The sequence below is a fragment of the Corvus kubaryi genome, unplaced genomic scaffold (genome assembly GCF_017639235.1).
Source record: "Corvus kubaryi isolate FWS band 111438036 unplaced genomic scaffold, C.kubaryi_AGA036_p1.0 71, whole genome shotgun sequence".
NCBI classification, from domain to species: Eukaryota; Metazoa; Chordata; class Aves; order Passeriformes; family Corvidae; genus Corvus; species Corvus kubaryi.
Window position 1 is genome coordinate 401,803 of NW_024582059.1, and position 142,720 is coordinate 544,522.

At 44.1% G+C, this 142,720-nt stretch overlaps 6 protein-coding genes across 13 annotated transcripts in view; 2 read left to right on the top strand and 4 right to left on the bottom strand.

Annotated features, from left to right (window-relative positions):
• Positions 1–2,482, top strand: part of LOC121674915 (microsomal triglyceride transfer protein) — a 27,072-nt gene extending 24,590 nt beyond the window's left edge. The window contains exon 18 of the mRNA XM_042049741.1: positions 859–2,482. Within this exon, the coding sequence (XP_041905675.1) occupies positions 859–1,027 (169 nt within the window). The 3' untranslated portion in view covers positions 1,028–2,482. The remainder of the gene's footprint in view (positions 1–858) is intronic.
• Positions 2,483–5,734: 3,252 nt separating this feature from the next.
• On the bottom strand, positions 5,735–16,501 carry CUNH4orf54 (chromosome unknown C4orf54 homolog). The gene is made up of 2 exons (XM_042050033.1): positions 13,808–16,501; positions 5,735–9,401 (listed from the first exon to the last, which is right to left on the bottom strand). Exon 1 carries the CDS (start codon positions 16,499–16,501, stop codon positions 13,817–13,819), a length of 2,685 nt encoding a protein of 894 aa, XP_041905967.1. The 3' UTR covers positions 5,735–9,401; positions 13,808–13,816.
• DAPP1 (dual adaptor of phosphotyrosine and 3-phosphoinositides 1) lies at positions 16,430–71,524 on the top strand. Of its 4 annotated transcripts, none has more exons than XM_042049744.1 (9): positions 16,430–16,789; positions 58,753–58,875; positions 62,069–62,202; positions 64,886–65,016; positions 66,338–66,385; positions 66,623–66,685; positions 68,662–68,747; positions 69,265–69,352; positions 70,297–71,524. In XM_042049744.1, the coding sequence occupies exons 1-9, from the start codon at positions 16,512–16,514 to the stop codon at positions 70,345–70,347; spliced, it is 1,002 nt and encodes a 333-aa protein (XP_041905678.1). In that variant the 5' UTR covers positions 16,430–16,511; the 3' UTR covers positions 70,348–71,524. The 4 variants fall into 4 exon arrangements, with proteins under 4 accessions (XP_041905678.1, XP_041905681.1, XP_041905680.1 ...); XM_042049748.1 differs by lacking the exon at positions 16,430–16,789 and adding an exon at positions 51,073–51,194; XM_042049747.1 differs by lacking the exon at positions 66,623–66,685.
• A 919-nt stretch (positions 71,525–72,443) lies between these two features.
• Positions 72,444–77,505, bottom strand: LAMTOR3 (late endosomal/lysosomal adaptor, MAPK and MTOR activator 3). The gene is made up of 7 exons (XM_042049754.1): positions 77,419–77,505; positions 77,114–77,167; positions 76,887–76,921; positions 76,189–76,247; positions 75,174–75,307; positions 74,009–74,072; positions 72,444–73,298 (listed from the first exon to the last, which is right to left on the bottom strand). The coding sequence occupies exons 2-7, from the start codon at positions 77,120–77,122 to the stop codon at positions 73,225–73,227; spliced, it is 375 nt and encodes a 124-aa protein (XP_041905688.1). The 5' UTR covers positions 77,123–77,167; positions 77,419–77,505; the 3' UTR covers positions 72,444–73,224.
• Positions 77,506–79,022: 1,517 nt separating this feature from the next.
• Positions 79,023–107,176, bottom strand: DNAJB14 (DnaJ heat shock protein family (Hsp40) member B14). 4 transcript variants are annotated; one of them, XM_042049493.1, is made up of 9 exons: positions 106,854–106,940; positions 105,008–105,138; positions 101,047–101,221; positions 91,334–91,479; positions 88,130–88,315; positions 87,680–87,774; positions 86,904–87,013; positions 85,475–85,647; positions 79,023–83,803 (listed from the first exon to the last, which is right to left on the bottom strand). In XM_042049493.1, the coding sequence occupies exons 3-9, from the start codon at positions 101,202–101,204 to the stop codon at positions 83,679–83,681; spliced, it is 993 nt and encodes a 330-aa protein (XP_041905427.1). In that variant the 5' UTR covers positions 101,205–101,221; positions 105,008–105,138; positions 106,854–106,940; the 3' UTR covers positions 79,023–83,678. The 4 variants fall into 4 exon arrangements, 3 of the variants coding, with proteins under 3 accessions (XP_041905427.1, XP_041905426.1, XP_041905428.1); XM_042049492.1 differs by lacking the exon at positions 105,008–105,138 and having other exon boundaries at positions 106,854–107,176; XM_042049494.1 differs by lacking the exons at positions 105,008–105,138; positions 106,854–106,940 and adding an exon at positions 105,876–106,022.
• A 1,203-nt stretch (positions 107,177–108,379) lies between these two features.
• On the bottom strand, positions 108,380–110,621 carry LOC121674990 (histone H2A.Z). Of its 2 annotated transcripts, XM_042049921.1 has the most exons (5): positions 110,429–110,621; positions 110,001–110,078; positions 109,500–109,613; positions 108,925–109,054; positions 108,380–108,773 (listed from the first exon to the last, which is right to left on the bottom strand). In XM_042049921.1, the coding sequence occupies exons 1-5, from the start codon at positions 110,429–110,431 to the stop codon at positions 108,712–108,714; spliced, it is 387 nt and encodes a 128-aa protein (XP_041905855.1). In that variant the 5' UTR covers positions 110,432–110,621; the 3' UTR covers positions 108,380–108,711. The 2 variants fall into 2 exon arrangements, with proteins under 2 accessions (XP_041905855.1, XP_041905853.1); XM_042049919.1 differs by lacking the exon at positions 110,429–110,621 and having other exon boundaries at positions 110,001–110,126.
• Between the last annotated feature and the right edge of the window lie 32,099 nt (positions 110,622–142,720).

Below are 142,720 nucleotides of genomic sequence, written 5' to 3' on the forward strand. Positions count from 1 at the left end.
GACTTTTCTGAGGTGTCCTTTCAGCCAGCTGCTGGAACTTTAGGTTTTCACAGTCACAAGAGTTTAACCACTGAGGTCGAATTCCAGTCCAACACAATCAGGTGCAGCGCAGGCTGTTACAGACGCTGACCTCTCTGCTAGCCCATTCTTCCCTGTTCCTCACCCCTAAGATTCAGAAAGAACCCTTTTGGAGATCACAACTGATCAGATCTGAGTGTGCACTTTAATCCAATTTTTTAATTTGGCTTTGCAAGTGAACTAACTCAAGTGGCAGGACAGTATTCCCCTCATGTACAATCAGTTCTGATGGTGACCTCAGGCTTTGCCAGCAGTAGATCTCTGTTACACTGTTGAGAGAGGAAATGCAAAGCCATAAATGAGCATCTGCTATTTACTAGTGTCAGCAAAAGTACCTGGCTGTTAAGCTCTTGCAGCCATTGTGTTCTATCATATTGTATTAAGGCACCAGTTTTCCTGAAAACTGAACAATTGTGCAATAAGGATAAAAATATGCTTTTCAGTAGCCGAAGAATAGTAACTGAATGGGGTTTACTACTCTCGCCTGATCCCTATTTGCTAAGACCTAAGGAAGATAACATTTGCAGAGCCTGTGTCAGGTTTCCACTCGGGTTGTTCTCATCAAAAAGATGGTAAAAACCTGAGAGGAATCAAAGAACTTGAGGATCTTCAGGAAATACTAAAAAAGCAGTATCTGCTATTCTGCAGCCACTAAAACAGCTGCTGCTTATATCTGCTCACTGTGGAAGTGCCATCTCGCCTGTGTGCAAGGTGTTCCTAACAGGGTGCAAGCTCTGCATAAACCTGCTAATGCCAGAGCCTGGTGCTGTGTCTTTGCAGGACTCACATGACCAAGTATGAGAGCCTGCCCTCTGGCAGGCGCTACACTGCCAGGAGAGGGAAGGCAGCTGTGCTGGCAGGGAATGAATACCCTCTCCACCAGGAAAACTCCAACATGTGCAAGAAGGTGTTCGGCGCAAAGTCTGACTCTGCTGGCAGCTGGTTTTGAAAGCAGGACCTGAGCTCCTTGCTTTCTGGAATCCCTCAATGACTTAGGCCTGCATGTACCTTACCAACATGGAGCTTGACCTTGCACTGCTGCAGTTAATGGGAAATTTGCCATTGATTTCAACGGGCCAGGATCAAACTCTCAGTGCGTGCACAGTGTTTACATATTAACCTATATTTAAAACTTTTGTAAAAAAAAACCCTAAGGCAAATAAAGACCAATTTGGTAGTGTTCCATGCACTCCCTTAAGGGTGGTGCTTGTTCTTCATTTTTACTTTTTTGTGCCAAAAGCAAAAGTAATCCTTCATTTTTCTTTCTTGGGGAATACAGAAGTCTGTGTTTTTGACATACAGGAAGAGCAATTATGATGTATAAAGAATGATTATTTATAAATATATTTTAAAGTATTTAGGTGTTTTAGGCCTATGACCAATCCCCATTCAAATTTTCAAGTACAATTAACATCCAGGTAGGACCATGAATTCCTGCTTACTCAGTATTGCCTGTTTACAAAAAAGCAGGTTTTATTTTACATGATTTCAAAGGGTTTTGCGGTTTTTTTTAAGCAGTCAGAACTCGATTATTATTATTTATCTTTTGGAGGTTTTTTTATTAACTGCTGTAGTTAAATACAATCGATTAACAGTGTGAGGTAATGTTTCCAGAAGGACTTACAGTTGTCTTAATTCTGTTCTCGTTGAAATCAATGGTATAATTTCTGTAGCTACCAGAAACTGGAGCAGAGTTAAGCCAACACTGGTTGCTTGTCAAGGTTGCCTCCTAAAAATCTGTGTCCCTGTGTGTAATCAAGACAGGTGCATTTCAAAAAATGAGCACCCACTAAGGCAATTCTGAACTATGATGAAGTAAAGGGTCTTGAAAGAAATACGTTTTGGATGCAGTCTAGCAAAGCCTGTGCAGAGCCAGAACGCTTCTTTTAGGTAAGTTAGGCTTGTATTTCAGTGCAAAAAAAAAATCACTACTCAGACAAGTCCTCTGATTAAAATGACTTACACACTTCAGGCAGTGTCTTCATAGGATCTATGGAAAAAAAAAAAAAAGTTTTACATTTACATCAGCATTACAGATTAAAAAAGAATATACGCCATCCCAACTCAGCTGATCTCTGATCCATCTGATTTAATTTTTATAGTACAAGGTGTGCAAGTGCTGGTCACAAAAAAAGTAAAATAAAAAGCCAAGAACAATTGTTTTTTCAAAAAAAAACCCCAAACCCAAAAGCAGGCAGGAAAAAGTCATAAATAGATTGTCATAAAAAAAAAATTACTACAAGATTAAGAAAAGAATCCAAATTCTTTTGTGTTGTAAAAAAAACAAGAGTGCAGAAATCTGCAAAAATCAAACTGTCAGTGGGATGAATAGTCTGCTTGTTGTCTTTCCTGAAAATGCTGGCACATTTCTAGTCAAAGCATAAATAAAACCGGTAAAAACACACTGTGAAGAAATGGTTTACAGTCTTATTGTCTGTTACTTTCTGGGTAGGGAAAGTCTGTCACTGGGGAAGGAATGGTGTTGATCGGGGTAAGAGGAACCATTTTACTCACCTTCACAGTATGAAGCAATAACTTCAGCTGGAAACTCACTTGTCCTGAGCTTCCTCTCTAATCAGGAGACCTCCAGCTGGATGCACCATGAGCTGGAGGTGCCCAAACCCTCTACCCAGAGGGAAGACCCAGGCACCCCTCTTCAGCATCAATACCGAACTCAGCATCCACTCTCAAAGTCTGCACCCTCTGTGATGCAGACACTCTTTGATACCTCCACTACTGTTTCAGGAACAAACTGAAGACAAGCTTTTGCATTTGTTATTACTACTTGCTCTTTGTGTCACATAAAACAAAAATGAAAGCAGAGCTAAGTACTCACACACCTAGCAAGAGGCAGTCTCCTCCTGCAGTGACCCGACACCCTAAATATATAAAGTGGACAGTGAAAAAGCTGCCATCACTATTTTACCTGGAAAGAGTTATCAACAGATGACACCTCAGCCCCACTCTGCCAGGCTTGCCTATCAATTTACAACCCAAAATCAGGAAAAAAGGGTTCTAGATACTGCAATCTGTAAGATCTGTAAGATCTTTGTCTGATATCAGCAATCCCACTGCAAGGCTTACCCCTTCTCAATTTTATCAAATTGAACAACCAGCCTGTAAGGGGAAATTGTGGACCTCCCACAGCTTTGACACTTAAACAGAGCCTCTGAGACCCACAGTGCTCCTTCAGAAGTGGTATGTGTCTTTGTGGATACCCCCTGGCATGGCAGCAGATGCTCCTCAAGCTATCTGACCCCAACAGCTGGACATAATGGGGATTCCAGGAGAGGTTTAGTCCAACAGCTGGGTAGTGGAAGGCCATGGCTTCCTTACTTGGGCTCCATAGCTACGGAAACAACAAAAGGAACAAACTTCTAAAAATAAGGTGAAATTAATACATTGCTCGAGCCCGCATTTGAAGAGAAAACACACTTAGGGTTACAAACAAAGCAAATGCTCTGTTTATTAGTGGGGGTCAATCTCAAAGATGTAACATACGTAGTTAATAATGGTATTGCACATATTTTTAAGTAATCAGCAATGATAGCAATTAATAATTCATACATGAAGTGTAAAGAAGCAAATAACTGCTTGGTCCTTTCTAATTGGAAGCCACAGAAGAAACACTGCAATGATAATCCAGCTAAATCCAAAAAGCAACCCACTTGCAAAAGAGACTTGGAAACTTCCCCCTTCAGGTTTCCAGGAGTGCTGATTTTTAAAGAGTATTTTTCACATACTCTTAGAAAAATATTCATATATATAGGGATACAATTTGGCAAGCAGATTACGTGTTCTCAATAGCGACAAGCCCAGGGGTCAGCAATTCTAAAACAGGTGCTTGTTTTCTTGTTTGTTTGGTTGGTTTTTTGTTTTGTTTTGAATAAATTTTTTTTAGTATTATGTTTTATGTTTGGATAGCTTGTTTAGATCTGACATCAGGGAATTATCTGCTTCTCGTTACTCCTTTTGACAATAGAGTTGCACTTTTATTTTTTTGGTCTTGTCATTCCTACCAGTGATATTTTAAAGACTATGTAGAAACTTTTAAGATTTTCTCCAGCAGTCCTTGAAAATCCCAGATGTATTCCACCTTTCAGTTTATTTAAGGTATTGTAAGAAATCCTCATACTTAAATCTCAGTTGTGTGAGGCACTTTGTGGCTGGACAAACACTGGTTGCAAGACTGGGCCTCTTAGGGTAAGGTTAAACTTCATGTTTCTCAGTTTTTTTACTTTTGACCTCTCTTTTGTAGAGGTTTCAGCTTAAATCTTCCATCTATTGTGAGAAACGAGCAGTGCTGTGAAGATCTTGTTACAGAGCTCTGCTGAAATCAGGCTCCGAGAGCTCTCCTTCAAGAAAAGTAAAGGAGAGTTCCCAAATTTTCTGGTTCACAACCCCAGGTCCCTTTGCAATTTCAGACTTCTCTAATTTGAGCAAAGTGATCCAAGGCCTTTCTCTCTGCTCTACACACCCACTGTTAGTTTGTGTCTGTTTTGCCTTCATCTGCTGAGGTTACTCAGCTTTCTCCTGTTCAGCTAAGCCTGTGTGGCTGCGCTCTTCCCAGTTCATTCCCCCACCTTCCCCATTCTTCCCTTCAACATCTGTTCTCATTCCAATCTTAAGTCTTTGGGGCTGCCACATGTGCCTCTGTATGGGAATCACTGGCTAGACATTAGCAGTGAAGCCACCAATGACATCTATTGTGGATGCAGTGCTGAGGTACAAATTCCAACGAATCTGGAAAGAGAGGGAGAAAGTCGCAAACACCAACCACTGTTTTACCAGTGAACTTGTGTTTCCAGCAAGATGGGAAGATCATGTAGCCGTGTCTCGAAATGATAAGGCAAATTCACAGCAGATGTCTACATATTGTATTACTTGTAGATAAATAATGAGGTGGGAATCAGTTTTCCTTTAAGTATCTTGGGCACATGATTAAGAGGGAGATCATTATGTGCCCCTTACATACTGAAAACTGAGAAGCAAAAGTGTTCTTTTAAACTGCAAAAGTAATAATTTAGTTTTCAAGTCTGTTTTGGGATTTTTTGGTGTTTGACTCATGCTTTTTTAAACACTTGGAGTTAACAACAGAAATGTTCTCAATCTCCATGAAGGTAGAAGGAATACATTAAAGCAGCAGAAGTTTTTTCCTAGTAATAACTCAAGCAATATTGCTATCCACTAATAAAGTCATCTTATCTTTGCTTGCACTGCAACATTAGGCAATGAAAATAACAGAGAGAGTCAGCAGAAAAAAGTTATTCACCCCACCAATTGCTCTCTCTTGAGTATCTTACAACAAACAAAGATGCAGCTCTTTGGATACCCAGACCCATACACCAGTCAAAGTTAGTTCACTGAACTGGGGAGTTCTTTCTTCATTTAAGATATACTTGGGTATAAAAAAATAAGCAATTCCAACTTCTCTTTGTCCTAAGAGGAAAGAATAGAGATCAGGTCAGAAGCAGACTTTCAGTACTGGGACAAACTCAGGGAGACTCTTGAGTGCGGGATTTTTGATCTGCTCTGTGGTGAAATCCTTTCTTCTGTTGCTGTTCATGTGTTGAACCAAGTAATGCCTCTGTTTTCACTTGTTCTGCACAACAGCCAAGGTAACTTTGCAAATATACAACCAAGCAGGACTGCAGGCTTACTTGCAGTGTATCTTTTACTGAAAAATACATTTTATTTATCATAACATTCGAGGAAAAAAACAAACCCCAACATAATACAAATGCCAACTCATTCAGTTACAAACTTTGGTACTTGGAGGTTTCAGACAGTCTGTTCTCACATGGCTGTGATGCACTGAAGTGTTCCCACTGTGCAATTCCCGGAGCGACTCTGCCGTCCTTCAATCCCAGGCCCACGGCATCCTGCAGCGGGATCACTTCGGGTTTCAGCCACACACTTGCCACAGTGTTGTCTACAATGAGAGCAGGTCAAAGAGTCCATTTCTCTCCAGTTATACATCTTCTTTTTCTTAATTCTTCCTCCACAGGCAACAATCATCAACACGATGCGTTCACAGCAGTTTCCCCTTTGCCTTACAGCCCACCCCTCTCTCATCAGACATACCACCCACATCCTCTTAACAATCATTATCCTTACTTCACATTTGCACTTTTCAATATCTTTACACCGATAACTAACCCACTCCTTTTAAAAATGAGAGGAAAAAGAAAGGGGCGGGGGAAAATAAAGAAGAAATTTAAAAAAAAAAGGAAATAGGTGAAAAAAAAGCACAAGCATTTTTGAAGTATGTGTTCTCGGGTAGCCACAAGTTAATGGCAATATATAAGCGTAAGGAATGACACTTTGGCCATCAACACTAAAGAATAAAGGTAGCTTTGAATACAGACAAGGGGGAAGAACACCCCACACAACCCATAAATACATTTCAAATCATTCACCAGTTGATTCACCAAGGGCTAAATGTGATACTGAGTGAAACCAACCCTGTTGCAAAAGACCAGAACAACATTCTGGTGCATCACTCCAGTCCTACTCAAACTTTTAATTGGATCCTGACCTAAAATGCATGGACAGTTTGCTGGTGCAGCCCTCAAACCCTGACAGCAGGGCTGGGAGGGAACTTGAGTGGTGCACAGGATTTTGTCTTGCTTTGCACATGGGGTGAATTTCAGCTGTAACATACTATGACTGCACCGTGAAACATATAATACTAGCAGCTTGTGAGCCCTGACATGGAGGGCTTGACTCTAATCCAAGATATGTGGTTACACATCACCCCATCCACTGGAGAAATTCACCACTGGGTATACATGGAGGAGCACCATATTACCAGAGCTTTCTTCTGGTGACCTTTTGTGGCATTATCTGCTGAGTCCGGCTTGACTCAAGCCCAGAGCTCGGGTTCTCTAAAGCGAAGAACATGGTGCTCGGGTCTGCAAGGCACTCAGCACTCTGGGATGAGTTCAGCAAAGCTTTGCATAGATGGGGGAAGGAAGAAATCCTTCCACTGAAGTCCCCAGGAATCGGAAGATATCTGAAGTTGGAGATGCATGTGAAGGCTTTGCTAGGTCTGCGAAGAGAAGCACCTTGCAAAACTGACCCCTTGATGCAAACATGAAGTCTCTTTAGTAACAGACAAAATCAAGTAAACACTGTTTGACATTAGGATTGACACATTCCACTGAAGTAATCTCCCCTGAGAAAATAAATAGCTGTTGGTATTCCCTCATTTTATTGCTTTCATCTCCACAGACAATGGGAAAAAAAAAAAAAAAACCTGCAAAATTTTCCTCCAACAAATACATGTTGAAATCCTGGGCACTTGCTTTCAATGCATTTTTTTTTTTTCCTTTCAAGTACACCGGGTGAAACTGTAAACCTGAGGTTGTGTGTGCAAACCTATATCTTGTAAACTGCAATGTGAAACTCTGCTCCGAGCACCGATATAGGAAAAGGTAGGACAGGAACATTTTGGAACAGGGATGCTAGTATTATACTGGACGTCTTGCACACGTGTGTGTCACAGGGGACCATCTACTCTGGTACCTGCACTGTCCTGCAGTCCCAAGTACTGTTCTGTTTAACACTGATACTCTAATCACAACACCTATGGGCTTATCGGTCATGAGAAAGGTGGAGAAGCATCATTTCCTTTAAGAGGCAGTGAGCCCGAATCCCAGTGGGAAGTTAAAGCTTGTAATGCACAGTGTACAGCTGAAGAGCACAGGGATTAGCCTTAGATGGTATGTGCTCTAGCTGGGCACACCAAGCTCTTTGAAAAGGATTAGAATATTCATTGGATTTTCACAATGATGAAAATGAGTGAGGAGATACATGAGAAATCACTCGCTATCTGCATGCTTGCAGTGCATTTCATCCTGAGGGCAATTACAATTTGTGCCTGTAAACAAATAAATTGCACTGAAATACCATCTCACACATATGGTTAAAGACAGTTCTACCTGAGTTTCCCACACCTTGTGAGTTACTCAGGAAAATGAAAACCCAGGGCTTATTTTAGAAATGGGAAACACTGAAACTTCCCCAGCTGCAGGAAACCTCGAGAACAGGTGGTGGAAAATCCTGCCTGTGGGCAAATTGCTTAAGTATAGACTTTTGAGTTTTGCATTTAGACTTTAAAATTCTAATCTGTTACCTCAAGAAAGCTTTACGTTATATAATTTAGGTTTGCTCTTACATTTATGTGCTTCCCAAAGTGCTTCACTGAACTGAAATTTTGGGCAGTGAACAGACTATTGTATTTTAGTTTTACTGTCATAATAATTCTCTTTTGCTGAGACACACTAGTTACTGGTAACAAAACAATCAGTTTGAGCAGAGTTGGACATACAAATCACTGCAATTTCGCTAATCTTATTTTATATTTTTTTGTTCAAAAGATAAATATTTTCTTAGCAAATTGTAATTGTAGCCCTCAGATAAACCTGTCAAACAACAGCTAAAGAAACAACTAAGTACTATTGAGGCTGTAACATTAAAAAATTCCTCTCACAGGGCATTGTTTTCAACAATGTTGCAATTTAAGGAAGAATAGACATCAGTCTTAAAGAAAAATAAATGCTGCTCTCTCCTTTAGAACCAGGATTTTAAAATATTACATTCAATTTCTGGTTTCCCAGTATTTAAACACTGTCATAATTAAGGCAACTTGTGATGTTCAATGCAGTACAGAGGAGCAAACAAAAAATGAAAGCAATCAAATGTGTTTTCTGACATTTACACAGTTTGTTTTGAACCATGCCAAAAAACAAACACTAAAGATAAATTTAACACTACAGCTCTCTTCATTTGCAATTCCAAGTGAGAAGTACAGAGTACAAAAAACCATCTGATTGCAAATTGTGACTAAAACCTATATGGAAGACCCTCATTTACTGCAGTAGGAGAGAGCTGAGGGCTTTATTTTTGAAGAGCTGCAGGGCTGCACTGGATCATCACAACACGCTCCGGGGACCTGAATGAAGCTGTGTGTAGATCCACACTGCAACACTGCTGCACTTACACCCTGCATTTTACAAACAGCTGTAGTGGCATCACTACCACTGGCTACCAGCACAGAGGCAATGTCTAAAGCCTGCAGATCAGCTTCAGTACAAAAACAACTTTGCACAAAATACTGCAGTAATTTAGTGTTGCTCACATAATTAAATGTAGGCATACTCCAAAACAGGGGGGCATTTAGGGGAAAACAAGAAACTTACATGCTTGTTTTGTATGAAGCAAAACACTTGAGAAAACTGTAGAAGCAGTTTTTAGGATTAATGTTGAAGAGTTAAAAAGTGTATTTCAAATTAAAGAAGCATAATTCTTCTTCCTTATCCCTGTGGAAAAACAAACAAACAAAACCAGAAAGGCATCATTAATACAGATTGTTAGAGAGCTGCCACAACAATCTGAACAACCTCTACTCCTCTGGAGAAGTGCATAAATACCTCCTTTGTCATCACACTATTCTTGCTACTCATGTCCTAAGCTACTGCCAACAATCAGACAACAGCACCCAACTTCTTAAAATGAGTCAGTGGTCGGGAAGCCCTGTTTTTTTGAGCAGAACCCATCCTTTCTGCTCAAGGTGTGGAACATGCTGTGCCTTACAACCCCACAGCTCCTGGCAGACTGGTCCTGGGGAACCCCACGGACCTAGGTGGGAAGAAGGCAATGTGACCTAAGCAGGATTTGAGCGATGCATCTGCTCAGTTAAAGAGCTGGGCACTTCCCTCACCAACACAGCATCCAGCATGGAGTATGTCAGGAAAAGGGAAACAACCCCTACCCACATGCTCCAAGATTCGTGGAGTTAAGACTTAAATACTAGCTCAGGAAATCATCGTGGGGAGGAGGAGTCATTAAACTCACCATTAACTTTTACTGGTATCAAGGCTAAGCACTATTGAAACGTTTCCTAAGTAGCCTCAGTTTTGAACACAAGGGCATGCTTATTTCCGTTTGTAGACTGACTTACTAGATCAAATGTTGAAGCCTATTTGGTTCTAGGAATATTCCAGTATTTCCCACTAAAACTGGATAAATTCTTTACTAAATTCTCAGCAAAGGCATCAGCAAAAGTAAATCCTTTGTACTGCATCTTACACTGTAAGTTGACTTCTTGACTTAGTAATGTAGAACATACATCCTGCTGAACAGGGAACAATTAAAACAAAGTTTAAAAATATCCATTTATGAGCCTTTAAAATAATTTTTATATGCTATTCACACATAAATAATTTTTAAAGGCAGGCATAGATTATCTGATAGCAATTAGGAAGAAAACACAGCTAATACGTATATTGGTGTATATGATCCTGTAACTATAAGGTGTTTATGCTCATGTTTAAACAAAACAGTAAAAAATACCCTTCTAATATTGGCAGTACAATTTACTACAGTTGCTTTCTACTTTGCTACCTGTTCTTTCCTCAGAAATAGTAATGAGTATTTTGGACCAACCCACTACACTAACACAAGGCAGCAACTCCACAGAGTATAATGTGGTAATAGATAAAAAAGTTAAAAATGCATTTTCAGTCATTTCTGCTGGGAATGAGCTGCTGTCAGGCAGTCCACTCACTACGTGTTGGTGCCGTCTAGGCTTGGATGCAAGTTTATTTGAACTGAGAATTAGCATCACTTCTTTCCTGTATCAAGAAAGAAGTGCAGCAGGCAAGAACGATGTTGCTAAAGCTCCCCCATCTATGGTGAGTGAAGCAGAGCAGGAAGAGAAGCAACCATATGATATTGCCCAGAAACGTGCACATATTTTCTACTATTTTCTGCATATCAAAAACTTAAGAATAGTTCAGAAATGGCAGCTTGGATCTTGTCAGAACACAAACTGATGGGATCCATTTAATCCCAATGATTGTGCAGAAAAGAGCACCAGATACAAAAGGAAGTGCTGGAAGAGCAGTAGATGTGCAGAGGATTTGGTGCCAACACCACCACGGGCATCACACCATCACCAAAGATTCAAGTCACACTGACCCCCCAGAGGTGACAGAGACCAAGATGGAGCAGTCCTTAACACAGTGATACAGTTTGTGAATGAAGATGTGAAAGAAATAGAGCAAAGAAGGGAAGAAGACAGCATGTGCAGTGCAGAAAGAAATTCAGGCGTGGAGAAAAAGAGAATTCATTCAGCTCCTTTTGCCTAGTAAAAAAACAAAGACCTGAAGGGACAGTGCTTTATTCAACTCCCACACTCAAAGGATGAAATCTGGCTGGTTTAAAATCCATTTTAGGATCTGCACAGCATTGCTGAAACCAAAAAAACCCTGGTCTGATGTGAAAGCAGCTGGAATCAAAAAAGTTAATAACAATTCACCCTTCGATTCACATGAAATTATACTGCTGTTCTTGTTAGGGGAAAAACACCACCCCAAGCAAACAAATCTTTTTCATTAGGAATGGAATGACAAAAGAGATTGAGGAAAATAATGGAAAGCAAAAGACAAAGTAGATAATAAAAGAGAGAAGAGGAAAAATTATCCACAGGGACATGAAAGTTAAGTAGGTAAATGAAAATAACAGGAAGAAGAAGGCTATAGATGTGATTCCCCTCTGGCATATACCTACTTTTCCACTGAAAGAGAAGATAGATGAGTCCAATGACTAGTTAAATACATCCTGCACCATGCAGTTAAAATTATTTAAGACTGCCAGAACAGGTCAAGGAAAAAAAAAGTACATCCATTGTCCAGCAGCAGGACACCTCCCTCAGCAGGTCTGAGACAGCCCGGAGGGCGCATCCCTGTCTGCATTAGACAACGAGCACCTCAGCATGTTCAAACATTAAAAGAATGGTAAAATTAAACTAAAGCCTGCATGCTGCTGAATGACCTTCTGTACTGAGTATGCATGTTTTTACATCACCAGTCTTTTGGGGCAGCTTTCACACAGTTTTGTAGTGGTAGAGCTCTGACACGGCACAACCAAGCGGAGCTTCTGTTTTAACTTCACCAGTGAGAAAGAGCAATTTGCTGAGAGCATCACCTGCTTCCCCAGGCACCGAAGGCAAGCTAAGTATGTGATAACAGGACAACCCTCTAGGAGGGGCAAGGCACACCAGGAAATATGATGGTTTTCACTTTTAAAGAGTGGTACAAGAAAAGCTAGAGGTTTTTGTTTAAATAGCTACTGTTACAAATACAACTATTATATACTCTGCCTTTTCAAAAACGTCAAGTCTCTAATCTGAAATCTAGCAAATCCCTTCTGCTAGCAGTCTCAACTCAGCCTCCAGACCAAATGAAAAATCATCAACTACTTTTTGCAATTTTATCTAGATTCTCTATGAAGACTTTACTGGCAAGATGAACTCAAGTAGCACAGCAGAGCTCAAGTTAAACTGGCATGTTGCCTGTCCTGAGTGACCCATAAGGCCCAATGAAAACAACTTCATCCACAGCCACGATAAAAGAATGGAACTTTCAAGATAAAATATTTACAAACAGAGAAGTAAGTGCATAAATCCCATTGACAAGGTTTCATTCAACAAATAATCTACTATGCAGTAGTAATGATGCAAACTGAAAAAATATTAAAACAAAATAAATAACCCAAGAGCTGGCAGACAAAATTTACCCTCAAGCATGCAGCTGGACAAAGCTCAGTGCAAACTGGTGACAAACCCAAACCTCTGACTGTTGCCACTCTTCCACTCTTTCTCTTTGCCCTTTCACATACACCAAAAAACCAACTCTGCGAGTCTTTGGTAAGCAACAGATTGGGCAGCTCTGCACGCGGTAAAGATGAGCCATGCATTCTAATGCAAGAGGCAGAAGGAGCAGTGACACCAATCCTCAAGGCACTTTTGTAATATTTCAGGTCTTTCAAAATGAAATGTCATCGTTCCTTGGTTATTTTGCACAAGACATACTGCACCACACTTGTTTCACTGCATGCTGTATGCCCAGTCCTGTGCTCTCCTCCTTGCTCCAGGACAGGTACTCAGTGCCCCTGCACACACATCCCTGAATTTGGAGGGTTACAGCCCCAGGTAACTGGACACTGTCAGGACAATGGCACTCCAAGCTTGGAGCTGCTGTGTAAAACTGTGCTTTGCAGCGGTGCCCCTGGGAGCCTTCCTGCAGCACAGGCAGCTGTGGGTACCTCTGCCCCTGCCAGCAGCCCCATGGTTCCAGGAGAGCACACCAGGGACTGCTACATGCATCCTGCTCCCTCACCCCACTAACAAAAAGGACCCAAAGTATGGGCTTGCTTCCATCAGACCCCTCTCCCACTCTTCTTGAGGGAGGGGAGAAACAGGTTCAGGGGAGAGAGGTGCTCACCTCCCCTTGGGAGGAAGAGGTGAGAGGTGAGACAAGAGGAGGGTATGTTGCCAGGGTGAAGGGGCTCTTCCATGGCTTGCAAGATTGGTCCAGATGATGGATCCAGACAGAGATGCCCAACCACACTCCCAGCGTCGGGAGCAAAGGGAGGTGCCCCAGCCATGGGGCTGCACAAATACAGGCTGTGTGATGAGCAGCTACGGTGTGCTTCTCTGAAACTGCAAAAATAAAGAAGCTCCAAGGAATACTGCTCCCACGGGTGTGCCTAACTCTATTCTATCTGTGTGTTCTATCTGTATTTTACATCCTGGTGAGGGCCCCTTTGTCGACCCTCTCTCCCCTGAGAAGAAGCTGTGGCACCACTGTCATTTGGCCATTAACCCGGTCTGCCCTGACCCATCACCGGTGACTGCCGTGCCGGCCAGGCAGCACCTACTCACCCGCGCTCTTCACCGGTGCTCCACCACGAAGCGCATGGTGGTGCCGTCGAAGGAGGGCGGCGCGACGATCCGCGGGCCGGTGGCCGGCGCTGTGATGCTGATGACCGGCTTCGCCTCGGCTGCCCCGTGCCGCGGCGGCGGCGGGCCCTTGCTGGTAGCAACGTAGTAGGGACTCTCGGCAAAAGCTGTCTCTGGCGCGGCGGGACTGCCAGGCTCTGCCGGGGCACTGCCATCGCTGCCCGGGTGGGACAGCGGCTGCTGCAGGGCACCGGAGGGCAGCACGGTGGCGGCGGGCAGGAGCCCGGGGTAGAGCATGTAAGTGGCGCCATAGGCGCCGGCATTGAGAGCAAGGGGCGAGAGAGGCAGCGGGACAGGAGCGACGGCCGGCTGCTGGGGCACCGGCACCTCCACGTACTGCCCGGTCTCGGGGTCGAAGAGGCGCCGCTTGAGGGGCTGCTGCACAGGCGTGTCCACCAGGTAGTACTGCCCGGTGCTCACGTCCAGCAGCACCTTGCGCTGCGTCTGCGGGAAGGGCTCGGCCGCTGTAGCCGCGGCGGGCACGGAGGGCGAGAAGCAGAGCAGCGGCGGCGGCGCGGCGCCCGGCAGGGCGGCGAAGGGCAGCGGCGGGCGGTACAGGGCAGCGGGCGGGCCCTCGGCAGGCGGCGGGGCGGCGGCGGGGGGCTCTTCGGCGGGTGGGGGTCCGGGCGGCGGTCTGGGGCTGTCGGAGGGCTTGGCCGTGCCGAAGGGCTGCAGGCTGCACAGCGCCGCCGCCGACGCCGGGCTGGGGCGGACGCCGCCGCCCGCCGCCGCCCCCGGGGACGGGGGGGAGCCGGGCTCGGTGGCCGCCTTCAGCGGCAGGGACAGATAGTTTCCGCAGTCGGGGCCGCGCTCCGCATCGCCGCCGCCGCCCGCGGGCAGCCGAGGGGAGCGCGGCGGTGCCGGGCCCCGCAGGCCGCCCTCGGAGGGGGGCTTGGCCGGCGCGGGGGCTGCAGCTCCCCCCGCCCCGCGGAGCGTGAGGAGGGCGCGGGGAGCCGGCGGGCCGCGCTGCCGCTGCCGGGCCAAGCTCTCGAAAGCGGCCGCTTTGGCCGAGACCTTGTCGGCGGCGCTGTTGGAGGGGCGGCGGGGCAGCCGCTCGCTGCTCGGCCCCTTGCCCGACGGCTCCTCCGCCTTGTCCGCCGGCGGCGGCGGGGGCGGAGCGGCAGCGGGTCGGGACCCGACGCCCCGCTCCTGGCTGGCGATAAGGGAGAGGACGTGGCTGTCGGTGATGGGCAGAGGGTCGCTCTTGCGCTTCCACTCGCGCTTGTTGAAGCTGTATAGCTCCTCCATGCTCCGCACCGCCGCCGTCAGCTTCTCCAGCGCGTTCTGCACCGGCGCTGCCTTGCTTTCCTCTCGCGGGTCCTCCTCCGGTCCCCGGCCCTTCTCGGCGGGCGGCGGCGGGGGCTGGTGCCGCCAGGGCGCGGAGGATTTGGAGACGATCTTGAGCACGGCCGGCTGGCGAGCATCGCTCTTGTTGGGGGCGATGGTGGCCACTGGCAGCCTGCCCGAGGTGCGGTGCACCAGGACGGTGCCCTCCGGGGGGCAGGCGGGCGCCCTGCCCGACGCCTTGGCCCCCGCCTCGGTGGGCTTGGTGCCGGTGTGGCCGACCGCCTGGCAGGTGATGACCACGGGGGAGAGGGACCGGGGGACACCGGCGATGACCAGCTGCTGCCGGGGCTTCTGCTCCGGGCCGCCTTGCTCGGAGGTGCCGCTGCCCTTGTCGCTGCTGTTATCCCCCGAGTCAGCGCTGTAGGAGCTTTTGATGAGTTTCCGCACGTCCCGCACCTGGTGGAGGATGCCCTGGGCTCTGTACTTGCTGTCCCTCACGTCGCGCACCAGGAACTGCGGCACTTTGTCGGGGCCGTCGCCGGCCTTGAGAGGCTTGAGCGGCTGTCCCCTGCCCTCGTCCGGCGGTCGGCCTGCGATCTGCGGCGTCAGCAGCTGGGCGATGCTGAAAGCGGCGTCCCGGGGCTGCTGCAGGCTGCCCAGGCTGATCTTGATCTCGGGGGCTTTGGGCTTGGCGGCGGGGGGAGAGGTGGCGGCGGAGCCGGCGGCGGGAGAGGAGGCGGCGGCAGCCGCGGCGAAGCACTTGGTGGCCCGCTTGCCGGGTTCCTTCTCCCGAGGAGTGTGCTGAATGGCGGGGACGAACAGGCGGGACATCTTGGTGGACTTGCCGGCAGAGATCTCACCCAGGTCGGCTCGCCAGTCGTGCTTGGGAGACAGTTTCAGCTTACCGACGGGCGCCCTCTCTTCTTTCCTTTCCGCCTCCCGCTCCTTCCAGGACCTGAAGGCACTGTTCTGGCTGCGGAGGAAGGTGGCCTTGATGGCCTCCGAGGCGCTGCGCTTCACCTCGCACAGCTCCTCCGACAGCGCCCGGTCCAGGCTGCGGTTCCCCTCGCGGGGCGTCGACGCCTTGGAGGCCGGAGACCGGCCCCCGCCGCCCTCGCCCGCATCCTCCGCCGGCGCCGCGGTGCAGTCCGAGCCGCCCTCCGAGAGCCGGGAGCTCTGCCGCTGCACGCCACCCTCCCGCTGCCGCTCCCGACCGGCGCTGCCGCCGCCGCCGCCGGTGGGCTCCGGCTCCCGGCCCGCGCCTGGCCCGGTGTAGGAGGTGTCGGTGATCTCGCCCCGCTCCATCTTGAACTCGTGCTCCAGCTGCATCTTCTTGGAGATGACATTTTTGAGGAGGCTGGAGGCGAACCTGGACTTCTTGTTGGACCCCTTCCCGCCGCCCTCCGCAGCCGGCGGCTCTCCGGCCTCGGCGGCATCGCCGAGGTCCAGCAGGGTCACCACCCGGGAGCCCGCCCGCAGCCGCCGCGGCGTCTCGACGTGGGCGATCTCCCCATCGAGCTTGCTGACCACGAACTCAAGGGCTTTGGTCTGCGAGCGGCCGGAGCGCAGCAGGCTGGGTTCGGCTCTCGGCCCCAGACTGCCGCACTTGAGGTCCAGGTAGGTGGACCAGCGGTTGATGCCCAGGGCATTGTCGGACAGGGAGGCGGAGGAGGCGCGGGAGCCGGGGCGCAGGGTGTCGAAATAGGGGTACGCCAGGCTGCGGAAAGCCCTGGCCGTAAGGTTTCGCACCTCTTTGTCGGCATCGTCTAGCTCGCTGACGGCGCTGGAGGCGCCGCTCGAGTGCTCCCCTGCCCTGGCGGCCCCGCACCGCGTCTGCAGCCGCGCGGGCACCGCGATGAACTTTTTCGCGTGGTCGCGGACCGCATCCTGTTTTAAACTCGCACTGCGGTCGGGAGCCGCGGCGACACGGAGACTCATGTCGCCTTCATGCTTGGCAGCGTAAACAGTGTTTTGCTTTCCGTGCACGTTGCTAGACTCATTTATAGCCCGGGAAGCGGCTTTGATTGATAGGAGAAGCTGGGCGCCCGGGCTCCCGCCGGGGCGGCCAGGCTGCTTGGACCGGCTCTCCCCCGAGCTGGCGCGCTTGTCCCCGCCGGGGGTGTCGTGTTCGGAGGTAAGGCTGACGATCTCGGTGCTGCTGGTGTTGTCGATGCTGTCCGTCTGGTTGTTGGGGTCGCTGGTGGTCGTGCTAAGGTAGCAGCTATTCTCCTCCTCCTCCGTCAGCGTGTCCCCCGGGGTCTCGTCGCTCCCGAAGGAGGCGTAGTCAACGAAGGAGTAGATCACGTTGTTATCCTCGAAGTCCCAGCGGGCGGCCAGCCCCGCGTCGAAGTCCATGTCGTGGTCCACCTCGCTCAGCTGGATTTCCTGCGTGCTGATATAGTGCGCCTCGTCGCGGCCGCCGCCGGGAGGGGTGCCCGGGGGGGCGCCGGGGGGAGTCGCCTTGCGCCCCGCAACCTCATCCTCCACTTCGCTTTCGTAGCCGAAGGAGGACGAGGAGGTTTTGCCCTCCGTCGACAGCGGGTCGCCCATTGCGGGAAAGTCGTCCGCCTTGGTCACGGGCGAAGGGCAGGAGGAGGAGGAGGACTCCGGGCAGCCCCCCGCCTCCGGCGTCCCGCCGCTCCCCGCGACTTCCCCGGAGCCGGTGTCAGCACCGCATGCCGCCGCGGAAGGAGGGCGATCCCGCCCGTGGTCCAAGGATGCTGGTCCCGCTTCCTCCCCCGGGGGTCCGCCGCTCGCCGACCCGCCATCCCCGGTCCCACCGGCTCCCCTGTCCAGTGCGGGACCGGCCGCTCCCTCCGCGCCGCCGGCCGGGGCCAGTTCGGGGTTCTGGCTGGTCTCCTCCGGCCCCTGTGGCGAGCCGCAGATCTCCACGTACACCGCCTCCTCCTCCTCCTGGATGGGCGCCCCCGGGCTGGGGTTCGGGCTCGGGCTGGTGCTCGCGCCCCGTTCCGCCGCCGCGCCCTCCGGGCCGGCTCGGGGGCTGGCGGGCCGCTGGCCGGGCGCGTCCATGCCGGGGCCGTCGGGGCGCGGCAGTGGCCCGCGGGGGCGGGCAGGCACGTGCCGGCGGGGACGGGGGGGCAGCAGCCGCCCACGCCCTCCCTTCCCTTCCCCTCCCCTCCCGTCCCCTCCTCCGCCCGGCGCGCCGGCTCCCGGCCCGGGCGGGCATCGCCGCCGGGGGGCGGAGGGGTCGGGCCGGGCTCAGCTCACCCCGCAGCCCACCGCGACACAGGGCAGGCCGTCCGGCCACCGCGGGGGAGCTGGCCCCGCACATCCCGGGGCGGGCCCAGGTTGTCCGCGTTTTCCGAGATGGGCCTCACTCGGGCGGCCCCAGGCTCGCATTATACATAGAGTTGGCGTCACTTAGGCCGGCTGAACGAAATCCTATTTTAAACGTCTGTGTTTGCCGGAATAAAGGCGCCCGGACGCCCCTTGGAAGGGGAGAGCTGCCCATGCCTGCAAAGATGCTGCGACTGCCCAGCTCCCCGGGGAGCTGACGGCACCGGCTGGAGGAGACAAACTCCCAGGGCACCGGCTGAGTGCGCAGCTTGTCAACAGCAAGTGCACCCTCGTTCCACAAGCAGCAGTGGCTAAACAGCTATTTTCTTCCTTAAACTCTCCCCCTGCACCCTGTGTCCCCACTTGCAAGAGGTGTGGTTGTGTAGGGACACCCTATGGATGCCGGCCTGGCCCTGCACCTTCACAGTAGTCCAGAGAGCCACTGGTCTCCAAGAAATCTTTCTCTTTCCAAGAAAAGCCGGTTTAGACACACCCAGCACCTAAGACCTATTAATAGGCATTTCTATGGCATGCCTGACCTTTGGTGGCTGAGAGCTTTACTGAACAGTCCCCAAGAATCACACGCCAAAAATCACTCCAGCACCATGGAAGTTTTGAAAAGGGAAGCTGTTAAATGCCAAGGAGGAGAAATGAAGGAAAGGAAGCAATGATGAGGAGCAGCTCTCAGGTATACAATGCAGACAACATCCTAAATTTACAGCTTAAAAAACAACACCCAAGTTTGCAGCATCTGAACACTTAGGTGAGGAAGCTGTAGGTAAGGAAGCTGTTAGGCTGGTAACACTGAACTGAGATGGGAGTGAGTTGTGGAAATCCCTAAAGCCATTACCAGGATCCAGGACCTTACAGCTGCATACACTGGCATGGTGTGCATCTCTGCCACAGATGCCACAAGGATGGAGGAACCAAGAGGCAAAGCAGATGCCATCCCAGAACTCTTCCCAGCACTGTCTGTGCCAAAACGAGGGTTTCCTGGTGCTCCCAGCTCCTCATCCCACTCTGTAGCCAGGCTGCTCTGCTGCCATCCTCCCCATGAGGTTGCATTGTTCCTGCTGCCTCCAGGAAAAATGACCTCCCTTCTTTACTGAACCCAAGCGGAGCCTTGTGAGGCTCCCTGCAGCAAGGGCAGGTTCACAGCCCGTTTCAGCTAAGGGTCTCTTCTGCCTGGAGGAAAACAAGTGAGGTGGCTCCAGTTTTTAGGACCCTACATAGATACATGGTCGTTTCTTAGGCTGCAGATTGACAGGATGGAAAATACTCCTGAAGCACCATGTGATACTTTAACAGAAAGACACATCCTCCAAACTTGGAGGGTTTGGAGCAAGTCAGGTCACGTGCAGTGAGGCTCTCCCCAAGCAGCATGGATATCTGATTCTCATCCTTGCTGAGCCTGTCCTGCCTCCATTTTACTGTTAATAAGAAACTGGGCACCAGCTTTTATGACTATTAGGCTTCCTCAGCCTTTATCTTAGCCCAGGTTTATGTAGCTTCAACTCCCCTGGCACACACAGCAACCGTGCTTCTCAACAGAGCTGTGGTAAATGGCATCATCATCCCTAAACAGCTTCACTGGGTTTTGTGTCCCATCCACACATATTACAGGCTTGCCTCTCTGTCTCAAGCAGCCACAATAAAATCATGACATAACTAGAGAAAGACAATGTTTTAGCACATTATTAAGAGGCATCTTGGTTTTAATTAATGATGGGCTAAGAGTAGATGCTCAGATACAGTCCTTTCCAAATGCTTGGGATGCTGAGGAATGTGTTTTAAACCCTGATCATTCATTGTACTTGGGTGACTGCTGGCAGCTGTAGCAGCCTGGCCTTCTGCTCTACCTCTGCCTTCTACCAGATGCCTCCTCTCAAGCAAGGTCTCCACCCCAAGTTCTCAGTGCCCCCACACTCTGATCTCCCAAACCAGGGTCTCGGGTGTCAGTGTCTCACACCTTACTCTCCTCTCCATTGTTTGGTTTTCCTGCATTAGGAGTACACAGTGAATCATATCTTTGCTCCCCAAACCTGCACAAATAAAAGTGGTGGTGTTTTTTTGAGTTGTAACAGTTGTTCATGTATTCCTGCCAAGATCCCCAGACAAGATCCCCACCAAAATGAGCGTCAAAACTTGACTCTTTATTTATCTATTTTCACAGTCTAGTTTCTAGCTGTGGTCCTGAGATGGTTGTTTCTGCACTTTTCCTTTGGTGATATCTTGATCTTAATCTACTCCATCTTACAAACCTAGGCAATGACTCTCAACACTGAGGCTGAAACCATAATGGAGCACTCTTATATGTATGTTTATAACATACTTATATCTCCAGCACAGGGAATTTATGCCCCTGGTGACAAAAATACATACATAAAATCCACACCTGTTCTTCTCCACTTTCAGTCATGGCAAGCCCTGGAGGCCTGCATGCCTTAGGCAGTCAGATCAGGGTGTTTCCCGTGGCACTAAGACATTGCTACAGGGTACAGAGCCACACAAATCCTAATGCCATTTGTAAAAAGCAGATCTCTGACATCCAGCTTAAGTGCTCTAATCACTGTGTGGCATTAGAAGAGCAGGGGAAAATGAGAAGGATTTCCTCCTCTTTTTTTTTGTATCAGAAATTTCTGCACTGATGCGGCGCCAGGTCCTCAGAGATGCTTTGCTGCAAGTCTGGCCCTGAGCAAAGCATAAAAGTCCATGGGGTTTAGGCTTAATGCCTTCTCCCCAGCCTTTCCTCTTAGCTACCATAGTGTCAGCTTTTGTAAAGCCTGTTTTGGAGGTGTCTAACAGCCTCTGTGCATCGCATCCAAAGCTTGGGTGCACAACTTGAACCCGGGGCTGACTCCCCAGGACTGCTCCCCTGTGGTGCTGCCTCACAAGGGATCAGAGTGCTCCAAAAGCTTTGCAGATGATTTGGGGTTTAAGTTTTTTTCTGTGTCTCTTAGAGTTGCCAGACAAACCCTACAGCAAGCAAAGGGATAGACCTGTTTGGTCACAGTAAAAAATGCACAGGAAAACTGCAGCTCCATCACATCTTCTTGCAAACACCAACTTCTTCTGTGCTGGCATGACATCTCCATTGATTAATAATCAGATCAATGTGATTTGCCTAATAATGTGGGATATAAGTAACTAACATGTCATCCTTATGACCCTAGCAATACTCAGCTGAGGCATGCAATAGCATCAATTACTCTCTTGTCGTTTCCACCTTTGAATCTGTCTCACTCACTAACGGCACCAAAGTCTAAGATTTCTGCATCCAAATCTGTCATGAAGTGTTATTGGAGCTGTCCTCAAAATCACAGAAAATCTGTATGTTTAATGTGTTTTGTAACATAGTAGGTACTCTACTTTTAATCTCTTTCTGGTAAAAATAACAACATACACTCTTAGCCACACTCTGACCTTTGCTCATACAGGTTAGGTCAGACAGGTAAAGGTGATGGGGAAAATGCAGGTAGGCTGAATTAGCTCTGCACCTTAAAAGACATTACTCATGGAAAGTAGCAGGGAAGTGGGATTTAAAAGGGATTCGAGAAGAGGCTCTTAAAAGTGGAATCAAGAGATGAAGAATGAGGCTAGGGAGACTGTAACTATATGGTTACATAGGAGACCATGCAGAGGAAGGCACAGGGTTTTTTCTTTGAACTGAGACAGGAAGGAACGTGAACAACTGGTGGGGGAGAATTTAGTTGAGCTTTCTCTGACTAGGGAAAGGTAAAATATTAATCTGTTAATTTAACTTTAGGAAATGTTAATACCACTTTATATATTTTAGTTCTTACAGTGTTAAGTCATCACAAAGGAGTTATAAAAATCAGACTCATACAGAAGAAAAATAAAAATATTATTTTTATGGAGAAGACAAACATGGTTCCAGTAACTAAGATGGTCTGCAGGAGAGGTTATGCTTCTCACAGGGAAGCCAATGTCTTTCACAGAAAGTAAGGAAGCAGCATAAGGGCTGTGTTAAATTCTGTGCATACAGCAAAGGATGCTCACTATAGGTTCAGAGAGAGATGAAGAATGATAGAGCCATAGGGAGAAGCTTTAATTTTCAGCTGATTATTCTCTTGAGTAGTATTTGAATACTGCTGGGTTCACTCAGTGATTTTTCTCTCAGTAGTTTTTCTGGTAACATTGCACATTGTCAAAGTGAACTCTCTGGTATACTTAATCTTTGAAATCAAAGCAAAAAATAGATTACTGAAGTTTAGATATGTGTGTGTGTGTGTTAAGGAGAAGGGAAAACTGAAAACAGCGCCCTGATTTTCTCTCAGGGCTAGTACCCAAGGAGGGAGCAAACACCACTGCGGGAAAGAAGAGGTGGATTTGTGGTTTAGCATCAAACAGTGAAGCCCAGTACACATTATAAATCTCCAAGTGCTACCAGATATGTTGAAAGGAAATAAAATACCCACACACATGTGTTGGTATGGAAGCTCTCTAGCAAAACAAAGTGGAAATAAAATGAGATTTTTGTAGCTTGCACTAAAATGGTGTTTCTTATGGCATTTAGCAAGGGACTGACTGAAAAAGTACTAGGCAAAAACTAAGTGAAAACCAGCACCTGGATGCCTCAATCCTTTCTCTCACTGAGACAATGCCAGTCAAGGGGATCTTTCCTCTTCCATCCCGAGCCCATTGAAGAGACTGAGGGGCTCTTCTAAACACTCAACCTGCAAATGTAAACCAAATGTGCGCTCCTTCCTGGCAGACCTCTCCCTCTCAGTGAGAGTCAGACCTTTCAAAAGAAACTCCAGAGCTGGGTGAATTTCAAGACCCTAGCCTGAGCGCTTGATCTTGCAGGATTCAAAGACCTTGGTGTGGCCCTCCAAAGGGAGGCCACTTTTCCTCCTAGGATGAGATAGGATCAAGTTCTGGCCACTGCCTTACGCTCTGCAGTGCATTCTGCGAGCAGCAGTGGCTGAAATGCTATGAAACAATAACCTCCCGCCCTCCCTGCAGCTCCCTCTGGCCCTTGCTGTAAGCAGCTCCTGCTGGATGCCTTTCAAGGTCTGCAGAAGATATGTATGTTTTTAAAACAGATCCTCCCCCTTGCTACCCATCCTTCTCTTCCAGACCCCAAAATCTCATGCCAAAACAAACAGGCAGGAACATAATCCCAGAACGAGTTGAGATTTCTCCCGTACTTTTCAGTCGTGCTGCAAACACAGTCTAAATATGCGTTCATGTATTTATGCGGGGTGTCTGCTACTCAGACAAAATAAATCAAATACTTGCTGAATTTTGTGCATGTCAGATTAAACTGTGTCTACAACGACAGTGATACAAGAGAATATTCTGGTAGCTGTTACATGTAGACAGCAATAGCACATGCAAACTGCGGGAATCTGTTGAATAAGACTAATTATAAACACTTTATTGCTTTCACAAACATCCTGGCCGGTGCCTGTCCAGCCTGCACTGACAAATTTCTGCCTGCAGAGACTTCATGGCTTCCCCAGGCCGTCTCCCTGGTACCTGATTGTCCATATACCATCAGAAAGATGGTCCTCAGGTCTATCTGGCTTCTCCTTGCAGTCAATCCATTATTTCTGCCACAGATGGAAGAAGATGATTCCCACTCTATGCTACAGGTTTTCTTCATAACTAAGGGTGACCAGTGTGCTTCCTTCAATCTCCAGCTTTCACTAGCCCTAGGCTCACTTTAACTTTACCTGTGGGACATACCAGCTACATCTCCCATCACTGCTCTTCAGATGTCCTTTAGCCCATCTGTACGTGCAGTGAGAAGAGGTGCCCACAAGAGACCAGGTGGAACCTCCCCTGTGGTAAGAAGAGGGATGGAATAATTTTGTGTCCTGCTCATCCCTCTCTGAGTAATGTCTGTTGTTGTCATGTTGGCATGGTCATGTCCTTCAGCTTGGGCCCTACCCTGAGCATGTTTTCCATTCTTCCTCTAGTTACTAATGAAAATACTGAACAAACACAATTGTGTTGACCCCCATAAGTTCCCTACTAACACAAATGATGCAGTATTTGTAACTGACCTTCAAGCACGATCCAAACAATCTTTTCTTTCCTCATTACTTCACCAGCTCAGTGCTTCCCTACCTGGCTAACAGAAGACAATCATGCCCTGTGAAAGGCAAACACCATTTCTGCTCTCTGCAAAGCCCATTGCCCCATTTTAGAAGAACTCCCCAACCTATCAAACTCGCATTGTTATTTATCGGTTCTTTATCCTTCTCTCTCTTTGCCTACAAGTTTGTGCAAGTTTATGCCCACATTTCTCCAGGAACTGAAGTTACACCAACTGGTTTCACCTATGCTGCTCCTTCCCCCAGGCCTCTCAAAGTCCCTCTTCCACAGAAGCAAGTCTCCCAGGTGGTTGGGTCTGTTAAAATCTCCAATCACGGGCCTGCCTTTGGAAATGAACTTTCTCAGTGACCCCTATTCTTTGTACAGTGTTATTGGGTAACCCGAGAACTGCAGATGTATCTGATTATTGGAACTGTGGAGATGATTGCCAAAAAACCCGAAACCGTGACCTTTCCTTGAGTTGTTATCAGCCAAGCTGGTGGGGGGAAGGAGAGATGATTTATGACCATTCATTAAAATTACACAAAACTGATTATAGAGGTAGATTTCAGCTGAAAAGTTCAGGCTCAAAATCTGCCTCCATAGTTCGGGGTATTTGGACAAGAGAAAACAAGGTATTATATCTTGAAGCAATGTGAATGTAAATAGATTATATTTTTATGATGTTTTGTATTCTTATTTATACTCAAGATCTTTTTCTTAATTTTCTCATGGTTTATTAATTTATTATTTTTATTATCAGATTTTGTTAAATCTAGTTTTATTATTTTAATATTTTTAACCAGCCAGGGGCCATCACATGAAAACCTAAAGCGGTACAATTTTTTTCCTACTTACTTTAGAATTAGAAATGCAAGCAGCCAGTCTGGATTTTATATAGGATAACACCATCCCTTTATGCAATCAACTGCTTTGCAGAGGGGTTTTGAACTCTGGTAACAATTTGTTGACAAAGAAGAGCTCCAACAGACGAATGTGCGCTCGAGCAGTCAATTGCCAATCTGCTCCAAGGCTGTAACGTGAAATTGCCATGCTTTGGAGAGCAGCCAGCGTCAGATTGGGATTAATTTGCTCCCAGTGCTCAATAAATAATGTCGGGAGGGCCCTGTGGAAAGCGATCCCCGCTGGTTATGCACGGCCCCTGCCACAGGGCCTATGTTTGGTCCCCGAGCTGAGTGCATGCAGCGGCCGTCCGCAGGCATTTCTCACTGGGCTTACAGTAAAAGCCACCTAAAGTGCCTCCCACCCCTGGCAATGACAAGTGGGATCAAGCAGCCCTCAGAGCGAAGCTCTCTTGGGACGGAGGGGCTATATATAGGGGAGCTCAATAAGCACCATTATGATCCACATGCGATGTGCCTGCCCGGAATTAAGGTCACATCCATGGTTTTCTGTGTGTTGCTCCACTGGCTCGCTTGGCTTACAAATTAAAGAGTTGCAGGTGAGAAACTGGCTACATAATCAGGAGTTATAACTCCAGCCAGTTTCCATCTGACAAAACCTTTTAGTCAGTACATGAGGCAATTGCAGAGGAAAGTAAGATTTTTAAATCCACGTGTAAAATCCATTGTAAAGGTCAGGTTTATAAGGAGACCATCCCAAAACACTAATGACATGACAGTTTTATGAGGCTGGAAAATGATAGCTTGGCAGAAGCTGAGTAATACTAGAGCAAGGGATTTATTTAAATTGGACTACTTTTATTTATTTTTTATTTTGTCCTTGATCCTTCCAGATCTCACAGAGATGAAAAATGTGTAAGTATCTCCCCACATTCAGCTGATAAGTGAGGTAAGAAAAGGTTATTTATGTGAGGCATTTTTCTGTAATTTTGCCCTGCAGAGGTTTTATGTATTTTTTCTGCAGAATATGTTGGCGAAAGTTATACAAATTTATTGCCGATACTTTGCAAAAAATACATAAAACATCAACTCTTAATAGCTAGCCTCAGAAACAGAAATAGTAAGAGTTTCTACCCGTACTTTTAACACAGTTTTAATTTAGAGAAACGGCATTTCTCCATAGGACAGGAGGACAATCTGTCCAGATGAGCTTGTAGTCAAATATATACAAATAACAGAGATGCATGTTCACCCTAGGAATAAGCCTTTGTGTATCTAACTAGAGCAAAAGTACTTTTTAATTTGCAATATAAAAATCTCTCTTATCTTAATACTGCTTCTCCAAAAAGCAGTATCAACACCAAGTCTGGTGGTTTATTTTTTTTTTTTACCTTGTGCAATGAATTAATTCACCCTCTAGAAGACTGCAAGCACCTGAACACATCCTTCATCAGCTGAGCAGTTCTCATCATGCTGAAGCTTAATGCAATTTTCATTAAACTGCAGCTTCAAGTTTGGCCTCAAAACATACCACATCTATCAATCAAAATATAGCTATAGATACGCTGTAGCATATTATCTATCTATAGTTATACCAAACATACAATATCTATCTGTAGCTATGCCAGATATTTGCTTATACACTTCTGCATTTCCCACAATTCCTTTAATCAACAGTGAAAAATAGGAATATTTTAAAAAATAGGAAAAATAAGAATATTTTAAACACAAAAATGGTGTATTCTCTTTTCTGCAAGGAGGCTGAGGTTCTCTCTCCAGGTCTGCCCCTTTCCTTTACCACAGCATTTTGAGAACACAGATGGTGTCTTGGCACCTGGGGGTGTGGGGTTTAGTAGGGTGCTCTGCACAGAGCATGCAGGCCTGATCCTGTGAGGTGTTGAGTGCTTCCCAGGAAGCGATGAGCTCTCTGAAATCCCTGTGACTCAGATCCCCAGGCCAGACACTGACCACGTCTCCCCCAACACCCTCCTGGGAATCCTCCCCTCTGCAGCGTCTTCAAGTGTTGCCTTTAGGGAGGTTCTCAATTAATAAATTGATCATCCTGGTAATAAGGCAGGGTGAATTCTGGGCAAATACTGGCTGCTGTGGAGTTCACTCTGCCAAAATACTGAAGTGTTTGTCCACTTTGTGACTGAAGTGTGTTTGGATGTATTTGCTCAGCTGTGAGGGCTGGTGTGCAAACCCTCTGGGGCGATGGGCTCCCTGTAGAGCCCAGCTGGATGCTGGGGTCATTTCTCTTCCCTCAGCCCCACAGCCCAGGGCCAAACAAACCCCCACGGGACAACATTCCTCCTCCAAAGAAGCCTCTCCTGCTCAGAGGCTCTTGCAGTTGCCAGGTTGCTTCCTATCCCTTCACCTGCACCAGCACACCATGGCCAGGGGATCATGGAACTGAGCATGGATCATATTCTGCTTTGGATGACTCTCAAGGCTGAGGGAAATAAGAGGGAAAGCCTTTCCTTTCCCATCTCTGAATGGTTTCCAAACCTCCCCGCAAATCAGGTTTGGGAAAAGAAAGCACAAAACTCTCTGTTTCAGAAAATTTGAACACTTAATAACTCTTTCTCCTCTTATGAGCTATTTGCTGAACTTAACCCAAATTAGCAAATAGGTCTGAAGTGTTCAGTAAATAAAGTGTCCAGCAGGAAATTGTATTTGGCCACACTCTAGTAATTGTTTTCTTTTACTACCAGTACAAGCCTAGATGGCACAAAAGGTTGCTACCCAGTGACACAAGTAACAACTGTATTAGCTGCTGGCTGCAGGGTGGCACGTAGCACAGAGATACTTGAGATAGCTTTAAATTGGCTAGCTGGGGTGCTGGCCATTTGTTCACCTGCAAAAGCAGAGCAGTTAAGTTGGGATAGCTCATCTTTGGATATCTTTATGTGAGCAATTTTTCTCATCATAACAACACAGTCCCATCTGCAACAGTGAAGACTCTCAAGGGTCAAACCTGAGAATGTGCTCCTCGTCAGAGAGATTTTGTTTGTTTTAGCATTTGTGATGTGAAAGAGATTAAAAATAAGTTTAAAAAAAAAAAAAAAGAAAGCTTAGATTTTTTTTTTCACAAAAGGTATTTCACACCTGCTACTCTGTGCTTTAGAACACAGGAAAACTAAAACTTCAGCTGAGTTTTATCCCTTTACGTATTTCCATTCCTGTGTCCTGACCCTGCCAGAACTAAGCCCAGAAGGGAGAAAATGCTTCTGGAGTATAACTTTTCACCAAAACTTATGGAACAACCAGCAGAGTTCAACCCACCTAAAGTCCCAGCTGGTCTATCATAACCAGACAGTAATTAGCTTCTTAGTTCAGACGAGTCACTTTGGTGCATAAAGGCATGTATTATATACATGTATATACATAAAGGTAAACTTCCTCATCTGGCTGTAACATGACTGCCTTGCTTCCCATTTATGTGGAAAAGCAAATGTTGTTTCCAGAGGAACTGATGCCCTGAGCCATTTTTTAGGACTCAGAGAAGTATGTGATATACTAGAAAGCCACTGCGAGGTCTCAATAAAAAGATCAGCCGGATGGGTAGCTCTATCCAAACTAGAATCAGTGATCTGGCTGAGCCTATGTGGTTAAAGGGAAAGGAAATGAAATCCACTTTTTGCTTTGGGCTGTCTTATTGAACGGTATAAAACCATATGAGTGGGTTTATATGGAAAAAAATGTGGTTATATATAAGCTCAGGGCCTGATACCTTGACAGCACTGCAGGGATATATTTAGCTTGAATGAACTCCTGAGCCCTGGTTCGAATGCATTCAACTAGGACATGTTGCTCTCCATGCTGGAAAAAGGAGTCCATTAAGGTCTTTTTCTGGTGCACCAGCAGTTCAAGCCACTTAACTTTCCATGCGGTGAGTCACATGAATTGAGTATATAAAGCAAGCAGAGAACACAGCATAATGATTTTTTATCCCTAGCTGATAAAAGGAAGCACATGCTGATCTTCTTGGACAAATCACTGCTCTCAGCTGAAACCTCCATACCTCCTCCTGTATGTTGAAGAGGATGGGCACATAAAGTGATTGGGCAAAAGTCCAGCATCACTTGACAACAAAGCCTTACTTAACACGTATCCTGTTGTGGCTGTACAGTTGTTTTAGTGATCAGATACAGCCAAAAGCAGTTACAGGGATATGATGGCAACCTGAGAAGAGCTATGCAATGATGGAGAGAGTACAGCCCATAGATTGAGCCAAGCAGACCAAAGCTGATCTCTACTGTACGTGGCCAGGCTCTCAAGTTACACCATTTAGGCCATTGCTTACCAGGAGTGGTAGAACTAATCACATATGTTTGGGGGAAAGGCACGATTTAGCAGATCCTAACCCGTAGGTTCATGTTCTCTCCCTTTACCCAGAAATGATGGTCATCCGAGGTTACAGGAGAAGCAGCTGGGAGATAGCATGCAGCAGCTCTCCTGGCAGCTGCCTTCGTCTGTTAGGCAGCTTTTCCACCCCACAGCACACAGTGCTTCAGCTGGCATGAAAGCCAAACAGGCAAGGCAGAGGCACACGTACAAAACCTTTCTGCCCCCACATGCATTAATGCCTGCTGAAGACAAGGCACACTGGGCTTTCACGGGGAGCTCTCTGGGCACCAGTGTGGAAGAAGGTCATGACATTCTTGTTTTTAACAAAGTGGTTTGGTTCCCAAGCTTGGTTACTCAGGAAATGATTGGGGAGCTGAAAATTCAGTAGTGCCACAGTATGCTGCTGCAAGAGATGAAGACATGCTTGCCCTTTATTACATTCCGCCCAGATCTTGTTTTCAGATACCATGTTTATAAAGTTAAGTACTAGGAGCAGTGAAAGAAACACTTAGTAAGAACATATTAAAAAATGCATCTATGCTAAAAGAATATCTCAAAAAGGAAACTACTAAAAGTTCAAGAAATTGCTTTTTCTATTGTGCTTATCAGAGGATGATATGACCTATGACTGAAGCCAAAAGCTGTCTTTGTTTTGGGAGGACACCACCCTCCTCCTCCATTAGCAATAAGAAAAGTCAGCAGAACTATTAGCATTCCTGATAATGCTTTGATTCACCAATTCATGGAATACTCTGAGTTGGAAGGAACCCACAGAGATCATCGAGTCCAAAGTTTTCTGCAATTGTATAGCCATGCTGGGTTTTTTTTGTGCAGAGTTTTTCCCTCCAAATGAATATCAATAACTGGGAAAATGAAGGTAGAATTTCCTGAGTGATCAGCTGACCTACCAGAATACAGCTTATCTGATCTTCTCTAAGCCAGAGTGGCTGTCAGTACTTTATGGCTGTAACGGCTGGCCAGTGAGGCAGAACAAAAGAACAGACTTGTTAAAAAAATTGATATTGAAAATAATAGATAATTGGTTGCCTACACAGAAGTAAAACACAGTGAGAACAGGCCTTTTGACACAAAGTTTGTCTGACTTTTTTTATTTGCAAATTAGAGAAATAAAACTAGAGCCTGGGCTTGTATGTGGGTACTTCCCATTGATCAGGAGCCCCTGAAGGAAAACTTCTCTCAGTGAATGCCCTTTCTCCCATTTTGACCAGAGGAACAGCTGTTCTGTTGGTTTTACAGCAAATCTCTGAATTTACACCAGTGTGAAAGTACAATTGCATGCTCACTCCACCTGCTGAATAATCTGCAGCACTGGCTGCTCCAGCCTTTTCACCAGGCACAAGATGGAGATTTCCACCCAGCTGGACATTACCTGACCTGAGTTTCTAAACAAAAGAGAATGGCACTGTACCAGGTTGGATTTGTATTGAGCATTTTAGCAGCTCTCCTCAGTCTAATTTAAAATGCAGCGTACCATAGCAAGAATCCCCATTACCACCTTTGTGCTGGACAGGACCAAAGAATATCTCAGTAAAAGACAGGAAGAAGAGGAAGTGAGATGCACAAAATGTTTTGCCTTAAGAATCTGGTATTGTCCACAATTTTTTTTGGTCACATTAATGTGGTTTTGTCACCCAAGTGTTGAGGCAGGGATGCAATAGCTGCACGAGCTATTTATAGAGACACTGTATAAAGATCAACAGATGTTTTCAGCACAGCCATGTACTCCAAAGGTTACTTGCGAAGTAAGAGCATTAGAAAAAACCATAATTCAGAAATTCACAATAAAAGCCCTGAATTGTTGAGGTTTTCTAGAGGATCCACCAGTTGTTAGGCTAGTTGCTGTTGTAGTCCAGCTGTTGGAGGCTACTTCCGTTTTGATCAATATTGGTTTAAAACAGAAAGTGTGGAAAAAGTAAGCCAAAGTTTGTGATGCAGTCAATAATCACAGCAACACCTCAGACAAAGTACATGTTAAATTCTTGGCTCTTGATTAGAAATTAATTGTGTTGCCAATCCCAAAAACTCAAAATTGAAAATTAGTCAGATTTTTTTTAAACAGTGTAGATAGACATACTGGTCTGGAGCATCCATTGGTCACTCTCAAACTCTACTATTAAATCACAGGTAAGTTTTAATGAGGGCTGACACTGCAAACCAACCTACATATCAAAATAAACCACCCGGTTCTACCACCATCATGGCAACGTTGCAGTGCAGCTGTGGGTTTTCACTGTAAAACATACAGTAAGTACAAAGTATCCCCTTCAAAATACGGCACATTTTGGTGACAGACTGAATGCAGAATGCTTCCAAGGCAAGTTTCAGCTAAGTCGGTACAAGTGCATAAATACTGGTTTCGTCCTTGAAGCTGGGTTTATTTCACCCAGTCTTGTTTGGTGCTAAAGACTCTTGCCTGATTTGCAGGGTGAGCTGTCTAAGCAGTAAGTTATTTCAGACTGCTTTAATCTGCAGGGTAAGTAAATGCACCATGTTTGCACAAAAGAGTAGGTAGTACAAGGCTGAGCAGTCCTCAGGCATCTACACGGTCAAGGCTTTTTTTTATAGGGACTGGGAGCTAAGTGTAAAAATGATCATCATTATCACTGTTAATGAAGGACGAAAAGCTCAAGCTAACCATGTGGTAGAGCCATCAGGAAGGATGTCAGAAATTGGCTAATAAAATTTAGTCAGTGTGAAGTTCATTTGACCTTTCCATATGGAAAGTGAGGTCTCCATACAGAGTGCACTCTCAGACCTGCCAGATGGGAGGAAATATCTGCTACGATATATTCCCTGCTCTCAGTTTAGCATGTTGAACAGAACAGAGCCTGTGCTTTCACACATCTCTCGTTACATCTGATGAGCAGCATGGATAACCATCAGGGAGGATACTCTGACCTTCATTAGACATTCACAGAATCCTGAGCCAGAGGCGGCCAACTTTACCAGCATCCTGATAAAATCCACCTCCTGCCCTTGAAGGCAGCCTAGAACAAGGCTGTGCTTGGGTCCTTTGCATGGTCTGCTTGTGCAGTGGCACAGAGGAGAGGCAGGTGAAAAGTTTCTGTCCAGAATGTCCCAGTGAGCCTTCATCAGGTGGTTGCTATCCTTCTGCTGTACTTGTCCTAAATTACAGTCCTTGTTGCTTTAAAACATTCCATATGGTACAAAGAGACAGAAGGTACAGTTTTCCACTGAGGGATTAGAAGTGACCCCTGCCCAAAAAGCTTGACTACTTTTGCCTAGAATGAGGCAAAGCCAAGCTGCCTTTGCTTTTGCAGGGTGAGGATGGCAACTTGCTTCATTTAAACCTTTTCAAACTGATCTCATAGTCTTATGGAAAATCCCAAAAAATTCAGGTTGTTGTGGATTTATCCAACACCTTCTTGTCCGTCAGCTGTAATTTATGGCTTATCTTCAGTTTAGATGTTTGCCTCTTACAGGCAGATTACTACAATACTGCATGATGCAACTACATTTTAAACAAGCTAACACCTGGCATTCTCCTGGATGGGGCCAGTGTCTGCAGGGACCTTGCAGAGTCCCCTGCTAAGTAGCAACAAGGGAGATGCATTTACGGGCACCTAAAGGGCAGATTGGCACCTGTGGGACAGAAGAGACATCTGTTGTGCCCATATTTTAGCAGCACTAATCCAGGTCAGGAAGAGCAGGTTTGAAGCCCTCAGGGTTTAAGTCAATCATATTGAAATGCTGTGGGCGGTAGATGGTCTAATCAAGGTCTTCATGGGTCATGTTCATTCAAGGCAGAAGACATCTGGGAATTTTAAGGAAAGCTAAACCCTTGCCAGCCATGCCTGGCTGAAGTAGGTGGCAAAGGGGAAGAGAGATCAGTTGCAGCTGTCTTGTCTTAGTGCAGGAATGCAGGGGTGCCTGTGCAGGAGCTATTTGAGAGGCTCTGGCTCTGGGCACAGGAACAGCGTGCATGGCAAGAGGTACACAAGGACACCCATAATGTTCCCACTCTGTGCAGGGCAGTGCAGGATGAGTGTGTCCCCCATCCTTACACATTCATACACCTCATGACCTTGCTGTACAGCAGCACAGACCCCAGGGGCAAGGACTGTGTCCCACTGTAACCACATGCATTCAGCCAAGGCAGCTCCCTCCTGCACAGGGCTTGGGTGTGGTGCCTGTATTGCCACTGACTCCAGAGCCAGCTTACCTGATGTTAACTTTGGCACCTCGACACCCTGCTCCCTTGCACGTGTGATCTTCACTCATTGGAAACTCCGAATTTACTGTCAGTGCAAACAGCCTCAGTCAGGCTCACAGAGACACAGAGTTCATGCAGCTTTTCTGCCTATGGCCTGGGAAATCATGCCACATCATGACTTGCCTTCCACTCCCTTCTCTAAGGAACCAATATATTTCTTAGCATGCCCCTCAGCATTCAGCAGGCCAGCCTAGCTGAGTAAATGCTACTATAATAATACTTAGTGCCCACTGTACAGCACTGTTCATATCCAAAGGCATTTAAAAGTATTGAGTTTCTGCAGCTCTGAGGTAGAGACATTTATGATCCTTATATCTCTAGGCTGGAAAAATTTTCTGAGTATGGCAAAATGTGTGCAGAAGTAATAAAAGAGATTATGGCTAGAAAGCCACTAGCAGTCTGGGGAAGAATGTAACACATACAAGTTCTCTGAAAGCAACAGGACAGACCAGCTTTGCCCACATTTTTGATGAGAAAATCTTATATGTCTTGGTACAGAAATATCCTTTTCACTGCTCGTACAGTTTATGGATGTGATCACATTTCATTCATTCCCTTTACAGACCACAGGGTGGCAAAGATTGCTTGGTGCTTGGCTTCTGCACAGCAAGATGGCAAGCTGGAAACCGAGCTCCTCAGCACCTGGATTGGTGGAGCCAAATGGAGCTCCCACTGTCCTGGAGTGAACAGAAACTGCAGCCACAGCAGCATGAACTCCATTGTTTGGATATGCAGGTTACAGGCCCTTCCCATGGGAGGGGCACAGGACAAGGAACAAAACAAAGATTCAGATGCTACAGCAGAAGATAGGATTCCAGGTGGAGTCCATAAAAGGCCAGGTCTTCATGCATTCCAGGTCTTCAGAGCCTAAAAAGGACTGAAGGCACTTCAAGGCCCCGCTGATGATTCATGCTGCAAATAAACTTCAGAAGGCAGCAGGTGCCAGCACTCATCAGAAGATGAAGTGCAATTGTTTTCTAGTCAACAGAGTAATTTGAAAAGTATTTGTGCCATCTTGCTAAAAACACAAACTGTGTCACTTTTATTTTTAGGTGCAGATATCCGTCCAGGAAGAAACCACAACCAGTTATGTCACACATAAATAAGAGCTACCTGCTGATACCATCGCAGAATTTACTACAGTGCTTTTTAAAATGGCCAGCTACCCAAATCTGAGGTTATGTTTTTCCTTGCCACACAGCAAGGTATCCAACTTACATCTCGAAACCACCTGCTTTCTCAGGAAGTAAAATACTCCCTGGGATGGAGGTGTTGGGGAGGGAAGAGAGACTATGGGAAGCAGGGTTGCAGCCCTCTCCTCCTCAACACCCTTCTATCCCACACATTTGGCTTTTTAATCATAAAAATTATCCCACACTTATTTTAATCATGAAGAAACCCCTAACAACTCCTATATCAGCAACAAAGCTTGTGCTACAGAGCAGACACGAGTCTTAGCAAAGGATGTGTGAATATACTTGTATACAAATGAGAAGGGTTAAGTCAAAAGAAAAAACTTTCTGAAAGACTTCCTTAACATTGTCCTTTTTTTCTTGTGTCACATGCTATTGACAGTACTGATTATCCATTGTCTCACACTTCCAGTCTTAAAAGGCTGTTTGACCCTCAGTTCTTTCTGAAAATAACCATATCATTCAAGGTTCTGAAATTATGCTTTCACTATTGTCACAAAAAACTAGCATTTTTCTACATCCTCCTCATTATTTTGGAAATTAGGTCTGCAAACCTGGTGTGAACAAGCACTACTTAGTTCATTCATTAATCCCAGTATGTTTTCTGACTACATAAATAATTTTGAATACATAACTTATTTTGAATACTTAACCAAAAGATCAGGCACAAATCCACACATATGAGTGGGTTACATTAAGGATTCATAGATGTGGTTTAACTCTTAATGCTGGGGGATTAAGAGTTAAGAGCTCTGATGTCCTATTTTTCCTCTGAATTTTTATCATCATCCTTGCTTTTTATGGCTACATAATGAGATAATTACAATAGAACTACTGCACTGACAAAAACTGTTTTTAAAAACTCATACAAGTGCCCTTGATAGCTGCACAGAGAGTGGGCAAGAGCCTTATGGATGGAAGTTTGGCTGGATGATCTCCACAGGCCCCCTCTGACTTTCATTTTCCCTTAATATTTTTATATGCTTGTTTATATGCCAACATTTAATATTACCCTTCTGTACATGAGTTCATCCAAACAGAGGTACCCCACAGGGCAGACAGGCCTTGGAGGCTGACATTGCTCCACTCCTCCTGTGCCTTGTCAGACCAAGCTCTGAGGAAAGGCAGTGCGCTGTTCCCTAAATATCACATGGGCCACATCCCTGGGGAGCCCACCAGCGGTGGCATCTGGGAGGATGGGCACACAGACCTGGCACCTATTGGCATGAAGAGTCCTGCAGAGAGAGCCAGTTCCTCCAAACACCAAGCCTTGCTTTCTCCTTGCAGTGCAAGGACATCACCTGAGGTGCTGCTATACATCATCACATCCCCTGGGATGAAATTCTCCAGCATGGGAGTATGCTTGGGATAAGAAGCCTGAGCAGGGTCTCCCCAGCTTGTCCCCTGCCATCATACACCTCATCTTCTACCTCTGTCACTTCACAGATCTCAGTGGTCTACTCACCCTGCTTCTGATGGAGTCTCACATTTCTGAAATCCCTTGTCTTTTCAGTCCAGCCCTTAAAACAACAGGGATAAGCCATTAGCACTTTGGCCTCTGTTAAAAGTGACTGTTCTCCCAAACAGGCCCTTCTGCAGCATGATGTGGACAATCCTGGGCACTGGTTACATGTTGGATAAAGCTAATGCCATCCCTGTCCTGCTTCCCAACAGTGCAAGCAACGTGTAGTTCCTGTGTTTTCCAAGGTACAGTCCATCTTGGACACAAAACTATCAAAACAGAGAATTCTCCTGTTCCAAATATCCACCAGCTTACCACCTGCCCAGCGCCCAGGCAGCACTTTACAGGTAGTCTGGTATGCCTGCATCTTCCTCAGACAGCTTTCCCTGACTTGTGCCTGCTGGTGTTTCCCTCCTCCTGGCTACACACACACATCAGTAAATCCACATGGGGACTTCTTTGTTATACTACATAATTTTGTGAGCTACAGATTACAATGGAACCTCAGTTTCTCTACCACAGATTGTATACTGCTCCAGAGACACTTAGTGTTAAGGTTAAAGATCTATATCATTTTAATTAATACAAAGATTAAGATTTTAATTCTCATTCTAATGGAAACTTATATTTCCTATCATCATTCTTGAAACAGTAATACTATTTCCTACTTCAACCCAGGAGCAAATCCATCAGATATTCTTGACTTATAGATTGCATTAGAATCCCCCAGACTGACACGTGTTTACAAACTTCCTCTTTTATTTCTCCTCAATGACATTAGCTTTGAGGAAGAGCAGCTGTTTATACCATGACCCACAGATACTGAAAGATATTTAAATAGAGCCTGGAAAAAATAATTTCTAGGACTACAGCTACAACCAGTAATGAGGCTCTGGGCTTTCTCTTTTGTTATCTGCCTCTCACCTCTCCAGTCCAGGTTATTTACTTCTTCCATCATTCCTTCTTCAGTACTTCTAGTTCCTATATCCCCTGTCATTACTCTTTTGATAGTTTGTCTGGCTCCTGACCATCTGCCTGCAAGTTTGATGATGCCTGTCCTGTGCTGCAAGAAAACATCTGACCTGTCCCTTGCTCTCATATTCCCCAAGAGTTCACAAACTGCCTTCAGCACCCAGTACAAGCATATTATTGCGCTGTTTCAGTAGCCTGGGGCTACTCTCATTTATCTTTCCTCTGCTGGCATTATGGAAACACTTGTCCAGAGCATCATTTCCACCCCTCAACACAGAAAGCTTCAGTGATTTAAAGGATCTTTCTCCATGTGGTACCTCAAAGGATTTTTTTTCTGAGTGGTATCTCAAAGCATATTTTAAGTGCACATAATTTTCCTACCCAACAGTTCAGAATTAGATATATTTTATCTACTCTAAAGTAATTAAGAACAAAATACTGTTCTAATGCTTAGTTTTAAAAAAGTTGTGCCATTGCCTGCATTTTTCTTTAGGTAACGATTTTTTCTTCTTCACTGCTGCTTTAGTGAAAGTCATAAAAGCACTTAAAATACAGTGAAATTGTTGGTTAAGAAGTTAAAAGGTGGGAAAAAGGAGTGTGCTTGGAAGACTGTTTTCTGCCCTCATTAATTTCTGTACTCCTTTACTTCCTCTCATGGTATTATTCTTTTCCTAATTCCACAGAAATGCTCAAAGACTTTGTTTTTGATTAATGACTTACGGTGGCTTGACTTAAAAGGCATTTTTTATCCTGTCTTCATTGAGAAGACAGGGGCACAGCCTGGTGCAAACAGGACTTGCCTTCATTAAAAAGGCAAACCAGAAGCCCCTGGCTAATCCCCAAGATACGGATGTGACCCTCTGAACCTCTCATTCTTTCCACTCACCTCCCATGGCCCAAAGCAAGGCAGCCTGGAGGTCTAGGGGCAAAGTCAAGAACAGCAGCAGCCACACTACGTATGTTTGGTCTGCATCCTTTATTTTCTGTTTCTTCTGGGGTGAGGCAAGGATGCTGTGATAAGAGCACAACATCTAAATGAAAGAGCACAACATCGACCTGAAATCCTACCTGAAACTTGCCTCCTCTTTAGAATATAAAACAAACAAAAAAATCCTGACTAGGTGATGAGAAGAGCTGGGCAACTCTGTAGCTGTCAGACAAAGAAGGAAAATCCCATTTTTCCACTCCTCTGGCTTCAGATTTCACATGCTAGCCCCAGCTGCAGAAATTTAAATCTGGTCTTTAAATTTAGGTGACAGGCCAGCTTTATGGCTTATCTGGACAGTTGCAACACTATCCCAAGTGGAAGGGGAGGGGGTTCAGAGCAATCACTTAGTAACGCCTGATGAACCCTGAGGTATTGCCTCAAAGAGTTTCAGGACTCTCATACCGCTCAGAAATTACAAACAGTTATTGCTCTCTCTACTCTCTCCCCACTCCCTTTACACTTACTTTATTTCATATGACAATATTAAAATTATACTCAGAATTGCTCACAAAATAGCACGTGCCTTCATTCGTGAATGGAGCATTTGCCTTTCTGATTAATGCTCCAAAAAGGAGCTCAGAGAGCTCTAGCTGTCACCATCACTACCACCATCACCCCTCCAGAAGCCTGTGACCATTCTCCAGGGCTGACTGTGACTGGTTTCCCTGCTCAGGTGTCCATTTGCAAAAGCAGAGGTGGGTGATCCATGACTGTGTCAAACCTGTTCTCTGTACCACTTGGAGGCAAGCCAGTTCTGCCCAAAATTAATAGTACGTTAGCAAGCCCATGAAGCCTTGTTCTCTCCTTCACTGCTATAGGAGCAGCAAGCCTTACAGTTCACATCTGCCATGGCACAGATCAAAACAATGCTGTCATTGACAAAAGAGGTTTGTCCCAAGTTTGTCCCAGCTTCCCTCAAAGTACACGCAGGCACTGAGTCCCAAGGTAGGAGTTCAGCGGTGGTAGAACTGGTGTCAGAAAGCAGCTCAAAATTCTCCCTCCACAGAAACCAATTGCTAACTCATATTTGTGCCATCCTGGGGCCTGCCAGTGGCAGGAGTGACAGATAGCTGTCTGGCAGTATTTATACCACAGTCACCACTGCAGTATCTGGGGAGTGAGGTATAAATACAGACCCAGCAATGGCCAGGGAAGCCCAAAGAGTGGGCGAGGAGGGTGAGTGGCCAAAGCAGCTGAGAGACGTGCTGATTCAGTGCATCTCCCTCAGCTGTCCTCAGCAGCAGGTTGCCATGGATTAGAAGCTGGAAAGATTGAAAGAACTGATCTTTCTTTTTTCCACTCCCCTTTAGCAGCTTTCTCACTCTTCACTTGAGCCCACAATGTTCTTCATTTGAGTCCCCAACCACAGCACTTTGCATTACTACATAAACACATAACTATTTCTTCTTAGGAGATCATTTGGCTCACACCTGCCAGCCTGCAGCACTCAAAAGATGAGGTCAGAGTTGTCATCCCTGCCTTACCGATGGGGAAATCCATGCAAAGGGAAAGCACAGAAAGCACCTTCCCTCAGAAGGCCTGTAGCTCTGCTCAGAGTAGAGGTTTATGTTCTCATTCAAAAATCCAGTCACAGGACTTTTAAGACAACAGGTAGAAACAGGTTTAATGAAAGGGAAAAGGAAATGTTCATTCAAGAAAAACTCCTGGACGTGCATCTCTCAGTCACATGTTTAATTTCTTCCCAACACACATTAACTGTCTGAACAGCTGACTTTCGGCAGTAGAACGAGTGAGAATTTGAAATACGAGCTTTGCATGTTGATTTCTTTCTTCTCTATAAATAAATTACAATTCTCTATTCCCAAAGGAAACCTTTGAAATAAAATATAGGCAGGGAAGAATCCCTCACACAGACAGGGGATTTGCAACAGGTTTTTGCAGGCATGTAGCTGGCATATGGGATCTTCTTCCCATCTAGTCTAACAATGCTTGGGTACCCCTCCTTGCTAGAGAAGGAAGGGCACTTTGCCCTATTTTCTCCACTTGGGATACTATATTTTCTTCTGAAGGAATGTGACTGCCACAGCAGCCTATCTACTTGCTTCAATTCCCACAAGAAGGGTTTCTTTTTGGACTCTGCTGCTCTGCAGGAAGCTGGGCTTGTCAGCAGCACCCCAGTACGCAGATTAAATACTTAGCACTACTTTTTGTCACACCTTCAGAGCCTCTTGTACTGATGGAAAGGATGGAATGAACTGTTCCTGAGGGTAAGATCAGATTCAGGAGAGCGAGATCAGATTTGGGAGACCCTTTTCGCCTGCAGCAGTGGAAATGGGGGAGTGCATGGACTGCACTTACAGTGCAAAACTTACCTATGGCTTATGCAGTTATTACCATTTGACTAATTCAAGCTACTTCTGCCCTTGCAAAAGAAATATTCTGCTTTGATATTGCTGGAAAACACTAAAATTACTACTCACCTCTTTGCATTCAGAAGGGCATATGGACATTTCCTCTTGTGAACAGCATTTTTCCATCTTTCCTGGCTTGATTCACTTAACAGCCTGGCTAAGGACTCTCTCTCCTTGGTAATTTGGCACTCCAAGGTCTTTAGCAGATCACCACGGTGATCTGAAAACCCCAGCTTTATGTGAGGCCCTTGCTTCTCTGTGTACAATCACTGGGAGAGCTTTTGGGAAGATACCTTCTCAGCCCACTTCTCTGAGTAAGGTGCCACAGCACCAGCTTCCTTTGCCTTGGCTTGACTGCAATGCATGCTCAATAAGAGTTTGCAAGTACAGGATATCTTTCCAAAATATCTCAGTCCTAGTCATCTTTTCTCCATTTTTGCAGCAGGCTTTAGTGGCAATTTCCACAGCGACTTTGCTGTGGATGCTACTTGTTTGCAAGATAAAAATCTGTAATAAGAAACATCTATTTATCAGCCTGACAATATGAGGGCTCCCTGAAGCCACGGGGTTTGATCATGAACGATCTGATGCAGCCTTTATTTCCCTGCAGTGTGTGCTCCTGTAGATAACCATCTGCTCCTGCATCAGTCTGAAGGGCCTGACAGAGCCACAGTAGCGGTTATGTGCCAGCTCCTCCTGGATAAGATTTCCTCTTTGCTGTTACTCACCAGTGTGAGTACGTGTTTATGCTTGGACATCCCTGAAACAGCTCTGCTTCAATGTATTGTATTTCGATACATTTCTAATGTTAAAGCAAAAGAGAAGGACAAAAAATTAAGGGGTTTTCTGGTGTCAAGCTGTTCAACTTGCAAAGAGTATAGTTTATACTCCCTGTATTTAGATTCTAAAGGAAGCTTTCAGTACTGAACTACAGGCTGGTGGCAGAGAGCAGCCAGCTGAACCTTTCCACAATGTGAAGCAGCCCAGAAATGTGAGCAGAACCTGCCACTTAAAAATACAAAAAGCAGTTTTCACCTTGAATCCCAAACAAGCAAAAGCTCGTTTTTCAAAGTGCTGATAGGGGCTGCTGCTGCCTAGGTTATTTCTTGTCACCATGATAGCAGATGAAGAATCAAAGTGACATTTTCCTTCTTGGCATCAACTAAACTGCCCCCACCTTCACCCTTGCACCTGACTCCACAGGTTTTTTTTTCTGGAGATGCTGATTAAGATCCCTATTTGTGCGCTGGTGAGACATCTCCAAGGTATGCTGGATGTGCAGCTCCCCTTCAATGAACATGATTATGAACATGCAACTGTTATTTAAATGGATTTTTATCACTTGCAAAATATGCCACGGAATAACTGCTGTTCAGCTTCTTGGAGCTTTGTTACATCCAGCCCAATTGCTACAAATTTGTTGTCTGCATCTTTGCCAGAAACACTCTGATGTGACTTTTAACTGATACAGAAGTCAAAATAACGTTCACTAACTCAAGCAGATAAACATTTTGCTCTGTTCTGAGATCTCTACATTGAATCTACATTTTTTATGCAGAGTGGTTTTGCTCAATGAACTTTTCATTTACAGAGTTTCAGTTTATTTCTGTTGGCCTCAGCACTGCTATTAAACCTGTACTAAACCAACCACGAATTTCAGCAGCACTTCCTAAACGACTGAACTTCATTTTAGCAGTTTAAAAATAGTTTTGATCTCATCAATACTTTGCCATGCCATTTCCATCCCAGAAGACAATGACTTTCAAGCTTTCATTAGTGATACAGAAAGGGATTTCCTTGTAAAAGCGCCTGGGTTCTGCTCCTGGCTGTGGTACAGCTTGCTTGGCTTTACCAAACCACACAGCCCACCTGGGCTTCTGACTAAGTATCTCCAATATTTGATGCTACTCTGTGCCCAGTTTTGAGCCATGCCAGAAGCACAAAAGCTCACAGATCTCGGTCTGATGCTGGCACACCCTGTGAAACCCTCAGGTGGCACATTTCTGAGTCTTTCAAGTAAAACAGCAATATACATGTGGTGAAGTGCTGCAGGCGCCTGCAGGAGTGCAGTAAAGCCTCTTTGCTTTGGTGGATGTTCAGAGTGTGACTTTCACCTGGTCCTCAGGACTGTGAGGATGATTCCCAGAGGCAGGATCCTATGATCCCTACAGAAATACGGCAGGGAAGCCTTCTGATTGATATATGAATCTCTTCTGATTTTTGTATTTGCGCAATATTTAATTTTTACCCCAGTTAGTAAAATGCTTTCTGTGGGTATAGCATATATACTTCGGCCAGCACTATGTTTTTTTCAAGGCTGCAAAGATCTGGGTTATTATAGACAAGAAATGTAGTTTAAATAACTGAAATTTCCTGGATATAAGTGGGGGCTTTTGCCTTGTGCATAATTACACTTCTCAATAGATTACAGGCCATGGGGGTTTGGTTTTATTCCAGCTCTGGTAAACAGACTCCTGGACTATCAAATCCTTTCAAAGCAAGAAAAAAGTTAATTAAATTCTAACATTCATAAAAATAATGATGTGCTAGAGAGCTAGCACCTTATGAATTTCATGTTTCAAGCTTAGAATTTCCTGGGAGCTCACACATAGCCCCATCCTCCTCCAACCCATGACATGACCTAAATGTAAAAACTGGAGAAATGTTAAGAAATAAAGAGGTCCCAAATTCTAGTTCCAGGTACTACAACTTACAGTCTGTCAGAACTGAGAAAGAAAGCCGACTCACATACTGAATAAACATGCAAATTGAATTTCTGAGTTCAAAGAAGAGATTCTTGACTTCCTGAAACCAAATCACGCCATAACAACAATAAGACCTCCATGTTTCTAGGAGTCCCCTCCATTTTCTTTACAGTATCAAGGCCGTGTCTCAAATCTCAATTTCCTTAATTCTTCATCTTAACCCAGAAAAATCCTCACTGGTTCATTCTTGGGTCATCCACCAATTCTCTCTTTGTTCAATTACAGCTTATATTTCAGGCACCTGTACCGCAGGATACAACTGTCTTTTGATTAGTTTCACCTATCTGCAATGAAATTAGATCAGTGGCTGGACTTGGAGCACACCCACAGTGTTGACAAGGTCTGAGCTATATCAACTTTACAGCAGTTAAACACGAGTGCACCCTGCTCTGCTCTAAGGTAACAGAACCGAAGACCACTACCTGAAAGCTGTATTTCATTCAGACAAAAACCGGTCTACTATGCCAAAATCATGGTGACAAGGACACATCTGAGCAAGCTCCCCAGCCCCTCACTACTTTACTTGTTTATGTCAATCAGTTTGGAGATTTTAATAGTCGAGTTATGTTTATCTGAACTGGTTTTCAAGGTCTAATTATAACACGTGAAGTGGGGTGAGATCGCTGCTATGAAAGTCGCAGTATAAATAAGAGGGCCTGACGGGCTGATATGTTGGCACAGGCCAGACATGTGTGTCACGTGGGTGCCCAGTGCAGCTGTTGTGGTCCATGGTACAATAAATAGCTATAGGGAAGCGGCACGGTCATGCAGGATTTTTTAATACCCCCTACTGTGCTACTTGGCCAAATGCACTTGCCTTGCAAAAAAAAAAAAACAAAAAAGAAAAGAAAAGGAAAAAAGAAAAGAAAAGACAATATCTGCAATTTAAATACAGAAAAATGACAACCCTGGTGCTTTTTGAAGGCTCTGCAGGAGAGTATGGCATAGTTGCCTGCCTCCACTGCCTTCTTCTCTTTTTGCACAATCCTTCATAGATGACCCAAACTTGGCTTTCCCCTCACCAAAACCAGCAGAGGACATGCTCTCATCCCCTTGAGTAGGGAGAGTGTGCCAGGCACAGCAACATTTACAACCTCTTCTGCCATTGCAGGGGAGATCCACTGCAGTTGCCCCGAAACAGGCATGCACAGATCATGCCTGGAAGCATGGGCAGATGGACAGCTCAGGTAAGACCAGGCTTCTGGAGAGGATCTCTATTTATAACCTGGGCCCTGCCAGGAGAATGCTCTTGGGTGTTAATGTGACAGAGTGTTGGTTTTTAAAGTCGCTGAAGTGCCTGAACATGCAATGGAAGATGAAACTGCTGCTGGCTTGCAAATGGTCACTGATGCCATGTGCTGGTAGGAGAAGCAGCCATCCTTACCAGGCATTTGCAGTGCATTGAACACTCATTAGACCAATTAGAGTCCACAAAATACTAGTTATAAAGCTCCTGCAGCATTTCTAGGGTTAGGCTCTTACTCATTTTTGAAAAAAATTGACCTGCCACAAGGCATGTACATTTTTAAATTAGCAACTAGCAGTGAACAGCGCTTTTGGCAAGGCACTGGAAAATGCCTGGCATCTGTAATTCCAGCAAGATCTCTTCTGGGATTCTATTATGCAGATGTGAGCATAACTTGTTATACTCACATAATGTTAACATATTAACCCATGCTTCCTCTGCAAGGAAAAGGCACTATAATTGCAATCACTGTTCTCAGATAGCAATCTGCATCCCCTTTTTGACCCAGATTCTCAGTATCCTGCTTTATGCATCAGCAGTGCCATAAAGTGCAAAATGATGCAACATTCAAATGTTTTCAGAGCAACTGACGTAATATAATTTTATTTGGGTAGAATAATTTTTCTCCTAAGCTCCTTTCTACTCAGGTCTTGGTACTATTCCTAAAGCTTGTCCCTGTATCCATAAACAGTTGCATAAAGTGGCAGGCCTATCAGATTTGATAGTGCAGAGATACATTTAATTAGTATTAATATTATATAATGTTATTGTATTCATTATGTATTATATGTTAATTATTATGTATATAATTTGTTATTCATTACATGTTATTTGAACATAAACCTTGAAACCACAAAAAGCAAAAATGAAAAACCCCAGCTTATGAACTGTAATAAGATCACACTACAAACAGTTTTACAAAACAACAAGTAAAACTGTTCTCAGCCTTTTTTTCCCTCACCCCCTCTCTAGTTTAAATAGTTTCATTTTGTATTTTATGACACTTTTACCTAAGCCTAGCTTTTAACCAGACTTTTACCCAAGCCTAAAATCATATGCTGCATCCCCCTCACTTTTCATGAATGGTGGACACCTGTGTGTGTGGTCAGTCCTGTTCTGGATGCAGTCTCTACCTTAGGCTTGGCAATAGGTACTGTAATGCTGTCTGTGAGGAGCTGGGAGCCAGAACAGAAGTGGAGCTGGCACCCTGGGCCTTGCTGCAGGACAGAGTTATGGGTTGGCTTCACAGGCAAGCAGGAATCCCTGGTGCAACTCCAGGTGTGAAGACATTCAGGTCTCCAACCCTGAACGTTCTCCCCACCCCAGATTACTACAGCCAAGAGCCATCTTTGAGGGAGTCTGGAGAAGTTCCTCCTCTCTACATCTTTAATTACTGGGTAATCTCGATGCACAGACTAGACAGCCAGGTCTGATTCCCCTTGGGCAGAGGCTGAACCACCAGCAGGTCACTTGGCTCAAGGCACCACGTGGCCCACAAGAGGAGCTGCCCGTCTCCAACCTTGCCCCTCACCCTTGCCTTTGGCAACAAGACCTGCTCTCCCTCACCTCCCCACATGTGCTGCCACTAGCAGCCACTGAAGCCCACATTTTCTAATTTAAAGATAATTTCTAGGTGTTTAGGTTTATTTCTTGAGATTGGCTGGATAGGTAAAGAATTTGAAACACACATAATCTATTAAGGGAACATGACATAGCTCTAAAATGGGAAGTTTTAAAGAGACTTTGGCTGTGTCTAAGAAGACATGAAAAACAAATTGAAGGCTTCAACAAGCACACATGTATATTAAACAGTGGACTGACAAAGTTCCTAGAAAGTTTTCCTTGTAGAACTGAAACTGGAAACACATAATCTTCACGTTGTTATCCACATTATTGAAACTGTGAAAACCAAACCACGTGTGATAACACAGCTGTTCTAGCTAGAGGCATTTAATCTCCCACCATCATCTCAAAATATACATGCTCCAGCTCCTGGTTATGCACACAGCAATCAAGGACTAGGAAAAAAATGAGCAAGCATCAAGGGAAACTTCCTGTACTTATTACCGTGTCTCTGTTCAAGTTCAGAAACCAGAAAAAAATCCTCCTGTACTTAGCCCTAGAGGAGTAGCTGCATTTCCTAGAAAAAACAAGAGGAAGAAAGTGTATTATGTTAGAAAGGATAAATATGTTTGGTCCCAAAAGTCACATCATGAAGAGTATGAAGAATGCTGTTTTTTTTTTTACTAAGAGCAGAGTTAAGAGACTTATAAAGCTGAATTATTAAATAAATATCTCTGGGATCCCATACATAATCATATTCCTATGGGACATGGCTGGGCCTGTCCTACTTGGCAGGAAACTCCACAAAGGCTTAGGAGGGCATGGCTGTTCCATCTCTTGCTGTGCCTAGGTGGAGATGTGTTCCTAATCCAAGTCTGGGGAATGAACCCTGACAGCAACACAACTACTGTGATCTTTAGTTATAGAAGCCCTGCCCAGCCCAAACTGTGGAGAAAATGGGGCAAGAACAACACTCCCTTTTGCACAATTGGTCTTCAAGCCATTTTTCCCTAGGCATGTAGGCATTTTCAAATCCCTTTTCTCACCACTGTTCTGTGTTTTCTCTATGAATAGATTGCAGACAACATAGGGCTAGCTGGCAGGTTTTGGAAATGTGTTGACTGCGGTCATTAGAAACACACCAAATAAACATGCCTCAGGTGCCTCAAAATCCACAAAGTAAACTCATCACTATGCTGATAGCTAGTATCTGAAGTGTTTTCCAGCAAAAAAATTGTTTCCAATGAACACTCCAAGACAATCTGTGCCACATTCAGAAGGGAACAATCAGGTTAATTTCAGAAGATGGTATTAGCATGCGTCCTGTGTTTGAACACGGGGGAAAGATTTCTGTAGTTGCTTTAGAGGGTTTCACAGAATCCCATGGGATCATACCTGAGTGTAACAGGGATTAGATGGCTTGGGCACTGCAAAATTGTCAGATGCAGTTAACTTAAAAGGAATGAATCAATGGGCAATGCTCTTTTGTGTAGGAAACCTGTGCTCTGCCGGTGCCCACTCTGCTCCATCCCAGCCTGCCCCTCATCCCAATCATGTTAACAGTGGCTTTGTGCTTCTTTTACTTTTGTTTGGGTGAAATCATTCTCTTTAGGGTTTGCTTGGATGGTTCACAGCTATCTGTAATCTATTCAAGTTATTGGAAGGTAAAATGGTAAAAGGAAAGAAATTTTCAATTCTTTCCTGCCAAGTTCTGTCAAGTAACTGGAGTTATTTAATTATGTTTTTGCAGCAATCATGTTTATTTATTAGTCATATGCCTATCTAAGCTGAATTCTCCTTCATTAATTTATATCTTAAAGTACAAAATTACACCTACCTTAAAAAAACCTAAAACTTTCAAACAGTTTTAAACAACTGCTGCATAAAAGCTCAAAAACCTGGAAGAGCCATCATGATCCTGGGACCTGACCACTTACAGGACACATGTGATATAAGCTCACCTAGCAGTCCCACAATTTCTGCCCAAACAGAACATACAATCTCCAAACCCACTATCATAAAAGCAAACACCTGCTGGACTGAGAGACCTGGTGGCTGCACTGTAAAGCATTCACTGGGTTTTAAAGTCTGCTGGTAAATGTGGCATTCTGGAATAACCTAGTGTGACACATAACACAAGGAATAATCATGCATGTATCAATCATTTTTAGCCTTCTCCTCCCCATTTTGATGGCCATAGTTCTCCTTCTGTTTTCCATGACCTAAAGTTAAAGCAATAGGGGTTTGGCATTTGTTTCCTGTGAGATGGCACAGCTATTCAAGAAAGACTTCAAGAGACTGCTTTTTTAAATTAAATCACATTTTGGTTTGTAACTGACAGCTGTGAGGGGATGAGTAGAAAGCCAAACTGTCTTTTGGGGGTGCTCTGTGGCCAGAAGGGCTCGGGCTGAGCTGCAAGCACCAGAGCACTGCTGCTATCTACAGGTCTGCTCTGCACAGCACTCCCACTGCAAACGGAGCCAGTCCTCCCACAGGGATGTCCGTACTTGGGAACAAGACCAAAACAGACACTGAAGTATTCTGGCTTTGGGGAAGTGCAAGTTGGCAATCTGTAGCCTTTCTGTCCAGTGGCTAACGTGTGTTAAAAACCCAAGATCAAGTGGACTTTGCTAAAGGGAAAGCTGGACTCTGCTGCATGAGAGCACAATTTCTGCATTTTTTTTTAAATTTTTTTTTGCTACAAATGAAGAGGAAACTTTGCTCTCTCAGGTGCAGAGTAAGAGGAAGCATCTGCTCCCAGATGGGAACCCCCTCCCACCACAGCACACTGGTGCACAAAACACAATGGTGTGTACACAAGAACTGGAAAATACCTTTGAGCCTGCATTGCTGAACTTTGAAGACCATTTGTGATATAATTAGAATTTACTAAAATTTAGTTGTGGCTCTTTGTTGCTTGGAATTTAATTAATTTTTCTTCCTGTGCCTTTTCATCCGTAACCCAGAAATTTTCATAACTGCTTTTCTGCGTCTATCAGTAAGACAGACAAGATAACCTGGAATGGGTTCATCACTGCTGAAATCAAACACAGCAGCTTCCAGAACAGGAGAACAATAATAAATAAATCTATCCAGTAAATACAAGCAAACAGTGGAGACATCAAAGTACCTATTTAACCAAATATTGTGGATTTCAGAGTCAGGTTACCAAAGAGAATATCAGATCACAAGCTTTCAACAAGCAATAGAGGAAGGGGCAAACTCAGAAAGAGGAAAAAAGTATTTTTTGCCACTAAAAAGTGATTTTTTCCTAGTAAGGAAAAAAACCCTCAGTTTATTTGCAAAATCTTTATCTACAACTGAATGTCTGCCTGTTGACATGAACAGTTAAGCACAGAAGCAGAGCACCTTGCAGCCACAACTAGAAGCTCAAACAAAGGACAGTCTCATCTGACACATGGAATCCCTCTGAAGCTTTTCCCATCTGGGAGGCTAGAAAAGCTCTTTCAAAACTGATTCCCCAAGACCAGCAGGAGCTGCAGGCTAAGAAATCCTGTTCCAAATGACTCCTAGCCCCACACTGAGCATGCAGTTCATATGACTGCTTGTGGGAAAATAAGTAGATGTTCCATCCTCTTTAAATACCAGTTTTTCTGGAAACAACTTATTTTCAGTACTGGATACCTGGTGAAAACTTCAATATGGTTGGAAAAGAACACTCTGTCTTTTTTTTTTTTTTTTTTTTTTTTTTTTTTGTGGAGTCCTGTCTTTCTGTCAAAGAATTTTAGTAAGGAATTCGCCACACCTGTAGTGATTACTGCCCATGAAGTATCGGGGAATACAAATAAGCTCTAGCATTGCAGGAGATCGTTTAAGCACAGGAAAGAACAGACGCCAAACAACGCTCAGAAATTTCTCATCCACTGAGCTCACTCCTCTCTATACTTCCGAAGAGGGAATGAAGTTGTATCTTTCTGGCAGTTTATGTTCCTATTCCTGTTTCAGAAAGACAGCGTGAGCCCTTCAAAACCTGCACGGAGGATCACCACGGAAATCAGCGGGTCGGGATGCCAGGGGCGATGGCAGGCAACATCCCCCTTCCCTGGTAATCCAGCGGCAGGTCCATGGAGAGCTGCGCTCGGCGGGGCAAGCCACAACCCCCCTGAGCTCTGGGGGCTGGCTGGGGACAGGACTGAACACCTAACACTTACAGAATAACCCACAGATTTCCTCGCTGAGTACCTTGGCGGACACAGAAGAGGCGAGGGGCATTCATTGATTGATTGCAGGAGAAAAACGAACCGACAACGAGATCCTTTGGAATACGAACTTCTGGGACGTACAGATGAAAGCAATGAATTATTGTGGGGATAAACCCAAGTGTCAGCAGTATGGGAGCGTGGCGGCGCACACCGGGCACAGCTGGAAGCCGGGGGGCTCTGGCCGCTCCTGCCGGGGGATGGGGCCGGGGCGCTCCGGGGCGGCGAGGCGGGCCGGGCCGGGCCGGGCTGGGCTGGGCTGGGCCGGGCCGGGAGGGGATGGGCCCCGCCCGGGGAGGTGCCGGCCCGCACTTCCTCAGCCCCGCGGAGGCGGCGGAGCAGCTGCGGATCATGGCCCAGCCCCGGGAGCCGCGTCCCGCCGCGCCGCTGGAGCGGGAGCTGATGGCGCTCGGGTAAGCGGCGCTCGGGGCCCGCACCAAGGGCGCCCTCCGTGACTGCCCTGGGGCGCCGGGACAGCCGGCCGGGCTGGCAGGGCGGGAGCTGCTGGGGCTGGCTGCTGGATTTCGGTGATGAGTGAGGGATGAGGTAACGCGGGGTCTGTCTGAGCGAGGCTGCCAAAGGGCTCCGTGGGTGCTGTGGGCCCTCGGACGGACCCAGCGCCACGTCCCGGTGGCAGGGGTGAGAAATAAATAACAGTTAGAAAAACGAGAGCGAAGACACACGTTTCAAATGTAGTGGAGAGCTGGCGGCAGGGGTGCAGCTTCCCTCAGAGAATCTCTGTGGCCTTGAAGCCGTCGCCATCGGAGAGAGCCCGGGTTGTGCCGTGCCGCTTCCCTGCGTTTCCAGGGAGCACCACATCCAGAGGTTGTCCTCAGATCCCTGTCCTCCCTGTGGCATCCCTTCAGCTGCCTCCTTGTAGCTTGGCCTGGGCTCTGGTCTGGAGAGCTGCTATCCTTGCTGGGCCCCGGGAAGCAGCAGGATTCCCAAAGGTGCCTGAGGCTTCAGGAGAGAGAGCAGCGGACAATTCACAGCCACTAGGAGGACATCATACTCACCGAAAAGCAAAACCCCAGGAGCAAAAAGGAAGGCTGAAAGTTGCAACAGACCCTGTTCCCTGTCTGATGTGACTCGCCCATTTTGTCTGCCAGTTAGTTTTGGTTTTTACAGAAGGAAGGCTTGGGTCACTGTCACCGGCAGCATTGCCGCGGGCAAGAAGAAACACGGGCTGGAGGAGCAGCACAGATGGATCTAGGCAGGGTGGGATCAGTGGCAGCAAGGCACAGGGGAGGCAAAGCAGAAGAAAGGCCAGTGATCGTTCTGATAAGGCAAAAAGGCTCTGGTGTCACCTCTGCATTCAAAAAGAATTGATGAAAAAAGAAAAAGGTGTTTTGCTCCCTGAGTACTTGTGGATTAGGACCAACTCATTGCTTATTTTTGCAATTCATTCACTTAGTGAATAATCGGAGCACAACAAAATGACTTGGAATTGCTATCTTCACACTGCTGCTACTTCCCAATATTTAAAAGAAGCTTTTAATGAAATGCTTACTAACTGAAGCACCTAACACTTATGAAACTAAGTAAAGTCACTTTCCAGTGGTACCCAGAGTAGCCATTATATACTTTTTCTTTACACCTGTAGGATTACGCTCATCCTGAAACAGTATCTACAGGGAAGAAGGAAAGAAAAATTGGTTGCTGCTGTTGTGGGAAGCATGATTCCCAATTACCAGACTTTTATTGATTTACACTATATGGTCTGAGTTAATATATGCCAGTAACATGTGCCTATAAACAGCATGGACTTCATCCTCATAGATGGTCTTGTAGAAATGCAGCTTGATGTGGTACTTAATGTGGTATCCATAAGAAGGAAGAGTACAAATGAGAAGGCTACAAATATGCATTTTTAAAGCTGTAGCTACTTTCTTTTACTTCCACTTCAATGGAAAACCTGAACTTTTCACCCTTTTATAGAACACTATGCATCTCCTTCAGGGAAGTGTGTTAAGTTAAATGCATTAAAGTTAAATAAGCAATGCCAGGCAAGGAGAGTCCCTTCCAATTATTAAACAAGGCCCTTTCTTTTCAGCTGGTACTAAAGCCACTTCTTTTTTCTTCTTTTTTTTCCCCCTAAAGATGAAAAAGAAGTCCTCATGCAGCAGACATTCTTGTAGCATAACCTGAAAGATGTCTTAATGTAAATACTTTTTCAGCTGTGACAAGTAGGTGTGTCACTCTCTAGACTATAGAATTAAATTTGCAGCCATCACAAGGGTTTTCCACCCTAAACTTAGTCCCATACTCTCACGGTGCAGAGTTCCCCTGACAGCTGATGCAGTATCCAGCACAACTGAGACCCAGTTCTGGTGAGGAGTGTGTGTCCAACAGAGACAGTGGTCATTCAAAAGAGAAACAGCTTCAACATTTATGTACCTTTGGGGGGGAATTTGAAGCAGTTTATTTTAAAGCTTCTGCTTTCTGGTTCAAAAATCAAAGAAGTTAGATGAGGTTTAAAGAAGTGTGAAATGGGAAGGACTTTACTCTTAAGAGAAGAGGCTGAGTATCAGCATATGCTCATAGTTTACCAGGTTAGCTGCTCAACAGAATGGAAAGTTGCAGCAATGTAGTGAAAATTCAGATTACAGTCAGTTTCATTGTATTGAAATGTATATGGGTGGACCTAATGCTTAATGAAAAGGAAGGTCAAAACCCAAACACATTGTTCAAAACTTGTTGCCTCACCCATTGACTTTGTCCCTAGATCTAGCAAAATATTTAAAAGGGAACACTGAAGTTTGCCAGAAGATACATAAGCACCATGGCTTAAAGGAAAAGGAAACTGACAATGGGATTGTTCTCTGAAGGCCTCTTTGGTTATTCCTGGAGTGAATCCATTTTCCAGTTGCCTTTATTGCTGTTAGAGCTGAAAGGACAGAAGGAATACTGCAGTGTGGAACTCCTGTGGCTGAGCACGTACTGCGTGAGTTTGGGGAATTCCACATTGTTATTTGTGCAAGAGATGAGAATGTGGAATACCTCGTCATCCGAGTAATTACAGGCTGGTCTGGTAGCACAGGTTCCCTCCCAGTACAGCATAGTTTGGGTGACACCATTTGTCTGTTGAAAGTGAAAGGCACAGGGCAAGAGGCAACAAATTTCTGTAGCCTTTTTTCCTTCTACAGCCCAAGCTTTCTTTGTCACCCCTTGCAGCAGAGCTTTTATACTCTTCCAGGTTTGACAATACCATGACAGATGATATTTGTAAGACTGGACAATACATTTCATGCTTAGTTTGAGTAACAGAAGAGAAATTAGGCCACAGGCCTAGATTGGGTGATAATAAAATTGAGGAATTGAGGAACATGTTAGACTGGAACAGGGTAAATTGTCATAAGAATTTTTTCATCTCTATTTTCTGATTTAAGCAAGAGAAAAATTAAAGTGACTAGAAAGTGGGCCAAATAATGGGTGAAAATCAGAATGAAGGCAGTTGAAAGAAGGGGGAGAGAAAATTGAAGTCAAAAGCAGAAGCTGAGCTAGTGAAAGTCTACAGTTAGAAGACAGAAACCTTAAGACTGGGTACAATGATGTTACTTCCTCTTATTTCTATTTTTAAATTATTTTTTCCCATATGATGGCATCCTTGTGTTCCAACAGAGTACTTTATATAGGTGCATGATTAAGTGTTTCAGTGTAACACATTGAAAGGATGTCTAATAAATACCAATTTTGGTTGCCTGACACACGTAACTTCTGTCTTAGCGTTCTTGCCCTTTTGTAGATTCTCTAGAGCTCTGTCAACTCATGCACCATCAAAAACATTGCCAAAACTTCACTTTTAGTGACGTTGGGTACAGTGAACCCTTTTGCAATTTTCAGATGATGGGTAATGCTTCTAGGGTTTGGTATTAGGAAAAAAAAATTCAAAAAATCTCAAACTACTAAACTTGACAGATAAGAGCTGGAAGTTGCTGAAATACAGAGTGCCAAAAATAAAGAACCAGTGAATCAATTTTATAGTAATTTTTGGATGTTACACAGTTTGCACATAAAAATAGCTCAGAAGAGAATTATCCAAGTCACTCCACATCCATCCTTTCATGGATGAGTGTTTGTGTTCCTTGTGTAGTCTATTATTGTTAAAAAATTAATGCACCTGATACTAGCTACAAGTTTATTCAGCAGCCCCTATTTACACAGGCAGAAATGTTTTGCAAAATATCCATATGGTTTCTTTGAAAACAGCATTATCAGAAATGACAGATGCCATACCTAAGGGCTCTCTGATCCGCAGGGGACATAGATATGGAGTTACATTAACACTTTTCATTTGAACAACTTGTGTTGTTAAAGAAGAAATGAACATTTTGAGGATGATGTTCTAACCTGAAGAGTGAGTTTCCCATCCCAAACATTGCTGTAACATATTCCTGATTTCACCACAGTGCAGGTAGTTTTAGTCACTGCATTAGCTAAACAGAAATCTTAAGAAGAGATTTTACCGTGAGTGCATCCTGTTTTGGAGTTGTGATGATTAGCACAGCTGCAGGGGCACAGCTGGCCAGCACAGACATGGTGTGTACTGTAGCAGCCACCAGCTTATTCCACGGGGAAACCCCACTGGTGACTGGATGGGCAGACCTTCGGGGCAAGGCTGTGTGCTCTGATGAGTTTGAGCTCTCTGGGGTTGTCTCACTTCCTTCTCCTTCCCATAAAAGCCGTGCCAGTAAAGTCCTTCCTCTAAGGTCACCAAAGCAGTCTGACCTGAAGAACAGGCTGAAATCTGAAAAGGCTTTGTTTTTCAAGGGCTAACAAAAGTGATCTCACTGGCTGTGCGTGCCCATCCTAAGACAGGCTTTCACTGGCCATTCCAAAGAGCAGGAAGGACAGTGTGGTCATTCAACAACACACACTGACAGCACAAATGTGCTTACATGGGTGGGATAAAGAGATTTAGTGTCATTTAGGATGAAGTTAAAGTAGCAAGAATGGATAAATGACAGCAGCTATAAATTCTGAGCCTGAGATTGCTAGTCAAATCATAGAAAAGGAACCCCAAAAAGTTGACTACATAGATTTTTTTTTAATAGGAGAAATGAAATAATTAGAAAAGAGAAATCTCCCAGATGTATATATATCAGACAGGAGGGTATACAGGGCCAAGGGTAGCCAGCAGAAGTGGCTTTGAAGCTGGGAAAGACTTCCATCTGTCTTTCTTCTTGTATTTCTTCAGAGAAATCTCAATCAAGAACCTCAGGCAATTTTTACACTTCTGATGATTTTCAGTCTGAAAGGTGTCAAAGTACAGAGCATATATCTGGATTTTTTTGTGAATACAAGACTCTATAAAGATGACTTTTGGAAGGGCCTTCAGAAACAGTCTTATTATCTAACATTATCCACCATGGTTCAAAAATCAAAGATTTAAGACAATTCAGCTTTATGAAGGACTTTTTAGCGGCTTCGAAGAGATGGGTGTTTGTAAAGCATTTTAATTTCCTTAATGTCTCATTTTAAGAAGGCATGAAGGTAGATACAGTATTGTGTTTTGTATCAAGTTTCCTGCCCCAGGTGTAACTCAGAAGACAACCAAAATGTAAGCTGAAGGTGGACTGCCTTTTACAGTTTTGCCAAATGAGCCATAACTCCCATCTTGATATGCCCTCAAATTTCAGAGAGCTGCTTAAAAGTTTTTTTTTCTGAAACAGATAAATAGAAGGACTCTCCCTCTGACAAATACTTAAATTTACCTGAAGCATACCTAGTAATGTCTAACCACAGGACTGCTTTGGCTTATTTTTTGTCCTGCTTATTTTTACTTGTGTGGTCAGCTCGGGCTTGATTGTAAGAGCAGACTGCATAGGTGTGTATTTGTTTACCTTCCTGGTGGTCTGTGATGCAAATTCTAAATTTTCTACAGCATTTTAAAATTTTACCTGTGTTTATGCAATTGGAATGAAGCTTGTGTGACCATTTTCACAGTGGAATATCAAAGTAACCTGATTGAACCATCTGTCACAGCCAGGAAGAGAAAAAACCCAAAACTATGTGTAACAGTCCCTTTGACACCAAGCTCTGCATTACTGTCTCCCATCCACTTCTATTTTTTGAGCTGAACAAGAGGAACACAGTAACATTTGAGGGATTTTTGTCTGAGACAGCATATTTAGGCAAGAAACTGGTGCAGCCTTGTCAGCAAAGTTTTAAAACTGCACTTTCAGACAACATTATTTTCCCAGTCAAGGGTTTTGTTGTTGGTTTTTGGTTGGTTTACCTATTTTTTGCATAGTAGTAACATTTCATTAGTCACTAGCCTTTTATGTGTAAGGATAGTGGATTTAAACACAGTATTTTTTAAACTTGACTTCTTTTAAAATTCTAATAAAAGGCTTTTTTTGGAAATAAGGTAACGACGCAGTTATGAGCAACTTCAAACTATGACAACGACCACTCACAGATTTTCTCAACATCTGCTTCTTTTGCACAGAAGTGAGCCAAGCAGCCTTATGAAATCCCACCCAAAACACAGTGCTGCATTCTCAGCTGCAGGTCTGGCCATGCTGATACGATCCTCTCCACATCAGGACAGATCTGACCTTTGCCTGTTACTTACTTGGGCAGTTAATCCCAAAGCGGATTTTGGCTAACAGGTGTTCTAGAGGATGACACTTTGATCTTTAAATATTCATTATTTTATTCTACTGTGTAGATGGACCACATTCTAGAGCCAAAGCAGCAACACCCCGCCTGTATTGAGTTTCACATGGATCTTGTCTTCCTCTGGGTTAACAGTCCGCAGTCTCTCATAAAGCAATTTATCAGCCAGCTGGCCTTTCAAATAGGCAGCCATCCAAATTCAGAGTTAAAACTTTGTGTGAGATGCCAAGTTTGGTGGAAACTTGGGATGAACAGCTAAGGAGAAAGAGGATACAATTACACCTGGTTTCATTTTGAAGACTGCCATGACGCAAGTTCTGGAAAGGGCTGCGATGGCACTCCTGCTTTCAGTGAAACTGTGTTTCTTTGGCTGAAGCAGTGACCCGCTTTGATCCCAGCGCTACAGGCGCACACAGTTTAAAGGGAGGGAAAGGCACCACTCCGCATACTGACAAGGGAAGCTTGCTCCCAGCAGAGCCTTGGGTCTAGTATCCCTCCCTCCGCAGCTCTAACCTTTTATAGCTCCAGCTCTTTGTCTTCAGTCTCAGGTTCATTTCCAGCGAGATCCTTGTCTAGTGAAAAAATTGAGTGTTTCTATTGTGGAACATTCTGAATGGAAACAAACCCATAAACTACACTTCCTGGACTTCTTTGCAGGATTTTTTCCCTGTGATTTCCTTGCAAAAAATTTTTCATATAAAAATGAAATTCATTTTCACTGAAGATAAATTGAAACAGTGTTTAGATGTTTTCCTTTATTGCTCAGACCATGTGTGGCCAAGTGGTAACCACAGCAAGATATCTAATTTTCACTGAAATTCTGACACTTAATTTTGATCCCTTTAATTCTAAGCTTAGGCAAGCATGTTAAATTGCAGATCTTGGCAGTGAAGATGCATTGAGGGAAGTACAAAGTTTATGAGGAGTTTAAGTGCTGCCTGTTTGGCCAGAAGAGGAAGTGTACCAAAGAATATATATATATATCAGGAAATACAGCTTCTGAAAATAGACAAAGGATTCTGTATACCCCCCAAAACTGCTTTCACCTTATCAGCACCAGCACAGACCTGGGTAATTTGTTGCTCGTGCAAGTAGAATTTGCAGAATTTTTTAGATCCAGAAAAACAGTCAGCTGTTTGTACAGAACTCTGCATCAACAAAAAATGTTAATTTTTGAGCAGATCAAAAGGAGGCCACTGAAAGTGGCACAAATCTGTGTAAACTGTGAGTGCCTGTGAGGAGGGTGGTAACTTAAAATTGTAGAGGAAGACTGCAAATAACCCTGCTCCAAACAGCAGCAGCCAGTTAAGAGCTGAGTGAATGGTGCTTTAACCCCTTGTGTCTCCCCAGGTGGTACCATGACAACCTCACCCGACACGCAGCAGAGGCGCTGCTGCTCTCCAATGGGCAGGATGGGAGCTATCTTTTGAGGAAGAGTAATGAAAGGGAAGATTTGTACTCCCTCTCTGTAAGGTAGGGTATGGACAGAGTGAACTAATCTAATGCTGCACTTACTTCCATGTTTGAATGGCCCATGCTTTACAGGTTTTATTTTCCTAGGGCTTAAACAATTTTGAAATATATTTCTATTGGTATAATCCCACTGAATGACATTTTGTTAGAGGAAAAAATTGAATTGGATTTGACAATCGCTCTCATTTTCCCAAATTATGAATTTATCTTATTGGTAGAAAACCTAATTCTATAGAATGGCTGTAAATTTTCAGTCTGCATGATAAAAATCTGCATGTCAGTTAAAAGAGCTTAAGAAACAGCTGATTGGAGTAGAAAACTTTTATGATGAGGATAGCAGCAAACAGTTAACAGGTGCTAACCACACTAGTTTCTGAATCACTGTATAGGAACCATCATCTCTGAAGGACGATCCAGTGTTTGAATGGATGGTTTTACTCCTCTGTTGTGGGCTAAGGTTCAGTCTTAGCCAGGTCTGCAGGACTGATTTGAACAGCATCTTGCAAGTGATAGATATCAGGGCCTTGAAGTCAATTACAGCAGTTTAGGACACAACTGTCCAGGATACAACCAATATAAAGCAGAGGTAGCCTGGCCTGGATACGTCACTACTGAATCACATTTAAATGATCTCCAAGAAAGAGAGAAGCCACGTATTTTAGTGAGGCAACCTAAGGACACATGCAATAGACACACAAGGAAGTCCATGCATGTCAGCTGGGTGGAGCTAACCAGCCCTAAATACATTCGTAGCCTTTGGCAACTGTGTGATACAAGCAGACTTTGAGACCAAAATTTTAAGCTGGCACATTCAAGCTCATTTCTGCTGTAACCTGAGCCTCTGAAAAATTCTTGGCCACAACTCAGCTGAATCACAGTAACTTTTTAAAGTAATTTTGGTCTGTGTGAGGCTGCTGGTTATTTACACCCCTGACAGGAGCACAGCATATGCCATAGAGATTGTGGCTTTCTGCATATTCAGTACCAGAAGCTGTTACAATTTGGAAGAGTGTTGCTTGGGAGCTGAGAAAAGTGCAATTTGCACAGACCCTGTTCTCCAGAAAAGGCAATGATGAGGTGTTTCACCCATTTCTGATAGACAATGTAGGAGCAAGTGTGCCTATACACACACTGTTGAAATTATTACCACTATAGGGAGCCCTATTTACAAGGAGCTTGGGGAATGCCTGTCAGATCTGAAGGTGATGTTACAAAATGAGTATTCAGGGTAGCGATGACTGAATTGAGTGCAAGTGTTGCCAAAACGAATAGTGGCATTTATAAGTAATAGCTTTCCTTTAAATAAAAAAAAAAAAAAAAAAAAAAAAAAGACTTTTGCTGGTTAATATTTTTTTACTTCAAAATGTAACTAAGCATTATTTGAGATAACTACCTCAGAAAATTAAATAAAATTTATATGTATCTTGAAGGTAGTTTTAAAGAGCTTTCAGGAAACAACTTATTATAATAAGCTAAAATTTAAATAGTTCTTTTAATAGGAAACAGAAGTGTTAGTTAATGAAAATAAATTTGCTGCTTTAACAGATTCTAGCCTTAGAAGACCTACAAAAGTCTATTTTGAACCCATTCCAATCTTTTGTTCAGCTCTTCATGTAGCGAGAGTTAGCTACTGCGTTACTGTATGAACTGAACAGCCCAGTCTGGAGTTTGATCTTTTATTCTGTTAGTCTCTGTTGTTTCTGGTGGTACAGCTCCTTTGAATACTGATTCTGATTTTAAAATGTTTTACAATTTTTCTACTGTTTAATTTTATGTTTTCTTTTTTGACTAATGTTAAAACTTAATTTTAGAATAATTCAATTTTGTTCTGGTACACTTCTGCAGAATATAACGTCAGGATAACTTCAGCAATTCTAGCTGTCATTTTCCTTCTGTCCTAAAATGTCTTCTGTAGCTTTTACTTTACTTTCTGCCTCAGCCTTACAAGGAACTTCAGTCATTATTATGGTTTGGGGTTTTTTTTCAAGGAAAAAATGCTTAGACATCCCTTGAGGTTTTTATTGACAGCTGCAGAAGAGAGATTGTATATTGCCCGAAATCCCCTCCCCCATTAGCCAGTTTGAAAAGGAAGTAGGAGGCAGAGTAGAATTTGCTCTCATTGCAGTGTTGTCTTGTGAAATTAAACAAAAAGATGGAAAACCCTGTAATGGCAGCAGAGTCACAGCAGCTCCTCCCTGCTGTGGAGCATTTGCACTTGGCTAGTTGTGCCCCAGCTGACTGTAGCACAAAACATGTGTGAGGCCCATAGAGGCATCTTCTACAGTGTCATAAATACTGTTCAAAGATAAATATTTAAATACCTGTTTGAAATCATAATCTTCTTTGGAAGTGGCAATAAATGATGAAAGAGACTATAATTCATTTTCTTCACCACATTTTTTCAGTATATTTGCTATGTAAGTTCTTCATCAGACAAAGTTTACTCAACTATTTTGGGTGCTAGTAAAATTAACAAAAGTAACTTTTTCACTGGAGAAATACTTGCAGTAAGTGCTTCACTGTCTTTTGAAGTCAAAATAATTGCCCACCCAGGAAGTGAGACCTTGCACACTTCTCTAAATGCCATCAGGTTTCATAAACAAAAGCTGTTACTTCCCTTACAGAACAAGGACCCTGATTCATGTTTGTCAGTGCCCATCCTAGTGGAACCAATCATCCGAGTACAGAGACAAAGCAAACAAATTCTAAAGCCCTAGGTATTTAAAACTAGGTTTTTAAACTCCTGTTTGGGTGCAAAACAGAGACAGCCTATTTTTCAAAGGGAAACAGAAGACATTTTCAATGAGATTGGGATGCTACTTGAAAAGCAATACACATACTGAGTACACCATCAAGACTAAAGTCCAGTAAGTGAAGGGATTTCATCCTATTTAGGCAGAAGGCTGGAAATCTCTTCTGTGAGTCTTTTTGCTGATGCAAGGGTTAAATTAACCTACTAGGCCTTTCTAGGCTTTCATCATCTCATATCTGTAAATCGGCAATTAAAATCTGATGCTCAGATGTGTTGAGTATTAGTGAGGGACAGTGATGGCAGTAGTATAACTACTAGGACAATGATCATCAGCCTGTGATCTGGGTCAGATTCGCTGCAGTGAAAGCTGCTATTTAAGGATTGTACATGCCAAATGCCTTTGGCATTTATGTTATGACAAATTTTCCTCTTTTATTTTAGGGGAAAAGATTCCGTGAAACACTTCCATGTTGAACATACAGGAACTTCATTCAAATTTGGATTTAATGAATTTTCTAGCTTGAAGGAATTGGTCATGCATTTTGCAAACCAGCCTTTAATTGGCAGTGAAACAGGTAAGGAGAGCCATATTGTGTGTGTGAACACATTTATAGCCATGCTCCACAGAGACCTAACTAAAAGGAACTTCTGATGTGTTAGCAAATAGATCTTTTACTAAAGTGCTCCTTTTCATAAATTCACATTTGTATTAACCTCAGGTATCTAAAAAAATTCCACTCCAAAAAAATATTTCAAGTTCTTTGAAGATAAACCACACATAAGCTTATTGGGCTTTTGCTAACCTGGGCTCTGAGCTCCTTTTGATTTCTGAGAGGAGGAAGCATTTCAAAATACCGAGAGACATTCTGGTAGAACAGAACATTCTCAAAAATGGCAAAACCAAAGCACGGTGTTAATGAGGAAATAAATATTCATCTATAAAGTTGAAATCCCCCAGTGAGAATAAATGGAAAAGCAACCTAAAATTGTTTGGTTTCACTATTCTTTGTCCAAGGACAGAGTCTCCAGTGTTATGTTCCTCCTTCCTGTAGGGAATGTGTTTTTAACCACCTCTCCTGTTCTGCCTACAGTGCATCACCATGCTGATGCCATCTGCCATCACGGCGATTTGTCTCGCTTTTAAGAGGAGAGAGAAAAGCAGAGGTTTCTTTAACAACCAATGTGCTGCCTGAATTAAGGGTCAAAATATTAAACTTGATTCCTACAAGTGAACTGAACACCATCAGATTAGAATCCCTGGAGAAACAAAGTGGATATTCTCATGATGTCAGTTTTATGTTTAGCTTCAAGGGTAAGAGTTGAAGACACGTCAGTGCAAGTTAATGCCAGAAACTTCAGTATCCTCTGTGGCAAGTGTATGCAAATAACTCAGAGCAGTACTAATTATATATGCAAGAGGCCAGTTAAGTGATAGTTGGCACATGCAATAACTGCAACATGTCACACACCAAACATGCACCAGTACTCTGCTAACACAAACATTAAATTCAAGGGCTGCTTTGCCAATTTCTTCATGCAGTTGTACACTCAATATGGCACTTGTATCTTTCAAAACACTCTCTTTTCAAACTGCTTTCAGGAGTGCTTCTAACACAGAGCTCCTACATGTATCCTCTGTGCCAGTGAGCTATTTTTCCTGTGAAATCAGGCATGCACCCACAGGCCTAGCTCTGTAAAGATTTCAGATGACATAAAACTTGTATTTCCCCATTCCTCACTCCCTCACTGCATGTGTTACAGACATTAGTAAGCAAGACATTGGTTTTATCTGATCTCTATGGATGGGATCAACACTTGTCACCTTAAGTTTTCCTAATCAGATTCTACTGGCTCTGTGAAACCTCTAAGTCAGATGTGCTACAGAATAAAAAAAAAAAAAAATTAAAAATGTAACGACATATTAAAAAACCTTCCACCTTACTATACCATGGAAAACAGTAGAGAGGAAGAGAAAGTTAATGCTCGGGCAATGTTCCTTCAGATACAGGTGTCAAAGTTCTCCTGGGTCATGACCATCTCTTGTCAAAAATGGGGTAGGGGCTCAACGGAGTCAACTCCAAGCCAAGCATCAGCAGGTGCAGACATGGCAGAATAATCTTGCTACAGTGCAGCTTTTGCTAGACCTTGTGTATAATTACCAGATTATTCTGTACAAGTGTCTCTGTGGAGGAAAAAAAAAATCCACAGAGAACTTTTAGAAAACAAATACTGTATAAAATGTTAAATTAGTCCTTCCAGTGCTGCAATGGGGCTTTTTGTCCCTGGTGTACAGATGATGACACCCTGATTCTATGCAACAGCTTAGGAGTAGTTTCTCTAGAGTGCTGATGGAGCTGTTCTCAATTTTATTTTAAATGGTAAAGCATTATTTTTCTGCAGGGCCAGAGAGAAATAAACCAGTGTTGACTTTCCACCTACAGCAAGTTGAATAGATCACATTTGCATACCCCTCCCCTGCCTGCAATCAGATTTCAGCTGGTTACTTCAAATACAACTTCTTCACTTCTCTTTTCAGCCCTGCCCATTACAGAACACTTTAAAATTACTCATACATCTGTAGGTTTCAAGTCCAACTTATTACCAATTCCAGCATCTCTCCTCTTTAAGAACTGCAATATCTGCATAAAATGCAAATGGAGCAGCATTTGGTATGCCGTGACATTATTTTTAAAGAATGGAGTTAGATGGTGGAGCAGTTACTATTTTAAGGGGGTTCTTCACTATTTTGAAAAGTGTGATAGATTCACTATTGAGAATGCAGCTTTTTTCAGGGAACATGCAATAAACATGATCTTATTTGGGGAAAAAGGAGAAGGGCTATAATGAAACTGTTTAACTGGAAAGAGCTGTGGTAAGAACAGTTGAAGGCAATGGTAACATGGGTTTACTGTTAGGAAGCCTGTGTCCAAAGTGCTGACAGATTAAGTGACTTAAGCACCAACTAGTGGGATGCTGGAAAACCCAATGACTGTTACAGCCTCCTATCTAGTTTAGCAACCTGCCTACCCTCCAGCCAGCCTTCTGGGGAGCAAGGGAATTTAATGAGTCAAGAGATTCCATGCAAGCATTTGCAAGGGCAAAGGTTTTGAAAAGGTGTCATATATTTACAGTTTTCACTGTTGCCTTTTTAATTTCAGGAAAAGGTGAAGTTAACCATTCCTCAGAGATGTAGCTGCTGACAAGTTGTTTTCTGAGGCGGTCTTGCCAGATGACTTACTCCTGCTCTTTTCTCTCCAGGAACTTTAATTGTATTGAAGCATCCCTACCCACGGGAAGTGGAAGAACCTTCCATTTATGAGTCTGTCCGAGTTCACACTGCAATGCAGACGGGAAGGACAGAAAGTGACCTTGTCCCAAATGCTCCCTCAGTAAGTGGTGTTCTGGTGGGAGGGGTGCTTCTGGCCTGAGTCTAGCATGATTGCAGGAGTGAGCCATGGAGTAAGACTGGTTATTAATCCCTTTATGGGTTTGTAAATACAGGAAGTCTTTGCCAAACAAGGCAAAACAAATACAGATTTGCTCAGTACAGTCCCATGGCAAATAAAGACTTTTATAATTGTTGTCACTTCCATGCTGTCCCTGGGAAAACATCGTCTGCGGCTGACCTAGGTGAGTCTGACTATCCAAACGAATATATGAAAGATTTTCATTCTCATGTTATCTTTTAGAATCCTTTATCATTATTAACATTATCATGAACTAAAAAAACAAATACACACAAAAAAATCATCATATACATTTGGGCCAGCTGTTCTGACATTTGAGACTCACTTGGACAGCAATTAGAGTCTCTAAATCCCTTGTAACTCATATCTAAGTAAGACAGGTGGTTTCTCCAGAACAGTTTGCTCTGGACAGAGAGGAAAGTATTTAAATTCTATGCTATATTTTTGGGGAAAAGAGGAAGAGTTATGTTAATATGGATTAATGAAGTTGCTAGAACAACCACTTCTGATGTGTCTCATAACTAACCCTTCATTGCCAAGTTACACTTTAACCTCCAAATAAGCTTAACTTCCACATACCACCAATAAAAAGGTAATATTTTTTCAAGAACAAGTGGTAACTTGGCAAGATTTTGATTTGCAGAGCTCTGCAGTCTCACAGCCAGGTCTCTACACAGAGTTTCAGTATCTGAGAAGTTATCAGGTCCAAGTGCCACTCATGATGCCAGAGAAACAGTTCAAACCCCAATTTTTCAAAAAGCACATTGAACATAACAGGTTTTTCCTCTCAAGCATGGGCCTGTTTGAGAGAAGAGAAGAGCTCAGTAAAAGAGTACTTTCCCCTGTTTGCATTTGAGGAGCATTTTCTGGGGATAATTCCACTGTCAGCCAAACCCCCATGTGCTTCTGGTCACAACACATACCGAGGCAACCATCCAGCTTCACTACATAAAGTGTAACTGCAGCTATTTTGCTGTGTTTGGTTGAGAAGGTGCAGGCCAGAAGCCCACTGAGGGAGGCACAGTCTAGGGGGCTGCCTTCAGAGCCAGCACAGGTCCATGTTTACCCTAGTGGTGGATCCAGCCACCTGAGGGGAGTGTTGGAGTGAGGGCAAGTGGCTGTGGGGAATTTCCCAAAGAACAGGCTGCTGATCCATCTTCCTGATACTGGCAAAGAGGGGGATGTGGGAGGTAGAAGCAGAGCTCAGTCTCTAAGCCAAATCCCTTTCCTTGTTACTTCACAGCTTGGTACCAAAGAAGGATATTTGATAAAACAAGGCAAAATAGTCAAGGTAAGGAAAACTTACTCATTGCTTCCACCCTGTGATCACCCACAGAAGCTAAAGACAGTGTGGGGCTGAAATTGGTTCACCTATATTTCCCTGCAGAGAGGAAGAATTTGTGTTTTGGGCAACAACAAAGCACAACTGTAAACCAGAGCAAGTGAGCAGCTTTAAAAGTTTTTCTTTCCTTAGAAGTGTCAGACTAAACTCTCCCAAGACAGTTACCATCCGTTCTTGATCTTTCAGAACTGGAAGACAAGGTGGTTTACACTGCATAGGAATGAACTTAAGTATTTCAAAGACCAGACAGTAAGTAGCAAACACCAGTTCTACCATTTAAACACCTCTACAGGCAGCTGCAGCCTCCTTGTATCTCTGGCTTTTCACACCTGTATTCACAGCTTCCCAAGCTAAAGCTTCCCATACTGTCAGAGGGCTAAAACCTGTCAAGTAAAGTCAGTTTTGTTGATGACTTCAACAAGAGAAAGTAATTTTTACAGCTGGAAAACATTTACTGTGCTCTGCCAGTCTTAGCTACTGAATAGAGTTTACAGGGCTTTTTTATACAGAATAGTTCAGGTTGGAAGGGACCTCAAGGAGCATCTACTTCCAAGCCTTCCACCACAGGCAGGAACACCTTCCACTAGACCAGGTTGCTCCAAGCCTTGTCCAACCTGGCCTAGAATACATTTTTGGGTTGCTTTGTTAAGTGGATTTTAAGCTACCAGCACAACACAACCTTTATTGGTAGGTTAGACCTAACAGAGAGCATGCTGCTGAAATGGTTCTAAGAATACTGGTAGTATCCTTTGCATTCTTTGATTTCATCCTTTTTTTTCAAGTGGTCTCACAACATACATAGAAAACCATTCATTTAAAAACTCCTTCTGACAAAGATTAACCTGCGGCATCTGGGAAAAAACGTTGGGTTCTTACAGTCACTGCTCCATTTCTATCTTAATCTGAGTAAACATAAGAAACACCTCTGGAGTTCCTTTGCCCTTACAATGCCTCTGTTTGAGGTTCATCCATAAACACAGCCAAACTGTTCTCCTCTGCTCCTCTGCCATGCCCTATTTCAAGCCTCTGACAGATTTTTACAAGAGCAGACACAACTGTCTTCTCTCACCAAACATTGCCATTTACAAACAGTTAGGTTTTTGCAAAGCTTTCCATCAGTTTTTCTTTCAGTTCAAGACAACTTAAGTTTGCAGGATAGCATTTCCAAGAGCAGCACTCCATTAGTTACTTACCAGGCAAGAAGGTGTCTCCGTCAGGAATATGACTTCCTTCCAGGCAGTAGCTCCAGTGTCTCCTGGCACTCTTGTTGTTGCTGTGGGGTTGCAGGTAGCTACAGGTGAGCAGCTTGCAGCTGACCCTGGGATAGCATTTGGTAGCACACCACAGCACAAGGGGCTTTCTTCTAATGTAGGGTATTACTAACAGCCACTGAGCCAGCAAAAAAAATAAAGAAAGATAAGAAAGCAACAGACACCTCCATACACCTGATGAAGGACCATGGAAAACAGCTAAAGGTGTTTGGGCAGAAGGCAATTAAGCTGCCTCTTCTGATGTCTTAACAGCGTGAGGCTGAAACAAATGGAAGAAGAACTCTCACACCTAGGGAGAATGAAACTCCTAAGGGAGATGGGTTGCTGTTATACACAGTCTATGTCCCTGCACCTGGGCTTGTCCAAAGAAACTTTTACATATATATATATATATATATATATATATATATATATATATGTATGTGTGTGTGTGTGTGTGTTTCTTTCTCAGGCAGCCAAACCTATCACTCCTGCTGCAAGCACTGCTTTAGCTCTGCTTCTACATTTTCCCTTACCCAGCTTCATCCTTTTAAGGCACTAAGGAATTAATTAAATCTCCAACAGCTGGCTAGGTCTGATAAGAGCTATACCATGCCTTTGTTTCTGAAAACCTTAGCTGAAAATGATACCAGATTTGCTGCTGTGTTAGTTATATTCTAAGGCATCAGCCATGCCCTCAGCAGCCTCCATGTAGCTTAAACATTCCTGCAGCAGAGATCTCTCGTTTGTCCAGATGTGAACTGTCCTGCATTTTTCATATGAAGCTCACTTCATATGATAATAGCACTGATGTTATGCTTGCTAGTTTGGGCTTATAGTGTTACAGCTATGGTAGCTATGCCTGGAAAAACCTATGAAGGTGCCTGTAAAGGTCTAGATGCACTGAAGATGAACTGAGATAGCCTTATCTTCTGTTTTCTTGTGTCCACATTTTAAAACCATTTTCCCTTCAAGGCCACGGAACCGATTCGAGCACTTGACTTAACTGAATGCTCAGCTGTGCAATTTGACTATTCCCAGGAAAGAGTCAATTGTTTCTGGTGAGTTGTAGCACTTTCTCCATCTTGCTGAGAAGGTCAAAATAGAAAGGGAATTTTGAAATATAAACAATGCATGCTTCTGAAAGGTCCCTTGGTGGTTGTGACCCTGCTCATCCTCTTTCTGTCTTTTTCTGTCAGCTAATCTCTGTCAGTCCTGCATGACTGCCAAATTACTCCTGGCAAAAGGTGGGCCCATGTGTAGTGGGCATTTCTAATTCTGTAAGCATCTGTAATCATCACCTAGACTCATGCATGGTGGGGTCAGACACTGCTACAGGTCACATGGTAACCTCTTCTGTGCCCAGATGGTCATTTATCCTTATGGACCTGGGGCAGCATCTCCCTGAGCTGTAAACGACTGTCACCCATTCTTGGTTAACTCCCTGGTGACTGAATGGGAGCACAGCCTCCCTACCCTGCTCTGTCTAAGCAACTGTTGGTACAGGCCAGCTGAGCTCAGTTTTGGGGAGAACTGCCAGTTGTCCTAGCCATTTAAGAAAGCTTCGTTTACTTACAGCTTGGTGTTCCCACTAAGGACATACTACCTGTGTGCAAAAACTGGGATAGAAGCAGATGAGTGGATTAAAATACTGCGGTGGAAACTGGTAAGGTGATGTGTGCTGTTACATGGCAGCAGCTGGTACTGCCATCATAAACCCCCCCCAGGACTGTGCCACCCAAGTGCTACAGTGCTCAGCACCTGCAACAATGGAGTACTTGGCTTCCAGGCCAGCTAGACTGGAAGACACCATTTTCACATAATCACAGAATCAATTAGGTTGGAAGGGACCTCTGAAATCAGCAAGTCCAACTTTTGATCTATCACCACCTTGTCAGCTAGACACCCAGTCTTTTTTTAAACACCTACAGGAATGGTGACTCCACCACCTTCCTGGGCAGCCCATTCCAATGTTTAACAACCCTTTCTGTGAAGAAATTCCTCCTGATACTGAGATTAAACTTCTCCTGGCACAGCTTGAGGCCACATCCTCTCATCCTGTCACTGGCTGCCTGGGAGAAGAGGCCAACCCCCACCTGGCTACACCCTCCTTTCAGGGAGTTAGAGTGATAAGGTCACCCCTGAGCCTCCTCTTCCGCAGGCTAAATACCCCCACCTCCATCAGCTGCTCCTCATGGGACTTGTGATCCAGCCCCTTCCCCCCCACTGGCCTTTTCTGGACTCACTCAGGCACCTTCCTGAACTGAGGGGCCCAGAACTGGACACAGCAGTTGAGGTGTGGCCTCACCAGTTCCAAGCACAGGGGCATAATGTATCTGCCTGCAAACCCACTTCAGCATTTTCGGGATGCACTTTTAACAGGCATGCTCATTAGTAAGAAAAAATTACATCCATCTCTAAGGATGTCATTATGTGCTGGTAACCATGGATCATCAGCACAAACTGCTTATCCTAGGTCACGAAGGCAGGAATGAGAAGACAATGTAAAGGCTTGAAAGCACTACTTCCTAAAAACTACCAGGAACTGGGTTGGTTGTACTCACCCCCACACACACAGACAAGCAATAATGGATTGTCTTTCTGTTGCAGTCACAAATAAGGAAGCAGCTGGAGGAGCGCAACGCCACCCTCAGTTCCTAGCTGTGTGCCAGCGCTCCTGCTCCACTGGCAGGAACCGCCTCTCTCCAAGGGAAAGGCATTGCTTACCAGAGGGCAACTTCACCTCTGCAGTGCTGTCTGTGCCCCCACCCAGATGTCACCCAGCTCTGCACACACAGGATCCTGCAGCTCTGGGGCTGCCGAGTCACACGTGGGGACAGTTGCAAAACCACAGCGTGGGTTTGATACATGTGGTGTGTACACCTGTAACGCACTTAATTCAAACACCTGCCAACCAAGCACAGAAGTGGTCACTATTCAAAACTTTTGTGGTTATTCAGAGCACTCTTAATAATTTATTGCAAGCTCCATCACAACTAACCATTGGTATCATATTCTGTAACCTTGAGCCTCTTACTTAAAATGGGTCCTTTCTGGAAACATTAAATATCTTTTTATTACCTGTTTAGGCTTTAAACCAAAAGAAAAATGATAGAAGTAAGTACATTTTGTAAATAGTATCTATATTGCAATCCAGAGAGTATTTCAAGGCCCTTTTTCAATATCCCAGATGCATGACACTTAGATCTGGTTAAACACATTTTTACCACAGTGATGGCTACAAGTGAACACTTGTTTCAAACAGCATCTGTAGGTAATGGCGAGCAGCATCCTGCAAGCACACTTCTATACAAACCAGGGTTATGAGAAACAGTAGCTGCTTCCTGGCACTCCTAGCACACGTTTAACAGCATTGTGCCTCACTACAGAGACAAGAAGTGGAACCCCAGGACACTGGTGCTGTACTCAAAATAGATGTTCCATTTGGAAGAAAAGTTTGACACACTAGAGAGGCTCAAGACCAGCTTGACCCAGCTGCAAGATCCCCTGAGCACTCCTGTGCCTCCTCAAGGAGCGGGGAAAGAGGGGGGACTCTCTCTCCCTACATAATGCTCAAATTTATGCTGAAACAGCATCTGTTCCCTCTCCTGCTATGCAACACTGTGGCCTGTGTTTGGTAATGCTTGTGCAGCAGGTGTTTGATAATTGCCTTTACTGGGAGAAGAGTGCAGAAGAGGAAGGCAAAAGTACACTGGAAGAAGAAGAAAAACCTAGACTTGGACATATGGACAGCATTTTATTTCAGCTTAGAAATTCAAAGTATTTGTAAATATTTTTATACAGACTGTTTTCTGAGTAAAATGTCATTATAAAACTACCACAGGTCTTTATATTCCTATACTGTATTGTTAAAGCTTTGTCCTCCTTTCTCCCTTAATGAAGCTTTAACAAACTGGCATCTCCCATTTAGTTAAAAACCTTTGCTGAGTTTGTGTGAGAAAAGAGGCAGCATAAGGGGAAGAGAGAGATTATATTCTCCAACAGCATCACTGTTCTGTGAAAATGGCTTGGAAATGGAGCTTGTAGGGAAACCACAAATGCAGCCTTCCCTTTTTCACACCAACAGGCTGCCTCACAAAACACTGGAGACATTATTCAGCACATGGTGTCACAAACTGAAGCCAGTGAAAGAAACAGCAGTTGGGTGGCTGTGGAAGCTGTCGCAGACAGATGGGTTGAGCAGCAGCAAACAGCAAAGGGAGGCCTTTGCTGGAACACAAACATATTTTGCCAGAAATACACACACTTTCCAGCTGCTTCTGTAATGACCAGCAACAGAAGTCCCATTCCAGCTTAGTTTAAATGGAAAAGGGTTGACTGACAAGCTGTATTCTCTTTTTGAGCCAAGAACTCCCAGTTGTCATTTCCAGCACCGCTGTTTCCCCCCCATCCTGCCTGATGCACCAAAGGTGGATGAGGTGTGAACAAGGGACCACGGCATCCTCTTTCCCAGCCTGGGGCAGAGACCCGCAGTGCTTGGCAGCTGTCACAAGGGGACATGGAAGGGAACAACGGGGTGGGGCTGAGAGCACAGGACTGACCCCCAGCAATAGGATCTCTGCACTGCCCTAGGACTCTGTATCATTACTGCCCAACTGAGAGACACACTGGTTAGTTTTCAGCCTGTAAATTCACGGATTTTGGACATTTACAAACAATTAAGAGACTTGTTCTCTCTATAGACAAGCAGATGTGCTGTGGGGTATTACAGTGCAACAGAAGAGTGGACCAGGCTCTGTCATTTAAAAATACTGTATTTTATTTATATTTATTTGCTTAAGAAAACCTAAGGGTAAATAAGCTGAGAGTGTCACCAGTGATGAACCCACACAAAGACTATGAGACATGAGATCTTCACAACCATATTACACAAAAAAACCCATGAAGAAGTGAGACATTGGGTGCTTTTAGCTAGGCATCATGAAAAACCCCTAAAGCAACAGCTTTTATAGAAACAGCTTTCTTCCTAGTGGAAGCAGGATGCAGCTAGCATCCAGATTAGTAGCACTCCCTTGCCAAAGTACCACCCGTGTAAGAAAGCTGGGACATTACTGATTGTACCAACACATCACCGCTAACACATGCCCTCGCAATGCCTCCAACCACATCTCTGCTCACTCTCTCCACCTGGTCTGCTTTCCCACACATAGTGGTGGCCGGCCTGAGGACACACCCTGCCATGTGCCTGGTGCCCTGTAAAGCAAGAGAACTGGGGGTTGCTCCTTTGAGCCAACGGCATCGCGCCGACCTGGCTCAGCTGGCTGAGCTAAACTCCATGGGAGCTATTTTGGTGGGCTCTCCAGTAATGCACAATACAAGAAGCATGGCCTAAAGTCACATCCACCTACAACACTCTAGTAGATCTTTTCAGATTCAGTACTATGTACAATTTACTCTTACTTAGTATACTAAGGAGCTGTGGTATTTCTTCCGAGATGTGTTATTTGACTGATGATTATTGAATCTTTCTGTCCACTGGGCTGCAGAGGAATGCTGCACTCTGGCTATACCATCAGGCTAAGAAACTTCAACAACCTGCCTCAGTTCTTCAAACAGGGGTGTGAGCTCCTTCTCTAAACTTACAATCAGCCCTGGAAAGAGAGAAGAGACAGAATATTTCATCAAACAACATCACTGAGAAGCCTCTCTCCAAAGCCCGCAGCTCTCTCCCCCTCCCAGGTCACAGGCAGTGTTTTTCAAAGCCTGAAATGTCCCATGTGAGCCACTCATTTTCCTGTGAACAGTGGGGAGCACCCCCAGGCAGGGTGTCTAAAGCCCCTGGCACTAAAAGAGGCACCCAGTGCAGCACACCTCTCCCCCACTACTGTGTTGCCACTTCCCATAGCTGCTGAGGCCCAGGCAGCTGTGCCAGAATGAAATCCCTTCTGCTCATATTCATTAGCCAATGCCCTCATGAGCAAGGCTAGGGTCTGGCTGAAGGATTTCCCTATCCCACAGAACTGAAGACAAATCTGCACATGTTCCTGCAGAATGTTAACTGGACTGAGAGAAAGGGACCGAACAGCTGTTTTGTACAGCACAGTACCTGCCAGTGCAGCAAGAGCAAGGTTAATCACAGGAGAAATATGCTTCTAGAAGAATTAACAACTTCAGCAAGCCACCTAAAATCTGTGAATTTTGACTCACACCTTTTCCTTCTCACCTTCACAATATGCCGACAAAATTCACAGCAGGAGCAAAGTTAATATAGCTTGAAGTGAATTCAGGGAATTTATTTTCAATTATTAAAATACTTGGGCCTTAAAATAGCGCAATATTTAAAATAAATGAGAAGACCTACCTGTGTTGGCATTGCTGCTGGCAATGAAACTCACTACCAAAGGCAAGCGATTGAACTGCACCACCTGCAAGGAGAGAGAAGTGCTCAGCCAGCAGCTAACACATGTTGGATGTCAGGGCTCTGATACACTGGAAAGCCACCTCTGTGGCTCTTGCTCCTGTTTGTCCTTTAAACTGAGGAGGCTGCTTGTTTCAGAAAGAATTTATATGGAAAGCATTTGTGTATCTATTTCTTAAGATTCAGGGTTAAAAACACCAACAGAACTTACGCTACAGTACACGGAGCGGCACATGGAGAAACTGGCATTTCCCTCCGCCTCCACATTCTATAGTGTGTTGTCCACCAGAACTCTACCTCAGCTGCAACCCCTGCAGAGTCCCACACCCTCCACAGGAAACAGGAGGGCAGGCAGCTTTATTTTTCTACAATACTGTTCCCTGTACAGAAGTATCTGTTCTTCTATTAACAGGGAACTGGCACCTTGGGCACAACAGCAAGCTAGATGCATTAAAAGAATCAAAGCAATGTATTAATGTGTGCAAACTAATTCATTCACCCATTTATTTTCCAAACAAAGCTTGACACGCTGTAGGCTAAACAGCTGGTCAGTTTACTGCAGTCACAATAAAAAGCTCTCAAGACCACCAGAACTCATGAAGGAGCAGAAATGCAGTAGATGATGGGCTTCTGGACACAAATAATCAGTTTTTGAAAAATGTGAGTGTATTTCAAAGCTTTCTTACCTCAAAGCCATACTGACAGCAAGATTAGCTATGAAGTAGGCTGCATGCACTTAATTAATATTAGGTGTCCCTAATTATAAACAAACACTGTTTATAAAAGAGCACATAAACCCTTCAAAACAGATTCATAAGACTATATGAGCAACACTGCAAATTCACAATTACTACCTGTTCAGAACACTTTCCCATTTTCAACCAGGAAATCTCAAGTTTTGAGAAACATAAGAAGTTTAATAAATAGTGTGAAAGTTTGGCTTCATGATTTAAGCTGTGTAAGAAATAAACCACAATTACTTCAACAACAGCCTAGTGAAAATCCACCTTAAACAACTTAAGGAGATTAAACAACCCTCTTTCTCTTGCTCAATGTAATGTAGGAACAGCTCAAGTCACTGAGGACAAGGCACACTGACATTACTCACCTGGTATGTATTGTAATAGCAGATGATACTTTTGTTTTTAGAGAGTCCTAATTTACTGCCCTGATCTGTGGCAAGGGCAAAGGTGGACAGAAAGCCAGGTCGCAGTGCATGTTCTGGAGCATTATCATTGGCAACTAGAACAAAACAAGAAAATCCTTATCTCTACATGGTGTCTCTGACTGCATCCCAAACCCCCATCCAGCTTAGTGCTCTGCCAAAAGCTGATCTGCTGCTGGGGAACATGCAACACATCTGAGGTGCTCCCACAGGAACACAAGACAGTCTCCATGAGCAGTACATCATTTAATGCTCTGTGTATGATCAAAGCTCATTATACCAGCATCCTTCCTAGGAAAAGTCTTTTCCTTTAGGATAAACAGCCTGTGCTGATGTCCCTTTGTTTCCATGTCCTTCACTACACCCATTCCAGCCTTTGAACTGATTACTGCCATACAATCACTTGAGTGCAAACAGGTGAAGATGTGCAAGTTCTGCTGAGTGTTTCAATACTTTGGGGCATTAAGCAAAATAAATCCGCAATACTTGAATCTTTGTATCCCTAAACTACTGTACTCACAACCTGAAAACATCTGAAACAAGGACTGCAGAACATAAAAACTAGAGTACCAAAAAAACGCAACTAAACATGTGTAAAAGCTGGATACAACTCTTTCTGAGCACAGACCAGCCCAGCCAACAAAACACTGCCAAGCTCTGTCTACTACTTAGTATCAATTTGCCTGTGAGGGACTTGAAGATACAAGGACCTTACAGCACTCCAAACCCCTATCACTGAGGAAAATTTCCATGAACTACAATTACTGAGGGCACAAACAAAAGGACATATTTAAAGAGGTATATAATCAACTACTGAACTTTAAATAAAAGTCCAATTTAATTCTACCACTTGGGATATTCAGTTATTTGGAATAACCATGAAAATTTTTCTGTACTTCTCCACCCCCTGCTGTTCAATCAGGATTTCAGCTAGAGCACAGTGAGAAGCTGAGGTTACCTTTGATAACAGGCACACCATCTCTATCTGAGACTACAATAGCATGAAGACCTTCAACACTAGGAGAAAAAAAAAAGGAAGAAAAAAAGAAGAGACACCATTTAAAAAACACAGTAATTAGTAGGAAAGATTTTTTTGTGTGAACGAATGTGCAAGGAAGGGGAAAACATTGAAAAAAAGTGATGTCTTCACTAATTCAGCATTGTTCTGTTTAGTACAGGTAGTACAGGTCTGGTGGCCCCAATAAAAAGAAGGACATGGAACTGCTGGAGCAAGTCCAGAGGAAGCCATGAAGTTGATAAGAGGGCTGGAGCACTTCCCCTATGAAGACACACTGAGGAAGTTGGGGCTGTTCAGCCTGGAGAAGGGAAGGCTGAGTGGAGACCTCATAGCAACCTTCCAGTGTCTGAAGGGGGTTTACAGAGAAGCTGGAGAGCGACTCTTAATCAGGAACTGCAGTTACAGGACAAAGAGTAATAGGTACAAATTGAAAACCGGGAAATTTAGGTTAGATATTAGGAAGAATTTTTTTACTCTGATACTAGAACAGGCTAGCCAGGAAGGCTGTGGATACCCCACCCTGGCAGTATTCAGGGCCAGGCTGGATGGGGCTCTGAGCAACCTGGTCTAGTGGGAGATGTCCCTGCCCATGGCAGGGGGTTGGCACTGGATGGCCCTCGCCGCCCGCCCCGCGTTACCTCGGTAGCTTCTTGTACAGGAACCGCTTCAGGTCCTGCGGGCAGAGACAGGCGGCGCGTTACTCAAGGCCGCTCCGAGCGGGCGGGGCGGCTCCGGAGCTCCCTCCCCGCCCGACCCGACCCGACCCGGCCCGGCCCCAGCCCAGCCCGACCGCGGCATCCCCCGACCCCACCCCTGCCAGAAGCCAACCGCCCGCGTCCCGCCCGCCCCGCGGAGCCGCACTCACGTCGGCCATGGCTGGGGCCCGCCCGGTGCTGCTGACGCCGCCACCTCCGCGGGCCTGCGAGACAAGACGAGAGGCCGCCCCGTCACCGTAGGCACGGCCGCCGCCTCCGAGGAGGGGAGCGGCCGGAGGGAGGCCGCGCGTTCTCTCTCTCCCCGAGGCCCGACCGGCCGCCACCCCCCGCCCGCTGCCGTGGTACAGCCGTTCCCAGCCACCCCGGGAAGGGCGCGCGGCTCAGCCGAGACCACCGCGCACCGGGAGGGGGGTGCGGGAGGCTGCGCTGCGCTGCCCTGGCCGCCCCGCCGTACCTGTCCGCGCCCCCGGCGCGCCCCGCACGGCTCCGTCGCCGCTTCCCCTTGGAGCCGCTGTCACATGAGCGACGGCACCGCCCTCCCGGCCCCGGAACCGCTTCCCCGCCGCCTCCGCCCCGGCAGCAAAACAAACCAAAACCAAAACAAACCGTAGCGTTTCAGTTAAAGAAAAACAACAACAAAAAAGAAACGTCTGTTTCTGCCGAGTAGAGTCACTGCCAGTTTTATTCTTCCAGTGTTGCCTATTCCCCCTACTTTTGGATCTAGTCCATCAAACGATGGACCTGCAGGCTAATAATAAAACAGCTAATGTGAGGAAATAAAATAGATTAATTTAGTAGATCCCTACAGTATAACAATGGTAACTGCATATCTGTCTTTAAAGTCTTGTATCAGAATGCAGGACCCCCGTGGTAGATCTAAAAAAACCCCAACCCTGCTCAGCATGTAACAATGCTTTTTCTCTAAAAAAAGAGAGCTGCTACAGGCCAAGCACAGAATCACAGAATCCATTAGGTTGGAAAAGACCTCCCAGATCATTGAGTCCAACCTTTGACCGAACACTACCTTGTTAACCTGACCATGGCACTGAGTGCCACATCCAGTCTTTCCTCAAATACCTCCAGCAACAGTGATTCCATCACTTCACTGGGGAGCCCGTTCCAATATGAAATCACCCTTTCTGTGAAGAATTTCTTGCTAACGTCTAACCTGAACCTCCCCTGGCACAGCTTGAGGCCATTTCCTCTCTTCCTGTCACTGGCTGTCTGGGAGAAGAGGCCGACCCCCACCTGGTTACACCCTCCTATCAGGGAGTTGTAGAGCGGTAAGGTGCCCCCTGAGCCTCCTCCAGGCTGAACACCCCCAGCTCCCTCAGCTACTCCTCATAGGACTTGTGCTCCAGACCCTTCCCTGGCTGCGTTGTCCTCTACTCACTCCTGTACCTCAGTGTCTTGTAGTGAGGGGCCAGAACTGGACAGAGCCCTTGAGGTGTGGCCTCACCAGTGCTGAGTAGAGAGGGACAATCCCTGCCCTGGTCCTGCTGGCCACACTGTTTAATGTTTCGCCACTGCTGACCAGCACCTCAGGTCCTTTTCCACTGGGCAGCTTCCCAGCCACTCTGTCCCCAGCCTGTGGCACTGCCTGGGGTTGCTGTGACCCAAGGACAGGACTCGGCCCTCAGCCTTGTTGAACCTCATTCCGTTGGTCTCAGCCCATTGATCCAGCCTGTCCAGATCCCCTGCAGAGCCTTCCTATCCTCCAGCACATCAACAGTGCCACCCAACTTGGTGTTGTCCATGGATTTACTGTGGGTGCACTCAATCCCCTCATCCAGATCATCAGTAAAGATACCGAACAGGACTGGGCCCAATACTGAGCCCGGGGGACACCACTGGGGACTAGAGCATTGTTGATACCTGAAGATTTTGCTTAGATGCCAGTATTAAATTAAAAATTTAAAAAGTGTAAATTAAAATAATTATAAAAAAAAATATTTTCACTTGGAAATTGCTAATATTTCTGAACATATAGGTCCAGTGAAGTTTCCAAAAAGCCCAAAACAGAGATAAGCCACGTCTTGCAAGTAACAGAGGAAAAGGTCATTCAAAAGAACAAATTTATTTGAATACTGAGAATCCATACCTCCTTCTTAATCCAAGCCATGCACACACAGCAATTTGATAAGGACTTGGTCATATTAGAGAGATACTTAAAAGAGAACCCCATAAAAGTATCACATGTGAGTTTCTGGTAGTATTTTGAAAATGCTACCTGGGACAACCTTGGTCTCCTCATTTATTAAAATATTCCCTACTATACACTAAAAATGTTTAAAAATGCAATTTTTATTATTTGCAGGCATGATGCTCAGTGATCGATTTCACTTATTTCCCTGTAACATTTAAAATAAAAGCTATGCAAAAGCATCTATGAGGTGGCTCCTGTATTGCTATTAATGGAATTTATTCTTCCATCCCAATGACAGTCTTTCTATACACAGAATAAACCAGTACTGAAGGGAGAAGTGTATTCTGCATGAGGGATAATGTCATCACTAGACAGTGTATTTCAGTATTATTTCTAAAAATGTGGAGAAGCCCAATACTCAAACCTAATTCCTGCCAGACTGAGAAGTATGGGAAGTATAGTTTATAATAGTGTCTTGCTTTCAGCTGGCATAGGGGAGTTAATTTTGTTCTTGGTAGCTGGTACAGTGCTGTGCTTTGGATTCAGTATGAGAATAATGTTGGTAACACACTGATACTTTGGTTGTTGCTGAGCAGTGCTTACCCTAAATCCAGGATTTTTCAGTTTCCCACGCTCTGGAAGCGAGCAGGTGCACAAGAAGCTGGGAGGGAGCACAGCCAGGACAGCAGACCCAAACTTGCCAAAGGGATAGTCCATGCCATGGAGCATCATGGTCAGTGTATACACTGGGGAGGTTGGTCAGGAGCTGCTGATTGCTTGTCGGGGATGGGCTGGGCATTGGTCAGAGCATGATGAGCAATTGTACTGGGTATCACCTCTGTTTTGTGGGTTTAATTCCTCTCTCTTCTTGTCTCCCTTTTCATTACTATTGATTACTGATATTTGATTTTGTTTCGATGATTAAAGCACTGTCATCTTGACCCACAGGTTTTACCTGAGTTCGATGCTCCTCCCCATCGTGCTGTGGGGATGTGAGCAGGTGGCTGCACGGTGCTTAGTTCATAGCTGAGGCCAAACCACAACAAATGGCCTATTTCTTTCCTATACTTATTACATTACATGTAAGTAAGTTATAGCTTGAGGGTTTTATTTAGTATTACCTGCTTTTTTAAAAACCAAAATGCTATTACTATTACACTTTCCTTCTCTTTGACAGAGCTACAAGACATCAGAAGAACAACTGCTTAAGGATGAATGAAATTTTTCAACAAACAACCTTAAAAAATATTCTTGCTCTCCCATTTTAATCCTTTTACAACGTTTGTTACAAAATTATATTAAAAATATTTATAATTTAAAGTTGCCTCTGCTATTTAAATGCATCTGTTATATTTTCTGTGCTGTAATGTTCTACCATTTCTTGGAAACTTGTAAAAGAATAAAGACCATTTAAAAAAAGGTAAAAAATTCCAATTTAGACTTGTTTTACCCAGAGAACTTGCAGGGAAATGTTCATCAGATGTGAACACTGAACTTGCTTGTGACTCAGGATGCTCCATAAATAGAACACATACTGATGTTGTATTTCAGCAGATGCAAATCATCTCCTTTTTTCATTAGGCTATGTCAGAGTCATGGCAAGATTTTTCACTTTTTGCATGGCTTTTCTGCCTGCCCTTTTAAAGGAAAAAACCAAGAACCCATGCTTGTGCTATCTTTAATTCTAGATTAAATGAAACGTAATGACTAAATAAAACCAGTAAGGAGCAGGTAGCTAAGATGTTGAGAGATTTTTAGTCAGGCTGTTCAAAATCGGTTTTGTTTCCCCCTTTTCTTTCCAATATCTTATTTTAATGAGAACTTTGCCTTCTGAAGAAAGGTCATCTGAAAAGATTTAAGTACTCCACCCTCTTCAATTTGCATTTTGCTCATGAGAAAATTAATTCTGAACTTTCCAGCAGACTCCTTCAACAAATCCAGGGAAGATATTGACATTTCTGAAGAAAAATACCCTTCAGACTTGAGGGAAAAAAAAGCAACAATCATGAGGAGAGAAACACCCACTTGAAATATTAAAAGAATGTTTGCAGGCCATATTTAGAGCAGCTTAATCTTTATGCTACAGGAAATCACAGCAGCCTTTTGCACACTACTACATATTTCAAAGTGTGCAACTATTTAATCCGTTAAATACTAAGTAGCATACTTCCACCAGTATAAACATATTATTTCCTTCTCAGAAAGTGCCAATTGCAGTAGGTAGTCAAATAAAATGTAGCAGTCTAGATGTCACTTTTAAACTCCTGGGATGTTTGTGTTGCCACAGGGCACAGCCACCACATTATTCCAGTTTGCAGAGGAACTGATAGCAATCGAATGAAGCTGACACAGCTCAGCATCCCTCCATTTCCCTACTTCTCACCTGCAGCAGAAGAGGCTGCAGGGCACACACAGCCCATAGGATTATTATAGGCAGCTTTGCTAAGACCATCTGTTCGCTCTGACTTCACAGTTCCAGTATTTGATAAATGTGTTATATATCCTTCTTCCTGTTAACTAAAAGATCCCTTGCAAGCTCAGACTCATTTGTAAACAGGAAGGCCCAAGTACTTGTTAAAGCCTTTGGAACAATTTTCTTCTGTTAAGAAGACACAGGAGTACCAGGATGCACTTTGATAGTTGGTTTTCATTAATATAATTACAATACATTCTGGACAGTTACAAAATCTGGGGAATCGTGTTTTCTCCATAGATTTTGATTGCATATTTCAAACAATTGGATGCCTTTCCATTACGTCTAAACCCTTTTACCATAGTCTTAGTAAGGACATTCAGTACAGCAACCCTTTTTTGTTGTTGTTGTTTCAGCAACTTTTAGTTCTGTTTTGTACCTCAGGCTTTTATGTCCACCTTGAATGCTGGTTTTACTGCTAAGTCAAAAGCCTGCAGCCAGTCTCATGTTACACCAATTCAAGAGAAGACATTTCCACTGGGACAGTTTAGAAAAGGGATATATGCAAAATGTTTTCTAGGTCACTTGGAGCAATAGCATTTAGCATATTTGTAAAGTCATATCCTGCTCTAGATCAGAATTGCAATGAATTCAGACAAAGTATTTAAATTTTCAATTTAGGAGAAATATTTGGCTCCACATAAGCTGATAGCATTGTTCAAAGATAGCAGTTTTCTCAAACAAAATATATTGCCCATAATACAAGCTATCTGGCATTCTCAAATACAAGAAACATTCCCCTGCATAACACTGTTAAAATGTAAAAAACATCAGCTACTGAACCTAAAAACATTTTCAACACACTTTGATAAACTTTAAGTACATTGTACTTAGCTGCTTCAGAACACCTCTTTGCATCAGCAGGTGTGGCTACATATAGTTTCCATTTCCAGGCCACTGAGTTACATGATCTTCTATGTAGGAGCCAAACAGTAGGCTTGCTCATTTCTAGGAGGTCAAGTCCAGCTACATTCTGGTCCCAAAAAATGCATACCCTACCTCTTCTGACAAGTGATAGGGCTCTGACCATAGGAGCACACTGCAAAGCAGCAAAGCATTTAAATAGTTGGCAAAAGGGTCGAAAGGCACATAGCTTGTCCTTAGCAAAATTTCCCTGTTCTACTTGCGGTGCCCATGGAGGAATCAGTGTTGGGACCTAGCTTGAAATAAAAAAGTAGTAAGAAAATGGAAGCCTGCCAGGAAAATAATTAGGTTGCCTTTTTTTTTGTGTGTGAAGATTTTAGTGCTGCATGTTTTCCTCTACCTTTCCAGTGAAAATTAAGGAAGCTATGGATGCATGTTAACCATATGTATGGACTTACTACTACTGGAATACCAAATGGTAGAGCTGCTGTAAACTGTTGCAAGTACTAAAAGCAATGTTTATAATGGTCTGTACAGCATTTGCAAATATTTACTTTGAAAAGAGATTAGTGTAGTTCTTATTTTTCTCAGCATTGCTTAGAAATGCTAAAAAACTACAACAGCTAAACTGCTACTCTACACCAGATCAATATACCCCAACAGATATTTAGGAATATATGCCATTATATTTAAAAATACCAAGTTCCTCTAAGCGGTAAACCTAGAAGATTTTACATAGAGATAAAATATTAAAAATTATTGTTTCAACTCCACACACTTGACATCTGAATAGGAGTGATGTAATCATACTATTTATTCCATCAGTGAGACAAAATGTAGTATGGAACTAAATTTCTGAGATTTTTAAATAGAAAGTCATTTAACTCGTATATACACAAAGTGTTCTTTCCACAGATATTTACATGGCAAATATGTTAGAGGAGAACCACTATGACTAAGTCTCTACAAGTATAGCATCCTTTCTGAGCTATTCTCTCTGCTGAAAGAATTCACAGAAGCTTTGAAGTAAAATCTAGACAGTTAAAGTTACCTATATTTCACAGTAGGTAAAGAAGCTGTTAAATGATATTTCAGCATAAGGTTTCTGGAAACAGCTACACAGTAGAGTTTTACATCCACCCTCTTTTCCAGCATTCATGGTGAAACTAAATCTCTTCTCAATTCACAGGAGAGATAACAGCATACGTAAGATGCAGGGTGTAACTGTAGCTCATCCTCCTCGGTAGAGGCTGGTCAGCCGTTCTAACTCTTTGCAGTTCTCCATGGACATGGACTCTGCTTTCTTTCGGAGGCGGTCATCTCGATATACTTTTGCTGCATAAAGTAAGTCTGTTTCTTTAAGGAGAAAAGAGAAAAGATTTTTCTGGTTACAAACTGAATACTTGGCACATGACACGGAGTTGTACAAAACACCTCAGGTTTGATCCTTGCCCTTTTCTCCTTCTATTTTAACTTCCCTCAGTCACCACCTAAACAGCACTGCTACAGTTTTCCTTTGCTGGATCTTTGTAACAATTCCATCTTTTTGAGCAGGTAAAGCTGTATCAGCCTTCCAGCTCCCTCAGAGTTCATACAGCAGTATCTGATTAAAGAGAAAAACCCCCACCCTAACACACAAAAATCCCCAGCAATAACAGAAAAACAAAACATCCCCTACTTCTGTCAGACCTCATTAAACATTCCAAATACAGGCCTCTCTCAGTGATCTTGCATATTATTGATAGCTCTAGCATGTTGCCTGTGCCCCAAAAAATCCAACCTGAATGTTAAGCCCTTTACTTCAACTGATGCTGATTCAGACTGTCAGTCTTCAGAGCTATTAATAATTAAGAGCTCTCTGTATTATACTGGTGCTCAACAGCTTGACGTTGCTGAGCGTTTTAATTCTGTAAAATCTTTTTTGTCACTTCGACTCAAAATGCAAGGCATTCTTACACATCAATCAATATTGGATAGATTTTAACTGTCAAGGAGATTTAACATACAACAGGTATTTTAAACCCATAAAACCACAAAATCAGCTGTTTCTATAAACAGAAAAAGAACCATTAGGGGCCTCTTAACTCAAAATCGGTTTGGATAGTTTTCACAACCTGATAATTACAAGTAGCAATCAACTGGACTGCAGAGACTAAAGCTGGGCAGGAACATGTGATCTGACTGAGAGAATTGCATTCTATTTGCTTCTGGTCAGTTTACTGACAGTTCATGAATGAATTATTTTTCCAATAAGCTATGACTGAAATTTACCACCTGGAAAGTAAAAACCATCTGGTTTCAACACTGATGTAATTTTAGGAGCGCTGTTCTCACAGAGCTCACAAAATGGGCACAGGTAACAGAATAACTGGCTAAAATTGATGCCGATTTAGAAAAGGCTGGTGCTCTTCAGTATTCTTATGCTTTAACACTGAATTCTAGGTTTCTGAAAAGAAGTAGCTCATTGTATAATACTAGATTGGAGAAACAGATGGCAAACTAAACCCCCTTGTTCTACAGGAAGTGCTGCCTGTCCTTGGTTGCCTGGAAAAGCAGTGTTTGTACATACTGTGGTCCAAGGCAGATTATTTTTTCATCTCTCTGGAAACACCTATGTAAGCTTCTGGTTTGTTTATTTACTTATATAAAAGCACCGAGGGAAATGAGCTATTGCCATGAGAAAGTAATGTGGAAGACATTAGAATTCTTAGAAATCGCGGTAAGTTAAGGACAAAAGCTTTGTCATTATCAGTTTAGTGTAGCCTTTAATTTTCTGAGAAATGGTCACAAATAATAAAGCAGCAGGTTAAAATTGCTGATAATTTGCAAATGGTTGTTAGGTCACTGAGTAAAATTCAAAAACTAAGTGACACTGGGGACAGTTTCAAAGTGAGAAACAGCAGGGGACCTCACACTTACTTTTGCATTGAGATGTTGTAATAATATAAGCACCTCCTTCTTGCCTGAGGTAATTTATTTTTACAGTAACTCATGATTTCATGAAATTACACATATTACCAAACTTACTTTGTTGCCTCTCCTTCCAACAGTTATTACGAATGTTGGACACATAATCCTCTTCCACACTCTTTTCCACTTTCTGTAATGACACTCCTTTATATTCATTTCTAAAGTCCTTGTTAACATAATAAATGACACCCAAGTTTTCTGTTTGCATTTTTATGGTCTGCCCTGTACTTCTGCAAAAAAGGAGGTGGGGGGAGAGAGAGACTAAGTATTAATTTGATTATTTTTTTCCACCACAAATAGACTATAAAAAATATTGCCATTACAGAATAATACCAGCACATTACTGAATTTGCCATTTTGAGACAGATAATGAAAGGAATGGCTCTATAATCTGCTAGAGAATAAAATTACTGCATTTACCCGATCATTAAACTTCTGCTGCTTAAACACTTGGTCTCAAAAAAAAAAAAATCCACTTTACTAAGACACTTACTTCATACCTCTTTAGGCAAATGTAAGTTTTAATAATAGAAAATTACATTCAAAGTCAACAGAAAGAGAAACACGTCACTATTCTGCAGCAACCCAGTACAGGCATCTCCATTCTAAAGTGTTTGCTGCCAGCCCTGATAAATTCATTTTCCTGCTGGCGTTCTGCAGATTAAAAATCAAAGATTGGATACAAACATTTTGGCAGAAAAGCTTTTCTAAGCATCACAACAGCTTGGTTGCAAAAGGGAAAAACATCTTACTCCAGAAACAGAGAACTCTGAAAAACAGGAGAAAAAAACCTTCCTGTTGTGGGGCTGAAAGCTCTACAAGGAACTGAAGGAAGGACCTTTAAAAAAAAAGGACCTTTTAAGGACCTTGAAAACCATTGTGGTGAGTGGGCTAAGTCTACCAGCTAGCTGCACGCTGGATTCAAATTATTTATTTCTCACAAGAAAAAAAGGTTTAAATATCCTACTGTACAAAACAGGTAAGTTTCACAAGTAGAATTCTTCACAAGAAAATGAAATTTTACCATTACCTAAAATGAAGCAAAGAACAGACAATCCTCCCAGCCCTCATCAAGTTTAACACTTAAATAAGGATGAGAAAGTCGCTTTCACGTTCTTCACTTACTACAAACACAGATTACCCCTAAAAGAGTAATGAACCTTAGCAGATTTCAGGTTTTGATTAAGTATGTTGGAGATGCAAACACCTTTGCAACATGCCATGTTGCATGGACCCACTGCCTTGTACTAGACCTCCTGAACTCCAAGTACTGCTGACCTCTTTTCTCCATTACATTCTCACAGCATGTTCTTTGCACCTAAATTTTAAGTTTTGTTCTACTTCATCAACACCTTCCCTCCCCTTCTTCACTGAGGGAAATCACAGAACAACTAATGGAAGACTCTCTAAAATGCTTCTAAGTGGGAGAGGGTGATTACAATACGTTCCCCTCTGCTTTAAGGTAACATAATCAAGCTTTACTTACGATCTTGGGTATAAGGAGTAAGGAGGGTTAGATACCATCAACTGGCTCAACAAGGAGACAAAGATCAACACAATAATAGGCATCAGCTGAATGACCATAGAGAAACCTCCCTAAGGAACAAAAAAGACTCAGGTATTTCATAAATCATCAAGCAAACAGGTAAATTTGACAAGATTTAATGCTAAGTGTAACTTTTTGCTTTAAGCCTCAAAAGCTGCTAGGAAAACAGTAACTGAAACACTGTGGTATTGCCTGAACTTTCAAAGGCATACACAATATTCACAGAGTGCTCAAGATGCAAGAGTTCATGGGTTAGCACATACACACAAGCAACTACTAAATAAAAGCTGGATTCAGCCATGTTGTATGCCATGATTTGATCTCATCTATACAGTGATATGTGATTATACAGTGATATGTGATGATACAGGACTAGAGATAATTCACATAGGTGAATACTGAGCCGTAAATTCAATTCTTACCCTCGGCCCAAGCAAACTTTTAAATGCATACAAGGATTAGTGGCCAGAATTAGTGGCATATTTAGGTTAAAAATACCAGTCACCAGTAAGAGAGTGACATATAACAAGTTTACAAAACCAGGCCATTACCTTCTCATTTGCATGCCTATTTACCAGTCAGTAAGCCAACCACCCGCTGAAGTTTAAAATACCTAACTGGCAAGTACAAATCCTCCTCTACAGTAAAGAGCTCCTATACAATCACACCACCGAAAGCAAATTTCATAGTTGAAAGCTAATGGTGCTTAAACTTACATCACCCCTCTCTTCCTCCCTCTCGTGCCCGCTCTGACGGTGCTGGTTCGGATGGCTGTAGCCAGCACGACCATTAGAAAATGAGTGTACGTTACCTTCAGGAAAGAACATCCACATTTAAATCATGCACAAAAATACTATTTAGAGGTCAGTACAGAAGCAACATAAAGCACTTTACATTACTGCACAACAACACATAAAATGACATTAAGGTATCTTACAATTTCAAAGTAGCTTAAAATAAATATTTTAAGCTCTATGATAGTAACTCCAAAGAACTGAACTGACATTTTTGGGATTTAGCAACACTTGGGGGAAAAATAAACTGATGCAGATTGAAGAGTTGGGGTTCAAGGCTGGATGAAATAATTCTACTGTTTTATAACGTCATAAAATCTAATGTCACTCTGGGAAGTAAATCTCGACAATTACACTGATGTATACAAATACCTGTTGGAAAGGCCCCTCCAAAAAACATGTTGAATAGATCCTCTGGAGTAATATCTGCCTCACAACCTCTATGGAAGTTGAATCTGCCATTGCTAGGGTGATTGCAAGTTTGCTCTTCGCTGCCTGTAAGGTCATACTGCTTTCGTTTTTCTGGATTACTCAGCACAGCATATGCATTTCCGATTTCTGAAGCAAGGAATAAAACACAACTCCCATAAATGCACAATAAAAGCTATTCCAGCATGAAAATTGCAATTTCAAAGTCAAAAATAGGCAGCAAACGATGTAATTTACTGTACGTTACAAAACAACTACAGTAGAACAAGGTCCAGAAACATCTCTGCTTTTCTTAGAATAGCTTCCACAAAGTTTCCCACCAATGCTATTCAAAGGCCTTTTATCCTGTTAAATGAGGCAGAAGGCAGGAGAGCTTTGTTTCTTTTTCTAGGGGAACACCTACACCTGTGGAAATGTTCTCTGTCACTGCAATTACAAAGAAAAGCATCAAGCATTACAATGAGACTCTGAAGCTGGCTAATTGCAAAGTTCAATTTGCTCTAGCAGCCTAGCTTTAAAAACCATGATAGACTCAGTAGGTTGTCTTTGGTTTCATTTGGTAAGTGGTCATTTCTTTGAATGCACCACCTTCATTGTCTGCAAGAGCGTGAATGTATTTTTCTTCGTGCTTCTGAAGGTATTGTATGGATTACAGTAATAACACAAAGTTCTGCATGATGTATCATAAGGAGTACAACATGCATGCGTGACAGGAACGTGTATTTTCCTAGGGCTGTCAATATGACCTCAGTGTTTGGAGGACCTGACCTGGATGCTTGTCCCTGTTCATGCTATGGTATCACAAACGAACAGCTTCAATTTTGACAGTAGAAAGGAAAAAACCGAAATAAGGTAAGCATGGAAAAAATCAGCACAAAAAACCACATATTCTGCTGACTTTACAAGCTTTTTTCTCATTGTGCACAGACATAATGATAATGCTCTTGCAGACTGAAGGAAAGTTTCTGTTGCCACTTGATGAATTTGATCTTCACTCAGTCATATCTTCATTAAACCCCTTCTGCTTTCCTTTCTACTCTCTCCTCCAGGCCTCTCCAACAAAAGGCTTCTTTTGCAGCCAACCCACCCAAGGCACGGGGATTATGATTTTCAGTGTTGAAAAGCCATCAGTCATCAAAAGTTCGTGAAAGGTGCAACACTATAACCTCAACACAGGCAAATAAGACTGTGGGCTTTAGAATTAATATTTTAAACATTATCCAATCTAAGAAAAAGTTAATGAGTTATTTAGCTATGTGTCTTTTAAGATGCCCTTAGAAAAAACCATTACCAATTCCTTTAAGTGGAGGAGAAAACCCAAAGAAATGAAACCAGGTATTTTGCACTGAAAGCATGATATAAACTGACATCAAGTATTGCTCTGTTGCTCAGTACAAGGATAAAATTGGTAGTAAAAATTCAGATTTTCCCAACAATTAAAACTCTAGAGAGATAGATCAGGTGACTGCACATAAAGTGGAGACACCATACCGTCACAATATGCCTGTTTGTCATTTGCTCTTGATTATCTGGTGCTAATTCACAACAGATTTGATTCCAATACAATTTTCTTTTAAAAAAGGACATAAAAATGAAAAAAAAGCTACTGCTGAAAAGTTTCAAAGGAAAGATTTTTGATTAAATTGGTGAAAAGACAGGAAAAGTCATTATATTTGCACAAACTTTTAAATTTAAAATTCACTTCAGTGAGACTGCTCAATACAATACAAGAGAAGTACTAGGTAGGTCAAGATCTAAGTAAGTACCTTGCCTACCATGAAACTCAATTCTGTTTTATAATGTAAGCTTTCCTTAAAATAAAGCATTATTATGAAATAAAAACTATTATTATGAACTCCTTTTCTCAGATGGATGTCAAAAACTGATCAGACACCTTTAAAGGAAAACTAAACCATGAATTTACTCAGCCATACAGAAGGATTACATTAATTTCAATGCAAGAAAATGCTAGCTGTCATTAAATAATTTTTGGTCAACAAGATTCCCCTACAAATTTTTCTGTTCATTTACTCATCTGGTGAAGAACCAGAAAATGAAATTAGGCTGAAGAAATCAGACTTGTACAAAGTGCTCATTTTAAATAAAATATTAAGGAACTGTTTTTTAACATTTTCAAGATTATTTAAAATGCTATTAACAAGGAAGAACTATTTTATTCCTAGGGCCTGAGACAATTTTATAAGAATAATATCTTTTTTTTAGATAAAGACATCACATAGCTGTATTATATGAATTAATAGCAATCAACTTCCCTGCTCTGCTGTATCTACTTTTCAACTGGAATTGTTAATATATTATTATAATTACCTCTTATAGTCTGTATCAGAAGTCTTGCTCAGGACTTTTTTTTTCTTTTTTTCCCTCCCCAATTTAAGTGTTTTATCCGAATGATTTTTTCAAATGTCTGCATGTAAACCTCGCACAGGAGAAAAATAAAAAGATGTACCACAATCAGATTGCTTATTTATGCATCACCATTTTTTACAGATTCACATTTTTCTTCATCTGAGATGAAGGTGTAGTTTTCTTTAAAAAGCTTTTCTTCAACAATTTCCCTTGTGCAGGGCTAAGCTGAGCAGCCTTAAACAAGGTCAAGTCAGACTGTAAATTTTACCTAAAAAATGGTCAAAGGCAACTACTAGTAAGGCATGTTTGAACTCAAGTGTTTTTGTGCAGAAAAAGTAGTAAAACTACACACATACAAGAAATTCTAAGGAAGAGGTAACTTAATGTGGCACGTGATTCAGTAAAAACTGCATTTTCCTATCAAGGATTACTTTCTTTTTTTCTAGCTCAAGTACAGTAAAGCTTCAAGGTAGTAAAATTCAATGATTACATTAAATCAACAACAGTAAAAAAGTGCAGTTGGGTTTCACAGATCAAGTATTTGTTCCCTGTACTGAACATTACAGTCAATTTTCTGAAACCAAGCCCTACTGCCAAAGTCCATGTTATTTATCTATACTTCATGACAAAGGTCAAATATTTTCTTGAATAAAAATGTCAGTTTAACAAATAAAAAATACATTTACATTTGTAAAAATACAAGTGACCAATGCAGATAAATATGTTTTAATTGGATGAAGTTTAATTATAAGAGAAATTTAAAGTAAAAATGGTTTTTACTTTTAAAAGCCTCTGTTGCTCCAGGTGCATGGTTTTTGTCTGGGTGGAATTTCAAAGCAAGTTTTCTATAGGCCTTCTTTAGGTCCTCTTCACCTGCATCCTTTGACACTCCAAGGACTTCGTAATAATTTTTACATTTCTTTATACTGCAAAATAAAATGACGTAAAACGTTGCAAACAAAAAGCTGTAAAAGTAATGTATTAATGAGGTCATACATTGCACTGGTGCATTATATTACATCTTTTGCTTTCAATAGAAAATATTTTTAAAATATCCACTCTAGAAACAAAGAATGTTATTTTTCATTAAAAACTCACTATTGAGCTTATTATGTACATTTCTCTTACCTCTACTTTAGAACTACCACAATTGTAAGAAAGGGTTTCAGTTTGCAACTAGTGTAGCATTTCCTCATCCACAATTATATTAATATTGCTGTTAATAATGCTTAAAAAGAAGGTTCCAAATTGACTTTGCAGAACTAGCAGGTAGGAAAATCTGTCTTGACTGTAAACAGCAAATGCACTTCAGTATGAAGGATATAAAACAAAGCAAACAATGCCTCCCTTTCTCCAAACAAAAGTCAAATCATATCACCACTCAAGCATTCATTTTTCAGGGAATAAAACACGTGAGAATGTTTCTGCTGCTGGGAATGTACCTGCATCTTAATAATCTTTCTATAAGTGTTTATGTAAATTCAAAGACAGCAGCTCCAGCAATTACATATTTAGCTCATCTCATATAATCAAATGTAGCATTTCTTAGAACTTTGAAAACTCAGAAATATTCTTTTTGTAGGCTGTCTCATCCAGACAGGAAAAACACAATCTGGAAATGATGTAATGATTTGGTATACTTTACAATAGCCCAGAAGCAAGAAAGAGCAGCTACAGGAGAAGAGAGAACATTAATTCTATGTGGGCAGGAAGAACTGATCAAACCAGTAAATACAGCTTAACAATCAAACCAAGTTACCCAGGTAAGAATTTAGAAAGTTAGAAAAGGCTGAATCCCAAACTTGCACTGCAGAAATGAGGCACACTGACATTGGGTGCATACCAAAAGAAATGGGCTGGTCTGAGCAAGAAATAGAAATTACATCCATAAATACTTTAAAAGCTTCGTGTGAGTCTCTTTACATGGCTGTAATTGTATCTGCATTCTCCTAAATGCACAAATTTGTATGTAAATATGGGTTTAATGTTGCCAAGACTATACACAGGGCAGCCAAGCAGAAAACAAGGGGGCAAGCAAGCCTTTGGCATTCTCATGAAGGAAGTATGGGTATCCTGTAATTAAGGGAATGTGAGCATCACAAGTACAACCACATGATCATGTGTGGTCCTTCCTACTCCACAGATTGATCAAATCAAGTTTCATTTGAGGGGTCCTGCTTCCTGTGTTCAAATACAGGAGCTTTTACGGAAGCCTTGGTGTAATGCTCACAAGAGCACTGAATTGAATGTATGCAGGCAGCTGCCAACACAAACATCCTGTGAAATAAATATAGCTCATTATATTGAAGTAACATTTAATAAGCTCCAATTAGGAAGTTGATAGACCTAACTAAAAAGAACACAGTGAATCCATCAAGGAAGGATGGAAAGAAAATACAATAAATTATACTCTTGAGTACAGGAAACTAATATTTTGTAATCTGCACAAGCAGAAAGAATTTCAGTGTAGTACAGATTCCTTAATCCACAGCCTCAATACCTGGATGACTTATGAACTGTACCAAGAGCAGGTAGCTTTATTTAAATGTGTAACAGTATCAAATTAAGCTTTTATTTCATGAAATTGCTATCTCAGCATCCAATCTAAGTTCTCTTCAATAATTCAGTTTCTGAGTTATCTGTTTGTGGGACAGACTCTTCAGAACTCTGGTTGATATAAAATTACATAGCAAGCCATCAATGTTTAGCAAACTTGTTACTTTTTTAGCATTAAAACTCTGGTGTGAAACATTCATTCAAGTGTTTCTAAGCACTGTGCATCCTCAACAACTCTCTCCCTCAACAGCATATGGTCATTTTTAATGAAAAAAAACGGAAAAATGGAAGTTTATTTATTTGCAGACCCAATATACATTTATTTCACTCTAGGATGCCAAGAGGAGAAATATGGGAAAAAAAAGAACAACGCAATAGTTGCCAACCTGTTCTTCTAACTCCCCAAAACCCACTTGAGAGTTCCCTCCTGTTCACAACCAGTGGATGTTCCACAGTGGACAACCGTCACGGGAGAAGCAGCAATGTTGGGTATCAACCAGCTGTTCAGGTCAGCATGTGACACACCAGCTTCCAACACCACAATCTGCTTAGAGACAGTACATCAAACCAGAGCTGCCTCCGATGATGAAGTGTAGGGAGAAACCTGCTTTGTGGGTCATACAGCACTTGCCCTCCAAAGGATTAATGCAATCACCTCTGTGAAATAGCTATCCTGAACCTGGCCCACAAATGAGGTATTGTTATTATCAAGAAACGTGTTCAGACAAGGTATAACACATTTCTGTTTTTTCTTTGCAAGTCTTTCCTAGTGGTAAATTACAAATGCAAATGTGGAACATACATATACATATGGAAATGTTGCAGTTTAGCAGGACTTTGGATTAGGCAGATCAAGCTTTAAAGCTAAAAAACATTATATGATTCTACAAATGCACAGGAGCCAAAAACCATACCTACGCCTGGAATTTTCAGCAGCGACCTTATGTTATAAAGCCCTTGCTACGCTCGGCCATTAGCCAACAGTTTTACACCATTGCTTGACCACTTCAAGGCAAAAAGCACCTGGACTGTGACTAGGTAGCATCTTGCTAATGCAGTTTCCTCCTGGGAGGGCGTCAGTGACTTTTGCCAGGAGGTTCCTGACAGAGCACAATTCAGGGCAATCATTACAGGGTAACAGCTCCATTTTTTCCCCCCTCAGCTGAGTCCATTTGAGTTTTGCACCAAAACTTGCACTGGGGATGATGAGACAAGCAAAGATGATTAGAAGGTGCTTTCCAATTAAACAAAGTTATCAGTGTTTGTGATGTACTCCCGAGAGGCAAAACTTTAATGCATCACAAACTCAACCTGGTAAGTCAGTTTATCACAGGACAAACTGTGGGATCACCACAACTCACCAGGACTCAGGTCATACACAGCTGGGCAGCCACCAGGCTTCTCTAACACACTGTTGGAGCACAAAGCCCACCCCACCAGGGCCTGAGATGCCTCAGCCCTCCTCATCCTTTAAGAGATGGGGATCGTGGGCTTTGCACAGAGATGCTCCAAGTCTTCTTCCCCCAAACTCCACTCTCCTGATGAGAAATTTCTCTCCAGCTGCTGGAAGCTGTTGGAAGCCATGGCCAACTTGATCCTTGTCCCTCAGAAGACATAGACCTTTTTGGATCTATTCCTCACCTCTTTTCTCTAGTAGACTGACCTCTGACAATCCTCACTCAGCCAGAATCCCTCATACGCACCACTGAATTACCCTCTGGAGACCTGTCATGGGAAAGCAGGTGGATGGAAGCATCCACTCCTTTCTCACTTCTCTCTTATTACAGGGCACACAGATCAGCCAGTAAAGGCAGGGAAAAATTAAAAGTAAAACCAGTGGAGGTTCTGGAAAAGCTCCATCACTGATTTTATTGCTGGCTTTTAACTGCACCTGAAACCCCTGCAATGCTCTCAGCATGAACAACTTTCTGAATGCTGCATTTCAAATTGTTGTTTGTTTGGTCTTGCTGCCCTTAAGGCACTGCAGTTCCTACTGCTAATTTTCTTGCATATATAAGCGCCACACAAATGTTTCTTTTTAAAATTATAATGTACACATAACTTGCTTACTAACTGCCCATTTTGTATTGGATGGGTTATTTTTGTTGTTCTTTATTTCTGGCTTATTTGAAGTTTGGTGTTTTCACTTACGCTTTGCTTGGGGTTTTGGTTTTTTGTGAATTGCTTTTCTTGTATTTTTCATTCCTGGTTGGATCACTTCTGTATCTGAATTACTACCAAATTATTTTTGTTGTTCAGGTAATTTCTCTCCTTGTTGAATTGTCAGTCCCCTGCCAACACCTTGGCACTGTCCTTCTGATGAACAGATTTGCTGGCTGTTCCTGAAGTAACGCCTGACTTTTACAGAATAGACTTCTCAAACAGCATGAGAGCAAGTGATGGCCTACATTCATCCCCAGTCTGTTGGCAGAGGTATCCCATCAAGACTTGCAAAGCTCCACTACCCCAGCCTGCAGCTGACAAGGCACCTGCAGCAGAACTGGCCAGCCAGCTTTAAACTGCAGCACCAACAACTCTGCTGGATGCTGGGCTGCTCTCCATGCTCTGACGGCTGACAGCAGAGGAAGCCCTTCAGGTCCTGAAATGTCTGTTTTCACCTGCAGAAACCCTGGGGCTACCACCACTGGTTCTCCCGTGACTACAAAATGATGTGATCCTGCTGCTCTGCTTGTCAGATCACTTTTCAAATCTACAATTCAGATTATGTCAGCATTGCCATCTTTTATCAGATTAACAAAAGCTATCAGAGATGCTTGCATTTCTGTATCAAATATCTGCACCAATGCACAATCATGAAATTTGGAGTATGATGAAGTATTTCAAAGGGTCTCCCAAAGCCTCTGCCCACATGCACAGGAACAGCCCAAAAGGCAAATATTTCAACCAGAAGAAGCTTGTCAAGGGAGCCACAATTATTTCAGCCAATGGTAATCTGAACTGAGCAGCGCAGTGAGCAGCAGTGTGAATGTTAGTGACAAAGAACCCAGCAAGAGGAAGATATACTGCCTTCTGATCCTAGAGTTGAGCAGAAAAACACAGTAAAATGCAGACCAAAATCTATACAGGTCAAATTTCCAATTATGCCAGAGAGCCTGATGCAAATGGTATCTTGCAGCTGAGTTGGGAATGTGCCAATCACAGTTTGGGTGACATAAGCGTGACCTGCAAGAAGTGCTCTAGATAGGGAAGAGAAGGTCACAGCATCGTCAAGGAACTCAAGCTGGAACCAGCATATTCCTGGTTTCTGAAACAAATGCAGCAGAAGTCCCAGCTCTCTGTTGCACTGACAGATTGAACAACACAGTAGGTGCCTGTCTTACTAGCTTGCTCTTGGATGTACCTGATCAGTTTGTTTCCACTGCGTGTATTATATGAAAAGTTCAAGGCTGTGTTGAACACAGCATACTTTTCCCCAGGTTTTATTTAAGCTTTTATTTTAGTCACGAGTTTTCTGATGAAGTCCATCATGTCTTCTGTGCCACTTTTCTGTGACAGGCTCTATGACTATGATTTTCACCCTAATTTCTCAACCATTCAACTGGATATTTCAACAATTCATGGCAGCTCTACAGCCTAATTAAAGGCATGGCCTGATTTCTTTGATTTGTTGGTTTGTGGGTTTGGTTTTTTTTAACACACTGATTATTTTTAACACACACTCTTATTAATCCACTTCCAGGTAATTATCTTCTCAACCCCAAGCTAGAAAGAACAATATGTCTCTTTTTGCTGAATTTGCAAAAGTCTCAGCACAATCCCTGGAAAAAGTCCGTCACACAACTTATACTCCTAGTTTGATCCATGAAATGCTTAGAGGCAATTTTTTGGTTCACTACATGAATTCAAATCAAGCTACTGATTATTCCTGACCACTACTGGATTACACTTAATCCTGCCTTGCAAGGTTTCTACAGAACTCATGCCTCTGTTAGTTTGTTTTGGTTATATCTCAAAGACCCATATACAAAATTTCATTCTTGTGCTTTCTTCCAAGAAGCAGGCACTGGCAAGGCAGGAAAAGCAGTATTCCACCACAGTTTTCACAAGACAACAATCCAAATTCAACATACTACTAATCATGGCAGATTTCAGATGTCAAAAAGGCAATATGGAATATATGCTATGGCTTATTCACAAAAAAAAAGAGACCAAAGAGATCAAACACCATGTCAATTTTAAGATCAATTAAAGAGAGCCTTATAAAACATACAACATACATATATATGTAAATATATATATAAATGAGAAACTTTTTTTTTGAAAATCATGTAGCAGACAACAGATAATACACACATCACAGCATAAAAAGAAATGGGAAATATTAATACACAGAAGACAAATGATCCTTTTGTTTATATTTCATGCTAGTCCACAAGAAGGGTATGCACACTTGGTACGAGTGGGCAGATACAATGAACAGGATTTGTTTAAAGTAATTAAGAACTTTGGTAACTAATCCTGGTCAGTACTACCTCAGTTACTTTAAGTGAACTAGAAGAAAGAAGAATTTACATTTTTACAAAAATGTTTTATTTCTTTATTTCAGCAAAAAATGCTACTAACATACATGAAACAGTGAAGGAATTGCTTTAAAGCAAAGACCACAAAATCTAAAAGCAAATTCTTCCTTTTTTTCTGCTGTGCACATGATCCTCACACATTTGTCTTAAACTGACATTGCCTGGGTAGCTTTCAGTTGCCTAGAGACTTCTAGGGCGCTTGCTCTAAAAAGACATTAAGTCTACTGTGGGTCCTAGTGCATTTCTGCGAGTCTCCTGTCAATATCTCCCACATGCAGGTCACCCAAGGGTGTTAAGGCAACTTGATCCAGTTCTCAGTGACAAGGTAAGAATCACTAAGAAAAAGATGCACGTACTACAGATGGTATTTTCAAAGCATTTCCGTTTAAAAGCAACAAAGTGCTGTGGTATCTCTCAAGCTTCAAACTGTCACACAGAAAGAGCGAGCATGGCTCTCACAAAGAGCAGCATTACCCAGCACTTATGCAATCAGAAGAAATATGTTACACCTTACGCTTCTCCCTGTTGAGCAACTTGCAAGCTCATGTAATACTCTACAAAACTGTTATGGTAACTTGCTAGTGATCAGTGTCCCCTGTGTATGTGGAAGAAATGAAGCCAGCACAGAGGTGCTTGTTTGTACTCATACCTACTCACATTACTAGAGCAACTCTGATGAAAATTAATGCAGCTAAATTAGTTACATTACTCCAAGCATGTCTTCACTATGCTTCTTAAATCTGCTGTCACAAGCAAATTCAAAATAGCTGGACAACTCCAGGAACTCTAATCAGTGATCCAAGCCAGAGAACTCAGAGTCAGTCCCCCTGTCTGACAGCTCACTAAAGCTTACAACAAAAGCATTGGAAACGGCGTGGAAGTGTATTTAAAGCAGGAGCATTTTCCTTATGTCTTCCTTTAGTTACTGAACCAAGAACTCCTAGAGGCAAGAATACTTGAGGATAACGACCACCTTTCGAATCATGCACGTGCAAACCAATTTTGTTTGTCCAATATCAAATTCATGCCGAGTGTCAGAATTCACTGAATTTTGAAGATTTTGCTACCTTGCTGTCTACAAACTTTTTCCCTTACATGAAAAAAAGACAAAAATTGGGCATGAAACACTGTTTAAAACCATCTCTTCTCACACACTCTTTCTTTAACCAATTCAAACATCTGAAAACCATTCCACTGTGGTACAGCAGAAGCATACGGTGGTGACAAGCCCTTTTCTCTAAAGAATACCCTCCACAGAGAGGCATGTTTCATTTAATTGGAAAAATGTGGGGCCTGACTGAAGCAATATCATATGCTGCCTGTCATGTTTCCAACTAGAAAGCTCATTCTCACAGCAGTTTAAACATGAACTTTCTCTCAGTTATCATCACTGAATGTGTTACATTTTTCCATTAAGTTTTAGCCCATTGTTTGTGTTTAATTCTGTTCTCCTTGGCAAGGCATACATGTTTTTTAATTCTTAACCACAAATTTTTGAAGTGGTTTGTTTATGTCATTAACTAACAGCATGACAACCATTTCAAAACTTCCAAGATGAACAGGAAACTTGCTCTGTTGATCACTGCACATCTAAACAAAAATTCAGTCTCTCTCCAAAGGTTCATGAACTGCTGTATTAAAGGACAGCAGCTTACCCAAGCTAAGGTGAAGATACTGTTTTAACACGATTTTAAGTGGTATGTAAAACACTAATAAACATGGGTTGTTCTGTAAGGTATTACAGTTGCTTATTTTGCAAAGATCTTGGTAGGTTTTAAAACTCCAATATTCAATATTCTTGAAGCAATGTTGCATCAAGATTATCCTCAATGTGCAACTTCTTGAATATCCCTAACTCTGGTCTTGATCTCAACTGGATTAAGTTTATATTGCATCTAACAAATCCCTTCAAGGAAGCAATACCCAATACCACAAAAGCCTACCAGAGAAAAAAGCTGGCTCTACAACACCATTTCAGTCAAGACAAAGTAAGCAACATACCTTCTGGTGAAACAAACAAACAAACAGAGAGCTCTTGCAGGGAGCCTGATGTCAAAGCAGACTGCAGCTCAGAATGGCACGTCACAAGTGAGTGACTACTGGCACTAATAAAGTCCTCTTTGCAGCAGCTTTCTGGGAGTATGTTACATATCTTATTTTGACCTAAACTGCATTTTATAGAGAACTTCTTTCTGGATATTTTGTCTCACACATGTGTGTACACAAACACACTCTGCATTCATTTTAATAGTTGATATAAGGTGGCCAAAAACGTACAGGCTTATCCATGTTTTACTTTAGATGTATCACAAAAGGCAGTAACATTAATTAAGCAGAGATGATGGTAAATGAAAAGTTCTAGTAAATAACATCAAGAGGATAACCATGTGAGAGCTGCTGCTGTCTACCTGCCTGAATGCAGAGCTTCTCTAGCAACAAAGAAAAGCTACTTGTTTCCTCACTGTTAGCACAGCTGAACAGATTATAGAACTTCAGGAAGATCCCAAGATAGTATCAACAGTAACATACATTTCACAGATACACACAAAAAAATCCCCCACAAATTTCTGTTATGCACAACAGTTCATCCAATATATACAAACTAGGAGACAGGCACCTCTTGATTTCCCTTCAAGCTTCCTCAAAAACACTGGGCCTAGGCTTATCTGAAAATACAAGGGTTTGAGGCATGGAATTTTGGAGTGGCTATACCCATATTTCTTTAGCAGAAACCCAGCGCACATACCAAATTTTTTCTTGCTCCTACAGCCAGCAAGTGTGCAGTGATAACATGACTTAAGAGCTACTTGCTGCAAAATGACATTTTTATAGACCTTTGTTTCTTTTCAAAAATCCTTTCATGATGTCACCTCTTCTTAATACTATCAAGCTGCACTAAACAGAGTTTATACTGCAACTCGGACTATGTGTTCCAGTGCTTCTCAGACATCTTTACTTCCAAACCAAAATAATTTTAACGCTTGTCTAAGACCAGCCTGTACAGCAGGATTAGCCTGAAATCAAACTTTAGGAGTGAGCATGTATTTTATGTATAAAAATATTTAATAGAAGCACTGTCCTGCAAGTTGTACTACAGAATTTTCATCACTTCTTCCATTTACCATGAGATCTACTTAATAACTATTTTGAGTATTATTTTTACATAAAGTAGCCTTGATAGTTTAAAGAAAGGAGTAGCATCTTTATTGCAGAAAGTGACAGTGTCTCATTCGGTGTTTAAAACCAGCAAAACTCTCCTCTTCCTTCTAGTCAAAGTTCAATAAAATTAATCCCTCTGAGCTAATCTCGAATTTCTGTGGCTCCTTCAGATGCTAGAGCTGAAAGCATAAATACATAATACACAGAATGAAAAGCAGTGACATATTTAAGCCATACCTTAATACTCCTTCCATTTGGTCTTTGTTGTAGCCTTTTCCACTTTCACCTGCAGCAGTTGCATTGCTCTCCTTCGTGCTATTGGGCTTACTTTGATCACTGCTACTGGCTGGTTTTCGGCAGTAAGCGCCTCCCCCAGCAGTACTTCCATTCTTCATAATAGCTTCCAACAAAACTATAAAAACAACAGTATTATCATAGTATCATTACAGGTATTAGTGATTAAGTCAGGGCTCCCAAGTATCTTAAATGAGAGCACCACATTACAAGACTAGCTGCTACATCCTCCTTCCTTATTGATTGTCACTATGCAAATGTTTCTGAAGCCACTCTAGCAATTCCTTTTCATGGCAAGACTATGGAAGAGTGTTTCAAAATTAGTGACTGGACTCCTCCCCTCCATCTCTGCCAAGGTAATGTAACACTGGAGAGAACTTGTCCAGCTGCTTTCATTTCTAGATGTTTTTCAGAGGCACTGAACCTGTGCCTTGGGGTGAAAACATCTGAACACCTGAATAAGCAACTGTAAATTGAAGAAGAGGAACTAACCTTACACTCTATAGAAACTGCAAATTATTCCACACAGAGATCAAGCCCATCTCCAAGACATTTCAGTTCCTATAGTACATACCTATCTGTAACCTGAGTCATTAGTGCCACAAACTGACGCTCTATTCCTTCCAGGCAGTATCAGCTGAAATTCAAACCACTGTTAAAATGCCACAAAAAGTCAGGACCAGTAAGTACATCCAACTCAAGACCTGAATCTTGAGAACCAGTTGGCTTTTGCTAGTTCTTGAAATCCTCTTTCATTCCATGTCCCAGCAGATCCCAAATTTAGCAGTCTTAATAAACATTATACACAAAGTCTGGTTTTTCTTTCTATATATAAGCCTGTATTTTGGGGGTATCTGTCTTACCAATGAACCAGAAACAATACTACTCTAACATAAGGGACTGCACACAAAGCATAATATAAATCAAAGATTATTAAATAGTCCTGCTTTCCTGAAAACAGATTCCTTCAGAGCAAGATGGCAAACTACATAGGCCAAATTTGTTTCACAAAGAAAATTAGTTACTATCTGCATTAAAAATGCACTAATAAAAACTGCTAAGGAAAAATATCCCGTGCACTGTGAAAGCATAGCACTTTCTTCTAGAAATCCAGCGGGAAGAATCCTTAAGAATTTTCTCCTAAATTAAAAAAAAATTCTCCTCTGCCTAGCATGGTCTTTCTCAAGAGCAGCAGAAAACTGGGATCCTACACATCAGAGCTTGTATCTCACAGGAAAGAAAAGTGGTGCTTTGTTGAAAAGGAGAGTGATCACTTCTTAAAAACTCGCCACTATTTACTTTTACATTCACTTATTACTGAATAGCTACACTCAGCCTGAACAAGAAAGTCAGCTGACTTCAGAGCTGGTCCTGTGCTCTGCCCATCTCTGCAAGACTCATGGATTGATCAGATCAGGCTCTTTACTGCAGATATAAGGAAAAAACTAAGCTTTAGATCTCTACTTGTAACTGAGGGGATGCTTTCACTACAAATGAAATCTGGAGCTTGAAAACAGGAGAGCTACAGTTGCATTATGGATTATAACTGAAGTACATATTTAATATTTGCAATACTTTATTCTAATATCCTCCATTGTGGCATATAAAGTTGTGAGGTAAATGAAGTAATAACAACTCCAACGAGGTGACCAGGTCTGCAGATTAAGAACTAATCAAGAGCAGAGCTTTGAACAGACAGTGCCCTCAGAATGAAGCATTTCAGTCCAAATGTGCTCCAAACAAGTGCTAACAGAAAACAAAACAAAAAAATAATTACATTTCTATCCAGTGAATATGGCATTTAATAATGGTATCACATAGAATCCTATTGAACATGTGGCACTCTTGAAATAATGCTTACTCAAAAGTTTTACACTTCCTAGTTTTATATTGGTATTGCTCTAGAAATTTCTCATCCCTGCACCAACATTTGTGCAGAACCTGTGGGAGCAGAAATGGCAGAAACACAGGCATGGGCAACAGTTTGCATTTTTAACATCCAATGTCTCTTCACAGCAAGTGTAGCTCTAAGTCTCTTAATGAACAGGTTTGGCTGCAGTATACTTTGAACATTACTAATCACCTTCTCAGACCTCATAACAGAGCTGCATTGCTGAGAATACAATGCAGGATGCTTAACAAAAATAAAATTCAAATACATCAGCGTGAACTTCTTAAAATAGCAGGACACAGCATATACAAACATACTATTGTTCTACACTGAAAAAGAAAACCACACCAAGGGTATAGGGCCATTGTTTTCTTCAAATAAAAGATACAGTTGAGATAGTCAGAAAAAAATCTGACTCCTCCATGAATTGCTGGTGGTAAAACCAGCTGTTAGAATTGTAGTACTAACAGTGTACTAAAGAAAACTTCTGTTGTGCATCTAGTATTTCAAAATAGGGCACACAGGGAACCAAAGACTTATTTTGTTAGCAGGTAACACAACAAATCTTATCTCTGATTGTGTCTGAAGCCTCTCTTGTGTGTACTATTACCTGCTGTTGAATGAAAGATCCTTGGACTACATTTAATTCCATTATGCATTGAACATGACCTCCCCACACACTTTCGCTAATGGAAGAACTGTTTAATTCAGAATTTGTCCTAATGCAACAACCTAAAAACTAAGCTGACATGCTCCCGAAAAATTTGTTTTTAAAGGCAGCATCAGAAACGGGGCAAGAAAATCTTAAGAGACACTGAAAAATAAAGTTTTCTTTAACATTGTTTTCTGCCTTCAAACAGAATGGCACCTAAGTTTGAAAAGGACATCTTGTCCTTTGTTATCTTTAAATCCACTCTTAAAAATCTTTTCCAGAAAAGCGATTAGGTTCCATTCAGTTGCAAGATGAATCATTAGCAAAAATCAAAATCAACCAATTTTTTGAACAGCTGAAGCGTAAAACGATTTTCTAGCAAAGAATGACGTCAACATGAACACTGCTACTATGAAGTCATTAGCTCACTATCATTAAATAAGCACTGACCTTACATTTCACACTAGTAAAGCCTTAAAATAGCACTGCTGCAGTCAGCGTATTTCAGGCAGAAGCTTTGTTTAGCAAAACCAAACTTCACTGACGACTGAACTAGTGCTGAATGCCCTTTAAATGTAAATGTTGCCAAAAGCAGATCACACATAGTATTGTTTTAGAGACAATAGTTAAAACCTATTCTCTGTCCTTTTGTAATCCACTATAACATCAGGAGGAGGAAGCTCCCATCAGTAAAAGATTCAGCATTACCATTCTCATTGCTTTTATGACTGACAGAACTTCATTTGTGAAATGGTGGGCAATTGTTCTCAAAATGATGCTAAAGGTACAACATATGAAGAATCTGCAGCTTCAGTGAGAAATTAGTTCAACTACCTTCTAACCCACACTCCAAAGAGAAAAATAAGTGAGCAGAGTGACAACTGGAGCTGTACCACATTGTCCTAGCACCATATAAAACCAACATATTATGACTGTAAAATAAGAATTTGTGTTAGAACTAAATGGGCTCACAAAAGCTTAACTGCTTCTTTCTCTCTGGTATGTGCTATCACACATTTTTAATTATGAATTATGGGTTGGATTTTTTTCTTCAAGTGGACTCCCCACTAAAAGGTGTCAATGAGAGCAATTTAATTTGTTCTTACCCAATGTAAAATGCCAGTTGTATTTGTTGCACACCTTCCAGAACCTGTCCTGAAAAAAAGACATTCTGTGTCCTTGCACCTTACTGCACTTTTATGAGTGCCTTTTAAGTGCCTCAAACTTTAAAACCAAAATAAATTCAATGAGTTGGTGTTGTTTTCAGAGGAAATGAGTTTAAAATACTTAACAACCTCCACAGCTAGAAAACTAAAGCACAGAGACTTACAAGTCTACAGAGTCTCCTAATTTCTAAGTACCTAGTTCAAATCAGGCCTAGGGCCTGAATTTTTTCAGGAATATTAGGGCATCTGCAATTCTCTTTAGCTTCAGATGGAGTTTTAACTGCCCACCAGTTCCACAAATCAGGCCCTTGTTTCAAGCTGAATACCTGAAAAACAAAGCACAAACAATTAGCTGGTCACTAATGGAAACGGAGTGAACTGACTTATTTAACACCACAGAGAAATTCTGTGAAGCTTCTCTTTAGACACAATTCCCCAGATTACAGCCCACTACCACAAGGCCATCTTCTTTTCCCCAGGTCTGTGCCTGCCTCATTCGTGATTGACTTTGCTAATTTCCACAGTGAATGAAACAAGTGTCCTACAGACAATAGCCTAATTAGCCATCTATTTCTTGCACTGAATACTTTATAATGGTGGTTATGTAGTGGCAGTCCTACTTAAAAAAAAAACCCCAAATGCTCAAAACAAATCCGATGAAGATTTTTTCCTGAAAGCTACTCTAACTCTTATCTTTGAGATATAAAATTATAATAAGCTGTGTGAAGCAGATGAAGCTATTTGCTCTCCTTGGTGGAAGAAGCTGAATTGAAATCCTTTGCCTTCCTGCCTCCTGACCAACACAGATTCTAAAAAGCTCGAAGATTTTCACACATGTCATGTTCTCAAGCCACAGAAACGTAGGGGAATATGGCAACATCCATGCTGTCTTGCAGGAGAAAAAACAAACACTTGAACAATTAAACACTAATTTAAAAAAAAGCGCTGGTGAGACCTTCATTTATTGTTTGCATATAAAAAGTAGTCATGAGATAAGAGGCCCGAAAATATTCACTGCATCTTCTCACAGCAACTTCCAGTCAGGATTTTGCCTCAAACTTACATTCCAGAAATGGCAAATACTGAGGCCTTTAAGTGGTACAGCACACTGAAGTTGTTCCTACTCCTTCTACAGCATAGACCACGTAAGTGAGAACCAGAGGAATGCAACAAGTCCCTGCTGCGTCCAAAGGTGTTTTGAACTGACTTCTGGCACTGTGTGACAGAAAGACACCAAGACAGGTAACAGTTCTACATACACTGAAACCTTACTACTGTTCCTTTAAAAAAATTATTTCTAAACACCTTTTGCTCAAAAGATGCTAAATATTTTTCAAGTTTTTAGTACAGAATAGTCAGAAGAGCTAATTAAGTTTTAGAGGAAGCCACATATTCCATTTTCTCTAGAAAAGGTAAACCTGTGTGCAATTCCTGCGTGGCTACTGTACAACCAAAAGGGAACCGAATCCAAGAAAACCCAAACCACAAGTATATTTGAGAATGAAGACACAGTCCACTCTGGAGCTGCAGCTCTCATTGCAAGCTGTTAGAGAGGGGTAATTCACAGTGACAGAAGAGAAGCCAACCCAGCCTGTCTCGGCCTGGGGCCTGACATGTCCTGATGTTAATCGGGGCTAAGCCTCGTCTGTATGGCTGCGTTTATACTGATGGCTGAAGGGAGGAGGGGGAATGCAGGCGAGGAGCTGGGTCGGTCCTGGGAGACCCCCGCTGGCGCCGGGGGACGTAAACCCACTGCTCCTCAGCGCCTCACGCCAGTCACGCACTGGCGGGGGGAAGGCAGCTGCCCTGAGCCCTACTCCTGGGCACAGACTCCGGCCTCCTTTCCCAGCCGAGCCGCGCAGCCCGCCAGAGCCCCCGGGCTGGTTTTGGGGACCGGGTCCCGCTCGCCTCAGCCTGCAGGGCCCCCCCAGAGGAGGCCCCCCCCTGCGCCCGCCCTCCTGCGGGCCCCGCGGTCGGTCCAGGCTCGTCCCGACGGAGCCGGGCCGCGGGCAGCGGGAGCGGGGAGGGGGCCGGGCTTCACCTCGGGCCGTCTCGGTCGGGTAGAGCTTCTGCGCCTTGCCCAGGAAACGGAGGGCGCGGTCGCGGTTCCCGGCCTCCAGCGCCTCCCGCGCGATCCCGATGCACTTCTCGGCCTCGTCCCGGTTCCCCTCCATGGGCTTCTCCTTCCGCCGCCTCCGCCCGCCGCAGCGCAGAGAGAAGGGGCCCGAAGCCAGAGCGGAGGCGGGCGGGGCGGAGGGGCCGAGAGCGGCACGGGGCGTCAGGCGGGGCTCCGCTCACTCCGCAGGGCTCATCCCGCCGCTGCCCCGGCGCTGCCGCAGCCCCAGCGCGGCGCTCGCCCCGGCGCCAGCCCGGCCGCCCCTTCCGGGCCCCGCCGCGCATGCGCCGCCCCGCCCGCCCGCGGCTCCGCTGCTGCCCGGCCTGGAGCGCATGGAAGGGCCGGGAGTGCTGGGATCGTCCCAGCCGGGAGCGCAGCCGCCCGCACGGCCCCGGGAGGGAGCGGGCTGCGATGGAAAAGTACCGTGCGCGCTGCCGCAGCACTGCAGCCCCGCACAGAAGTAAGAGGAGCCCACGCGGTGCCACTGCTTCCCGTGCCCTGACTATGCCCTAAGGTACTCATTAGCTCCTCGTAACGGCTCACTGTAATTAGTGACAATTACAACCCGGCAAGGACTGCTTAGCCGCGAAGGAAGCAGTCGGGTGCTGATCCAGGGAAGCACCGCAGCGCCAGAGGAGTGCAGTTAGCACAGGTCTAACCAGCGTCTCCGATCTAGGTCACCGCCTTCCAACTACAGTGCTGCAGCAGAGATTATTGTCTGCAAGATCTTAGGGACGCACAAGAGCCTGTTCACAGCAGAAGCATCTCCATTTGCAGTACTTCACTGCTGCCTGCAGTTCTGGAAGGCAGGGAGCTTGTCACCTCCAGCCACACACAGTAACCATTCCCTTCCACCTCAACGAAAGGAGGTTTCCCTCACCACAGCAACCGGCAAGGCTTTGCTGTACGAAATGAACTGGCAGAGTGGAGGACAACTGAAGGTGTGACCAGAAACCCCTGTAATCCACTGCTACTGAGGACTCTACTGCCTGACAGTTTAAAGGCTGCTGCAGTACTGCCGCTGCTTTCATGGATGTCTGTCCAGAGCTTTTGCAAGCTGAAACAGTAAGAGGGGCCAGGTCCTAATGTGAAATTATGTGAAGCATGGAATTTCAATATCCCTTCGCCTTATCTTTCCCTCCTCTATGACAGACCCTTTTCCTCTATGAAGGCTGACATTTGAGTATGACCTGGCCTTAAATAGCATTAGCCTTTACATGACAACTTCAGCACACATCACAGCAGGTTCAGCTGGGAAGAAATGTAGCTTTACAGGACAAAGCCCTGTGCCCTTTTTTACTACATTTATTTACTAACGGCAGTATTCGCAGGCTGCAATTCAAGATGCCCCAAACCCAGAAGAAAGGGTTGTTAGTTACATGCTCTTGGAACAACTTCAAGAGCTGCACAGTGGAGACCACATATTTTCCAGTTAGTGGAAAAGAGACAAATCACTCTTGACATAACATTTATTATTTCCACTCTAGTAGATGAAAAGTCTGTACAAAACCAAACATTTCCTTTACTTAAACCAATCTAAAAACAGTCAGCTCAATTACAACCCACTACAAACACAATAGCTTCTTTGAAGCCATGGTAACACTTAAATACGGTTAAGACTTCAATGCAGAAATTTGGTTTGTTAGAAAGCTCAAGGGAGCTTTAGCTTCTCAAAGTTAAAAAAAGGCAAAATCGTGTTTCACAGATACAGTCCACTGGAATCACCAACACTGGACAAATTAAGTACTTCAAGTCCTGAGATAACAAGGAATCCTGGCATCCTTTAGACAGTCTTCTGTTGTCCTTTCTTGCCAATGAGGGACTTGTGGATATGTGGTATTACACCTAAGAAAGAACAACAATTAAGACCATGCTATTTCTTTTCAATGATTTCCCTAAACTTCATGCTTCAAATGAAATGACAGTACTAAGGAACTTCAAATCTGTGACAGTTCATGCCACCCAAGTACCCACAAACAGCAAGCAATTGACATACCACCACCAGCAATTGTTGCCTTGATCAGAGAATCCAGCTCCTCATCTCCTCTAATGGCAAGCTGCAAGTGACGGGGAGTGATACGTTTCACCTTCAAGTCTTTGGATGCATTTCCTGCCAGCTCCAAGACCTGAGAAAGACCATTTTTCATCAGTTACACAATCAAGTGAGACCAACTGCACAGTCTTAGCTGTTTAATTCTCTGTTCCAAATACACTGTCACTGTTGGTGACACCAAGAGAGCACAATGAGTCTTTTGAAAAGGCTCCTCCTTTGGAGCTCTGAATTTAGTTTTCCCAATAATAGAGTGTTTTACAGCAGGTATGACATGCTGGAATAGCCCATTTTAGAAGTTTTTTCACACACTGCATTTTTCCTGCAAGTCACAGTGCAGGATCTGCACAAAATGCAAAGGATTTATATTTAATGGTCCTCTGATGATGCATGCACTTAAAACTGTCTCAAAGCACACGGAGAGTTCACAACCCAGTCCAAACTGTCAGATACAGTAAGCTCTGGTCGTTATGCCCTTTGGGAGTTGACCAACTTGCTTGCACTCCTTGCAGGAATTTTACCTCAGCTGTCAGGTACTCCAGGATTGCAGCACTATAGACAGCGGCTGTGGCTCCTACACGCCCATGGCTGGTTGTCCTAGACTTCAGGTGCCTATGGATGCGGCCAACAGGGAACTGGAAAATAAGAGAAGTATGAACAGGCTGTGACAACAGAAAGCCTCTGCACAAAACCACATCCGGGGCAGCAGAATCCCAGTGGCAGAAGCACAAGCTGCATTTCGAAACTTGAGAATCCAGCTAAGACACTACATGCCAAACTCACATCAGCAACTTCACAATTTTCAGCACAAGCAGTAGCAATGGCCACAAGGGAATTATTTTCCCAGCTGCACAGATATGCAAATGTCTAAAACCGGCCGGATATTCTAAGGTCTGGTTTGCTATCCTTACATCATTCCAAACAACAGGCAGACAGCAGAGTGTGAAGGTTTCACACTGTACAGACCAACAGATGGAAGGCCAGCCTGACTGCCACTCATCCACGCCCCAGCCCCTGCTCACCTGCAATCCAGCCCGTTGAGAACGGGAAACTGCTTTGGTCTTGGTCTTCCCAGAGTCCTTCCCAGCTTTCCCGCCAGCCTGGCAACGCCAAGAGAAAAGCAGGAGCTGACATCCCCCACCGCGCATGCGCCCCCCCCCCCCCCCCCCCCCCCCCCGCACAGCGGCACAGGCGGCTGCGAGGCGCATGCGCGCCGCCCGCCGCACCGCGCAGCACAGGCCGCTCCCCGTGCGCATGCGCCGCCGCCGCTCCCCGGCCCCGGGGCGCTACTGCGCGTGCGACCACCCCCCCCCCCCCTAACATCGCCTCCGCCCTCCCCCCACTAAGCCCGTGCGCGCTGCCCCCCCACCGTCAGCAGCGGCACGGTACTGCACCGCCCCGGCCCAAGTCACGGTCGTCCACCCCCCGAACGGCCCCCGCGGCTCCTCACCATAGCGAACCGGAGCGCAGTGTCGCGCAGGGGAAGGCTGAGGCAGAGAGCGTCCCGCACGCACCGAGCCCAAGCGACAGCACCAACCTACCCCGACCCGCCGCGATTCAAACTGCGCCCACTCCCGCCTTCCCCCGGCCCTTTATATCCGCACCGCGCGGCCGCATCCGGGAACCCCGGCCCAGCCGCCAGCCAATGGCCACAGGCGGGGCGGCCGCTCTGCCCCAGCGACAACCAATGGCGGAGCGGGGCGGGGCCGGCCGCGCGAGGAGGGCAGCGGGAGCGGCCCCGCCCCCATTTAAAGAGACAGGAGCGCTGAGGGGGTGTCTTGGTCCTGTCACCCCCGGTGTGGGGGCTTCTCCAGCTTCAGCCCCCTCACAGGCGCCGGCAGCCTGCGCTGGGGATGGGGCTCCGTGGGGTCACCGGCGGGAGAGGCCCTGCCAAGAGTCACTCCACTCATTTACCCGGGGTTCTTTATCGCCAAGTTCCGCTCCGGCTCCGAGCCTCGCCTGTGTACTCAGATCGCGCCAGAGCCGCCGCACTGCCGGCGAAGCCTTCTTTCCGCAATGGAGTTCATTGGCTTTGTGTGCTAAGCGCCCCAGGAGCAGCCTGAAGGAGATTATCTTCTTTCAGGGTTTGGGATGAGGGGCTCTCACACTGCGCTGCCGAGGACACGAGGCTGCCCAGGGGCGTCGAATAAAGCTCCCATCAACTCTTCAAGATTCCGGGGCTGGGGAAGTGCCAACAACTCTACACACGTGGGCTGCTTTTTATTTTTACCTCTAAGCAGGGGATGCACCAATACCTAGGGCCTCAGACTCCTTTGTGGTGCCAGGTATTTCACAAACTACAGTTAAAAGCAGTTTATCACGAATTCTATTCCAAGTGTAACAATCAATGCAGTGCAAATTTCCTCACCTTGGGCACTTCGAATCCCTGCCTGTGTTTCCCTAAAATGAAGCCTTAACCTCCTTGGTTTTTCGGGGTGCCATTTTCAGTACATTATCATTTAACCTCAGAGCTCAGCTTAAGGGTGTTCTTGGTTAATCCAATTCTTTCAGCTTCAAAAAAGTAACAATTCACTGTGCTCTTCCAGAACACTGTAAGTCTGTGTTATCTGAGCGATTTGCAGTCCATTTGTGAGCATGCAATGAGCTCAGGGAGAAACCCTGGCCCTTAGATGGCTGAATAGCTGTTCAGAGGGAAGATGAGCTGGATCTGTCATGCACTTTAACAATCTGATCACAAACCCACCACTTTAGCAGGTGTAGCTTGTATTTCCTCTACCTTGATATTGAAGGCTCCTGAGCACAATTACAACCAGACATTTAAAAGGAGGTAGAGCTGAGGGCATAAGGCTCTCATGAGGATTCTGGCCTTGCTGTAACTTTTCCACTTTTTTCAGGTCTACAACAATTCAAATACTTTAGGAAGGTTTAAGACAGGAGGATATGTGCTGATCCCTAGAGCTTCACTTCAAGGTCTTTCGAGCTGTTCACGGAACTAGTAAAGATTTAAAACTTTGTGGCTCTTCTTCTCCAATGTCTGACTACAAATACTTGGTCCCCTGGCTACAAAGGACTCTGCTTGAATCTCTGTGCAGCCTAAGGCCACATCATCAGTGCCTTCAGCGCCCAGTTTCAGTCGGGCATTTAGTCCCAGCTGCTATTGCCTCAGGATGGGGAGGCCTACTTCCAGGCACATTCACAGAGAGGCAGGACTGAATTGAAAGCAGACACTCCTACATGCAGGGATCTGGCAGTTTGTTTTTATGTAACTGTCTGGTGCTTCTGTCTATTTGAAGCATCAGTTGTTTATATTCTCCTTCAGCAAGAAAGAAGATAAGAGGGTTTGAAGAATTTTGGGGGTTTTTTTAAGTTTAAAAACAAACCTCAACATTTTACAAAAGCCTGCAGAAGTTAAGATTTCATTCAGCATGCTGTTTAAGAACAATTTCTGTTCAAAATCAAGAATCCATTTGCCCTTTACCTTGCAGGAAAAGGGAGCCAAGTTGCAGCCATAAGACCCCTGTGGGAACACCATTCAAGATGTAGGAAGAAAAAAAAATATTTTTCTCTTTGGTTTCTGTCCACAGAAGTGCTAGGAAGAGGAACAAAAAGGCCTCCTATGAGATGGAGATAATCCCTGCCACGGACATTCCCTGGTTCACACGTGAGCTTTCCCGACGGCTCCCTCTGGCTGCGCGCTTTCAGCTGCTCGGAGCTCCTTATAGCCGGGATTATGCAGGCAAGGCAGCCTAACACCAAAGGTTAAGCTAAAGCAAGGATGTATATTTACCATACAGATCAGGTTAGGGACATATCAGGTAGAGTACATGAAACTAGCCTCAGATCACCCTATGCCAGCTAACATGACTCTCTCACAAGCACAACTTGAACTTCCCTCTCTGCTGTTCAAAGAGATAAATTGAAACAAACTTAGGTACACAGGAACAATCCCAAAGCAACTTCAGACCCAGCTGTTAGCACAAATAACTCAACCTCAACCCCACATGCCCAAAAGGAGCCAAAGGGAGCACTTAACCACCTCCATCTTCCTAATGGTATTTGTACCTCAAGCCTATCCCCAAGTGTCTGTCTCTTACCTTTGAAGGCCACAGAGGTGAAGGGCTTTGCATCGTTTACCCAGCCCTTGTGCCCCTGCTTTATTACTACGAAGTTTTTCTGGTGCTTCTCATACAGATGTTGTGTCGGCACAAGTGCTGCCTGTGTTGGGTAGCTTGTGCCTGACCTGCTGTTGCTGCAGTCCCTCGCACGCAGCCCAGCAGAGGGGCTGCTGCTGCGTTGTCCTGGACCGCGGCACTTCCCACCTGCCCGGGAAGCTGGGTGGCTTTGCTGGTGCCCTGCCTGGGCCGGCTTGGGGCAGGTCCTTGCTGAGAGGCCATCAGCCTTGCACTGTGAGCTCCTGGGTAAAGGTTACCTCTGCCTTGGAGACAGAGTTGTACCTGAAGGACCTTCAACCGCCTGGCTACCTTCTCAGACCTCAGGAGAACTGGGGTGTGGTGTTGCTTTCTTTTCTACTCTGCCTACTACTTGGTAATATTTCCTTGGAAAAAAGCACTTATTCCCAATTGCCTCCAAAATAGAAACACGTTTTCGAAAGCATGTACTACTTCTCACCCCTCACTATGAACATGATATTATTTGGACTTTCTTGAATTAATTTTTTCAGGATCTGACTTTCTGCAGAAGTCGTGGAGATCATCTTTAGTAGACCGATGAAGCTTTTCCCGGAAAGCTCTTTGTACCACACCCTTCAGAACTATACGATTTCTGGATCCTGCACAAGTTTAAGTGGAAGACACATGTCTAGGTGCTCAGCTCTGCCATGGTATTCACAGGATATCTGTGGAACTTCAAAAGCCAGACAGCAGAAAGTATTTGAGAAATTAATTTTTTTAGGTGACAGCTACACAGTTTAGTTTTTAGTATACAGTTTTTAGTCAGAGGTTTTAGTATGCCAAACTTTGAACTAACTCCCCTTAGGTGAGTAATATAGTTTATTAGGGTTTTTTTTAGTCACCACTTAAATGAATTTAGGCTCTAGGTTTTGTGGTGAGATGAATTCCAGTATGACTTGTATTTGCCCCCCGGGGTTCTTTCCCATTGCAGAGAGCTTCCCTTCTGCCTTTTTCCAGGATCTCTATCAAATAGCAGGGTTCTGCTCAGCTGGGTCTCTCTGCTGGCTGTTGTATTTGGATTCAGGAAAATCCCACCCTCTCTGGCTGCTCTGTTGTATTGTTTGTAGTGATGAATGGATTCAATTGCTCGGCTTAACAGATACATTTATTAATCTGTTTGTTATCTCTAAACAGCTTCACTCATTGTAGGAATGAGATACGGTGTGAGATATGTGCTGAAGAGATTACCATGGACATGATGGCTGCCGATGGGGTGACAGTTTATCTATAGGTTGCAGGTGATTCTCATCACTGCAATCCAGCTGGAAGAAGGAGTGACACTAAAGTGTCACAGTTCTGTTCTGCCCTTGCCCAAGACACACAGCCTTTGTAATTTCTCCTTTTGTAACTCCCAGTATTCCTCATTTAGGTATAAAGTGTCTGCCCCTCCACTTTGTGACAGCAGCTAACAGTATATTTGACTACATTCTCACCTCCACTTCTACAAAAAAATCTAATTCCGTATTTGAAATACTCCATGGCAGAGGACGAGAATACAACCACCTTGCAGACAAGTCAAAGGGCTTACTCCTGTCTCCTTCCCCAAAGTCGGGATGCCTTTTTAGTAAGATTTGCACCTCTAGAACATACCTGGAAACACTTGTACATAGTACTATATATTTATATTCTGTACATCTAGTGAATCTATCACTGCCAATCTAAAAGAATCTACAACTTGTTGTTCCAATAAACTGCACTGTTTGTGAGTCTGTGTTCACGCAAGTTCTTCTGAACCCAACCAGACTTATAGTGTCTCATTGGGAAGTTTCACTATTTGTAAATCTCTGATTGTGAATGAGACTTAGGACGTAACCCACTTTATTGGTGCATCTGGGATCTTAATGAATGCAACTTAACTTACAGTGCTGAATTGGTTATAATAAAAAAATTAAACCTAGCTGCACCCAGACTCTCTAAGGACTAGCTGGAAAGCAGGAGAGTTTATTTTCTGATAAATGTCTATGCTCTTCACGCAACACAGATCTCTGTAATAGTTCTGCAGTTAACACTTGCATACTGATTTCAGAAAGACTTGAACTACCCCTACATCTACACTGTTTTTCATGGTACACCCTTGTATTTGCTATTAATAGTGTCATAATGACTAGCCTGAATAGATTTTTATCTTGTTTAGCCACCTCTGAAAGGAAACTACAGCTAGTTAGGCAACGTGAAATGAGTCTGTCAGAGATGGTGACAGCCAGAACTCCTTAACCTCATCCTTCCCATTGTCTTACACCAAAACTCATCCCTCAACACTCTCTTGTTGCTGTTTGCTTTGGTCCTCCCCCTTACCCATATCTGAGCTCTGTTCAATATAGTAACTGAAGTTATATTTACATGGTATTTTGTGTTGGCTACAAAGTCATTTGCAAGTGCCTACTCCAATTATGTTCAAGTTGGGGAGCTCTCAGGTGAATCTAATTTGCCTTGTGATACCTATGTCCTGAGGACATTGTAATCAAATAGGCTTTTACCAGCTGTAGAAACTTTGTTATACCAATTCCTTTTCCTAAGAAAGCAACCTGGAAAAAAAGTGAAAAAGAAATGAGAAGAAAATTGCATTTTCCTGAAGGTGGCTTGTTCTAGGTTTTCAAACAAAATGAAAAATCTCTACACAATTTGTTCTGTAAAAATGAAAGGAAAAAAGAAATGCCATCTGCCCTTTGGAAGTCCAGAGAGAAAATTCACTGGGGGGCTTGCCCTTTCCTTGCCAAAGTCATTGCAAGTAGAAGGGATCTTAGAAGGATTCTTAGGTGGTAGGAGGCAGCTACTACAGCTATCATTTCTTCCTCATGGTGTAAATAGGGTTTTGTAGAGAAGTAACTGAAGCTCACAACTGGAGTGAGATCCTGTACCACACCGGGCTTGTGACACAGACAGCCTAGCCCTCACTGAATTATACATAATTAATAATATGTTCTCATTTTTAGTCATCTGCAACAAAGAACTGCAAGCCCCAGGGCCTGTTTTATACTGAGAAATCACGAGTTCTCAGAGCGAGTTGAGGTGTCAGCACAAATATAACTGTTACCGACACACCTTCACAAACAACAGTAAGATTAACAGAGTTCATTTCTGCCAAAATTTGGGATTATAGCTAAGGGCATCTCATTCCCAAGAAGAGTAACTCCCAGAGAGGTTGGTTTTTTTAAAATTTATCTTTAAGTTTTAGTAATTGTACCTAAAAAAGAAAAAAAAGGGTAAGTAGGTAAGTAGACTCCTTACCTTCTTTCATCCTTTCTTTATTGTTTGCTGCAGTGAAGGGCCTTCTGCACTGGACTTGTTTTGGAAATTTGCAACTTTCCTTAATGCAGAGGTTTGCACTTGGAAGTGTTTGATCTTGCAGTATGACTATTACTGCTCAATTAAATTAGATATACTGTGAAAATGAGTCACACTTTGATCAGGGCTATAGAGATTAATCTCTTCAGCTGTAATGGGGCTGTTGACTGACCAGATGAAATTGTCCCAATGGTGGCAGCATAACATAAGAAATAAAATACGAAAATATGAAGGGTTTCCTCTTCAGTAAGGTTTTTTAGGCTGAGTCATCATCACCAAAGAGGTATCAGTGTTCTCTGGAGGTGGGATTGCCGTTAAAACCAAAGCACAGCACTTATATTGCTGCAAATTTGGAAAGAAAAACATTTTGTTTTTTGCAGGCAGGAGACCAGGCCGGGTCAGCATTTCACACGAGATGGACCTTGCCTGGCAGCCATCTGGTTAAGATCCTCTGCTAGGATTTCAGAGCAGGAAAGATAACATGCATTAGGGATCTTGTGGTAAAAAAAAAAAAAAAAAATTCTTAAATGTGAAAGCAAAACAAAATCTAGCATGTGAAATTCACTAGGTGAGGCTGCTGCAGATGAATAAAGGCATAATTATGCAGCTATAAAATGACTGACTTTAACAAGTAAGCTCTTTTCCAGCTTAAAAAACCCCTCCCATCCCATCAAATTTTGTGGGGATTTTGTATGTCCTGATAACTTTCTGATTATACATGTGAAAAACGAGGTTCACTCTCCTGTTAGAATTTAAAGAGTTTAATATAAAGACAATAAGAGACACATAAAATAAAGCAAAGGGATAACGGCCGGGTGCCTTGGCGCTCTGCCAAGAGCACACCTGATGCTCGAGGTGAGTCCTTTTTATACCATTTTTACTGTCTGTTCTCTATTCATATTCAAACTTTTCCAGGAGCTGTTCTGCATGGCCACTCCTTGGGTCCGCCTTTTTAGAGCATGCGTAGTCTTCTGCCTTGTGGTTTTACTTCTTTTGATTCTTGGGGTTGGGCCCGCTAGGTAAGAGTTGATAGTAGAGTGGATCTCTTAATTCTCCAGGCAGTCAGGGCTGATTGCAGCTTTGGGCCTCTTTGCCCCCCGGGCAGAGCGGTGATAGCGGCTCTCGGACCCTCCTGGCCGCCCGTTCTCCGGGCGGAGCAGCCTTTGGGCCCTTTTGTTCTCTGGACAAAGTGTTGATTAGCAGCTTCTCGGGCCTCATCCTCTGCTCGCTTGGAGGTTATCTTACTTGCTCACACTTGCTAACATTCTTGCTAAAACGAGAGAAAACTACATCCACACAGCAAAAAGCATTTCTAACATTATATAATATCTACCTTAATACTTTGCGAGAAGCCAATACTATATGTTTATAACATACATCATTGCATCTTTTCTAATTTTCTCACCTGGGCCTGGGCCTGCATGGTCTTGCATTTGTCCCAAATCCATGCATGTAAAAAGCAGAAAAAATGTAAACAAGTTTGTCAAATACAACAATTTACTGGTGAGGCCTTGCAGCACTTGGGAGCAGTCTGAAAGAAGAGAAATATTCAGGACGGGGAGAGTTAAACATCGGGGGTTTGAAAGGCTTTCGTCAGGAGCATCTTCTTTTCTGTGACTCTTCAGGGGGATGTGTATCCAATCCTCTTATCTTAGTGAAGCAGCTGGGCTACTGCTGCTGTAAATCAGGAGCAAAACCAAGGGATGGTGACAGGCAAGAGTTATGGCAGGGTGGTGGTGGTGCCTGGTGAGAGACAGCAGAGCAGCTTAAAACGAGGTGCTCGGCCTTCCTGTGGGAGGGAGAGATGGGGGATACGGAGTCTGCAGTGCGGTGGCGACAGCAGGGAAGGGGCAGAGCTGATACCTGTGGGGCAAATCCTTCTCTGGGGGGTGGGAGCCCCCACCCCCCGAGCTTGGCATGGAGCCGCTGGGAGGTAAGTGTGGGGATGGGCTCAGGGTGGGAGTGCTGGCAGTGGGTGTTATATCACACCCTGCCTCTGAAAGCCACTGGTGCCAGAGTCAAAGCCACAGGAGCTGTTTGCACACCACAGCCTCTCAAAATTGCAAGGCTGGTGATGCCTTTCTCAGTTTGAGGAGCAGAGGCTTTTGCTAGCACACAGTAATATGGCATCTTCGAGGGCAGTGATTATGGGTGGGATTTTTAGGCATTCCTCTTGGTCATAATTTTGATCCTGTTCACCTGGCTTTGGCGCATGGGTGATGGTGCAGTCAAAATGCTGGAGCTGCTGCGTAGGAACCGGGTTGCATAAATACATATGCACAGCCTGATTTATCTCCCTCACTGCCTGATTCCCCAGCAGAGCCCCAACAATACCACTGGGCTTCCCTGTGCTTTAGAGCAGCCCTAAGGATGCAGGGTTCAAACATGCAAAGTAGCCTCTGATGAGTCACTACAGAAGAAAAGGGTTTGATGAGCAACTGAGAGTTGTCACGCAAGACTACAAAGGTTGTTTCAGGGCAGTGATCTGCTTCACATCTCTGCACGGGGCAACGCAACAGGTTGCCCGTTTTCCTTCCTGCATTTGAGGTAGAGTAATACTTGTTGCCCAGCTGGGGTCCCTGAGGAACTCTTGGATCCAGGGACTGTTGGTGCCTTTAGTCCCTGGTGCTGGCTGTGAGGGCGAAGTGCTGCAGACAATCAACCTGGAGGAAGTCCAGGGGACTTGCAGCTCCCTCTTACATCCCTTCTGCAGGGAGACCTTACTTCAAAGTGCCCCCCCTCCACCAGCAGCTGTTTCCTTCCTCTCTTGGTCTTGGAGACACTTAAAATAGCACAACGTTTACCTGAACTCAGATGTAACCACAGTGGAGGACAAAGGAGTATTCTTGCTAATGTCTCTGCTTGTGTGGGACTAGCTGTGTGCTTGCAGATGCCTTTTCAGGTTTGGTAGGCAGCCAAGCAACAGCTGTTTGTGGTACCATCTTCCTGAGCTGGGATCAGTGCACTCCAGTACTTTGTGCACCTGCCTTTTGTCATGCATAGGTCTCAGTTTTTCTTACTGTTTAGGAAAAGAAAATAGAAAAAAAACCCCAAACACAAACAAACAAGCAAATCAGATTAGGGATGCTCAGTGGGGGATTTCTAAAGGAACTCCCTGTAAAATGTGAACTTGCCCTACATGTCAGTGCCTACACAACTGCAAAAAGCTGAAAGCCTCCCCTCTGCTCCGTTTTGTTGGGACAAAAAGTGAACATCCAGAGGTTCCTGGGCCACCTGCCTCAGAGGAGCCAGACACAGCATCTCTACAGCAGTGAGGGTAGAGGCTGCCATCAGGGCATGGCTGATCATAATGGACATTGTTGTGGAAAGGTGGTGTCCCACAGAGAGCATATATGTCAGGATGTACCCCCATGGCAGTGGAGCATGGTCACAGAGGTTTCCCCTGTGATCTGCAGCACCTGTCCACCATATCCTTTCCTCTTTCACTTACTTGGTCATTTGTTTGCTGTTACATGTATTGGCTGTACCAGACTCGCAATAGAAACAGCTCCTCCAAAATGCCACTTTTCCTACTCCTTTCCTGAGGCTTCAGACAACCTATCATGGAGCACAAGGGAGACACCGCAGCTGTGGGCATCTTGCAGGTCACAGATCTGCACCTATAAAAGCACTGCCACTGCCTCTTGCAATATGGTGCACCCTATTTCCTGCAGCCGCATGAAACATTCCCGGTCATGTTCCAGCCCCAGGCACTGCAACAGTGACAAAATATCACAGTAACAGCCCACGGCCACTGTGTGAAACCAGACCCTTACTCATCAGCTTTTGCGCTGCTTCAGAAACACTGTCCTACCCTTCACCATAGGTCTGTACTCAGCTTTGCCTGAGCTGGACCTTTAACATCAGCCATGTTTCTAGCAAGAAGCACTTCTTACCAGGAGTATAATTTCCTCCTTTTAAATAAGATCAAAAGCATTCAGCAATAACCAGTTTGATCTATGACTTGCATTTCCTCTTGGACTTGCTATTGGCTTACAGGGATTTACATTCCCATCAGCACTTTCAGAACAGCACCACACAGCCTGAATGGGTGTGTGCGTGGGTGTGTGTGTGTGTCCAGGTTTCCTACATCCCTAAGATTATCTGTCAGAAAATCAAATGTTGGGGCATTTGCATGTCATTGTTGCTTACCTATTTTTTCTACATAGCCTAATTAGCTAACTAGGCTCATTTAATCCCCAGCATTCACTAATCCCAGTTAGGGATGGGCCCAAACCAGGACCTGGGTCCCAATTAGGAGATAACAAGCTCTTGGCAATCTGCTGCCTCCAGAAATCCCTGCAGCTGATCGTGGTGTGTGGGAGTGCAGGAGCCCCCATGAAACAGCAAGGAATTGCAGACCCACATCACCTCTGTGCTCAAGCTATACAGACAACTGAGCAGCAGAGCAGGATCTAAATGTGTCATTTACTTTGCAATGGTCTGTGTATATCTCGAGCTCTATACCCTCTCCCCCTGCCCCCCAAAAAAGTGAGGGGGAGTTGGTTTTTGCACCTGTCTGTATCAGTTGTATCAAACCATCTATAGTGGCCAGAAGAGCCCCTGACCATTAAAGCTCATATCTCGTCATCCTTTGCAGCTGCTTCTTGTCCCCTTGGCTCATTCTGAACATGACATGGTGACAAACCCACACACATGCTGTAGCCACTATGTAGCAAGAAATTATGCCCAGATGAAAAAGTGACCTTGTTCTGCAACAGCTGTGGTCAATTGGACAGGCCCTGGGGCTTACTTCTGACTTGGCTGTTGAGAAGGGCTACTTGTGTCTGCTCTCCTTCCACATGCACAAGGGAGGGACCGTGGCATGCAGACCACTTGCAGGCACTTCAGCATGTCCCCATGAACATCAGGTCCAAGAGTCCGTCACTATTTCACCAAAGCTACAGATCTGAAGGATGAGGTATGAGTGGTCTCCTCCGGATCCCACACCACTGACATGGTTTCTTTCAGCACAGAGTCACACAGAGAGACTAATCAGCACTTGCCTCCTTGATGTTTTCAAAGAACCATGTCTTCCACTTGGGACTGTACCTGGTCTCCGTTTTCCCCCATACTAGGGAAGGGTTTTACCTTCTACAGGGCTGGCACCACTGGTGAGACACGCTGCATTCCCCTGCAGGGAGACAAAGGGCTTCTGGTAACCTGTGTGGGCAGAAGGCTCCACATGAGCCTCCTACAGCCTTTTCCTAAATATGTTCTTCTTCCCCCAGCCAGGGATATCTGACTCTGCCAAGATGTGGATGCATAAGTTGCCAGCTCCTCTCACTGGAATCTAATAGCTAGCTCACTGACCAAAGAAAATCCAATTTGGCACCAAAAAAAGCAAACAGTCTAATTCTGGTCTCTCATATTTTTTCCCTGCTGGTGCAGTTCATCAGACTTTTCACTGATTTATACCTTGGATGCAAGAAGAGTTTCAGACTCAAGGTTATTCTCCTGTCAGGTGTAGACATGTCCTCACTGTAACACAGAATGAAAGGATTTATTAGCTGCGGATGTTCACAAAGGGAGAGAGACATGGAGCTCCTGGAGCAGGTCTGGCACAGGGCAATGAAGATGATTAAGGGATGAGGACAGGCTGAGGAAGCTGGGCCTGTTCAGCCTCAAGAAGAGACAACTGAGAGGGGAAGTCATCAACATTTGTAAGTATCTGAAGGAAGGATGTCAAGAGGATGCAGCCAGGCTTTTCTCAGTGGTGCCAAGCACTGGGACATGAGGGAACAGGCAGAAACTGATGCACAGAAAGTTCCACCTGAACATGAGGAAGAACTTCACAGTGCAGGTGGTCGAGCACTGGAACAGGTTGCCCAGAGAGGCTGTGGAGTCTCCCTCACTGGAGATATCCAAGAACTGTCTGAATGCAATCCTGTGCAATGTGCTCTGGGATGACCCTGCTTGATCAGGGAGGTTGGACCAGATGACACCCTGTTGTCCCTTCCAGCCGGACCCATTTTGGGATTCTGTGAATGTTCACATCTGTATTACAATTATGTGGGCAGTGGTGGGCCACAAGTCCCCAGGTACCTGGAGAATGAGGCTCCTTCTGGTAAGTGTCTTTGATGAATTGTTTTTAAAAGCCTGGTGGCACCTTAGGGGTTTTTCCCCCATTTTCTTCAAGAGGACCACTAGAAAATTAAATGATTGTAGTTTCCTTTGCTGTAGCAGAGCTTAAAGGGGAAATTAACTTGGGAGTTCATACACTGCTCACTGAATTCAGCAGGGCCTTTTCTGCCAGCTTCAGTGGAAGTTTTGGAACCGGCTCTCTATCAAAGGTGACTTCGATTTTCTGTGGTTGTGTGGGCCTTTCCTCCCATTTCTCTGTGGGGAATAGCTTTGGGAGGCTTCAGAGCTCAGATGAAGTATTTGCTGTAACTAGCCCTCAGCTTATTTTCTTCCTTGCATTGTGACTGTTCCTCTCTTTTACAGTTGGCAGCTGTAATCACTGCTGGCCTCCTCCTGCTCTACATCCCGCTGTGCTGCGAGGATTTCCATTTCCATGTGGCTCATGTGTATGCTCGCCTGGGGTACCCCAATGCCCAGCACATCCTGGGACAGAGGTATCTGCAAGGTAATGTTTCTCCAGCCCGTGGCTACCTTGCTGCCAGAGTGTGTGTGCTTATAAGCCAGAACCACAAATGTGGCTTTGTGGTACCAACACACTGCTGGATTTGGACACTGTATGTTATAACCTGTCTGTGACTTTGTTGCCTTGTCTCACACCCAGGAGCTGGAGTGGAAAAAAATGAGGACATGGCCATGCACTGGTTCAGGTGAGGCACAAAAATCCCCCAAGCAATTCCTGCCATGGGAAATTGGCTTCTTCTGGGGAAAGGCTACTGTGGTATGGGAGGAGGAAAAAGCTGGCAATGCTTTGGGGGGAAAGCTGCACTGAGCTGTCCTGTGCTGGTGGGAAGGAGGCTCACAGGTGGCAGCAGGGACAGTGGGAGCTCCTGACTTCTCACTGTGGGTTGTATTATACACTTTGCTCCACTTTCCCCACCTGCCAGTATTATTTTTTTTAATCGGTGGGAAAAAAGGAAGTGTCTTGACAGTGAGAGTGCAGAGGGATCCTAGTGCTGTGTGGCTTTATGGGGAGGTTTGCACTGCAGGTGGGCAGCAGGAAAAATGCACAGGTGCAGGATGGGAGTGAGCCAGGAGCTGCTGAGACTACAGGAAATCAAGTTACAGCAGTGTATTGTTTTCCTGCTCTCAGCACACCCTCCCTGGAGGCTTCTGCCATGTAAGTGATGCAGCCATGCCTGGGTGTGCATTTGCTGTGGTACCCATAGTAGTTACACCTGTGGTGGAAGCCTGGGCTGCATCCCCCAGAATACTCCCATTCTTGCTGAGAAATGGGAAGGATTAAGGACAGGGAAATTTACTATGCTACCCAAAAAGCAAGGGGAGAGAAGTAAGCACATTGGATGCTATCTCTGCCTGCTCAAGGCATAGAACAGCATCAAGCTGCAGGACTTTTAGGGTGGAAATAACTATGCCTGTGACAGCAGGAGATGTAAATCAAGAAGGCATCATTAAAGACATCCATACCTAGAGAAACGCTGAAGCCTTCATGCTTTTCTGAATAAGGATGTTTCCCAAATCAGGGCCTGAAATTTCAAAGGAGTCATATTTCAAAAAGTGAATGATACATAACTTTTTCCTTATTTGCTCTGTCATGGTTTAATTTCAACTAGCAACTAAGTACCATGCAGCTGCTCACTGGTTTCTCCCCTTCTCTCCCAGTCCTGTGGGATGGGGAGGAGAATTGGAATAAGGTAAAACCCATGGGTTGAAATAAGAGCAGTGTGATAATTGAAACAAAGTAAAATGTAACAATAACAATAGTAATAAAAGAGAGGAATAAACTCCAAGAAGCAGAGGTGATACCCAGTACAATTGCTCATCATGCTCTGACCAATGCCCAGCCCATCCCCGACAAGCAATCAGCAGCTCCTGACCAACCTCCTCAGTGTATACACTGACCATGATGCTCCATAGCATGGAATATCCCTTTGGCAAGTTTGGGTCTGCTGTCCTGGCTGTGCTCCCTCCCAGCTTCTTGTGCACCTGCTCGCTTCCAGAGCGTGGGAAACTGAAAAATCCTGGATTTAGGGTAAGCACTGCTCAGCAACAACCAAAGTATCAGTGTGTTACCAACATTATTCTCATACTGAATCCAAAGCACAGCACTGTACCAGCTGCTAGGAAGAAAAGTAACTCTCTCAGCCAAAACCAATTCCTACCTTGCTTGAAAACATTCAAACTCAGGTTTTCTTCTTCTGTATTTCTCTTACCATTTTCTGTGCTTGTCTCTTCCTGGCTGTAGGCAAGCTGCGGGGCAGGGCCATCCCCACTCCTCCTTCAACCTGGCAGTGGGGACACTCAGAAACATGACCATGGCACTTGAAGAAGGGTAACCTGAGATAATCCTCTTCCTTCCCATTACAGCTCAATTCCCAGCTCCTCTTGGGGAGGGAAGGAAACCTGGTGCTCTAGGTACTCCATGCATGAAGCTACTCCAGCATTTCTAATGCCCTCTTTTTGTACTGTCAGTAATGCAGCCCAACCTGAAGCAGGGAAATGGAAAACCACAGTTAGTCCAAAGACATTTTTAAAATTAGGTGTCACAGTACCTAAAATGCCTGTGGTCTGATTGCATATGTTTTTCCATGATGATTTCCCAGTGAGGGCAAGGGACAAGACCTGTACTGGTGTAGAAAGAGCTATTGAAGTGACATGTGAATTTTCTGCTATAAAGACCTGCCTTTCTCTTTTAAGGGAGTTCCCTTTTCACTCTCCTTCCATCCAGTGGGGTCAATGAGAGGTTTCCTGTTGACTGCCTGGGGGTGGGTTGAAACTGCCTAGGATGAGTTTCTGTCCATGATGTGCACGTGCACACAGCACACACCAGTGTTCCCGAAGACAAAGAAGATTTGCCTTGTGCTTTGTACAGTCACTGTGGAGGTTTGTTCTGGGGCTAAGTGAAGCTGGAACAACTGATCCTATCACAGTGAAACCCAGCCCTTTTTTGATTTTGTGTATTGTTTCATTTTGAGTATTTTCATTTGCTCCAAGACTGAAAATTGAAAATGAAGTTGAAAAGAGCAGTTGTAAGCTAAACAAAGCTAAGAAAGCATTGTTTGGGTAAACCTTGTGATTTGAAGCCAGTGCATTCTGTTTCAGTCTCCACTGCATATTGCATGATCAGACTCACATATTGGTGGTATTTCAAGAACTCCAAAGCCATTTCTCCTTCAACTAAGAAGAGAAAATCACCAAACCTAGAACATATGAGCTCAGACCACAGGAAATAGCAGAAGGAAAATCAGATCATTTTCTGAATAGGGGAAAGTTAACTTTACAGATGTTTAGATATTTTCAGATTGAGTAGCTCTGTTCCTCTTAAAAAAGCCTGAGTAATTAAAATTTAGCTAGGACTGAATTTAGGACTTCCTCCTAGATTTTCTTGATGAAGGTTTCATGTCCTTCAGGGAAGTGGAGAAACTCCTCAGTGTGGCAGCAGCCCATGGGCTCCAAGAAGCTCAGCAACTTTTGGAAAACATCCTCAAGAGCAGAAGCCTTCCCTGAATGACTGCTGCAACACCGATGCTCGTCCAACCTTGCCTTCTTCTGCACTCAGCAACCCCACTTTCTCCTTGCTGAGTGTCTAGTCTTTAGGTTGAATCATTGATTGGACATTACATTTGCTTTGTGCTGCATCTCCATGGTGAGATCTATGGCAGTCACGTGCTGCTGCTCCTTCTCCGTTTGCTTCCTGCCTTTCCACTTCTGAAGACCGCTGGAAAGGGGAGATGGAGGAGATCAATAGCCTTCAAGGTTACACTGATGATGGGCATATGAACATTTTTGAAAAAATTCCCATCACTGTTGCACCAGCTCATCTGCTAATGCTAAGTTAGATCCAAATATTGGTCTGGGCTTAGTGCAGTGTAGTTGCATGTTTGTGCCACCTTTCATGCTCTGCTTAGGCACTGTGATAACTGATCACGACTAAGGCTTTATCACTGTAAATCAGCATGACATGCATGCGTGATCCATTTGTGCTGGAAATGGCAGTGATTTAACAGAAAATATAAATGATGCTCTCACTTAACATCTATTGTTCCTTATCAACATTACCACTGTCATGCCAGTTCTGGGGAAAAGTAATTCAATTTAATGGAAGCTGCCTTCTTTTTCGGGGTGGTCTCAGTTTAAAACCACAGTGAGCAATTGCATTTCATGGGAAGTGCACTCACAAAACAAAGACCGGCAGAGTTTTGCTAGCAATAAAATAGTTTCCCAGGGCTTTTGTTGGTGTGCAATGTTTCCTTTCTTCCTACCGTGATTATTCAGCTCACTTGTTGCATGACACAAGGTCCTGCATTCTCCCTGGGTGCCTGAGGCCACACTGGTGAGCCCAAAAGCAAGGGGCTGCCACTGAGCAAGTCCATGGTGGGGTCCAGACTTCAGTTTCTGGGAATTGCTACTGTGCCATGACTTGTAGACAAAGGGATGAAGGATTTTATCCATGCTCCCATTTTCCTGTCCCCTCTTGGGTGCCAGCCCCAGTATCTTTCCAGGGTGATCCTGGCAGCAACTGAGGGGCATCCCACAGGCACAGCATGCTAGCACCCCGCACAGTGGAGACTGGTGGAGGCTGTGTGGTGGCCACACATTAAGGGATGGCCGGGCCTTGCCTCTTCTCTGCCTGGCTGTCCCCAGGCTGGGCTCCTCAGGGCCAGCTCCGCATCTTGCTCCCAACAGGAGAGGCCAAAGAGGAGACCTGTAGCCTGGCTGTCCTGCCTCTCTCACTTGTCCCTGGCAGCATGCTGCAGACCAATGCTCTCTGGTGCAGTGCAGCTGCCTGCTCCCCCCACTCATCTCCTTTCTCTTTCCCTTCTACACTCCCTCCCACACAGCCCTTTATTAAATCTGGTACCACAAACTGCACAGCAGAGCAGAGCTCTAGGTGAGTTTCTGTTTTCTACTCTTCAAGTAGAAAAACAAGACACCATTTGCCAACTCAAAAAGGAGCTTATTTCCATGGTCTCTGCAGTGGCTGTAGACTGGTGTCCTGAGCCAGGACCCTTTGAAGGCAGGATAATATTTCCCTTGGCGTGAGGCTTGTGCTGCATCACATCTCATACCCTGCTCTTTTGTTTCTCATATAGTAAACATGCATGAGCTGTAGCTCCTGATTTGGAAACTAGACCTATGCTTTATGTCTCATATGCAGAGAGATGCACCAATTAAGTGCATCAAGCATCCTTTCCAGGCCTGTGCTACCCTCTTTTCCATGCCTGGGGGCAGGAGAACCTTGTCATTGTCTCCACAAAACAGCATCCACCCAGCGAGTAACATGAGGAGCTGTCTCAAAAACCCCACTGAAACCCAGAGTCTGTGTGCTGCCACTCCTCTACCCCCAAAATAATCCTCCTTGTTTTCTCCATCCTCCCTAACCGCAGCAGCCAATGTCAGGGGGACATCCAAGCGTGGTTGCAGAGAGTCATATCCTGTTGCACACTTCTGTCAGCCAGTGATGGCCAAATCCACACACCTTTCCTGTTGCCACCGGCTCCAGGATGATGCTGTTAGTGGCCCAGATGTGACATAAGGCACTACCTCAGTGAGCTAAGGCGTACTAACCTAAGTATGTGAGGAGCAAATACACTGAGAGCCTGGTGAGCAGGGTCATTGCATTTCACGGTGTGCTGGATAGCCCCTGGCTGGATGCTAGACACCATCAGAGCCACTCTGTCACTCTCTCTGCAACTGGACTGGGGAGAGAAAATGTAACAAAAGGGTCATGAGTTGAGATAAGGACTGGGAGGCATCACTCACCAAATACTGTCATGGGCAAAACAGACTGAACTTGGGGATATTAATTAAATTTCTTACTAAAAAAATCAGAGCAGAATAATGAAAAGTAAAATTTAAAACCAACTTCCTCCTCATCCCTCCCTCCTTCCCTGGCTCTACTTCCTCTCCTCCCAGTGGTGCAGAGAGTTGGGGAATGGGGGTTATGGACAGTTCACCCCAGCTGTTTCTGTCACTTCTTCCACCTCAGGGAGGGGAGTCCTTCTGGTCCAGTGTGGGGTCCCTCCCAGAGGAGACAGTTCTCCATGAACTGCTCCAATGTGGTCCCTTTTCATGGGGTGCATGAAAAGTCCCCTTCTGCTCTTCTCTGGCCACAATTACATCTGTCCAATAACTTTTTTTCCCTTCTTAAATATGTTATCACAAAGGCATTACTATCATTCCTGACTGGGCCAGCCTTAGGCAGTGGCACATTTGTCTCAGAACCAGATAGCATTGGCTCTGTCAGACACCGGAGAAGCTTCTGGAAGCTTCTCACAGAAGCCATCCCATAGCCCCCTCACTATAAAAATATGGCCACAAACCCAGTACAAACAGGACTTAAGAAATCATCTTTTTCTGTCCCCCAGCCAAAATGAGACAGCAGGCTTTTGTATGCTCATCAGTTTTTCCACCTGACAATGTCATTGCCCAGCACCAAAATGGCCATTAGCACCAACCATAAGATTCTGCAGCTACCAGGCAACAAGCCAGCCTCAAGGTGCCTTCACTTCAGTGACAAGGTGTAATTCTTTTGTCTGCTTTCTCAAAAAAAAAAAGCTGTTTTGGAATATAAGGTATCAGCTGTAATTTCCTTATTGGTGTACATGGTCTTGTACAATGGGAGAGTGACCAGTGCTGTCCAGGTGGCCTCTTTTGTAATAAAGAGCAGTAAGAGCTGGACAATAAATCACAAGCAACCTTGCATGTGATTTAACATAAAGAAAACAACTTTTAGTTTAATAAGGTCAGTTATCCAACAACAGCAGGAAGAAGCCATTGCAACTCAATGTGGAGATAAGATTTTACCAGAAAAAGATGTACACTGGTTTCCTGCAATTTGCAGGATTAGGTCTTGCATTTTTACCCTTGCACCACCTGCCCTTGAGACACAGGTGTCTCCCACCCTAATTGCTGTCCATACAATTTCACCCTGGATTTTCTTTCAGTTCATGGTTTTGCAGTTGATGGCTGAGAGTGCACACATACACATCCCTCCTGCTTTTTCCCTTTTTCTCCCCAGACCTGCTTTGCCATGGTTGTGCTGGCTCCTGGTAGGTGTGGGCACCCTGTCATCTCTTCAGGGAATGGCCCCCAGTTGTGGGGCACTTGTCCCACACAGCACTGGCTGGACCTCCCTGGCAGCTGCCAGCCCTCCCCTCCTTGGCACTGCCTGTACTCAGGCAATTAGAAGGATTTTCTTTCCCAAAACACAGCTCTAATTATAATCTAATTCATCTTATTTGAAGTACAGTTTGGTAGTATTTCCATTATGCAAATATCAATTTATTATCCTTACATTATGTTTTGACTACAGTTGTGTTGCTAATTAGAGGTAATTTAAGTGCTTTTAAAAACCCCATCCTTTCCTCTCCATGCACCCTTACTTCCTTGCAAACCCCACAGTGCAGATATTTAGCACGGAGTCAGTGATGAAAACCTGCAGTTATCAGCTCCGTTTGCATCACTCTAATTGACTTTCATTATGTTAGAAACCACTTAGAAGGCACGATTTTTTCTGATTTACTTGGAATCAGGGATGGAGACATGAAAGAGAGGAAGGTAACTTACACCAGCTGCATTTCTAACACTTTTCTGCCCAGACTTCCAAGTGCATTTGGTGTGGCTCTCCCAGTAACTGACCATGCTGTTGCCTTTGGCTGAGAGGCAAAATTAGAACTACATTAATGCTGGTCTAGGAAAGACAACACATTCCTGTCATAAGAGAGACAAAAGCTGACTCCAAGAATCTGGCTGAAAAAATCCTAAATCAGGCTGTTGTGGAGGTATCCGTGTGTCCTGTTTAGTCCCACCAGCAGAGGCACTAGGAAACCAAGAAAAACCCCTATGATAACAGCAATTCCCATCTGCCCTGGCTGAAGGCAATGGGAGAACTGTCGGTTTTGGTCATGGTGATGCCTTAAGAGGCCTCCCAGAAACAGAGACTAGACAGGAGTAAGGGAATAAAAGTAGGTATTTATTTGAAAGGCCTTCAAATGTACCCCCTGGGGAGCCTGAAGCTATTCTCAAGATGGACCCCAAGATGGACAACAGGTCACGAGTTCTTCACTCTTTTATAGGTTTGGTTCATTTGTATAGCAGGGTTAATTCTCCAATTAAAGCGCCAGTTTTCCCCTCAGCTTACCCCCCCTTAGCGGCTCTTTGGTTTATACTTTTGGCCTAGGACAGTCTTGGTGTCCTTGGAAAGCAGGGCCAGAGAGGCTTTGTTATGTCTGCCTAGCATGAGAGAGCAGAAATTAACAGGCTACAAGAAACTTCAGAGTCACACACTAAGCAGCACAGAATTTGAAACATATAAAAGTTAAAACTAAAGGCATCAATGGAGGCTGCCTAACTCATTATGGGCATTAGAAGGTGGTCAGTGGAGATTTTTTTGGGGGGCAAAGGAGGCAGCCATGGGGAGATGTATGGGAATAGGGACTAGGCAATGGGAGTTTATGGAGGGCTAACACAGTCTGTCACTGACATCCTTAAAAACGTCCACAGGGTTACTCCTCCCAACCCCTTTTACAATAACCATTTCTTCAATCCACTTTTCTTCTGTGGACTTTTCTATTGGGCATGTTAGGTGTGTCTGCTGCCACAGCTCAGGGCAGGGAGGGATCCTACCTGCTATGCAGGTGGCAAAAAGGTTTCTGCCTCCCAAAGCATCTCCAGGGCCATCCTGGCTTGATTTGGCTGGCATGTTTTCTGACCATAGAAATATTGTTTTACCAAACATTTTGAGGAGCTCTCAGAGTTTCCCAGAAAGATGACTTTTAGCAGAGGGAAGGGAGTGTTATTGCCTCTAATAAAAGCCCACTAGAATGATCAAACCCATACATGGCTAAAGAAGCTGTGCAGCTCTGGCTTTGAAGCGCTTGCTTCAGCAGTAGCTGAACATTAGGGGTCCCCAGTGGACTTTCAAAAGCTTTGTTAGGAAAAAAAAAAAAAGGAAAGGAAAAAAAAGAAAAAAAAGGCTGAAGCTTTCCTGAATTTGTCTACAATATAAATCCCAGTACCCCACCTACCTACCAGGCAAACTCTGTTGATACCAGGGGCAAAACAACAGCATTAATGCTCTGACGTAAAATGAAGACAGCAGCCGCTGTGCTGGGCCTACAGAAACCCAGGGCTCTCGGAGAGGGCCTTTTCTTTCTGCCCAAAGTCAAGCTTCAAAGCCTCCTGCTCTGTTTTGTTCTTAATTGCAAGTGCTACTGCAGTAGGAAGGGTTGTTTTTGTTTTGCCAATCCCCTTCCCCGCTTTTAGTTTATTTTCCTCAGGAGACATTATTTTTCATTTGCGGAGTGAATTCAGGGTCCTGTAATGGAGACTTAATGGGCGTGGGCAGCTTTAGGGGAAGCTCTGCTGTGGCCCTGCCACACTGCACCAAACCTCCTCCAGCTGGCAAGGAGCTGGGCTCTTCCTGTGGGACAGGAGCCAGCAGTGGGATTAGGCAGATCATTTGCACTTTTTGCATCCATCAGATGTTAAAAGGGCATGGGACACCCCAGCTGTTCCCCCATACAAAACACAGCCGGCCCTTCACTGGCACTGAGATGAAGACCACGGCTCAACTTCCAGAGAAAGGGAGGGCAGACGGCGAGGCCAAACACTGTCACTCGTGTTCGGATGGGAGCAGCGAGGCTCTGCCCAGCCCACCTCAGCACTGGTGGTATTATGGAGAGTGTCCCCTCTCATCACTCCAATGAGTGCACAGGCCAACACACTGCCAAGCCCCAGCAGATTTCACTGCTGTATGAAGCTGTTCTGCACCAGAGAGGGCAAGGCCTGGGAAGTGGTGGGCTTTGCCAGACAGGGGGATCCCATGCAGGCCCAAGCAGGTCACTTGCAAACACCAGGCAATCACAGAGCATCGCACACAGATCTCCCAAGGTCAGCATTTTGTGGAAGCCACAAGGCCTGGAAAAGGTCTCTGTGTCTTGGGAACCCTGCTCAAAGCCCCTGACTATGGCATTGGTGGGGTTCCTGTATCTGGTAAGGGAGGAGATATTACCTACAGTGCAGACAGCTTCAAGAAAGCCATTTTGTTAAACATCCCACTGCTGAATAGCAGTGCTTTAAGGAGACCCCCAAAAATGGAAGACACAATGGATTTGTCTTCCAGAGGCTAAAATAAGTGTTATGGTAAAAGTGTCTGACAGGACCTGACAGCACTTTAAAGGGCTGTCATTTCAGTGTCCCACAGCTGACAGCTCTGTCATTCAGCTCTCAAACATTACCACATATGATAACCCACATTGCTTTCACTTATGGATTTAAAAGGTACAAGTACTGTAATACTATGTCCTTAGTGCACTAAGAATTTCTTAAGGTAAGACAGATGCAAGATGAGCTTTGCATTTTTACTTGGTTCATGTTCTGCATGGGATGCTCCCTGGCAACTGGTCCCAGAAGGATTTAGGACCTTCTGTAAAACCATCTCTGCCACATAGTGGGTACTGCTGGGACAGCACCTGGCAACATCCCCTCTCCACTGGCAAATTCCTTTTTTTTTTTTTTTTATGGTAAAAGTCGCAAAGCCCTGAAATTACTCAAGGTTATCCAAAGCCTGGATGGGGCAGTGTTAATTAAAGGTGGGTGTGAGCCCTCAGGCCTCCCTGGGAACACATCTTGGCACGAGGCTGAGTGGTTCAGGGGATGCTGCAGTTCTCAAGAGCTGGCAGTGCACTGTCAGCCCCAGTGCAGCACTGCATCACAAGTCCAAAGCACAAGCCTAGCCTTACAAGCAAACACCAAGGTGTGTCTGGCCTCATCCCCTGCCCTGGATGTACAGGGAGGAAAAGCAGTGCAATGTAAAAATCGAGGCTGCATGGAAACCTCCATCACAAAATAAAATCTAAATATTTTAAGGTTGTGTCCATTTCCCTGATATTGTCAAGGGGCCTCTGAGTTTCCTGCTGCCAAATTGTCTTTATAATGAATTAGACTGTAGTTCTGCCTCACCAGAAGAAAGGTGTGGATCCACACCTCAGGGAGCAGAGTTTTTCACTGGACAGTAAAATATATAAAGAATACTAACTCTAAATGCAATTATCCTTAGGGTATTCCCAAAGGCGGTAAAGCATCTGTGATTCTCCAGCTCTGTGAACTTTATCACTACCAGGTATGTCAACACATACTCTTCAGCAATCAACAAGACCTGTTTGGGGAAAGACTTAAGTGCAGGCAGAATAAGCATCTTCCAGTGTTATACATCTTAACTGGGACTTTCTGAAAACACAATGTCATCAAGCTAGACATTTTAAACCAGGCACCACCATGTTTTCAAACCCGTTTTCAAACCCTTTTCCAAGCAGCTGTTTTCCCTCAGTCACAAGTTGGAGATCAGGGCACCCCTGCTAGCTGTGAGCTTTGCCTCACCCCAGTAAACAAGGACTCGCTACCTTTTTTTCACACTTGAGGCACTGGGAAGGAAAGGCACAACACCTTCCCCCCAAGCCTCCCTTAGAGTTGTGGATAATTGCCATCTGCTTTCATTTGCTCATGATTAGGCAGGGGGATCAGATAAAAACCCACTGCATGCCACACAAGGAGTCTGGAAAACACCTACCTGTGACAGGTTACTAACACTAATCGGCTGTGACTGTGAAGGTGGCACCTCTGCAGTTGTGCACCCCCCAGTTCATCCTTCTCTGCTCCACCAAGTGCCCTGGTGCATGTCCTGTGGCTCTTTTAGAAGAGCACTAAGATGGAGGGGCTGCTGAGTTGAAACCCAGAGAAAGCCCTGGGCATGGAGAGAAGGAAACAAGACCTTCAGTAAAGATAAACAAACTGTACTTCTTTTTCTCCAATTGTACTATGCTTGCCTTCAATATGGGGTTAATAAGAGGATTGAAGTATAGTCACATTATAACCCAAAATGAGTTCACAAAAGGAATTGAATTGTCCCTTAGGAAAAGAAAAATGTCTGGGCACTGTTTGGAAACTAAAAGCAGAATTATCCTCTGTAGCTGGGGTACAGCAGCAGGTGGCTATGACAGAAACAAGGGGACCCCCACATGCACACTTTTAATCTTGTCTGCTCAGGGAAGGATTGGTAGATTTTGGGAGAAGAGCCTCTCAGAGGTGGAAAGTGTTTTCTCAGAGTTCAGAAAAAATAGATGAATTGGGATGACAGCCTCTACCTGTTGCTACCACACATCCAATGCTTCTCCAATTCCCCACAAAGCAGCCATTTAATTAAGGAGTCAGCTTGACAAAATTAGAATAAACTCTGCTGGAGCTCAATGATGACCAGATCCTTTTTACTGCCAGTTTTCCTCCAAAATGAATAGCAGGCTATCATAGACTCCATCATAGATGGCTTTTGCCTGGCTCTCCTATTTGCCACTCACATCGGTATGGCTGACTGCCTTAAAAATAGCAAAATCAGCCAATTTTCCCCCTTTCCCATATGACTCATCCAGCACAACACTGATTGGTACTCATTTGTTTCCCAAAATGCCTGTGTGATTGTGTCCAAGTTATCAGCAACAGCATTTTTATGAAACACTTTTAGCAAAATGTCAGTGGCTTTGCCCAAGCTCTGATAAATATCTGCTTAAGATGAACTGAATCCAGCAGGCACTTTACCCCAAAGTCTCAATTCAGCAACACAACTAAAGTCCACACTTAAATTATTTTCTATTAAATTATTTTACAAAGTGGGATGAACAAATGAGTCAGGGCCTTGAGTCTCTGGCATGTTCAGCAGTTCCCAGGCTGTTTGCCCAAAGCTTACTGACAAAACAGCAGTAAAAACTGTAACAGAACTCACCTTTTCAGTGATGAGGGGAAAACCCAGTTGCACACATCCTCCTTCTTATATGAGGTGAGAACCAGACCAGTAAGTAGTTTCCTGTACCCACTGAAAGATAAGATTTGGGGTAATTTTTCCCCTATGTATATAATGGCTGAAAAACTGTAGCATGAAAAGCCTTTTGTGGATGCTCCAACATTTAGAAAAAGCTGACTAAAATGAATTCTCATCATCCAAAGGATGAGTGCTCGGCAGAGAGATGGAGGAAAGGTTCCAGTGCTACTGAGGACTGGCACAGCATTGCCAGCCCAGCTGGTCCTTTCCTGACCACCTTTACACCTGGCTGTACGAGGGGAGCGAGTTTTGTGAATAAAACGCATGTTCACAACCTGTCAAGGATGCAGTCTGGTGCTCCATAAGTCCCATTTAATAGCTAATAAAATTCAAACCAAAACCCAGAATCCTGTTGGATAAGTAAATATGAAGCCACTGTGACGTGTTTCCATGCAAACTTTGCTGGAGCAGTGACAAGTTGTTGCTCAAAGACCCTGAAGATCCCTTGGTTTCTTGCCCGTATATAATGATGGCACCTGCCTTTGCCACCCTCATTCACATATAGAAATGACCTGCCTCGAAGTTGGCAGGCACTCATCCACCCAGCAATATCAGCTGATCACTACCTTATAAATGGGCAGCTCAGATAGTGCAAAATTTCTTTTCAGGTATTTCTTCTGCGTTCACCTTGGCTCCTGAGGATGGGAATTTTGTGTATGTGTCTCTCTCTGCCTCAGCACCACTGCTGTAGCACCCAGGTCTCTTGGCCAAATAGCAAGACCACACTGCAGCAGATGAGCAGAGCTAAATCTATCATCCATTTGTCCTAAAGCTTGATGGAAACTCCTCTTAAAGCTTTCTTGATCTAACTTGCTGAGACAAAATGACCAAGGCAACTCCCATCTCCATAACATCAACACTAAACTGGGCCAGTCCTGGCAGGCAGCAGGTCTGAGCAGTAACCTGGGGACTTCAGGCACTGCCCTGATTCAACCAGACAAAATAACATAGCCCTAATGGGCTTTAAGCATCTTAAAACCAGCAGTCACATAAACATCAGAGTTCACTGATACATCTACTGGCATCCTGTTACCTCTTACATAACAGCAAGGGCAGTTTTCAGTGTAGCAGAAGCACAGCATGAATCGGGGGAGGCAGCAGCACCTGTGAATGAGATGCCCACCCTACATCACAGTGCAGGAACTATTATTGTATTTCCTAATTCCCAGCTGCGTACACTCCTCTGCTCCAGAGGCCCTGGACACCAGCCACTGGTGCCTCAGCCCTTGCAAAAGTAACACACCCAATTTTCCGGTTTGCTCTGACCACCATTTGCATCCCTGTGGCAAAACATCCCTGGTTTTTTTTTTTGCTCGATGCAGGAAAACACTGGCCTGAGGAAACCCTTTAGAGTTCCCTTTCCTCTTGCATTTGTTCAGCATAGAGGCACAGGGTACTTGTGTTGGTGAGAGCAGGGAAAACCAGATTTGGGCAGAGGGGAAGACAGCAAGAGACTACAAATTTTCTAAGCCCCAGCAGAAGCATCAGGTGATTACAATGACTCTTCCCTCAGTAAATGCAAGTGGCAAATGTCTTTTGACTATCTACCTTTGAATAAAGGTGCTGCAAGAGGAGGCCTGTGCTTGTGACTGCTCTCTAAATAAACCAGTCTGAATGTATAGTTTACATTGCAGGGTCCCAGAGCATGGGCTTTTCCCAGATGAGAGCATTTTATTAACTAAAGAAATGCCATGAGACCAACAGTAATCCACCCAGGATGCCTGGAGCAAACTCTTCTTTTGTAAATGGATAAGGAAGTTACAGCTGCTTTAATGCCCACAGCAGTAGAGAGAGCACCTGGTTGCCCGTGGCCCAGGCATTCTGGTACCAGAAATCTGGGATGTGTCTGTAAAACTGATACAGCAGTGGCTGAAACTGCAAACAGGCTTTGGGCACAGAGGAGACACCAGAGAAGGTACCCCAACAAGTCCCCTCTGAAGTCTAAAACTCACACAGGGAACTGTAAAGGCTGTTCTGACCATTCAGGTACTCATCTTTCAGTGCAAGCGATCTGTTCACACACAACAGCTATCAGAGGCACCAGGAACAGATACATCCATAGGTCCTTTCTCCCCCACAGGTACACCTGGCTGAAGGACCTCTGCTGAGAGGCAAGGATCCTGCTGATGTCACATTTCTTTACTTGGATCTCCTGGTCACCTCTTTCAGCCTGGTTTTCCTCCTCCAATCCCATTAACCAGCCCACTGCCATACCTAAGAGAAGTCTCTAAAGCCATAGCATGGCAGGATGTCATTTTGAGAAGAAAAAGCAGCATGATGGCTCAGTTTCTTGAGCTGCTCTACCAGCAGGTTGCAGGGTAGATGCTCCTGCACAGGGAAGCCCTTTAAGAACATTACCTCATCTTTAGGACAATGAGTAGGGGATGAGTGCAGTGAATGTTGGAATTTCAGGAGGGTTTTTCTCTGCTTGATGTTTTGTTTGCCAAAAGAGAGGTGATGGGTGGGTCCTACCTTGGCAATGTATTGTTGCTGTCTTGTGAGCAAATCTCTCTTCTTTCCTTCTTTCTGATGGGCAAGGACCATCGTGTCCCTGCCCTCTCCAGAGGATGAGGAAATGAATTCAGTGTGAGAAGGTAGCTGAAGGGCCACCTCATCCTGGTAGCCAGCTCAAACAGCAGGATTTGTTTCTCACTTCATGGCATGAGGGTGCATCATGCTGGTTTCTGCTCTCCAGTTCTGAGCAGGCTAATGTACTTCAAACTGAAGTAGGCTCCTCCAAGCTTCACATGGCTCTGATTGCATAGCCTCTGCAATCTTGAGTAATTATCATTGCCAAGGGCTCCCCAGAGTTCAGCACGAGGACTGCCAAAATTGCAGTGCTGCAGAGAAGTCCCCTCCCTCAAAACTCTTTCTGACCCCAAGTGCTGCTGGGAGATTTGGGAAGGGAAGATCAGCTCAAAATAAGAAGGCTGGATAAAGAAAGAAGGCCTTTCTTTAGTTTCAAGGGTGCAGCACTAACACACCATTTTTTCATGCTACTTGGCAGCACATCTCAACTCCACTGTTCATGAAGCAGCTTGTCAAGGGAGGAGTTGTTGTCCCCACTGGCTGGGACTATGAAGCACGTCCTTGGTAGTGAGCAGGATTTCACACTGCAGACACCCTCTGTTAAAAACTAAAAGTGTAGTCTCGAGTGTCAACACAGACAAGTTCGTTTCTTGAATCTAAGGGTAGGGCTATGCCAGCAAACAACTGCCTTCATGAAACTAGAAAATGAGGGTGGCAGAGGAGGCTAACAATTCATGGCAGTGCAAAGATCCAGCCCCTGCAAATGATACCCACTTGAAGACACTGCTTGACATTAAAACCATCATGATGCAAAATCTACTTGCACTGGGGGCTGGGGTGGGGAGTGGGCACAGGATATTTTCCCATAGCTTGAACCACAGCTCAGCTGTGACTCTTTTGCAGCAGCTCAAGAGAAAAAGGACAATTGCTGGATATTTCAAAAAAATTGAAGAGAGAAGACAAAAAAAGCAGACACTGGTTTGGGGACAAAACCATTAGCTTGAGCTGCCAAAGAAGAATAGAGAAACCAAGAGAGAGGCTCTGGAAAAAGCCAACAGAGGAAAGGTCAAAATACTGATGCTCTGCAGTGGAGCTAAGGGATGGACACCCAGGGCAAAGACACAGACATGCCTCAAGGCCAGAAGGCTTAATCCCTCTGCCACAGGAGCCGCCTTACACTTAGCCCTGTCCTTGAGCAGAGACAGGGAAAACTGCAGGGTCAGGAATGCCCCTCTCCCGAAGGGCATTCCTCTGATGCTGCCTGTCCCATTCAGTGTTACTCCATGCCTGGGGAAGCACCACGGCAGGAATCTGCAGAGCCCTCCCACTGCCAGCATCCTCCCCTGCCCTCCGCACGGCATGCTGGAGCTAACTCACCTTTGAACTGCACTTTGTTGAGCTGTGCTTCAGCAAATTAAACTATTTATTAGTCCAGGCTTAATGAAGCCATTCACCACTCAAAAGGTTCACCTGGAAATCCCACAGCGTTACCCTTGTGGTGGGGAGGCTGTAGTCAGTGCTGAGAGCATCCCTGTGCAAGACCCAAAACACAGGCAGTGGCTGTGCCACTGCAGACAGGGTTGCCACTGTCCTGGGTGCAATGCTCAGGCTCCATAGACATATTTGGGTTCTTCTGGTTGGCTGGGGTTTTCTACAGGGTCCTTTCCGGAAAGTCTTTAGGCAGCCTGATGATTTGTAAATATTTTTCCTCTGAGAGCTGTTGGGGTGGATGGGTGGCCAGAATAGCTCCAAAAGAATAAAAAATATTAGTCCATGGCTCATTAAACTAACATTACTGCTCATCTGGAGCACAGGAAACTGCTCCTCCCGACCAGGAAGAGAAAAATCCTCATTTTAGGCACCAAAAGGCTTTCCATGTTTTTTTTCTGGAATAACTGCAGCCACTAAGGAGTAAATTCACTTCCAGGAGAGAACACTCAAGAGCCCACAGGGATTCACAACTGCATTATAGAGAAACAAGTGCCTCAAAAATTTACAGGTTTTTAGGAAAATAAATGTTTGTTTTGCCTCCCTCTATGGGGAGAGAGAGAGAGAGAGAGAGAGAGAGAGAAAACCCCAAAAACATTCAGGCAAACAAGTCTATTAATATTTACATAGAACATAGGCATATATTTGCTCCATAATGTGTTAGCTAGAGAACAAACCATCTGCAGCCCTCCACCAAAAAAAAAAAAAAGACCCCCAGGTGTGATTACCAAAAAGTCCTGCTAAAAGTCTCCTGACCTGGTACAGCTCCAGACCAAAAAGGAAAGAACAGAACCACCCTACCACTACTCCCTTGGAAATGGTTCATATTAGCGGTGGGGGCTTTGCTCCTCCCTGAAGCCACCTGTGGACAACTCCTATCAGAGCCAGCTGGTGCAGCTCACCTAACCACAAGGCTGGGGTTTTCCCCTTTATTTGAAAACCAGCTTTGCTACTGGCTTGGTTGGGCTCCACGTGGAGCATCGTGCTCCTGTTACTTATGTTATGGTTTTAAAGGCAGTCACAGTGATTCACCTGTGAATGATGTTTACTGTGTCCCACTAGTCTGCCAAGGTTTCTGTGCATGACCTTGGTCCCAAGAACAGAAGTGACAGGTAAAAATGCCCAAGGAAGAAAAACTGAGAGGTTTTCTTATTTTTAAAATATTTTTTGCTTGTTTTTAAATAAAGTTTCTGCTTAAGCCAAGGGAAAATCTGAATTTGTGGCCTGCCCACTCACCTGTGTACAGCAGCAACCCTGGCCCCTTTGTGCACCACTGTGCTCAGGACATGTGGCTAGCTGCAATGAAACACAAGATTCAGGAGACCTTGTTTACTTTCTGCCTTCCTCAAAAATTATTACTGATATTTTGTGGAGTTGGTTGAAGTATTTAAGAGATTGAAGTCATTGACCATGATTTCTGACAGTAGATTCAAAGCTGGTTATAGTGTCTCTCTGTGAAGTTTTGCACTGCTGAATTAGATCAAATGCTGATGCCCTTGGGGACAATAAAAATAATTCCAGCTTGTGACAGAAAATGAATTATAATTCAGAATAATTCTTAGTAGAAATCATATATTGTTTAATTACAGCCATAATGGCTATTTGATTTTGAGATAAGAAGTGGTTACCATAGTGACCCAATTCTTAAAGATGATTTTTGCCTAATGCTGTATAAAACGCTTTATGTTACCTGCCTTCACAAGAAAGCAATTTACGAAAATGAGTTTTCCTAGTGTTAGGCCTGGGGTATGAACAAGCAACATAGGCTATATATGGAAAAACATTCCCCGTTTCGTTACTGCCTGAAAAGCCCATTTCCCTGCAAGCACACTCATAGATGTTGTCTCAGATTCAGAGCAAGCTACAAATCTTGCTCAGCTTTTAAGACCATGTAGACTCAGTGGAAGAATTTCAAACCTTTGTGGAGTATTAGAAAAAAAGAGTGAAGGAAATCAGAGACAGAGACATATTTGTTCTGCAGAACAAGCCATCCCCTACTGCCTACCATCAGGGAGGGTAAAAAATGTTTTTACTTACTCTGAACAGTCTTAATATGTCTTTCTCTAATAGACCATCCATCAACACTTTGAGAAAACATACCCTGAAGTCACAAGTGTTGCTAGAGTCAAGCAAAGGCACATTTTGACATGTGAAGTGAAATGCTATCCTCAGTGAGACTAGTAAAAATTATCATTAGTCAAGAATATAATCTTTTTGGGGCTTCTTTTGATAATCCTTGCTATTTTCCTGCATCCCTATGGTGGATTTAGAGGGCCTGGTCTGCAGGGTTGCTCTAGAGAGTGCAGACCTGCTCCTGTGCCAACCTGTGTGGGAAGCCAGGTGTCTGGCTGCTTCCCACTAATAACCCACCACATGTCCCCGGCAGCCTAGGAGGGTGATGCATCCCATTTTCACTTGGGTTGCCTGGTAGTGAAACCTGCTTGCCCATGGGCAGGACCCCTGTGGGCAACCACAACCATGGTCATGGGACTGAAGGACTGGGCTCATTGCTGGACCTCTGCTGCCTTGTGGAATCCAGTTGTTTGTCTACCTTCAGATCAAAATAATTTTGGTTAATAAAGAGAGAGAGTCAGAGAGAGAGGCAGCACTGATCCAGCTGGGGTGGAAAGTAGGTTTTCTCATGTCATTGTAGGTTTTCTTGTCATCAGTGGTTGCCCTGCAGTGGACTACTTTTATATACAATATCCTATACTACATTCACCCTTCTTAAATTACTTCATGGCCCTTGCTCTGATCCTCAGGATAGACCTGATTTGGGAGAGTACAGAGCTGACAACCCCTGTCCAGTGAACTCTGGGTTTCTCACTCCCTGAGGTGTCTTCTCCTGCCAAAAATTCCTGGCAAACTGTAGCTAATCATGTGCAAAACACTGATGCTGTACCTCCAGGTGATTAGTATACCAAGCCAGCTCAATTTGGGCTTAGTTTAGGCTGTTGGCTATAAATAACCTTTTATTTTTGGAAGGTAATAGATGAAAACTTCTTCCTTCCTGAAATGGAAAGGAAGTGGGATGTTTTAAAGGTCTTACACCTTGCTTCAAAGCTGACCCACATGGGAGAAGATGAAACAGGAATGTGGCTTTTGCAGCTTCCCTGGGATGTGCAGTGAAGGGGCAGAGAATTTCTCTCCCTCTCACCATTGAGCAATGAGTATTTTCAATAGGATCTTTAATTAAAAAGTGTTGGGCTTTACAGTAAAGGTCTCCCAGCCCCTGCTGCCATTGTCCAGCGGGGATGAGGGAGATCAAGCCCTAGAGCCTTCAAATGTTTGTCTTACTAAAAGCTGCCCCTCT

Excerpts from the sequence above, each read along its gene's own strand:
- CUNH4orf54 (XM_042050033.1), bottom strand. The coding sequence starts at position 16,501 with ATGCAGCTGGAGCACGAGTTCAAGATGGAGCGGGGCGAGATCACCGAC.
- DAPP1 (XM_042049744.1), top strand. The coding sequence starts at position 16,512 with ATGACATTTTTGAGGAGGCTGGAGGCGAACCTGGACTTCTTGTTGGAC. Across the intron at positions 16,790-58,752 it reads CTGCCGCACTTGAGGTCCAG|GTGGTACCATGACAACCTCA; the intron begins GTAGGTGGACCA and ends GTGTCTCCCCAG. Across the intron at positions 66,686-68,661 it reads AGTATTTCAAAGACCAGACA|GCCACGGAACCGATTCGAGC; the intron begins GTAAGTAGCAAA and ends TTTCCCTTCAAG.
- LAMTOR3 (XM_042049754.1), bottom strand. Across the intron at positions 74,073-75,173 it reads GCTATTACAATACATACCAG|GTGGTGCAGTTCAATCGCTT; the intron begins GTGAGTAATGTC and ends CTCTCCTTGCAG. Across the intron at positions 73,299-74,008 it reads CAGCAGCAATGCCAACACAG|GGCTGATTGTAAGTTTAGAG; the intron begins GTAGGTCTTCTC and ends CTCTCTTTCCAG.
- DNAJB14 (XM_042049492.1), bottom strand. The coding sequence starts at position 106,986 with ATGGAGGGGAACCGGGACGAGGCCGAGAAGTGCATCGGGATCGCGCGG. Across the intron at positions 88,316-91,333 it reads AGCAACAGAGGCTTTTAAAA|AAATCGGAAATGCATATGCT; the intron begins GTAAAAACCATT and ends TCCTTGCTTCAG. Across the intron at positions 83,804-85,474 it reads TTGGAAGGAGAGGCAACAAA|AAACAGACTTACTTTATGCA; the intron begins GTAAGTTTGGTA and ends TTCTCCTTAAAG.
- LOC121674990 (XM_042049919.1), bottom strand. The coding sequence starts at position 110,126 with ATGCGCGGTGGGGGATGTCAGCTCCTGCTTTTCTCTTGGCGTTGCCAG. Across the intron at positions 109,055-109,499 it reads TGGAGTACCTGACAGCTGAG|GTCTTGGAGCTGGCAGGAAA; the intron begins GTAAAATTCCTG and ends GGTCTTTCTCAG. Across the intron at positions 108,774-108,924 it reads GGCAACAATTGCTGGTGGTG|GTGTAATACCACATATCCAC; the intron begins GTATGTCAATTG and ends GTTCTTTCTTAG.